This window comes from Mirounga angustirostris, unplaced genomic scaffold, assembly GCF_029215605.1.
Source record: "Mirounga angustirostris isolate CCGP_5_RB_7025 unplaced genomic scaffold, mMirAng1.0.hap1 SCAF_8, whole genome shotgun sequence".
NCBI lineage: Eukaryota > Metazoa > Chordata > Mammalia > Carnivora > Phocidae > Mirounga > Mirounga angustirostris.
This window is the reverse complement of record NW_026991716.1, coordinates 68458666-68602844: the sequence shown is the minus strand read 5'-3', so window position 1 is coordinate 68602844 and position 144179 is coordinate 68458666. Positions and strand designations below refer to the sequence as shown.

The window sequence follows — 144179 nt, the reverse complement described above, 5'->3', positions numbered from 1 at the left end:
TATCCTGCATTTGAGCCTTAAGATCCAGTAGACCAAATGGTGCTTGACGAGTCTGGCAAAAAGCAATCCTCTAGGGGCCTCTGGCAAGTCTTGATTTAGAATTACAGTTTAGAGCAGACCCATGACCTATTCTTCAGATAACTATTCCTTTAAGAAACAGATCCTGGGTTGCTTCTGGACCATGGTAGAAATTTGTGTTTCTGACCACAGAATATCAAATGATCACGTAAGCTAAGCGGCATGTCATGGACTGGGTGTTATCTGATCCACCATGTCATAAACTAGGGCATGCACAGCAGCACTCTTTCATCAAGTGGAAGGTTATGAAGGCACAGGTAAGTGGCATGATTACTGCCTCAGTACCATTGCATCACTCTTGATGCTTTGTCACTTCTCCCTCAACCCACATGTTTGACCTCTTGAAAGTTGCTATGAAATGTTGGCTGATTGTGTTTGCACACCTTTGATTCATTTTGCCCTTGTTTTGTGTCCTAAGATAGTGACCCATATGGACACTGCATCACCTTATCTTCCTTGCCATCTGGTTTGCAGTTGGGTGCAATTGATAGAAGATCAACAGGTAGATGGATAGAGTAGGTAGGACATCTCTTCTATGCTCTCTCCCTACTTCAGTGTTGTATCTCTGACTCTAGCTATTTCCCTCTACAAACATAGCCCCTATCATACTTTTAATTTTCACTGAGCTCCAGGATCACTGTTTCTTCTCTTGTTTCTTCAGTTCTAGGAATGATAATAACATCACACTTTTGCTGGTATTTGGGTACCTCACTGTCCTTTGTTTGATCCTTTAACCTTACCTATTCCTCTATAAGCAATTCTTCATTGAAGGCTCTTCACTTAAACCATATAGGACAAATTTTACTTTATCCTGGAGCCCTGATTGAGAAACTGGAAAAGAAAATAATTGATCCTGGTTTACAAATGATTCCACACAATATACAAACACAAGCTGGAAATGGACTGCGGTGGCATTACAGCTTTAGTTAGGAGTGGCCCTGAGAGATATGTGGAAAGAAAATACCGCCAATGAAAGGAATTTTGACTCTGGTTGCCCACTTTTCCAGAAGGAAGAATTACCATAGTTATAAATATACATTGGCTTTTGGGTAGTTGACAATGGTTTGGTCAGATGTTCAAGGATTTAGAAGAGATAAAATTGAGGATTGGTGGTGAGAAGTTTTGAGAAGCTCTGAGTGTGACATTATTTGTGCCCCATGTAAATGCTTACCAAAGGCACCCACTATAGAAGAGGTTCTCAACAAACAGAGGGACAGAGTGACCGATTCTACGGAAATCAGTTAGCCTCTTTTCCTAGCCACCCCATGTTTGCTCAGTGGGTTCATGAACAAAATAAGCCAGGTGGAATGTAATGGGCTGAATGGTGGCCCCAAAGATATCAAGGCCTATCCCTAAGACCTATAAAGGTTACCCTATTAGGGAAAAAAAGGGGGGGGGGTCTTTAGAGGTGATTAAGTTGAGGATCTTGAGGTGAGACAATAACCCTAGATTATCTAGGTGGGCCTAAATGCATTGTAAGTGTTCTTATAATAGAGAGAGGTGACATACAAAATGGAGAGGGTAATGTGAAGATGGAGGCAGAATTTGGAGTGATACAGGTCAAGAATGTGGGCAGCTACTAGGAACTGGACGAGACAAGGAACAGATGGTCCTCTAGAGCCTCCAAAAGAAATGTGGCCCTGCTGACACCTTGATTTCAGACTTCTGTCCTCTAGAACTGTGAGAAAATAAATTTCTGTTGTTTAAACTAACAGTAGTGTGGTAACTTATTACAGAAGCCACAGGAAACTAACATATAGAGGGAAGGAGGTTATATGGGGGCTCAAACAGTGTGGACTTCCCAGCAAGGCTGATGTGGCTAGGACTACTGCTGAGTGTCCAACCTGCCAACAGCAGAGACCAACACAGACCCTGTGATATGAACCATGGTTGGAGTAGCCATCCAGCTGGTGGCTCCCATTATGGAGAGGGCATCAGTTAATTCGTACGAAAGTAACATTTACTCTGAAGTGTATTTTCCAGGAAACACCACCCAACTGTGGACTTACTGAGTGCTTTATTCAACACAATGGTATGCCACAAAACATTGCTTCTGGTCTGGAAAATCTTTATATAATAAGAGAACTGGGGCAATGGGCTTACACCTGTGGGATTTTAATTATATTTCCATTTATTATTCAGGATAGGAAACTACTGAAACAAACAAACCCAAATGAAAGGATAACAAATAAATACAATACATTGATAATTTAAAAAATTCTATTTCACCTGCACTCCACAAGGCGGTAGAAATCATCAGGGCAAGGCAGTAGAGGTAGAAGGCTCTACTCCATGCAATCATTCAGGGATCCCAAGTCTCCTTCCCTCAACTGGCCTTCTGCATTCAGTCACAGAGATGGTATTAGACAGAGATTGCTCAGAAGATTTTATAGAAGGAGTGGCCTATAATTGGAACTAGTTTGGAGGTGACAGTCATCAAATACAACTCATACTCCATTGGCAAGAACTCATTCAATTATAGCACTCAAGAGTAAGGGACACTGAGAAATGTAATCTAAATGTGTTTCTAGGAGGAGCTGTGTTTGTGAGCTTCTAGCAATTATCTGCAACATACCATATACTCATACTCTATTTCCCTGAAGCATGTGACCCTTAAAACAGTAAAGGGTCCTATTGAAGACTATTATGACTGTAGCATGAAGACAATAGTTTGAAAAGCTGAAGTGCTTTCCTACCCAATGCAGTATATGCTCTGAACCAGTCGCAGATGTATGGCAGTATTTCCCCCTTAGCCAGAATACTTGGGTTTGAGAACTAAGGGATAGATTTGAAAGTGGATCTTTTCACCATTATACCTACATGCAACATTAAAATTTTTTTACCTTTGCAACTTTGTTCTGTGTCGGTTTAGAGAGCTGAATTTCCATAAAAGGAACGTCTTTACTGAGGGATACAGTTATTCTTTCACTGAACTTGAAGTTCAAACTGCCACCTGGAATTTAGGGATTCTCATACCATTGAGCAAATAGGCAAAAAAGGGAACACAGCACCAGCTGGGTTAATTGCTCCTGCAAAAGGGAGGAAAGAGGAATATTTCTGTAACCCAGACTCTGTTTGTTGGCTCCAAGTACTCACATGGCCAGTGGCAAAATTTAATGGATGCCTTTAGCAATCCCAAGGGGCTGGACCATCAAGAGCTCTAACATTTCAGCAATAAAGGTTCAGGTTATCTTACCATGGGAAAAACCTGTACAACTTAAGTTATGACTGAGGCAAAACACAATTGGAAGAAGCAGTGGAAAAATTAAGTTAACCATACTGTTTACGGTTTTCTGACCAATTCTTGCAGGAATTAAGATCTGAGATAGTTTTGCATATTTTTTTCTTGCTTGGTGTATATATTTGTATTTGTATTTGTATATTGAAATTTACCAAAAATTTCCTTCTCTCTCTTTCCCTTCTTACTTGATATAAGGCATATTAATCGTGGTAAAATTTATAATTTATTCTTTATTATAAAGGATATCAAGAAGAGAAGTGAACCAAGAAGAGAAATGAACAATATTACATTGTTGAGTACAATGAATAGACTTTGCATCTTCTCTTTTGGGAGAGAGTGAGCACATTTTTTGTTTATATGCAGGCTAATTGTATTATACAAGATTGAGAACATGTTGGTTTTGCTCTGGTGTTTGTTTGGAAGTTAAACATGGGTGGGAGATTATAGATGCTGGGTAGCTACACGGTGGACTGTGCCCAATATTGCCTGTTGACATACGGCATCCATTTCCACCCCCTTACTCTCCCCTCCCCCATATCATGTATTGCAAGGGCTGGAGTGCTAAAAGCCACATTTCCAGACTTCCTTGAAGTTAGAGTCCTGGAGCTGGTTTATACTGTGCCGATGAAATGCACTTTAGTGAATGTGTTTTTTGGAAGGAGAAGGCCGTCCAAACCGCTCAGACGCACGTAGCATTGCTAGCACTGGATCCTATATACATTCATTCATCCTCAGCTTCATTAGTGTGGAGCAGCTGTGATGTCATCAGTGGTGGTAGCGATGGCAGAAGCAGTTTCCTGACCCTGAATCCCAGTCACAAGAGTGGTTCCTTGGATTACAAAATATAGTGGTGGCCTCTTGACTTCTCTTCTTCCAGACTTACACCATTATGTAAGCACATAATTTCCTCCATTAAAACATTTTCCACTCCAAAACATGAATTTCTGTTTCTTGCACAGAACCCTAACTAGTACAAATGAATATTGATAAATTTCACAAGTACTTAAATTTTAAGTACAGTATGATATAAACTAAGGATGCAGCACCAGTACAATTATATATGGCTCTAGCATTCTAAATGGTCATTCTTACCTTTTTTTTTTTAGAGATTTTATTTATTTATTTGAGAGAGAGAGAATGAGAGAGAGTGCATGAGAGGGGGGAGGGTCAGAGGGAGAAGCAGGCTCCCTGCCGAGCAGGGAGCCTGATGTGGGACTCGATCCCGGGACTCCAGGATCATGAGCCGAAGGCAGTCGCTTAACCAACTGAGCCACCCAGGCGCCCCGACTTTATTGGATTTAAAATGCAGACATCTGACTCCAATGCTCTTAACCACTGTGTCAGTTTACATGGATAGATTATTTATTTCTCAAAACACACTTCTAGGCTGTATTTTTACATTTTTAGGATTAGAAAATAGGGACTCAGAGTTTGAAAAACTTGCCAAGGACCACATGACTAGCAAGTATGTCATTAGATTTTAAACCTAGATCTGTAAATTTAGAGAAAATTATTTAATATGGAGGGAAAATACATGTATTTAGAAGGGAAGATTAAGGCATATTTTATTTTATTTATTTATTTTATTTTTATTTTTTATTTTTTTTAAAGATTTTATTTATTTATTTGACAGAGAGAGATGCAGTGAGAGAGGGAACACAAGCAGGGGGAGCGGCAGAGGGAGAAGCAGGCTTCCCGCTGAGCAGGGAGCCTGATGCGGGACTCGATCCCGGGACTCCAGGATCATGACCTGAGCCGAAGGCAGTTGCTTAACCAACTGAGCCACCCAGGCACCTGGTCATTCTTATCTTTGACATGCCTTTTTCCCTTGCTGTGCCCAGGTGTGCTGGTAAATAAGTATTGAAATGTTTATCTATATTTGAAGGGGTGCCAAATAATTGGCCTAGCTTGGACATCCACATGTCTCAGCCCAGCCTTGATTCCTAGACCTCTTGTGTCTTTTTTTTTTTTTTTTCTTCTGCAGTCAGAGGTTCCTGAAGAGCCTAAGACAAGATCTTAGATACAGATAATTTGAGAGTTGATTCCAGGAAGCTGGAGTGAGCATGTAAAGAATGTAAGATAGGCACAGAGGAAAAGCCAATAAAGGGTATATGTTAGGTTAGTTAGCACTGTGGGTAACTGGATACAGTTCTGCTGGGAACTCTCTGACAAACCATAAAGAAAGCTTAGAATTTTGTATCTGGAGGATAAGAGACTGAGGCATCTATCTATACATTTCTGTCTCTCACTGATTACACTGGAGACTATTCTCCGTACCTGCACCCTTCCCCTGACTTCTGGAATATGTCTGTTCTCAGTGTCAGCAGTCCTGAGGCAGAAAACAAAGAAAAGCAGCGAAAATGAGCTTGAAGGGGACACTGCCTGTTTTCATGGAACTGTCCCTTCTGGAACTGAAACGAGAGAGAGATTGAGGGAATCTAGCAACAAATGCTTCTTCTATATCTGACTTGACTCTTAAGAAACCTTCCTTTAAAAAAAAAAAAGATTACTCTCACTCTGCTTATAGTATAGTTTTTAGTATGTGTAGTTGTTTATAAATTCATTGTGTAGTCCATAGTGTGTTTTTTTTTAAAGATTTTATTTATTTATTTGACAGAGAGAGACAGCAAGAGAGGGAACACAAGCAGGGGGAGTGGGAGAGGGAGAAGCAGGCTTCCTGCTGAGCAGGGAGCCTGATGCCGGGCTCGATCCCAGGACGTTGGGATCATGACCTGAGCCGAAAGCAGATGCTTAACAACTGAGCCACCCAGGCGCCCTCCATAGTGCTTTTTAAGAGTCATTACAGGTGGTGTGATAGTTAGCAAATTGCATAGAGAATTTCTATAACTCTCATTCATTGCTTGTCACAAGTAGTCATCACTGAATACTTAAAATTTTCTAAGATATAAATGTACGTATATAACAATTAAAAAGTATACAGAATCTTGTAATTTTAAATCAATGGTCCCTCACTTCATTCCTCTCCATCTTCAGTTCTGTTATAGAAGCAACACTTTTTGACTTTTCTGTTTGATTTCTTCTGGCGGTCTTTTATTTGTGTTTCTTTCTTTCTTTTTTTTTTTTTTAAGACTTATTTATTTACTAGAGAGAGAGAGAGAAAGATCATGCACGAGCAGGGGAGGGGTAGAGGGAGAGAGAGTCTTGAGCAGACTCCCACTAAGTGCAGAGCCTGACCTGGGGCTCGATCCCACCCACAACCCTGATCAGATCATGACCTGAGCTGAAACCAAGAGTTGGTAGCTCAACCAACTGAACCACCCAGGCGCACCTTGTGTTTTTAAAGATCTCCTATCTTCTGGTGGTCTAATATTTATATTTCTAAGTAATAAATATGTCTTTCCTAGATTTGTCAACTCGAGGGGATTATATATTGAGTTCCACTGTCAAAGATGAGGATTCAGCTCCATTACACCACACCCACCTTGTTTAAGTTTAAATGATACTTGCACTGCTACTTCTCTTTACATGAGCTACAGAAAGTGTCTGTGATCTCACATTTGGTAAGATGTGAGTATAAATGCCCCTCTATTTCCTTTCTCTCCACTCCTCCCCAATTTGTATTCTGTGTCTGTATTTTTTAGCTTCTACTGTCAATGGTGATACTATTTACATTCTGTTCTGTTATCATAATTAAGTCTCCTATGTTTTGTCTTCAAGATTATTCTAAAAGTTGAAAAATCAATAAAATCCATTTGCATTTAGACTATGTAAATTCAGTGATCTTCAAAACCAAGTACTGGGTCCTGATCACATTTCCTTTCTTATATAACTTTGCATTTTTCTTAGATTTTTGGATTACCTTTCTGTTTTCTTGAATTTCCTCTTTGTTTTCCAGTGTCTCAGGTATACTATAAAATCTACAGAATCTCCTTTGTCCCTAGCTATCTCACACCTTGAGGTTTGCAGAATGTGTCCTCCCTAGGCCTTTTACACAGCTGTCATTCTAGTAATTCCCTTCATGGTTCATAGGGGTTGAAACTGCTGCTTCTCGGGTCAGTATCTTTCCTTCCTTGGTTCATTCTCTCATTTTTCTGGATTATATCCTTTCCTAAGACAAGCTATGTGGATTGTATATTTTCTAAGTGCTTACATCCCTCAAATTGTCTATTCATGTGCTTAATAATTTGGCCAAGTGCAGAATTCGAGGCTGAATATCAGTATTTTTTCCTCGGAAATTTGGGAAGAAAATACCCATTGTCTTCATGTGACTGATGTTTAGGAAAAATTAAATGCCACTTTGAATTTTATTCCTTTGTTAGTGACATGTTTTCTCTAGTCTAAAAGTATTTCTTTACCCTTAGGTTTCTGAAATTCCACAGCGATTTGTCTCGGTATGGTTATTTTTTTTCATGTATTCTGTTACACACCTGGAAGTCTCCTTTAATTAGACAAGTACATTTCTTTTCAATAAACAAAAGTTCTCTATCATTTCTACAATTCCTTCCTCTTTCATCTTTTTCTGGTCTTTCTGAAAAGCTATTATTTGGATGTTAGAGCACCTGAATTGATCCTCAGAATCCCTTATGTTTTCATATATATATATATATATACATAATATATATATATATATATTTTGCCTTTTATTTCCTCTGCATTCTGGGAGACTTCCTTAACTGTGTATTTCAATCTTTCTATTGTTTCATCAATCACACTTAAAATTTCTAAGAACATTTATATTCTCTGATTATTTATCTTCTCCGTAGCATTTATTTTTGTTTTATAGGTGCAGCATATTCTGGAATCTAACACTCTTAAAGAATTTTTCAAAATTATTTTTTTCCCCGAATTACCCCTGTTTCGTCTAAGGTCAAATTTTCAGTGTATCTATCTTGGTGTTACTATGTCAGAGCTATATAATCCGTGCTTGCCATTCATATTTGAGCATGACCTAAGACAAAGGCCGACTGGGAGTTGTGTGCTCACGGCAGGGTGTGTTGTGTGGTCAGCTGTACTTCACTGTGAGCTCTTGCACTGGGGGCCTCTTGATGCTAGAATGAGGGCGACTATAATTTAAAGTGCCACACCTAGGCTACCTGCTTTAGTTCTCACCATAATTTTTTTGATCCAAGACAAGAGCTTTGCTTTTCTCAGTGAGGGTATAAGAAGTAAAGGTTGGTGTGGTAATGCTATAAATTTTGTGGATGAGAGTGCTAGAAAGGAATGGGGGTTTTGATTGTGCCATACACAGGCTTTCCAAAGCCCTCTTTTCAACTCAAATTCTCATGCCCAATGTCCATCAGGGTGGCATTTTCCGGGCATTATGGAGGGAATGTTGACTTCCTTCTTCACAGTAGCCAACTCTGCATGTGACTCAAACAACTTCCTCTATCCTGCCTCGTGTGTCAATAATTTAACCACCTGCTTTCCATCTTCCAGAAAATTATTGAAATCTCTCCCCTGCTATGGCCCCTTCATATTCTCTCTGTTGTGGGTTTAGACATTTTACTACTCTTTTTTTATCTTTTAAATAGAGCCTCAAGAGCAATAGATAGTTGACAATAATTACAAAATAGGTACACAGGTTAAAAAAAATAGGTAAAATAAATAGGTGAGCTCACTCTGTTGTCTTGAGTCAGAGGGCTCTTTAATATTTCTGAAGAAGAAAACATTCTTGAAGACATTCTTAAAGCAAATGGGGATTTCAAATCCAAGTTTTGTCACTGATATAAACTTGAACAAGTTCTTTAATCTTCCTGGGTTTGTTTCTTCATCTGTAAAGTAGAGATAACAATATCTAACTCAGTTAATATATAAAAATAAAATAGAAAAATGTACATAAAGTATTTAGTACAGTGTGTTTCTCATAGAAATTGCTTCATGTGAATTCCCTGCATTTTTCTTGGCATCTCCTTGAAAGTTCATTCATTCTCACATCTGGTAGTGTTGTTTTATTTTGATGTCTTAATTTATTTTGTGGCAGTAATGGGGAGAATTAAGCAGTTTTCAGGGCTGTTATTCTTTCCACATTTATAAAAAGAAAAGGACTACTACCCTAGACTTTCTTCTAACTGGAAATGATCCACAATCTGTTTTTATATTCACCTCCAAAAAAGGTTATTTTTCCCCTCAAGCAAACAAACTAGTCATTACTTATTTACAATTTATGATTTTCTTCTTGTTTTCTATTTATAGCTTAAAACATACTTCTCAAATGGCTTTGCTATATTTAGAAAACTGTAGAGCCTCTCTTATGAATTGACTGTATTACACCTTTTTATGATAACATAATACATTGTGTATACTAACTGCTTAGTAAAGGATTCAGTGCACTGTTATTTGCATAGCATAGTTAGTGTATTATGATTTATTACAAACCAGTTACAGTGATGCTCTGAATTTAGGGCCCCCTGGGAAAATATTTATAATGAGATGCAAATAATAAAATCTCTAGTTTAGAGGGAGACCTTCCAATTAAAGAGTTATTGGGATATTAATTGTACCTCTGCTGTCCTGACATTGTTGATAGTGGATTAGTATACTATAATTTGAATTCAGGCAAAGAAAATCACTCAAGGAAATAGTATGATTTATTAATCAAGTACTGAAGCATTTTGAAGTTTATTTAGTAGCATAATAAACTTAAATTTCTATATTAGCTCTTCTTGTTTTATATTGGGGGTTAATTTGCACTTGTTATAAGACAGCATTGCAATAGCTATGGTTAAAATAGCAGGAGAGATGATCAGATTAAGGGCTCATGGTTGGGCACTGTGACAATAATAGAAATTAATGACTTTAAGTCCAGAGGGTCCTGCCATGTATCCCTGGATTAAGAAACATTACTAATACCATGCCCTTCCCTGTATACATCTATAAGTCTCCTACAGTTTGAACGCAAGTGTAATTATGAATAAGGCTCCTATAAAATCCATATGTAAGGTTTTGTGTGGACGTAAGTTTCCAAGTCCTCGGCAAATACCCATGAGCAAACCGCTGGATCATGTGGTTGGAGTATTTTGGCTTTTGTAAGAAACCACCAAGCTGTCTTCCAAAGAGGCTGCACTATTTTGTACTCCCACAGCAGCGAATGAGAGTTCCTGCTGTTGCCCCACATCCTTGCCAGCATTTGGTGTTGCCAAGCCAGGCAAACAGGTGTGTAGTGGTATTTCACTGTTGTTTTAATTTGCAATTTCGTAATGACATATGATGTAGAGCATCTTTTGATATCCTTATTTGCTATCTGTACATTTTCTTTGGTGAGGTGACCGTTCAGGTCTTTTGCCCATTTAAAAAAATCGGTTGTTTATTTTCTTATTCTGGAGTTTTAAGAGTGCTTTGTATATTTTGGACAGCAGTTCTTTACAGATATGTCTTTTGCAAATATTTTCTTTCAGTCTGTGACTTGTCTTTCTGCTGTCTTGATAAGTTCTATTTTTTTGGATTAAGTAATTTATCATTCTTAAAGGGACACAAACTGGAGCACATATATTCCAAAATGGTGTCATTCCTGCTTAGTAGAGACAAATTGTGATTTTATAAATATATTATCATAACAACCACAGACTATTATTAAGCAATACCACTTGCTTCTCTGAATAAGCAATCACAGACATTTAATCACTTATGTTCCTCATTTATTCATTTAGTTTTATGTAGGTATTATTCATTGAATCATCAATTTTTTTATGCCATCAGTGTGCTATAGACTGGATAAAGAAAGGGGACAGAGGAATTCTTTTTTCCAGTGAGAAAGTGGGTTCACTTCATATTTCATTTTTGTATTAAAACTTCATGTCAGTTTTCCTACTTCTCTATCATAACTGAGTGGCCATGGTTTTGATTAGGATTCAATGAGATGTTTGAAAAGCATTTAGCTTAAGGCTTGTCACATATTAAATGCTCAACAAATAGTCAATATTAACATAGGGTTTCCATAATATTATTGCTATAATAGTAATCCTTATTATAACGTCATATAATTGTAAATCTACATAATTATTTTGACTTATAACTTGTTTCATTTTGATTTATATTTAACAACATAACTATACTTGGGATAAACATAAATCAATATCAACATAAATCAACTTGGGGAGCAGTGATCATCTGCTGTAGAGTTCACAGCGCCATGTGGCCAACTCAGTTCAGGAAAGGGATTGCCTTCAACATACCCTAGCCTGGGAGCCTGTTTTAGGCAGTAGCCTCAAGGACAACTAATAAGCATATCATATGCAACTGGAGGAAAGTTTTGATCTTCCTATTCTTGGAGTTATATAAAGTGGATCACCATAACTTAATGGGACTTCTTACTGTTGTGGGTGTACAGTGTTAACTATTTTCTAGTAAGGGGAAAGGGACAATAGTAACATGGAGAAGAGTAAAAAAAGTAATGCAGATATGCATGTCATTTAATATTTTTCTCATATATTTGTTAAATATTTAGTATAAATCAATATATTGTTTTAATCTTTGAAAGTTTCATTTATATATAAAATTTTAATCTAAAAGTGTCACATATATGTGTGAAGCATATATATATATAATTATGGTGTAAGTGCTTCTTAAGATACCTAGACATGGCTATGGAATTATATTACCACCTAAAATTAGCTATCTTGCAAAGACTTAATTTTAAACATCTTCAGAGATGATTAAAATTACAACTTAAAAAGGTTGTAAAGGTTGTTTTAAGGTTAAAATTGCAACAATTTATGCAACTTTTACCCTTTCATATTCAGATTTAAATCAGAGATTTCCTAATTATAACCATAATTTATATAAACATTTGGGGAGGGGCAACAATGTAATTCGGGAAACATTTCCTTGTCAAGAATTAATGTGCTTATGTCAGAACCTGTAATATAAAGAGAGCTTTGACTCTCATTTCTATGGTAATTTTACTTTATACGCTCACATTATTGTTCAATATATGCATTTCACAAATACTTAATAAATCTGTTTGGTTTTTTTTAACAAATTCTATCTACCAATTATTGTGCTAGACTGAGGGAGATAATAATATACATCCCACGCTTATGAAGAAGCCGCTGACTTGTGGAGATGGGTGAAGAAACAAGTAATTATATTATAAAAGGTGCTAAGACAGAGGTCTGGAAAAAGATGAGAGTTTTAACCACCTCAGAAAAGCTTGTTTCTAATTCGTGAAGAGCTTTTTGGAATAATATTTTCGTGCCTAGACATGAATAGGTTTGCATTTAGCATTTACGGTAGCCAATGCAGTCTCACACGTGACAGACACTATAATGGAAGCTGTTGACGCAACGTTAATGAAACACGCTACTTTTCTATAAATTAATTGAAGAACTCACTGACTGAAATGTGTTAATGGAATCATGAATCTGGGAATATACTTAATTTAAAAGTCACCTTATTTAGGCTATGTACAAAAAAAAAAAAAAAAAATAGGGTACAAACCAGAAAAATTTGACCAAGCTCTTCAGCCAGCCAGAATCTCAGAATCCTCTTTCCTAGTCTGCACTGTCCCCTTTAATAATTAGAGGCCATTACTACATGGGAAAGAGGTGAATAAAATAAGTGCAAAGAAGTAGGTAATTTGTCAGCTTGTTTCCTATCTACTGGAAATAAGATTATGGTTTAACATAAGGACATGGTACAATTTACAAAGGAACCTTTAAAACCAGTACAGTGGGTTTTTACTATTAGTTACAAATGTCTAGAGTTAATGTTGCAGAAATAAGGGTTGTTGATATGGTGCTGGAGAACGTGCTATATTTTAATCCATTCCTTTAATATGTAGCCGTGGAAAATGGCCAAGTGCTAAGATACCACTACAAGATATACATAATAAATCCTCATGAATGTTAAGGAAAATTTTAAACATGTTAAAAACAAAAGCTAGTTGAGACCAAGTCGATCCAGGTCATTTTGTAATTATTAATTTATGCAGTAGTAACTAACCAGGTGTTTATTATCCATTAAGGGTGATGACAGAGTTTGCCTTGATAAACAAGTTTGGATTCATTGCTACTAGTTTAAGTTGGTACTATGGGAACATTCTCTGGTGATATTACACGATGCACCAAACATCTGTATCAGTAGTTTCCCAGTTATTGTTGAGTTGTGTTTCAAAAATTTGTTGATTATTCATTTGTTCGGCACTCCAGCTAAAAGTATGATATGTAGGTATTAAACCTCAGGCTTACCCACAGGGACTACTGAATTTATTTTATTTATTTATTTTTATTTTTTTAAAGATTTTATTTATTTATTTGACAGAGAGAGACACAGAGAGAGAGGGAACACAAGCAGGGGGAGTGGGAGAGGGAGAGGGAGAAGCAGGCTTCCCGCTGAGCAGGGAGTCCGATGCGGGGCTCGATCCCAGGACCCTGGGATCATGACCTGAGCCGAAGGCAGACACTTAACGACTGAGCCACCCAGGCACCCAAGGAACTACTGAAATTAAAGTTAATCTGGAATAAAAAGTTGTACTTGAAACTTAACCATCAAGTAAATCAACAGTATTTATCTAGGAAAAAGCTTTCAGAGCTCTAACTCGAGGTGCCCATTCCATAGCTGACATCCCCACCAACAGGAAGCAGGAATCCATTGAGCCACCTGCCATTGCTCACAGCTCTAACAGCTGAGAGCAGGACCACCAAAGGTCAAGGCCTCGGTATAGGGCACAGTAAGGTCAATGGTAGATAAAGATCCCACCCAATTATAAGCCTCCTATGGTGAGTTCTCTGAGGGCTGAGCAGTATCTTATTTGTCTTTGAATAGATGTGTCAGGCCTTAGGGTTTGGCAAACGCAGGTATTTAAAAATGGCTGCTGTGATTTGTCTAGCAGCGGCTGAAGTCATTAATATACAATTGACCTTAGGACTAAACCGAGGACTTGGACTACATCATGAACTAAAAGAAGATAGGTATCACATTTTTAGAAAGCTTCAGAAATAAAGTCAACATTCCCTGAAAGATAATCAATAGTAAACATCACCATTAATACTTCTATTGATTGAATATCTGCTGTGGCCCTCTCAACATTGCCTCTCGGTTCTGTCTATTCCAGCAATTTCAAATTATCCTCATAATTTGTTCACATTTTATTTTATAAATATTCTCAATTAAATACAAATTTCTTTCAGATCAATAAATATTTACTGTGCATCTCCTTGGTATAAGATGTTGTCCTAGGCAAGAGGTATGTTCAGCCAATGAGACTCAAAACTACTGATTTAGTTAGGAGCATGTTTGACTTCAAATAATTTTTTTTTTTAAAGATTTTTATTTTTATTATTTATTTGACAGAGAGACGCAGCGAGAGAGGGAACACAAGCAGGGGGAGTGGGAGAGGGAGAAGCAGGCTCCCGACGGAGCAGGGAGCCCGATGTGGGACTCGATCCCAGGACCCTGGGATCATGACCCGGGCCGAAGGCAGTCGCTTAACCGACTGAGCCACCCAGGCGCCCTGACTTCAAATAATTTTTATCCCTTTTTCTCTACTGATTCCAGCTTTAAGATGTTGATATTTTGTTTGTGATGCATTTTTTTGCATTAATTCTGATTTTTAAAAATATTGCATTATAATATTAATCTGGACTACTGATTTTTTTTATATCCTCTTAAATTTTATGCCTAAAGCAAAGGCCTCGATTGTTTTACTCTAGTCTCGTCCCTGCCTATTCCAAGTACTGTAACAATCCTTGTTCAACCCATTTACATTGATTAGCTTTTGAATCTATCCCTTGAATTACTTTTAAATTTTCTGAGCTTCAGATGAAGGAAGATATTTCAGAGATAAAAAAAACGAATAAATTGGAGTTTGTGTTTTCAACTATTGGAAATGAGAGTGGAAGGACCCAATCTTTAAGTTGTTATGTACTGACATGCCCATGAGACATAGCTACATGGGATAGGGGACTGGCTACTAAGAGCGTGGCTCCTGTCCTGGCTTCACCCTTCAGAGTCCATGAGCCACTGAGCATGTCGCAGATCCTCTGTTGGCCTGTTTCCTCACCTCCTAAAATGAAGGTAATACAAACTGCTTTGCCTATTCCCCAGAGTGGCTGTAAAGATCTAAGGAGATCAGGCGTATGAAAGGCTTTTTAAACTGTAAAAGTACGAAGGAGCTTTGCAAACTGTAAAGTCGGCTGGGGACAGTGTAAAAGGGAATAACTAAAGAACCAGAGTCACAGAATGTTGGCCATAATGCAGGCCAGCCCTCTCATCCTGCCAAGGAGGAAAGTGAAGGCCGGGGAGCTTGCTCCTCTCAGCTACCTCAGACAGATAAGTAGTGCAGAGGAGGAGCAGGACACAGGCTCCGGAGAGTGTACCACGTCCCGGACTCTTCTCTTAATTATGATCAAGCATCAGATTCAGGACAGAATCGGGACGGGTCCTTCTAGAAAATAAGAGGTGCATAGGGAGAGAGGGCAGAGGTAAGAAATGGAGAAGACTGGTTTCTGAGGTGTGGATCATTTTTTACTGGGACAAGCAAAACTGGCATTTCCAGGCTCCTATCATGAGGTGTGCCCACACAGACAAACCACAATGAGTTACAGTTACCAGGTTTTTCAGTTCTGGTTGGTTTTGCCTGTGGTGCACAGACACGAGCTTAACAAAGAGGCAAAGATGAAAACAGGAAAACCATGATGTAAGAGTTAGTCACTTATGTTTGCAAATAAACTGTCTTTGGAAAAAATTTCCATTAAAATGATACAGCTCTTATATAATAGGAATCTACCTTAGAACCTAAAGAAAAGCACCTGGAAAAAAAATTTTTTTTTTGGTAATAGACATAATTTCTTCTCATGAAATTCAAAATTTTGCTAAGCTCCACCCAGTTCTTCATTGCTATACCTGACTCGTCAACCTAATCATTGGCTTTTACCTTATACAACATGTGCTCTAATGACATGCCAAGCGAGACAGTTTTTATTGTCATTAGTTTCAAATGGAAAAATAAATTATGAAAGGTAAGAGTAAGAGAATCTAAATTTGGTTTAATTACCATGACTCACAGCACACAAACAACTGGCTCAAAAATTAAAGATAAATGGCATCCTAACTCTATTGTGAGCAATGATTTTTAGGGGAACAAAATTATCTGCATCTTCTCGAAGTCATTCCTAAAACCTCATTGTTTCTTGAAAGTATTTATAACATACTGAAAAGCACTCAAACCGTTTTTTGGTTAGTGTAAACACTTAGCTTGTTTCTTCTGGACTCCACCCAAAAGGCAAATTCTAGTAACTTGTTTGAAATTATTATGCTAAGCCTCCAGCAAAATTACTACATCACATTAGCAATGTCAAATTTCCTAAAGCCTGGCTACTCCTTGTGAAAATATTAGGAATCCTACGTGGATTGTTTTGTCACCGATTAGTAGCTACTACTCTTCATTCCTGGAAAGGGTGGGTCCGCCCCATTTGAAAGGAAGCGTTAGTTAGGATCTATACTCCTGTGCTGAACGGCTCGTATTCTCTCCAAAATTTGAAAGAGATGTGTGCCTCTTTTGCAGTCTTAAGATGGGTATTTTTTTAAGGTGATAATATTGCAGGAAACTCACATGAGACTATTTTAGTAGTATCTGCTTTCCAGGCAGGTGGATTCACATGGTTGCCATGGTCCAATATAGCATATGGATAGAGGACCCCCTATGGCCTTCTACTGTTCCTGAGAACTTGGGAATCTGCTCAAGAAAATTGTTACTCTGTGGAAGAAATACTTAAGCCACAGCACAATGTCGTTGACAGTAGTACTCTTTTTTTTAAAGATTTTATTTATTTATTTGACAGAGACAGAGATAGTGAGAGCAGGAACACAAGCAGCGGGAGTGGGAGAGGGAGAGCAGGCTTCCCGCCGAGGAGGGAACCCGATGTGGGACTCGATCCCAGGACCCTGGGATCATGACCTGAGCCGAAGGCAGACGCTTAATGACTGAGCCACCCAGGCACCCGACAGTAGTACTCTTTAGATGCCAGAATGAGAAGAAGGAAAGGAAGATCAAACTAGGTGCAATTGGGAGATGATCTAGTATTTGCCTGATTATCCAGTCCAATGCTGGGCTTAAATTTTATTTAACAAGATTGTTTAGCTTCTCCATTCATATGGAATAGGAAGTATAAAGTGTTATCCCTTAGGAAAAATAGGAATCACACCTCCTATGACCTCCACCTTGTCCTCCCCACCTCTCCCTTCCCCATTCCCTACGCTTAACACTCAAACCCCACACACCGTTGCTTATTTAAAGGGAACATTGGCTCATTAGGGAAAACCAACTTAGCTAGGTATTAGACAAAGCTGGATTCTAAAGGGAGGTTCTAAAGGTTGGAGCAGTGGTTCTCAAACTTTAGTATGTGTAAGAATGATCTGAAGAGATTGTTGAGCACATGGTGGGCTCTACTTCCAGAGAATCATTCAGTAGGTCTGGGTGAGGCCAATGAATTTGCATTTTTGACAAGTTTCCAGATGATGTTGATGCTTCTAGTGAGTAAACTACACTTTTAAGTAGTAGGTGGTTGGAAAGTTACCCCCGTGACCAGGGGACTTTCATGTAGCATATATGGATTTGGCCATTTCCAACTTGTCATTTTCCCTTGCCATCATTCCATGATTTACCTCTCCCATCTTTTAGAGGGAATTAGTTCTGACTTCGAGGAGCAAGTATCCGGTAGGGAGTGCAGTGTTGCTATTGAGGATGGAAATCAAAAGGAGGAAAAAGGTCAGTGGGCCAGATTGAGTTTGATCAGGTATTTAGTGTAAAAGAGTTAGAGGAAAGCTGATTTAATTATTATGGCTTTCTAATGTTTAATGTCATATAATGCAGATCTCTCTTACTAACTTTAAAAAAATATATTGGCTCCTCTTTGCTCATTTACCATGTTATCTTGTAAATGTCAGTACTCAGGGTTTTTCATTATATCCATTTTCTTTTTTTTTTTTTTTTTTAAGATTTTATTTATTTATTTGACAGAGAGATAGCACAAAAGTAGGCAGAGCGGCAGGCAGAGGGAGAGGGAGAAGCAGGCTCTCCGCTGAGCAGGGAGCCTGACCACTTAACCGACTGAGCCACCCAGGCGCCCCATTATACCCATTTTCTTAACAAGATTCAATTATAGTCGCAATTTCTATTTTAACCCCAAATTTATCTGAGTGATTTTAGATGTATGAATGACTGATTTTCTATTATTATTAAATATTTTGTTAATTTCTGACTGTAATCAGAAAATGTGATATGAACAACTTCCATACATTGGAGTTTTTTGTAAAATTGCCATGTTGTTTCAAAATGATGTATTTTCTCTAGTGTATAATTATATATTTATTAAATCAGGCTTTTAACTATATTATTCAAAATTTAAAAATCCTTATCACTTATGACCTCTTACTCCTATTTAGTGTTTATAGTTGTTGAATCCTATTTTATCTCCTGCTGGTTTTGCTACCTCTTTCTTTCTTTTCCTTTTCCCTTCTTGGTTTTTCTTTACACATCTTATAATGTTTAAGCATTGTATTTATTTTAAGGATGTCTTTTTTTTTAAGATTTTATTTATTTATTTGACAGAGAGAGACACAGAGAGAGAGGGAACACAAGCAGGGGGAGTGGGAGAGGGAGAAGCAGGCTTCCCACGGAGCAGGGAGCCCGATGCGGGGCTCGATCCCAGGACCCTGGGACCATGACCTGAGCCGAAGGCAGACGCTTAACAACTGAGCCACTCAAGCGCCCTTATTTTAAGGATGTCTTATAAAAATGGCATTTACTTAGATTTGGTATTATGTTCCAATCTGAAAGCCTTTCATTTTTATTTTATTTTTTAAAGATATTTTATGCATTCATTTGAGAGAGAGAGCAAGCTAGAAAGAGAGCACGAGCAGGAGGAAGGGCAAATTTAGGAGACTGTCAACTGACACCTTAACATTGAATCATCTGATCCACATTCTATATCTCTCCATACACATCATTAAATGTTTTTAAATTCAAGTACCAAACTTTTCTGATTTTGGATTGTTTTTTTCTTCAAGACTGTTTACCTTAATTTCATAGATACAGTTTTGTTTCAAATTAGAAATGTTCTAAAATTGCCTTTTATTTTTATTTTTATTTTTATTTTTTTTAGTAAATCTACCTAGAAGAAAGGCATTTCGGTGCACCTGGGTGGTGCCCTCGGTTGCGTCTGACTCTTGACTTCGGCTCCAGTCAGGATCTCAAGGTTGTGGGACTGAGCTCCATGACAAGCTCCGCACTCAGCATGGACCACTGCTCACATTCTCTTTCTCTCTCTCTCTCAAATAAATAAATAAATAAATAAATAAATAAATAAATAAATAAAATCTTAAAAAAAAAAGAAAGGCATTTCAACTTTATTCAAAGGCATCCTCTTCTTTAATAAAGCTAGCAGTTTTTCTCTATTTTCTCATTCAGGAAAAATGCCCCACTCTGCTGGTTATAGCCACATGCTCTGGGAGAGGAAGGGGGAGGTTCCTCCTTGGTGTTGGGTTTTTGTTTGTTGTGTTCATCTGCTCCAGAAGGAGGCCTACCACACCAACTTTTTTTGTTGTTGTTGCCTGCCTTTATACCCTTCAGTCTCAAACAAAAATATTTATGATTGGAAAAACATGGTATCTGGTGCTTGCCTTACAATAATCCAGTATGCGTGTGGGAGAGTGGGTGGAGGTGTAGACAGAACAAAGTTGATAGAGTTGACAAGGGTTCAAGCTGGGTGCTGGGTCCCTGGGAGTTCATTATACTTCTCTCTCTACTTCTGCATGTTCAAAATTTTCCATAGTTAAAAGTTTAAAAAGAATTATCCTGTGTTGGAAACAACAAAAAGAGTTAGGTCTCTGTTTTCCTCCTATTAGCGAGCTTATTTTATGTTCATGTTCTAAACACGTGTGCACGTAGAGGGGACTTTTCTTCTGTACAGGCTGTACCCACCTCCCAGACATCAGGATTTTGGATTATTGTCCTGATGCTCTTCCCAAAGCATGACTGGAAGAAGTGAGTTTTCATCCTATTTGACCTCCCAGAGCATTTGATATCACTGACTACCCACTTTCTCCATTCTTTCCTGTTATGTTACAAAACACTTGTCTCTCTGTCAGCTTCTCTGACTCCCTCTGTTTTCACTGGTTGTAGTTCTTGTCTTAGACCTTGGTCTCCTGCTTTTTCTTTACACACCTTTCATTGTTGGTCTTCCTAATTCCATTGTTTCAACTATCACTTTATTTATTCCCTTGATATTTTGATATGGAATCTACTTTATTAGATTTGCAGAGTATTAATTTGTTCATTTATTTTCCAAACATTTTAAAAGCTTCTACCATGTACCAGACACTAGGTTGAACAGATAAAGAGCTGAAGAAGACATGATCGTTTTCTTAAAATAGTCACAATAATGTGCTAAAGGCTCCCCAGTTTATTTCTCAAGCTCTGATCACTTTTCTAAGACCAGATAGATGAAATCGCCAACTTGGTGGTTTGTTAGCTTCAAAACTAGAACATCAGAAAAAGAGTCTCACTCTGCCCCTCTGCCATTCCGACTCATTTTTTCCCACCATTTCTGTTGGTGGCCTCAGCATACCAGCACTGACTTATCTTCCTTCTTTTCTCCACCTTTCCGGGGTTCATGCCTACTCATTTCCAACACTTACCCTATGCTTTCGTTAATAGCTATGTCCTGAACCTACCCCAACCTTCTCCCAGCCATCTAATATCAAAAGGCTTTTTACTCTTAAGAAATGCTCACTGGCATTTATTCTGGTAAAAGTTAGGATGCATGCTGTAACATTAACTTTTATTTGGCAACTTCTATTCCTCCCTTACATGAATTTTCATAATGACTCTTCCACCTCTGGCTATCTGAGGAGGATGTGTTATCATTTCGTTTGATATGTATAGACCTCAAATGACTTGCTCAAGTTTACACTACAGGTAAGGGTCAAGGCCAGAAAAATAATTGGCCTGTTCCCCAAGTATACATCTTTTTCATTGCTTGATGATCGTGAGATCAACTTGCTTCAGCTTCTTTTAGCAGCATTTCCCAAAGGATGTTTCTTGAGATGTTAATTGGTGCTATTAAAAAAAAATTCTATACAGATATGAATATGATATCTGAAGATGATAGAAAGTTTAAATATTTTTTTTTGCTGCCAGAATTTGAATCTTTAACATGCTAATGTGCATTGTGAATATACAAGGCACAATATTTTATTTTTATTTTTTTATTCTTATGTTAATCCCCATACATTACATCATTAGTTTTAGATGAAGTGTTCCATGATTCATTGTTTGTGCATAACACCCAGTGCTCCATGCAGAATGTGCCCTCTTTAATACCCACCACCAGGCTAACCCATCCTCCCACCCCCCTCCCCTCTAGAACCCTCAGTTTGTTTTTCAGAGTCCATCGTCTCTCATGGTTCGTCTACCCCTCCGATTTCCCCCCCTTCATTCTTCACCTCCCGCTACCTTCTTCTTCTTTTTTTTTTTTCTTAACATATATTGCATTATTTGTTTCAGAGGTACAGATCTGAGATTCAACAGTCTTGCACAATTCACAGCGCTTACCAGAGCACATACCCTCCCCAGTGTCTATCACCCAGTTACCCCCTCCCTCCCACCCCACCCCCCACTCCAGCAACCCTCAGTTTGTTTCCTGCAATTAAGAATTCCTCATATCAGTGAGGTCATATGATACATGTCTTTCTCTGTTTGACTTATTTCGCTCAGCATAATACCCTCCAGTTCCATCCATGTCGTTGCAAATGTCAAGATCTCATTCCTTTTGATGGCTGCATAATATTCCATTGTATATATATACCACATCTTCTTTATCCATTCATCTGTCGATGGACATCTTGAATCATGGCTATTCCACAGTTTGGCTATTGTGGACATTGCTGCTATAAACATTGGGGTGCACGTACCCCTTCGGATCCCTACTTTTGTATCTTTGGGGTAAATACCTAGTAGTGCAATTGCTGGATCATATGGTAGCTCTATTTTCAACTTTTTGAGGAACCTCCATACTGTTTTCCAGAGTGGCTGCACCAGCTTGCATTCCCACCAACAGAGGCACAATATATGTTATATGGCATTGTCCAAAGGTTTTTGGCCAGAGAACCATTGCTTCACACCTTTTGTCAGGACTTGTTTTCTTCAGAACGAATCTGAGGAAATGTCATGCTGGAGAGAGGGAACTCTAGATCACAGTTCCAGTTCTTATGCTCTTAATTTCACTTGCCAGGAGAAGTCTTCACTTGAACTTCATTCCCCTGGTTGACTCCTCAACCACAGACTAGTTATGGAATGAGTCACACATCATTTTCAGCCCTTGCTGACATCTTTTCTTAAGCTTAGCCCAGCTGATGGCTCAAGGAGCCCCTCGCCTTCTGGCAGAAAACCAGCTAAGTTTGTGTACACATGCCTGGGAAAATTATATTATTAAGTGATAAGAGCTTGCACTTTTTGAGCCCTTGCTCAGTGTAAGGCACTGGTGCAAATACTTTTATAAGTACTATCTCTTCTAATCCTCACACTCACCCTAGGGAGAAGGTAGTATTGTGATCTCTGTTTTACAAATGGGAATCCGAAGGCTCAGGAGTACCCTCATGTCCATGAATACACAGGCGGCAGTGACGAGCTTCTGTCTCATACTCAAGTCTGTTTGACCAGAGCCCATGCTTTCAGCCCATACTCGTATATTCTGGATCATTATCAAAATATTTAAAGATAGGTGAATCTGATTCAATGAGTAGAAGAATCTAACAGTAGAGACTAGTGTCTGTGTCCACTGGGCAGTATTTATGGCTGCATTCCCAGCTCCTAGCACAGTGTGTAGCATGTACAAGAGGCTTAAGGAATCTTTGCTGAACAGAGATTGATCTGAATGATGGTGAAGAACCTTCAAAGGGAAGTATAGAAACAATGGAGCAAACTTGAAGAAAAGCATCAATTAAACAACCTAGTCTCCTCACTACAAGCATGTGAAGAAACATCCCATCACTCCTTGGAATTTCTGGAATGATTTTGGGAGCTATTTGTTTTACCAAGCCGTAATTTCCCTGTTGGCTTATGGAGTTAGAGAACCATCCCCGCTCTTTGTTTTTGTGCTCTTAGTACACGTCGCAGCTGCAGCAGGCATGACTCAGGCAAACTTACACAATCTTGAGTGTCCTGAAGGAGAATTGCCTGTTAGTCATATATCAACTCCTTGCCTGCCCAACCAGTAGATTTCATCTTAAATATCTGAGCAGGTGACAAGTCAGCAATATAGACAGAGGTCTTATAAAGAGAGGAATAGAAATAAGATATAGAAATCATTTTCTAGGTAACTTACTCAATTATAAGAGAGACAAATTATTGTATTATGTTGAGCGAAATAAGTCAAACAGAGAAAGACATGTATCATATGATCTCACTGATATGAGGAATTCTTAATTGCAGGAAACAAACTGAGGGTTGCTGGAGTGGGGGGTGGGAGGGATGGGGTGACTGGGTGATAGACACTGGGGAGGGTATGTGCTCTGGTAAGCGCTGTGAATTGTGCAAGACTGTTGAATCTCAGATCTGTACCTCTGAAACAAATAATGCAATATATGTTAAGAAAAAAAAAAGAAGAAGAAGAAGGTAGCGGGAGGTGAAGAATGAAGGGGGGGAAATCGGAGGGGTAGACGAACCATGAGAGACGATGGACTCTGAAAAACAAACTGAGGGTTCTAGAGGGGAGGGGGGTGGGAGGATGGGTTAGCCTGGTGGTGGGTATTAAAGAGGGCACATTCTGCATGGAGCACTGGGTGTTATGCACAAACAATGAATCATGGAACACTTCATCTAAAACTAATGATGTAATGTATGGGGATTAACATAAGAATAAAAAAAAAGAGATAAATTATTAACGTTATGATACCGTCTTCAAAGGGAAGTGCATAGGTGTAATTAGATGAGTTTCTTGCACCAAGATAAGATAATGATAATGAAATGTATGGACTGTGGGTGATGACTAAAGAAGGAAATAGTAATTATCTAAGAGCATGAACAGTGCAAATAGCCAAGGAGGGACAGAACTGAGGGGCCCAAGAATTAAGTTATTAGGAAAGCCATTAACTTCTTTCTGAAGAAGATTTGAGGGGTGATAAACACTTAGGTTAAGAAACCAAGGAACTCCTCATCCTATTCTCAGCTCCTAGCATAGTAAGCACTTAAAAAAGAATGTGTTCAAGGAATAAATAGCAGATTTAAATAACTAAAAGAAAATCTGGCTAAAACAGCCGTGACTATATTTTCTTTCCAAAATCCTTCTTTTTGTGAGATTAACTGTTCCTTGGAAGGTCTGCAGGTTCTACCCCACATAACTTTTTATAATCTAACATCAAGTGGAATTACTAAGTTTAAGGAGCTTACATCTCCACTGGGGCTGTGCTACAATTTACCACATGCCAATGAAATGACACAGAAAACACCACAAGAACTTCCACCTAGCAATCTTGCTCTCTCACAAAGTGCCTTAACTTCTCCTTTCCTAAAATCATCATGTATAAAAAAATAATTAAAATCTACTAGAAAATACTCTTAAGAATGTCGCCTCTGTGATCGATGTACAGATTTTAGCGGAAGAATAAACATCAAAGAACATCAGATCCTCTGAGTTTCAAATCTGCCATGCTTCGTATCAGTGCAGATTCCTGGGCCCCTCTTTAGACCTACTAGATCAGACTACTCAGGAGGCTCAGCCTGGAAATTTAAACACTAAGAAAGATTTTCGAAATCACAGTACTGTCCTTTGTTATCTAAAGAACCTTAGGTCTAGAGTGACGAGCTGATGAGACCCAGGTGGCAGAGCTGAGTTCCAGCGGAGGAATGACAGAGCCATTGGCTGCCGGCCACTCACGGCTCTACCCTCCCTCCACGTTTTCCCTTGCTGCTTGCTTTTTGACTTTCAAAATACATTCCCTAAGTGTTTGATCCTCCTTCTTAGCATACAAATGGCCTCCTCATGTATACTCAAGTACCACTGTGGTAAGTTGGAGAGAGATCAGGTAGAAGTGGGTTTGTACCTTGGCACCCTCTGCATGACCCTGGCCAATTTAATTCCCTCCTTTAACCTGCCATTTCTACCTCTGTGGAGGTGTGAGCAGTATGACAGCCTCACTGTGTTACTGCGTACTAAGGACTGAATGTTTGCGTGTAACTTCCCTCCCCCGCCGCCGCCCCGGCCAAACCTATGTTTAAATCCTAACCCCCATAGATGGTATTTGACGATGGGGCCTCTGGGCGGTAGTTCAGTTTGGATTAGGTTATGAGAGCAGACACCGCCTGTGATGGGACTGGGGTCCTTATGAAGGGATGAAGAGACTAGAGCTCTTTCTCTCTCCTCCATGTGAGGACACGGCAAGAAAGCAGCCAACTACAAGCCAGAAAAAGGACTGTGACAGAGAACCCAACCATGCGGACACTCCGGTCTCAGACTTCCAGCTTTTCACTATGAGAAATAAATGTCTCTTGTTTAGCGAAACAAAAGGAACACCATTTCTGCTAATGGGAACAGGGCCACTTTCCTGCGCCAAGGCCCCGGGGTGGGGGTGGGGGTCGGGGGTGGAATGGATCTAGGTTCAGCCGGCTTTGAGCTCCTCGGGCCCCTTCCCCACGCTTTGAGAACGCCCCTGAGGGTGTGGACTCCGAGAGTGTCTCCCAGGCCCAGGCGGCCGCCCCCTTCCTCGGCGGGTGTGATGCCGCTGGAGGCCGCTAGAGGGAGATGAGCGCCTGAGCCCGCCGCGGCCGTGAGGCGCGCGCGTGATCACCTGGGCTGCGCCTTCGTCCGCATTGGGCTCGGTAGCTTCTCGGGGTGGATTTAGAACGCCCTGGAAATAAAGCGTGAGAACAGTGAAATCAGAGAAAATGCTGGACTCCAGCGTCTTAAATCGAGATGTAACTGAGTGCCCTGTACTCTTCTTCGCTAAATCTTGGCAACCCTAATTAAAGAACAAAGGGACCCTGGGTAGACAAAGTCCTTCTAAGGGATGGGGGGCGGGGGGAGAATTTTTCCTGCCTACCTGTTACTTGAATCTGGAACAAAAGTTTGTATCCTTCCGACTGGAAAAATTCATTTCACACGTGCAGAGGAGCAGTGATGCGGCCTGTGGCCTCGGCTAGGAGAGGCCTGAGGAGTGGCCTTCTACTCCACACACCTCCTCCATCGTCTTCTCTAAGGCTAAATGTGCCCCTGAAGTCCCTTCTTACGTTCAGGAATTTCTCCTAAAGAGCTAAGTATTACTTTGAGAGAATGTCTTAGCTCAGGCTGCAATAACAAAATACCACAGAGTGGGGGGCCTAAACAGTAGTCATTTATTTCTCACAGTTCAGGAGGCTGGAAGTCCAAGATCAGGTCGGCAGAACGGTTGGGTTCTTGGTGAGGACCATCGCCCTGATTTGCAGAAGGCCACCTTCTTGCTGTGTCCTCACATGGCAGAGGGAATGTGCTCTGTTCCCTGCATGTCCTTGTAAGGGTGCCAGTCACATAATTCGGATTGCTTTCTCTTGATCTCATCTAAACCTAATTAACCTTCCAAAGGCCTCACCTCCAAATACCCTCGTCACAGTGGGGTAGGGCTTCATCATACGGATTTTGGGAAGACACAAACATTCAGTTCATTGCAGATGAGAAGAGAAGAAGCTCTGTCAATGAAAACTTCCTGAAAGATTGCTTGGCTACTTGTTGGAAATTAGTACCAGACCAGAAAAAGAAATAAAAGCTTGGGTTGAGAGGCAGTAGGCAAGGAAGGGACCCAAGGCATCAAGACAAATAGGATCCCAGAAGAAGGGGATTGAGTTGCAGTTGCTACGTTTCTAGTTAACAGTTTTGTTCAGGGCTGGAGCCCTTTTTAGAGGACGCATTTGGAATCTGAAGAGTTGGCTCATATCCAGTTAAAAAATGACTTCCTGGCACCTGGAACGTATGACTGTGATTGCTATTCATGGCAATAATAGAATTCTCAGACTGAATAAACTCAATCAATCGCAAGGAGCATTTTTGTTTCTCCTGATAGTTGGAACAGAGTTCTAATGTCCTTCATGTCCTAATAAAGCTGAAGGTACTCTCAAGAGGTTGTGCTCAGCTTTTTGTCTTGCTTGCTTCTCCCATTCAGAGTCGACAAAGGTACGTGGAATACTGAGAAGGTTCTTAGAAGAAAAATATCTTGGATAAAAAGTCGATATCAAGCAAAGGGTTCCTAATTACTAGGAGAGGCTGTCTTTGTATCTGAGAGGACACTTAAATTACTGACCTTGAGGACACAGCACTCTCCTGCAGGCCTGGTTTAAAAAAAAATTTTTTTTTTTTTTAAGCTGATGACATTAATATCAAATTAAATCAGCAGGGGGCACAATTTCTTCATAATGTGTTAGGCTTCTTTTTTTTTTTTTTGATTAGAAAGAAAAACACAGAAACTGTTTCCTTGTACTGTTTTGAATTAGTGTTACTGTGTACATATCTGATCATCCAAATATCAAAATGTCATGCACATATTCATTTCCCACAGAAGAAGCCAACCTAAGCCATCCAAAAGGGGTTGAGAAATGAACTGACACTGCCCAGCTAATTGTATCATTTCTGCATTAGTAATTCTCTATTTTAAAAAATAAACAATCATAAGGTAGGCATGATCGGGACTATAAATGCAAACCCTACAGCTGAACCCGTTGCCTGTATTTAAGTTTCTCCTAGAAACTCCCAGCCTGATGGTGACCCCCATTTCCTGGGCAACTAGAAAATGAGTAGGAAGATTTCATCTACTGATTTCATCCAGAAATGTAGCAGTTACTTTCAGAGACTGTGTTTTGCATATGTCTTGCACATCTTGAAACAGTTTGCACATTCCTAATACCTCAAAATCAGATGTGTGATATTCTCTTTTTGATTTGCTAGAAAGGAATACAATCAATGCTCTTGTCTTGTAGTGTCCCCGTATGTGTGACATGCAATGATCTGGCAGTGCCCAAGTGTCAGCTCCTGAATTCGGACTGGCTCTGACTCAGTGTTATCTTGGATTTCATCGCTTTATTTCTCTTGGCATTCATTTTATTATTCTCAAAAAGAGAAACAGATTTTAACTATCACACGGGAATATTGGAAAGATGCTGGAAATCTTTTCGCTAAATAGATACCAAGAGTTCTTCAACATTATCATTAAATGCAATATTAATAACAGCCAGAACTTACTCTGTTTTAGGCTTCATTCCTTTGCATTTATCAGCTCATCAAAATCTTCTTCAGAGAGGTCCCCAATTCACCGAGGTAGTAAGAGGGGAGGCAGAGGTACAAAAGTATATAATCTGGCTTTAAAAACTATGTGCAAGATGTGGGATTTTAAAAATTTAACTTAATTTTTGGAAGAGGTAACGATTTACAGGTTTTCTTTTTTTTTAAAGATTTCATTTATTTATTTGACAGAGAGAGACACAGCGAGAGAGGGAACACAAGCAGGGGGAGGGGGAGAGGGAAAAGCAGGCTTCCCGCAGAGCAGGGAGCCCGATGCGGGCTCAATCCCAGGACCCTGAGATCAGGACCTGAGCCAAAGGCAGTTGCTTAACCGACTGAGCCACCCAGGCGCCCACGATTTATAGGTTTTAAAATGAGGAATGGTATGCAGTGAGAAGTTCTGCCTCCGCTCTACCCACCCTTTTCTCCGACCTCTTCCCTCCCCTCAAAGTACAGATACACTTTCAGTACCTTATGCAATTATAAATAAAAATAAACTGACCCTCCCCTTTGTGACACCACAGGCATCGTGTGTTCACTGTCCTGAGCTTCGCCTTTCTACTGAACCATCTGTCCTGGCTGCCTTCCTCAAGCACAAGGGACAAGGTAGCCTCACTCTTCTCCAGCCCTGCTGTTTTCCATTGCGAGATGTACCCCAGTTTATGTCACCAACCCTCCGTTTGTGGGAACGGATTGCTTCTCTTCTTTTTTTTAATTTTTATTTTTAATTTTTATTTTTTTAAAGATTTTATTTATTTATTTGAGAGAGAGAGAGAATGAGAGAGAGCACATGAGAGGGGGGAGGGTCAGAGGGAGAAGCAGACTCCCTGCCGAGCAGGGAGCCCGATGCGGGACTCGATCCTGGGACTCCAGGATCATGACCTGAGCCGAAGGCAGTCGCTTAACCAACTGAGCCACCCAGGCGCCCCGCCATCATTTATTTCAAAACATGTTGCTTGTTCAGATGTTCATATAAAGAATGCTATGGTTTGTTTTTTTTTAAGGTCCAATAGCTGAAAAATTGAACACTTTTGTCCTTAAATTGTGATTTCTAATCTGATTGTCTAATGAGCATATCATTAGACAATCATCTCTTCATACATCTTTTTTCTATGCATTTATTTGCCATCATTTTAATCAATAGGTGAGATAGCATGAGCTTTATATGTGAATTATAGTTTTACCAGATCACACACCGAATGAATACTTTTGGACCTGACTGCTTTTATAATTTTTTTTTTAAATTTTTTACTTATTTGCAAGAGAGAGAATGAGAGACAGAGAGCATGAGAGGGAGGAGGGTCAGAGGGAGAAGCAGACTCCCTGCCGAGCAGGGAGCCTGATGCGGGACTCGATCCCGGGACTCCAGGATCATGACCTGAGCCGAAGGCAGTCGCTTAACCAACTGAGCCACCCAGGCGCCCCTGGTTGCTTCTCTTCTTAGTCTCTTACAGTGGGTGGCACAACACAGCCCTTGTACACGCTGTTTTGTAGCCGTGCGGGGACTCCTGTAGGATAAGTTTCCAGAAGGAGAAGAGTGGGGTTGCAGTGTGGAAACATTGGTGCTCTTGCATAGTTACCACCAGACGCCCTTGTAGGGAACGCGCCATTTGTATTCTACCAGAAATGCCTCTTTCCCTACAGCCTTACTGACACAGGATGTTGCTGAACTTCTGGATGTTTGCCAATATGATGAGTGAGAATGGCATTTCAGCATAGTTTTAATTAGCATTTTAAAAATTATGAGTGGGTGCCTGGGTGGCTCAGTTGGTTAAGCAACTGCCTTCAGCTCAGGTCATGATCCTGGAGTCCCAGGATCGAGTCCCGCATCGGGCTCCCTGCTCAGCAGGGAGTCTGCTTCTCTCTCTGAATCTCCTCCCTCTCATGCTCTCTCTCTCATTCTCTCTCTCAAATAAATAAATAAATAAATAATCTTTTAAATAAATAAAAAATAAAAATTATGAGTAAGGTCGAGCGTCTTTTCATTGGTTTGAGGTTTCCTTCATACTTCTTTTTATGTGATTTGTCTGCCCATGTTCTTGTCCATTTATCTTTTGGCTTGTTTTTTTTAATCTCAATTTTTTAGGAGTTTCTGATGTTAGAAAAATAAGCCATTTTTATATGCTAGGAGTTGTAAATATTTTTCTTGGTTTGTATTTGTGTTTTATTGAGCTAATCTCTTTTTGGAGACCATGAATGCATTTTTCATTTTTATGAGTTTAAATTAAGATATAGATAGGCCTTGAATGTTGTAGGTTGTTAATTATTAAAGGTTTTAATTTTACTCAATAAAAGTATGCTGAGAACTTACTACTGGGTTTCCCAACTTGTGCTGAGTGTTTGGAACAAAACTGCTCCCCTGGATAAGCTCCTAATCTAGTTGGTGAGGCAGTGGTAAGTAAATAATTCCAGTGTGTCAGTGGGAAGAGTTCAATTAGAGATATGAGAAAGGGCTGTGAGATTACAGATGGCTTGACTAACTTTGGGGAATCTGTGAGAGATTTCATAAAGAAAGTTCTTGTTAAGCAGGGTCTTGAGAGATCTGTAGGAGTCTGGCTGGTGAAAGAGAATGGAAGGGTTTCATTCTCACAGCCTAGCTCCTAAGGGATTAGGTTCAGTGTTAGCATTTGAAAACTTCTTTCCCCTCCAGACCAGATAGGTTGACTTTTCCTGGCACCAATTTGCCAAAATACAGGTAATAATCCCAACTATCTCTTACTTAAATAAGAGGGGATAGAGTACTCTTACTTGAAGGAAATTTATTATGGTTGATTTTCTGCCAAGGTAAGTTTGTGGTGGCTTTAGGCTCTCGATGTCCACCTAATGTCATTCTCTTCTAAGCATTTGATGTTAAGTCTGCTATTTCACCTCTAGAATAAAGAATAGAAAAGGAGTTCGGAAGCTGGTGAATCTACCGTTCTTAATGGTGACAATTCGAATAGTTTTTTCCCTTTAGGTTAGTCTTACAGTGTCTGTGGAACTGGAAATTGTTTTCCTAATACCACCAGTCATCTCTTCATTCATCAGTTCAGGTATGAGATACAACTGATATGCAAGCAAGGAGAGAATGGAGTCGACTACTGACTGATCTTTGGGAGCTGGGAAGCTAGGACTCGCTATATTAGTTAAGTGGCAGACACAGTTGTTGTCCACTTAAACTGTCCTCCCCTTGTGTCTCACCAGTAAAACTCCTGTCCAGTGCAGAGAGGCAGGGAGACAGCCCAGGGGTGTACTGTGACTAGTCTGGTCTAGTCCAGACCAATTGTGCCAATCTAGTGCCTTTCTTTCAAAACTGGATATCTCACCTCCCTTAAGCTCAGGGAGCTATGACCCTGTTAGGGCCAAAAATGCATAGAGGGAAAGGGGGGCGGGTTTTGAGAAAGCTTCACTTTTCTAAGAAAACCGGACAGATAGTTGCTGCCTGCCTTCACTGCTTCATCCTGCATTGAATGCAGATGTGATGCCTAGAACCCCAGCAGCCATCTTTTGGCCAAGAAGACTGAAGAATTTTTGCACTGACATGTTGCTGACTTAACATAGAAGCTCCCTATGTCCAGCGGAGGAAAATAAATGTTCTCCTTTTCTTAAGCTACTGTTGGTCAGGCTTTCCTTCAAACAGTCAGTCCCTTAGGGGCAGTGTGACCACTTAAAACACTGTTACGTTGGCTTGCCACACTTCTGTTGATTCAGCCAGTAAGGAGGCCATAAGCCCAAATGGATTTAGACATCTATTAAACAGATAGCATAAACAAGAGCGGTATGGCACCAGCCCCCTGCAACCCTTGTCCCACAGGACTACCCCAGACCAAAAAGGCCAGATGATGGGCAACACAAGCCGGGCCACTCTGTTGCCGAGGAGCCCACTGTGGACTCCAGCCAAGCACTTTTAGCGTCTGCAACTCTTTTCAAAGGACGGGGACAGGTGTGAAGTCCCATCTCGTAAGAATCAGGGAAACAGATGAGAAATTGCCTCGTGGCCACCTCCCACAACATAGGGCAGTGGGTGGGAAACCGCTCTATGACAGCTCCTCACCAAACTGCCCCTCTGCTGAGCCCCTGTGAGGGGGACAAGGCAATTCCCAAGATAAGTCACACTGCAGCTGGGCCTTGCCTCGGTGGCCCCCATGTGGAGACCTGTAAGGGTGTCAGGGAGTCATGCTGGAGCTGGTTTCCTACAAATTGCAGATAAAAGCCTTTCGAACTGAAAGAGCTCTCCTTCTAAGGTAGCATGGGGGAAACGGCTTAAGCTTATTGAAGGACACGGGTTTTTCAGAGGAATGGTATATTCTGCTTCTAGTTTTATCTTTTGCTGAAATATTTGCCAGTATCTCATAAGAGTGACTACAAGGACATTTCCTTGCATACAAAGGTAGTGTTGCTCTCATTCTCAGACTTTTGCAAGGACAGATTATAAGGTTTTATGTGTATGTGTGTGTGTGTGTGTGTAAACGTGTGTATAAGGTAAACATTAGCAACACACCTCAGAGACCCCTGGCACACTGTATTAACAGGCTTTCTGCGGCTGCCCTTCGTAAGTGGTAAATATATAATTACACATTTAAATTCATCCCCAGCCACACAAACTGGCTTGTCTCATTCTTATTTCTTAGGTATATAATGCAGATTTTGAAATGTGAAACTCCAATCCTAACAAGCCTTAAAAGAAACATTTTTACAGATATTGCTTTTTCATGCCTGAAAGGAAAGCTCAAATAACTGCAGAAGCAGAGCATGGGTAAGGCTGCATATTCATTGGTCAGCCCAAACCACATCAGGTGGGAGAAGTGGCTGTTACTTGTGGTTCGTGTATTCATGTCCTCTCTCCTTCATGTGCTGCCGGAGAATTTATGACATCTGTATATGACTCATCCTAGCTTTCTACAAGGTAAAAAGGAGATGGGCAGGTCAATTGTGGAATGGAATACATGATGTTTGAGCTGGTAGGGACCCAAGATCCCATCCTCAGCCCCCCATTTTACTGGCGAAGGTAACTTATGAAGCAGCCTGTCCCTAGGAGCTCAGGACAAAAGCTCACATGGAGTCCCTGGGCCCCCCTTCCCTCCCAGCCCCACTCTGTCCTACCCTGCAAAGTGCCTCATGAGCATACGAGTAGGAAACGCCATCCTGCATGACCCAGCTCTGTAACCAAGAACTTTGTAACTTTGTAGCCCTTTTCTGCGTAGTCCCGCAGTCCTCAAAAGGGAATATATGGGAACATATTCTTAAGGTCTGATTTGCAACCTTTTGAAGGTGATCCTGCTGAGGAAGTTATTCACTGGGAATTCTGGAATTTGTTGGGAAGTCTTCACTAACTTTCTGAAGTTCCCAAGGAAGGGATCGACTCAAGAACTGTGGGTTGGGGGAGGTGGGTGAGGTGAGAGTGGAGGCTAGAAGCAGGAGGGTTCAGTGAAAGCCCACACATCTAGGGGTGAGCCCCCTTTTTAACCCCAGGCTGAACTTTCCCCCCCAGAACACTGGAAATCAGGCTTACCCTCTTCCACTACGGAAGTGGAAGACTCCTCTCTAGAGAAACAGATCGGGGCAGAACAGCTATACAGACACCAAGACTTGAGGGTCACTCGACAAAATGGCTATCTCTGCCTATAAATGGCCATGAGGTTCACCAGGAAACAAGGGTTGGCACTGCTCACAGCTTCCCTCAGCTGTGGGGTGGGGGGCGGGGCGGGGAGCTTTGCTCTTATAACGATGAGTAAGAACAGCCAAGGATGGGTAGATGTTGAGGGGGAACTTGCTAACATGAAAAACAGACAAAAAAGTAAAAACTAAAAGGAATTCAAAGGATTCAAAAACTGTACAGAGAAGAGAAGAAACAAACATGCCCAAACATCTTATAATTGAATTCCTCGGGGAGAGATAAGAGACTACATTATGGCCATAAAACAAGAGCTGGGGGGCTCTTGTAAGTTAAAATTCAGGAAAATTGAAATGGAAAAAGTCAATAAAATTGCTTAGGGGATAAATTTAAGGAAATAGATCAGGAAGTGAAATGAAATAAAAACAAAACAAAGTAAATCCCTAAAGAGTTCTAATAGAAAAACAGAAAAGAACCTCTCAGAAATTGGAGGATTAAACTAGGAGATAAATTTAAATAATAAGAATTTCTGAAAGAGAAAAGATAGGAGAAAATACAGTGCAGGTGAGGCATGAGAAAAGCCCATGACCAACACTTCACAGAGACTATTCAGAGCAGCCTGTACAACCTGCTGGGCCTAGGCTCTGGCCTCTGATTTCCTGCTGGGCCAGGAGTCAGTTCCCAAATGCAGGCCGCATGTCTGGGTTGGACAGCGTGTGAACGCTCACCCAGGATCCTCTGTCTTGGAGCTGGGCCCTGCCTCTGGAGCTCAGCTGCTGTCTAAGGACCTGCTTCAATTCAGATAGCTCGTCTTGCCCCTCCATTTTGCTGGAAGAGGACCTCCATCTGACCATAACTATTATCTCTGTTTGCAGAATGTTCTATAGCTGTTTGTTCACCAGCCTTGGACAAAGCTTCCAGCTTGGCTGGACTCCTTTGATTCCACAGTTGGAAAGGTGGGCTATCCCTTTCAAAGTATGCACGATGGTCGAGTTGTTTCCTGGTCCCGCCTGCTAACCTACCTTATCCCCGTTCCCTATGGTCTTCGTGCCTCACGACTCAGCCTAGAGTGCTTGATTTAAACAACGTTTCATTATTTCATAGTTAAAATATATGCTGAGTAGTATTTCTGGACCATATATTTAGGCCAGGAGAAACTCTAGGCCTTATGCTATAAGATCTTAATAAACTAATGCCTGTATTAACAGGATCAGATTCCCAGGGAATTTGGCATGAAACAGTTCTATGAGTCTTGAATGAAACACATAAGCCAGATCACCCAAATAAGGGTGATCAAAGAAGAAAGGAGTGAAATCAGAGAGGAAGCTCAGGGTGCTACCCCTTCAGCAAAGCCTTTACTGAGAGTCTACTGTGCGCAGGGCACTGTCCTTAGCTCTGAGGTAAGCCAGGCCTCTCCTCATCGAGCTATGTTCTAGAAGGGGGCGTAATAAAAAGCAAACTCATTTTATTTACCCGTTTTATTTCAAACATACAATGACTATGTGCCACATTCCGTCCCAAGAACTGTACGTAGTAATTCATTCAATTTTCCCAATATTCCTCTCAAGTCAGCACTATTACCATTTCTCGTTTTCAGAAGAGGAAACCCAGGCAGAGAAAAATTCAGGACCTGCCCAAGCGCCTACATCCGGCAAGTCGCAGACGTAGACTGCCCATGCAGGCTGCCGACCGTCAGCCGTCCAGGCGGGCCCTGGCTCCGTGGGGACGGCCGGGCAGAGGGAGGGGCTGGACATCGCGCGGGGGACACGCCGCTTTACAAAGTCAGGGAGTCAGGGGAGCGCTCTCTGAGAAGGTGCCATGCCTGGATAGCTCTCCGTATGCTTTGGAATTCAGAATTCTCTGTAGAGTAGGGAAGCGGGGGTGGGGGGGGCGCTTTTTTCCCATCCCACTCTCATGGTTAATTTAAAAAGAAATAAGGAGTTTCTAGCAAGTGATGTCAGCCTCTTTAAACCACCAGAAGGCCACGTTTGTCAGGAGCAGTGTCCCCAGTCACCCTGCCAAGACCAGTTCCCGTGGCTTCTTGGGAATTTTTATTTCTTCTCACAAGGATAAATTAGATTCTGTAGATGACATAATTCTCACCCATCTCAAATAGGCGCTGCACGTCATTGCTTCTTTTTAAGGTGTTAGTGGTTTACCATTGTGTGGCTGTTTCGATGCTCATATTTATGCTCCCTATTTGTTTTTTATAATTGCTATTAAACATGGCATTTGTAGGACCCCAGGAAAATAGTATAGGCATAATCTACCCAAACAGATCACGTGAAGTTTCCAAGATTTCATCTTCCCTTTCCTTTGACCTCCATATTTCAACTTTCAGTGTTCTCTTGATGCTTACCAGCATCTAAATTTTATGTGTATCACTTGGTAATAAAATTGCAGAACTATTGTGCCCAGCCTCTCTTCAGTCCTACCGTGCTTTCTGCAATTAGCAGAATCTTCAAATGCACTGTAAGAGCAAGCATGGTGGAAGCCTTCCCCAGGAATGGTGGAGCACAGCCGTGGAAGCTCGCGTCCCCATGCAAACTTATCTCTTCACTGTTACATGCCATACATTTTCATTAGGTGATCAACAGAAAGGACGTGATTGCTCAGGAGCTCAACCCTGATATTTAAATTTCTTCTCCTCGACCTTAATGAGGGCATATATCAGAGCAGCAGAGTGGGGTGACATTTACAACAGTACCACTCCATTCTGTGATTAGGCACAGATCATTCAGAGGTGAGGCTTCCAACCAGTGGCAAGCCCAACGTGTGCTAAACAGCAGTCGTCGTAATTACAAAACTCACAATAAGAATAACAAACAATAATCTTGTTTTTCAAACTGCACCTCAATTAGCAGGAGCATTCCAGAGTTGGAAGCGTGGGAGGAGTTTCTACTCTATGCCACTCCCTGAACAGGTGGGGCGGTGGGGGGGCGGGGGGGAGGGGAGGAGCTTCTGGGCAGATGAAGACATTGAGCAGAAAGTCAGGGAGTTAGGAGGAGACATCTGGAAAAGATAAAAGCCACAGAACGTTAAGTGTATGAATCAGGGTTCTCTTCAAGGCATTAAGCAAGGTCTTGTTAAAGATCAATCTGGGACCTTTGTTTGTAAGTTTTGGTAAATTCTTTAAAGCTTGAGTCTCAGCCTTTAGGGCAAGGTATGTCCATGTTTCTTAATCCAAACTCCAGAAACAGGAGGAAATTCAGAATCTCAAGTGGGATGTCTGTTTTACCACATAACTATGAATGTTTCTCAGAACTCTAAGGAAACTGATCTGTCCAAAGGAATTCTGTGAGGACTGAGTTCTGATACTGTTCAGTCCTATTTCTGAACATTTAGATCTAGACAAACTTCATCATATTTGAGACAAAAGTCTTCAAATTTAGCAAATACATCAACTGGTGATCCATCAGGCAAAAGCCATGGCTGGTCTTTGAACTGCCAGACAGGACCCTGTGCAGAAACTTCTACAACCTGGTGCTTTTCCAGGGCATGCACAGATGGAGTTGATCTCTTGAGACATGCACTCATGGGGCTGGTTTACTACTCCATAAGGAGTCCAGACACGAACCGTAGGGCCTTCTGGCTATCTCTGCTCTTTTCTACTCTGAATCATAGTTTGGTTTTTCTCATTGGCAGCCTTGTTTCTGCTTTTCACCTGATGGGACAAATTTCAGAAACTGGAGAAGGTCTTTTGCTCTGAGCCTGGTTATTAAAGAGGTGGTAGCTGCCTAACTTATGATGATTGGGATTGAAGATCCTTTTGTCTGGTTTGGAAACCTGGCTTGAGAAACTGGTCTCAGAACTGGCTGTGTTCAGGAGTCTGAGTCTTACGGGCAGATGCATCATCCTCTGTTACAGAATTTGGTGGCTTACCCTGGTAGGTACCATCATGCCAGTTTTGAAGATGTCCATTTCTTCTTCTCCTTTGAATGTTTCCTGATCATATCTGTTTTAGGCAGCTGGGACAGGATATTGGGTATATACATGGGATCCCCAGGTGCTATATTTGGGGCCAGTCACAATCCAGATACATTCCATTCTTCTCTGGGCTCTACAAATTGAAGAATTGCAAAAATATTCTTGTAAAGTAGTTTACTGTATTTCTGATCCTCACCCCAACTCTGCTGATGATATCTTGGGTCATAGTTACCTCAACATCACCCCAAAACCTCGGTTTCAGGGTGCTTATATCCTCATCTAGGTCAGTCTTGACTGCACATCTTTTCTTAACCTTCACTTTGATTGCAGCAATTTTTCCCACTGCCATGGCTTCAGACAAAGACTGAAAAGACAAAGATCTGCTCCGTTTGTACAATCCCTCCTTTGGGCCCCTCCAAACCAGCAGCTGATCTCTGTTTATCAAGGTCCACACATTCTGCATCTTCAATTCGTGGTTTCTTTGTTCCTCCTAAAACGTCACATCATTTTAACTTAAGCAGGTCCCTGAAGACCTGTTTCTGGGGGTGCCGAAGGTAATGTTGCACCAGGAGTCCTCCACGTACATCTTCTCAGGGCTTCTAATCGTAGCCATGTTTTCAGGAGCTACAGCAGGACATCAACAAGTGGATGAGAAAAATACACATTATTAAGTACAGATAAGATAGAATCCAATGGGGGGTGCTCTCTGGATGGGTTTCCTTTCCGGTCTCCCCAACCTATGTACCTGGTCTTGACACTCTGGGGTTATTAGAATGCCTGACAATCACTTTGTTTTCCTTCACACAATCTCCTTTTCCTGGCTGCCGAATGCTGGGACATGGGTCACCCACCTCAGTGCCATCTCTGATAACAATAGGGACAGCGTCCCCCCCCCCAAGTCTCTGAAGACCCCATACTATAAGGCCTCATAAGAGTATATGAGATAATCTTAACCAGGCCTTTCCCATCTTAAGGTCTTTTTTTGATAGAAGCATGGTCCAACATGCAGATCTACAATAAACACCCCCATCGAGAGGGATTTTCTTATAATTTCACACTGTGTCTAAAATTGGTCTCTTGACTACCTGCCCACACCCACCTAAACCTGCTTTTCTCTCTTTATTTATTTAAATTCAATTAATTAACATATAATGTATTATTAGTTTCAGAGGTAGAGTTCAGTGATTCATCAGTTGCATGTAACACCCAGTGCTCATTATATCAAGTGCCCTCTTTAATGTCCATCACCCAGTTACCCCATCCCCCAACCCCCTCCCCTCCAGCAACCCTCAGTTTGTTTCCTATGTTTAAGAGTCACTTATGGTTTGTCTCCCTCTCTGATTTCATCTTGTTCTATTTTTTCCTCTTTTGTCCTATGACCCTCTGTTTTGTTTCCTAAACACCACATATGAATGAGATCATACACTTTTCTTTCTCTGGTTGAATTATTTCACTTAGCATAACACCCTCTAGTTCCATCCATCTTTCTGATCAAAATAATCTTCATTTTTATAAAGGTTTGCCACAAAAAAAGGGAAGAAAGAATTGTCAACATTTCAAGAAAAATCTTATAGGCAACATCTCAGATGACTTGATTAGTCAGGTTGCATTTACATGGCTAGGGAAGAACGGGATTGCAGAAGTCCAGAAAATATTTGCAGCTTTGAAAACTGCTCTCTGGTAACCCTAATAGTATTATTTTAGCTCTTTGTGTTTGTTTTTTTTTTTTTTTAAAAAAAAAAACCTCTTTCAAGGGGTTATATGAACTTAGTAACCTCCCCCTTGCCAATGACCAGAGCAGGGTCTAACAGCCACAGATGTGGTGAGGCCAGACCTTCATGCCCTCTGGAGGAACTTCTCATTGTGCTTTTCTGGACGGCAACTTGGAAAAAATGCATTCTCCATCTCACATGACATTTGTGGAAAATTTTACTTAAGGTCCGGCCATAGAAAAATTAAAGAAGACATTGATCTTGAAGCCTCCAGATTCCAAGAGGGGAGGGCGGTGTGGCAGAGAACAGATGGTGATGTTCTAAATTAAAAGAGAATGGGACGTTGTAGCGCTGTGTTCAACTTGTCTATTCTCAAAATTTGTCTCACATTTTTATTCTTTAACTTGAATTTATTCTGCTGAACATCTTCTTCAATAATATCTTCAAACTTGCTAGAAAAAGCAATAGATTTTTTTTGTTGTTGTTATTGTTCAGGCTACTCTTTCACTGAAACAGTCCAGAGATGATTGTATTCAGTTTTATTTTTAAAATCTCCATTTATCAAATACTAGCATGCAAAGAAAACAGATGGTTTGATTTGAGGCTTCTTTTGTTGTATGCAGGCTAATGTTTTAAACATCATGCCAAAATTTGATTTGTAATTTTAAAATTGCTGTTTTCCCAGGCTGAGCTTGGGGTATTCTCAAAATTCTCAGACAGTCTCTCATGAAGGGAAAGAAAGATTTTTGCATGTGGGCTAATTCAAGAAAAGCAAGAATGTTTAAAGGACGCATTTTTTCAAATCAAAATTAAAAGAGTTTTATTGATTCCAATGGAGGAAAAAAAAATCTATTTTTAGGACATATACTACCTATTTTATCCAATAGATGAATATTCAAGTTTTCACTTCTTTTTTAGTTGGTATTGATATCTCAGCATCTTTAAAAAGAAGAAAACTTAAATTCATCTTTCTAATCTTTTATCTTTTACGGTTGGGTAGTTTTAGAGTTTATAAAACTTGTTCATACATACTATTTCATGTTGTCTTTCAATTAACCTGCAAAAAAATTATTTTTCCCATTTACAGATGAGAAAATTGAGGTTCAAAAAAATATCTTACCTAAGGTCAAAGAACATCAGCTATGGAGTTAGGGCTAAAGTGTGATTTTTATATCCACTGCAACTCTTGCAATACTGCTCTTACAGTACCTATCCTATGTCAAGTACCATTAGCACACTGGAAATAATAAAAGAATAATAATCATCTCAAACATTTATTGAGCACGAGGTGCCAGGTACTATCCCAAATACATGCATTGTTTCCTTTAATCTTTTCAACAAATCTATGAAATAGAAAATATTAAAATTCCCATTTTACAGATGTGAAAACTGAGGTCTAGAGACTTACAGAAGGGCATACATAGAAATAAGGAATTGTCACTTCTTAATCATTTAACAAGCACACACCTCTCTGTGTCTAGGTCTCAGTTACCTCCTCTGTGCTGGAGCCACTCAGGGAGGTGATCTCCGCAAGACGGAACCACCTCTGGAAGCGATGGCTTCCATGATATATGGCTGCTCGCTGTAGTGCCATTGCATTTTTTCATGACCCTCAAGTTGCCAAGATGCAAACCTAACTCAAAGAAGCTAAAGCAAAAAGGATAAAAGGATGTCTATTGACTCATCGAATCCAAGGGAGGGCTGAACAACCAAACCACGCACCCATGAGAAGGGCAGGGATGCTGCTGGTTGCAGGCACTTCTGGAACCAGGAACTTCGGTGCTGACGGAATGCTTACCATCTCTTGCTCTTACTTCTGTGTGCAGGCTGGCATCACTCTTTGTCACTACCAATGGCTTTTTTTTTTTCCCAAAGAGTAGAAATCTCAGTCACTGATAGCTCATGCAATTCATCTTTTGACTTTCACCAACAGAGAGTCTGACTTTCTTGGGTCTAGTTGGAACAAAATCCACAGAAGGGCTGATTGGCTGGGCTTATAATAAGAAGCCACCTCTGGACCAGTCCTACGTATGAACCTGCAAGAGTTGACATGTACAGCTGTGTGGTTTGTGTGCTTCACGAAGGTGCCCACCCAAAGGGCATGTGCAGATTGACACGAAGTCCATACTCTGCTCACCAAGACTTCCTGGAGAAAGGAATTCCCTTTGCTTCTCTCAGACGCTGGGGCTTGCCAAGCTGGGCGCCCACTGGGCTGAGCCCCTTTTTTAAACTGAGTTATAATTGACATAAAACTTTATACTGGTTTCAGGGGTGCAATGTAATGATAGGATATTTGTATATATTGTGAAATGATCACCTCGATAAGTCTAGTTAACATCTGTCACTATACATAGTTACGAAAATTATTTTTTCTTGTGATAAGAACTTCGAAGACCTACTCTCTTAGCAACTTTCAAATATGCAATACAATATTATTTTTTAAAAAGATTTTATTTATTTATTTGACAGAGAGAGAGGGTACAAGCAGGCAGAGTGGCAGGCAGAGGGAGAAGGAGAAGCAGGCTCCCTGCTGAGCAGGGAGCCCGATGTGGGACTCGATCCCAGGACTCTGAGATCATGACCTGAGCTGAAGGCAGATGCTTAACCGACTGAGCCACCCAGGCTCCCCTGTAATATGATATTATTAACCATAGTCATCATGCTGTACATACCATCTGCATGACTTATTTTATAACTAAGAAATCTGTACCTTTGACTCCCTTCACCCATTTCATCTCCCAATCCCCCATTTCTGGCAATCACCAATCTGTCCTTTGTATCTATGAATGAACACCCCTCCCCACCTTTTTTTTTTTTTTTTTTCACACGGAGGCATTGATTAGGCTTGTGGCTGCTCTGTGTAAAATATGACAGCTTCTGAGGAAATGATATATTTGTAGATAGAGGAAGAAAAGGGAAGTATTAATTTCAGAAAAAGAGGAGATACTCAACAGAATGCTGAAAGGAATTTAAGCCACTTGCTGTATTCAAAGGTTTCTTGCTTAGTAACAGTGAGTGGATTCTCTTTAGAAAATGATTTCTACTTCATGTAAATTTTTAAAAAACAGTTCCACAATTAAGTCATGAAAAAATGATAAATAGGGGCGGGCTATAATATGAGCAGAAACCATCGCCATTTCAAGGTCTAATAGCACGTTGGGGAGTGGCGTGTGACTCCCAGGCATTACACATCAGCTGTTTGAGGATGCAGAAACTCTCTCATAGTGGATTTCAATTAAACAATTTCATGGTTCTTATGTGAAAAGACAGTCTGACATTTAATAGAGATGCCTGATAGTCTGGTAGTCTCCACTAGCAAAGTGCTACTGAAAGCAGCCCTGGTTACATTTAAATGATATTTTTAGCACCAGGTTTGTGGAGCTGCAAAAAATTTAAAACAAAACAAAAAACAACCCCAAAACAATTCTCATGGGTCAGAGTTAAGGTTTTCTATGGAAGACAGTCATACCACCTTTACCAAGTAGGCTCAAAGCCATGGGCTATGTGGAAGTGGTAAGACAGCGTGTGTTTAAAGATGGGTGGGAAAAGGCTGGACCCAGGAGCTTGACCAGCCAGGCCCTGTTTCAGAGCAGGCCACCCCTCAAGTTCTGACACAAAGGGCCCAGTGTATTTATTCTGAGATAATCAATTCTCAACTGGCAGTCTTCTTCCCTGGGGCCACATATATGATCTCAAGAGTGTGAGCTTTGCAAACAATATCAGGCAGAATGCAGCAAGGGGAAAATCTGACATTTCAAGGGCTGTGATAACAAACTATCATTTCACCTGGTGCAGCATTTCCCCCAGCTAGAGTGGCTTTTGAATTTTAGACTATACCTGGGTGGCCGCCATTTGCTTTAGCTCCTTACTGTTCCTGGCTCTTTTCCCCTCCAGTTGATCCTTCTTTAGTAGCCCAGACTCCTATGTCTTCGATTTGCCCACATCCTCCTGCTCTTCCTTTCTGCTTCCTTTCTCTTAGGGGTCTTTCTTTGTTCAGTTAACTAGTTCAGACCTCAAGAAGTGAACAGCAGTGGAGAATTGGAGAAGTAGAAAGTTGTAACAAAGCCATTTAGGGCAAGAGTGGGGGACGCTCCCTGTCTTGATGCTCCTTCTTTCCTTCATTTCTCTTCTTTCTCTATCTTCTTAGTACACTTCAGTCATCATCACCTCTCCACTTACTCGTTTGTCTCTTTTTTCATCTTCTCTACCTATGACCAAGCCCTCCTAACACAATTTTTCTTGTCAGGAAAGATAACACCCTATTCAGTACATTTAGAATGTGATTATTGTTTGCTCAATTAAAACAACATACTCTTCAGCGAGGGACTGAAGGGATTTCCTCGGGAAAGATGTGGGGTGTGTAGGAACCGTCCGGCTCCACACCCATTCTTTTTTTTTTAAAGATTTTATTTATTTATTTGACAGAGAGAGAGAGAGAGGGAACACAAGCAGGGGGAACAGCAGAGGGATAGGGAGAAGCAGGCTTCCCGCAGAGCAAGGAGCCCGATGCGGGGCTCGATCCCAGGACCCCGGGATCATGACCTGAGCCGAAGGCAGATGCTTAACCGACTGAGCCACCCAGGCGCCCCTCCACACCCATTATAAGGCCGCTGCCTTTCCTTGCGTGTGGAACTCGCGTTGGGTAAGCGGAAAACGGAAATGACAGCTATCATTTCCAGGTGGAAGCTTTAAGGCTGGTGCTCGCTTGGCCGGGCCCTGTTTCCCTCGGCCACCGGACTGGCCATGTTTCAGAAGATGGCTGCCCCCTCAGCATGAGTCCTGGAAGGAGCATGACTTTGAGCAGAGGATACAGCTGACTTTCATCAAGCGCAGAGATAAACAAGGAACAAACCTTTCTCATTTTGTGCCACTGAGATTCTTATTTGTTACTGTAGCATAATATTGTTAGAACACAGGAGCCAATAACAAGGAAGACAGAATGACACGTTTCCTACTGAGTAAGCCTCGTGGAAAATTTCCATTTGCACCATGAAATTGCAGCTTGCAACTCACTGCAATCGGGAAGGTAGGCCAGTGACAGAAGCTATTTTTAGCGCTTAGCACCTTAGTTTTGCTTGTGCGTCGGACAGGAAAGAATTATATCAAATCAATTACTGCGCTGCTTGTGATATTTTCTTCCTACTCCCTAGTCTCTGGCCCTCAGCTGGGCCAGGTGGTTCTTTACCTGTACCCTCCAGGGATAGGGACACTTCTCTCTCTTCTTACTGGTGTGATGGAAACAAGGCAGAGCTGTCCCTACTTGCCCACAGCACAGCTGAAAGCAAGCTGTATTGTAAGCAAGGCTTTACTGAGGATTTGGGGAAAATAAGGGAGATGCCCAAGAACAACTTACATTGCTGACGAGGCTTGAGCCTGTCACAGGAGCTCCTGGCTCTCCCCATCTCTCCTGACAATCTGGAAGCTTCACAGCTGAAAGCAAGCTGTACCTGTAAGCAAGGCTTTATTGAGGATTTGGGGAAAATAAGGGAGATGCCCAAGAACAACTTACATTGCTGACCAGGCTCGAGCCTGTCACAGGAGCTCCTGGCTCTCCCCATCTCTCCTGACAATCTGGAAGCTTCTATGCCTGTCACACTCACCACCCCTTACACCACTCCCAGCATCAGAAATGCTAGAGGGATCTCTCTGCCTTAGACCAATGGCCCCAATGGGAAGGAAAATGTTCTTTTTCCCAACTTGCTTACAAAATCCTTATTTCTTATCTCAGGCCTGATCATTTTGAGAGTATCTGCTCCTTTCAAGGAAACTGAATCCCCAACTTCATGTACCCTGATCTGACCCTCTGGCCCCAACAAGACAATCACACAATTGTATTAGAAAGGGTAAGACAGGCTCTGCTGTGGCAAGAAACAACCCGAGACCTCAGAAAGTGGCTCATAGTTCAGAAAGGTCTTTCATGTGGTCTATGTATTGGTATTCGGGAAATCTTTTGATCATGTTCCTGTCGTGTTTAGTTTCTAGAGTTAATTGAAATTTATTAATTTCAGACATTTTCTCTTACCTTGCCCAGCAAAATCCTATTACTTTAAGTGTTAATTTCTCTGTGGAGCCTTCCCTGGGTCTAAGCAAAGTGAATTCTTCCATTCTGGGTAATTCCGCAGCACTATCCTCCATGGCTTTTTGACAAAATTATTTGCCTTATTATGTCGTGATTTGCCTTTTTTAGGCCTCTCTCCATTTTCTAGAAGACACCTTCCTGAGGACAGGAATTAGGTATTTTTTCTGTGTCTATTGCACTGCCTAGCACAGTACTTGGGACGTAGGAGCTATGCAATAGAAATCACCTGCGTGGATAAGTGGTATTAATGGTGCCATTATTTCCCCAATTCATTCTTGAATCATGCATGTGTGTTTCTGTGCTGTGGGGCTGTGGGATAGAGTTATTATATATATATATATGGTTATAGATGCAGTCTGCGTAGCATCACATCTAAAGGGATGTGTTCAGAATGGTCCGTATTGAACCTCTTGATATAGTTCATGGATTGATATATACAAAAGTTTGAGAACTACTTAGGCAGGAAACCACATCCAAAAAGGAAGCTTGAAGTTCTTATTTGCCAAATAAAGCCTCCTATATCCCACAGTAGTAACCCCATATTTAACACTCAGCCACTCCCTTTATATTTTAAATTAGAACTTTTGAAAACACTTTTTTTTTTTCCTTAAAGGCACATGATACATAACCTGGTAGTTTGAGGCATTTTTAGTATGAAATAAAGGAAATAGGTGGATGATTTTTTTTCTTGACAGGGATTTTTAAGCTCACATGATAAATCAGCATTTGCAACATATTTCTTCATCTGAGTTCTTTCCTGGTTTCACCCCTTATTTCTTGTGACATGAGCATGGTAAACTTTGCTGAAAAAAAAAAAGAGTAGCAGATTTTAACTGAGTTATTGTAGAATTGTGTTGCTACATTTCCCCCTCTTTTATTGGCAGTGGTATTTTATCATTTGTCAGCCCCCTGCAAATATCCTTTTTTCTCCCATAAGTCAGAAATGACTTCTTTTAGGGCATACAGGATAAGTTGTAATAACACATTGGTAGCTCTAAATAATTCTCTTCTATCAATGTATACAGTGAATGTTATTAATGGTACAGTCTTTGCATGGACCCTGAGAATAACCAATAACTCAACTTGTCAGCATTTTGATAACTACAGGCTTCAATTTAACATGAAGAAATATAGGATTCAGTTTAGCAGTTTCAAAAGCAATGAATACAGGGCGCCTGGGCGGCTCAGATGGTTAAGCGTCTGCCTTCGGCTCAGGTCATGATCCCAGGGTCCTGGGATCGAGTCCTGCATCGGGCTCCCTGCTCAGCGGGGAGCCTGCTTCTCCCTCTGCCTCTCTCTCTCTCTCTTATGAATAAATAAATAAAATCTTTAAAAAAAAAAAGCAATGAATACAGATGATGAAATCTCTTCTTTCAGGCAAAGAGACTGAAAATTATTATACGTAGACACTTATTTCTAATAATGTCATTTCAATTTACTCCTCAGTTGCCTGATATTAGAAGTATTTGTCTAGGAATTGGATGAGAATTTAATCATTATTTCAGAGCTCCTGGCCCAATCTCAGGGACCAACTGAAAATCTTATCAGCAACTGAGAGGCAGTGCTTCTCATCCCTTTCCTATGCTCTTATCTCCTCTCTCTTTTTACCTTCCAAGTTTATTTCAAACTATTCCAGAAATAATCCTCCTTCAGATGGGAATTAACCACGATGTCAGGGTGGTTGTCCCCTGATGTGGCTTTTTGTCTGGTCCCTTCTTCCATCCTCACACCTTTCAAAATTCAGATCAGGCCTCCTTTTTCTAAAAATGCCCTCCATCTGCCCTCAAACACCCTCAGCCTGGGTGAATGAGAAGAAACAGATGTTCTCAGGTAGCCAAGCTACATCCAGCTACAGGTAGGAAGGAATGCAGTTATCACCTGGAATGGGCAAACCATTACCAGGCTGCTCTTCTCACTAACAGGGTCATTCCTCGGACCCGGAAAGCCTTCTAATCCCATTGTTATGCTGTTGCTAGGTGCCATCTGGCCCTCCCAACTTCCCCCAGCTGCAGTTATATGCAGGCCTCTCCCAGAGTACCACCCATGCTTTGCAGAGCCATGGAAAGAGTTAAAGGATAGCACCCACTTTAAGGCTCTCTTCCTAGAAGATTCCCCAAGAGCCTACTCTAGCCAGCACCAAGTGTTGCTTGGTTTATGGTGTTAGTCCCACACTTGCCTTACCAGGTTGCCCTTTGCCGTACTTCCATGCACCTTGTGTTTCCCTCCCATACCAATCTCTATTTTAATCATCTGGATACTCCTCTGGTGGCATTTTGGGCCATGGGCTCCCTAAGGGAAGGTACCATATTATCTACTTCATCGTATCCAGAAAGCCTGGTGTGACGGTAGAAAAAGCTCAATAAATACCAATAAATGAATGGCTAAATATTAAAAAATTATAGACAGCAATATCAGAGAAATGTTGGCTTGGGTACCTCTTTTCTACATTTCTAGATTTCTGGCATCTATTTTCCAATGGGATTCTATTTTGCCTCTAACGTCAGCTCTGACATAAAGAGCAGGCCCACTCTTGGAGACGGTGTTACAGTGAGGACCAGGAAATGTCCTGGGAAATGTTGATCAGTGTAGCAGATTTTCAAGCGACCTGCTTGTTGTCACTGAGTGCAGCATCAGCAGCACTCCCTTCTAGAGTATTTCTATCATACAACTACGATGTAACATTACTCAAAAGCACAGATAGTAGTAAAATGTTGTGAAATAATTAGGAAGTGGAAGGGTTTGAGTGCTTATCATCTTTGATTTCCATATAATTTATTTAATTTTAAGTTGAATATAATTTTTAATAATTGCCCTATGTCACAGCTGGCTTGCAAAATTCCTGATAATTTAATAATTTTCTTTCACGAGACTGTAGGAGCTGGTTTCAGAAACCACTGGATAGGACTCTTCTCAACCTGCCTTCAGTACCATACCTTCCCCCTCCAACCTTGAACCCACTCAGGATCACTTCACCCATTCTTTTACTAGCATTTTCAACCCCAAATACCTGCTGTTTGATTGAAACAACTAGTTGCTTTCGGTCAATGGCAGATTTGTAAAAAAGAGTTGTAAAAAAGAACAGATAGACTGGAAAGAAGATTGGGACATTCTTTAACTTTTCAAAACCTAGAGCCTTTTACTAAGTATCTTAAGTTGTAGGTGAGTAGCCTGCTTCAACTTACTATTTTTGTATTTGGCACCACAAGGCATTTCTGTGCCTCACCACCTCCCAAGTCCTCCTTGATTTCAGTCACTCATTTTCTATCCAACTGTATTTTCTGGACTGTAGAGCTCCTTTTCAACCTTCTAGAATGTACAAACAACCTTTGTTGTGGAATTGTGTCTTGACTTTTGGAGAAAAGGGGAGGACTCCACCACTGTTACTTATTCCCCCTACCCCACCAACCAAATCAAATTTGCTCTTTTTTTTTTTTTTTTAATCACATGAAAAACAAAACCAAACCCAACAACCTTCTACGGGCCTTGATTTTGTGAATATCTTATGAATATGTTGAATATTTTCATTGCCCTTTTCTTTTCTTTCTTTCTTTCTTTCTTTATTTTTTAAAGATTTTATTTATTTATTTGACAGAGACAGAGACAGCGAGAGCAGGAACACAAGCAGGGGGAGTGGGAGAGGGAGAAGCAGGCCTCCCGCTGAGCCGGGAGCCCGATGTGGGACTCGATCCCAGGACCCTGGGATCATGACCTGAGCCGAAGGCAGTCACTTAACCAACTGAGCCACCCAGGCGCCCTGCCCTTTTCTTTTATATGTCCACTTTAGCCTGCCTGTTCTTGATGAGTAGTGCTCAGGAATCATGCCCATTTAGTTTTCTTTGAATGTTACTCCGGAAAAAAATCCTGAGCAGCTTTACAAATGTCTTTTCATAGCTGCAGGGATGGGGGTCTTCACGAGAAACTGATTGAAAGGTGTAGAATCATGCTCGTGCGCGGCAATATAGGAAACAATCAATCTTAGAGCACGATTCCTCATTGAAGAGTAGTAATGATGATGATCGTAATGCTTTCAAGCTTCTGGCGTTGTCCCCCTGTCCTAGCACATTATACATGCGCCATAGCCTCTATGGAGATTGTGCCAAGACACGCTTTTTCAAAAAGCCACAATCGCTGTGTCTTTTTAAATATATTTTCTAAGTTATGAATACATGACACATAAACAAATTCTAGCTATTTTGTGCCTTCTGAGTAATGAAACAATATTTCAGTTGCCTTATCCTTGAAAACAGTAACAACCATTAGGGTTTATTTCTAAATGTTTAATTCATCACCACAATCATCATCGTCTGGACTACAGATGGCAGACATACTTCCTAGAACTCTATTCCTAAGTGAGCGGCATTTCCCTCAACAATTCTGTAGAGAGAACATACAGTATTTACATTCCTCTCAGTTCTTCTTTGCGTTTTGCCCAAATTTACAAGCCTATTTGGGATGAATGATGTCACTAAAGAGCAAGTGTGTTCTCTCAAATGGTTAAGGAGAAAAACTAAACTAGATTAGAGGAAAAACCCTTTTAGAGAGATTCTTTTGGTTGGGTTGCTTTTTTTTTTTTTTTAATTTACATATAGCTTACTCAGTCTTTTTGTAAGGGCACACTTATCATTTCCATTCCAATTTTCTTTGCTCATAAATATCTGACCAAACATAATTCACTTAATTAACAGCTCTCTAAATAGATTGAGTTTGCTGCCTTAGGGGATAGCACTGGAGGCCCAAAACTACTGAGTTGTCTGTCAAAGCTCCAAAAGGGCCTAATCACATGCTTGGACTAAAGAAATAGAACAGACTGAATTGCAAATGACAATGGCAGAGACCCAGGCCACTGGGCACAGGAGAGAGGCGATGGAGAGGAGGTGAATCTCCCACTGTCTTCCTTGTCTAAAAGGCCAGCTGTAGGCATGATATTTATGAATTCCGATGGTATGCACAGACAGATCCACAGAGCTCAAAAATCAGAACAGGCAGAGGTTCGTCAAGCCAACCTACTGGAATTTCTGGAAATAACAATTTCAGTCATTTGACATGAACCTTTGGTCTCTGGAAGTATGAAATATATAAATAAAAATTTAAAAGAAAAATAAAATAGGTAAAATGAAGTTGATGGAAACCAGCAAAGTAATGAGTTTACTGGGCTGATAGAAATTTATACTGTCTATAGCATGAGTACTCGAGCTACATTTCCCCTGAGGTTTTGAGGTTTCCTGCTAACAACGTGGATTTGGGGACTGACTGCAAGATACCTGGGGCAAAGGCTGTTGAATTAGCTGACTTTGTGCTTTTAGAGAGCACTTACAAATTTCATACGGCTGAGATTAAAGTGGGACACGTGCATTGGGAGCTTGAAATGTTTGTGACTGTTAATTACAGATTTTGATCAGCACTTTATGTCTGTCTCTATATTTCTTTACTCCTAGGTTAATATGATACTTGACCAACAAAGAGTAACCAGAGGGAAAATTAATATACTTTTAAAGATAGATTACCCCACTTAAATTATCACCTGTAGTAAACAGTTAAATGTTGCTGTATGGTTATCTTTCCTCACATCAACCCCTGAAAGCATCCTGATGATAGAGCTCAGGCTTTGCTTTTAACTCAGGGAATATGACACACCCGACTTCATGCATTCAACCACAGGTATTTACTAAGCACTTACTCTGGAAAAAGTATAATGCTAGGCAATGTGCTACCAGCTAAAGCAGCAAATTACTAAAACTTTGACTAGAGAGGGAAAAAGGAGTGTAGAAATACAAATAACACTCTGAGATTTTGCAAAGAAATTTGTGGCTGAACAGTGTTGGCCTTAGAGCGGGGCTAGAACCCCAAGTTCTTACACTTGGCCCCCAAGTTGTTCTTCTTTTTAAAAATAAACTCAATATCTTGAATTAGGAGATTACACACACACACAATTCCTATTTCTATTTCTCTTAAAAAAAAAATCAGAAAATCTGGGCCAGTATCTCTGCAGGGCCACAAGCCCCAGGATGTGGATTGTGCTCTTTATATGGCACTTGAGCTCTCCATTTCAACAGTCTTCCCAGTGGAGAGGGAATAAATAAATGCCTGGTGCCATTACACCCATGGCTTCTCCCATTTATCCTACCTGCCTGGCTGAAAAGAGACATTTGGCTCTCTGTCTTAGAATTCTGCATGAAGGTTGTCTTAGATCCTCTAAGACAATAGTACCTCATAGTGTTGGTGTGAAGATCAAACAACCCTGGAAAAGTACCTGCTACATATTAAGTGCTATACATGTGTGAGCTATCGTTGTTATTTTATTATTGAATACATAAATATTATATAATTAACTGTTAATTAATTGATATATAAGTATTAAATTATATAATAGTTAAATACTTTATTAATTCTACCTGAGTTTGCTTTGTTGTATATTATCATCAGCGATATATCAAGAGTGATCAAGAAACTCTAATTTACTGGGATGTATCTTGCTGGTGGTAACCAGAGGCAGATTCACTATAAAAGTAAGAAAATGTCAGAGTGCCTCACTTTCATGGGCCATTTCTAGGGCCTGGGAGACACATTAGAAATGTGTCCACATAGTCCTATGTTATTGTAAAATTAACCAAAGTAAGATATTTTCACCAGCTAAGACAATTAATTGTCCCTTGTTAGACTTGCCCTACGGTCTCAGAGTTAGAATAGCATGGATTTTGAGAGACAAATAAAGGGAGTTAAGTTGAGGAAACATTTACTTTTGGGGCATATTTATGTAACTCAACAAAACTTCATATTGTTATTTATTGCTAGGTGTCCAGGTATAGGAATGACTTCCAGGAATACCACTATTGTCCCCAGTGCTGACTCATCTAACTCATAAGTGTCACAGATTACCCTGCAATGTGCACATGCCCTATCTACTCAGCCCTAGATATGAGGGCCACGCAGGAAAAAGAAGGCTAGGAACGTATGGACCTGAAGCTAGTCTGCTGAAATTTCTTCCATGATCAGACACGCAAAATTGTTAGTGGAAGATTTGGTCTCCACAATATGTACACAAAATGCAAGTTTTATTAGGGATAAACTAAATAATTCAGAATATATAATTTTAAATACCTTATACATTTTTTATGGGAATCATGTAAGAGAGAGTTTATAAGAATTCCTGTGTTTAGGGGGCGCCTGGGTGGCTCAGATGTTTAAGCATCTGCCTTTGGCTCAGGTCATGATCCCAGGGTCCTGGGATGGAGCCCCTGAGATGGAGCCTGCTTTTCCCTCTCCCTCTACTCTTCCCCCAGCTTGTGCTCTCTTGCTCTCTCTGGCAAATTAATAAATAAAATCTTTTTAAAAAAAGAATTCCTGTGTTTATAGAGCAAAACCATAGCAGTACCACATGCATCCAGAAGGTCTGTGTGTGAGGTTGCATGTTTTATGCATCCCGATGGATGCAATCATATATTAGCCTATCCAATGCATCTTGTCCTGACAATAGTTCCAGATGAAAAAACATATAACATTGACACTGATAGTGAAACCACATACAAAATTGCCCCCAAATGCAGTAAAAAGACCTGAAGAAAATAGTGTTCCAATGATAAAAATTCCTACACATATCCATCAACAAGTTAATGTACATAGTAGGAGTGATTTGATTACCAATTTCTATAGCTCTATACAGTACAGGAGCAATTTTAAATATGCATTTTTATTGTACTTTTGCATATCTTAAATTCAGATTAATTTTGCACCTTTTTTTCTGAATTATTGGAAGAAGAAATAGAAAGAAGTATCCAACTAGCAGCCAAAAACCTATTCTGAAAAAAAAAGACTGTAGTAGCTTTAAAATGCCTAATTTCTCTTAATACATCACAAGGAAACTGAAGTCTCTTGTGAACAAAATCATGAAGATAAGGAAAAGGACCAAAATAGCCCAAACAAACAAATGTAATAAAAATGACAACAGAAAAGATAAATATGTTTATGAGAACTGAACTACTTCTAGAAGGATAAAAGAAAGGCTGAAGGAAAGTAAAAGGAGAGAAATTGTAAGTTCAACGAACATTCCAGATGGTCAACAGCAGCTCCATTTTGATGGAGAACTTGACTTCATTAGGAGTCACGTCTTCCTTCATCACGTTGTTACAAAAGACAATAAAAATTTCAACATTGTTAAGTTAATACTGTTTTTCAAAGTTGTGGTCCTAATATGTATAGAGAATAGAACAGAATGTAAAATAAAAAGAGTCTTAAACAGATACTTTCAGAATAAAAAAAGTAAATGGTCCAGTTACTTAGAGATCCTTGCTAGCCTAGACCAACACTAAAGGTTGCATTAATTGTTCGTAAACTGTTTTCAAACAGACACAATTTATATAAGACAGGTGTTCAGGCTGAATGACCACATTGACAATGCTCAAGTCAGGAAGACTACACAGAGTATAAGGAGGCTGTGTTTATTTGTTTTATATGCAAATCAAACAAAACACACTGGACCAGTGTCTGAAAGAACAAAGACAATTCAATATTATTTCTAGTGTGCTAAAAAGTAGTTACAGTTGCTATATTTTAAGTGAAAAAGTTTTGTCCCACAGAGGTCATAATGAAAAGTGAGGTTCTCAAATAATGGAAATTTTATGGAAATCACCTAATTATTGAATTTAATCCATTGTTGCACAAGGACTTGAAAAAATGTCAAAATGAAAAAAAGTTAAGTGTGACTTTTTATCCAAACATTTTTCAAAAAAAATAATTGAGATGATGAGGGGCACCTGGGTGGCTCAGTCAGTTAAGTGTCTGCCTTGGGCTCAGGTCATGATCCTGGGGTCCTGCAGCGGGTTCCCTGCTCAGCGGGGAGTTTGCTTCTCCCTCTCCCTCTGCTCCTCCCCCTGCTTGTGCTCTCTCTCTCTGTCAAATAAATAAATAAAATTTTTAAAATAATAATAATAATAATCGAAATGATGAGAGAATATGTATGAAATTAATTGTTAGGTAAATCAGACACCACATACTACTCCACTGACATAGATTCTACACTGGATAAGACATGTTCTGATCACATGTCATAGTGATGAAAAAGTGTTACAAAAGGAAATCTTTTGAGCGTTCTAAGTTTTTTTTTTTTTTTAAATGAAAATCTATTTGTGAGTTTCTTCTACCAATAGAATATGTTCTGGAAAGTTGCATCCTGTCATTTGAAAAACATTCGCCCTCAGTTGTACGGCCACATAGCAGTTATGAGCTGAGGACCAAGAGCTGTGTGAACTCTTCAAAAACATGAATATGTGACGTGTTGCTCCTTCTCTTCATCTCCTCAGATAAAAATTTGCCTCTCAGGATCAGAAGTTACTAATTACTTTGGTATTTTAACAACAGTTTTGTTTTCTTTTCAGGTTCATCTAGTTAATGGAGTAAATTAAACACACATGCTGTCTTAGATAATTTTTGAGGAGTAAGTGTAACAAGATGGTCCATCCCTAATAGCACAAATGGGGCAAGACTGGACTGTTTATGTTTGCTAGGGTTGGGTAATGGGTTCGCTATACTTGTCTATTTAATTTTATATATACTAAAAATTCTCCACTAAAAAAGTTATTTTTTTTTGTTTGGTGGTACAAGGAAAAAAACTGATTTTCTATTCATTTGAATTATGTACACAGATTTACTTGTTACTCCCTCTAGCTATATCAAAATTTGGGTGGGGAACCCTCTTTAAGTCATTTCTCATTTTTTTCTATAGATTTTGTGCTCAGAAGTTGATGGGCTGTAAGAGAAGCAGTAAGGAAGAACAAGGAAATAGACATATTTTTGGACACTGAGAAGCAAATTGTAACAAAAAGTTTTCAGAGCACAATAAAAGCTGTAATTCACTAAGAGGTAAACTTCTGATAGGAGTAATATATAGGATATTCAGTTATTTGCTAATCTAATTAATGGAGAAGAATGAATTATATGAACAAAGAAGAAAGATTTGTATGATATGCTGATTTCACATGAAAAACTAAATTCAATGAAGATAACCTAAAATTCATAGCACATTTCAGTCACTACAGAAAGCTTCCTTGTCCCAATTTTCAATCAACCTTTCCACTCCTATCCCCACGACCAGATGCAACTGGTGTTCAGATTTCTGCCCCATAGCTTAATTTTCCCTGTTCTAAAATTTTATATAAATGGAATAATATGCTGTTTACTCTTCTGTGAAGGTTTTCTTTCAGCCAAAGTATTGTTTTTGAGATTAATCTATGTTGTTGTATGTATCATGATGTTATATTGGTGAAAATACCCTCTCAATGAATCACATTTTTCTATCACCTTGTCTCTTTGCAATGTAACATTGCTACTCTTCCCATCAAGAGATTAAGGTCTATTTCCAACCCCATGAAACCTGGGCTGCTTTTGTGACTCGATTGAAAGTGATATTCTTTGAGTTCTGACTTTTGACTTGGACCTCTGACTCCAAGCCTTAAGAAAGCTGATAGCTTCCACTTTAAATTTTGGAACCCAGCATCCATATAAAGAAATCTAGGCTGTCTTGATGAGACAGAGAGAGAAACCCTAGAGGATAAGACCATCTGGCCACAAGGAGTCCTGCTAAGTAAGGTGCGTTTAGCCCACAGCCGGCATCAAAGCCTCAGACGCGTGAGTGGGGTTTTCCTGGATCTTTTCAGCCCAGTTTAGGCAATAGCCGAATATGGATGCAGGACTGAACCTAGGCAAGACCAGCAGAAGAACCACTCTGTCAACCTACAAAACTGTGAGAAATAATAAATTTTTGTTGTTTTAAGTCACTACATTTTGAGGTGGTTTGTTACAGAGCACCAGATAACTGATACACAGTAGTTCATTTTTTCATTGTTGTTGAGTAGAAGAATTTCATTGTATGGATATATACCACAATATAATTTAGACATTAACTTTCTTAATTTTGTTTTGTTTTGTTTGGTTTGGTTTGGCTTGGTTTTGACTATTATGGAAGAGTTGCTATGAGAATTCTTGTACAGGTTTTCTTATGAATATATTTTCATTTCCTTAGAGTAAATACCTATGAATTGAATTGCTAAATTATACGGTAACTATGTGTTTAAACTACCAAATTGTTTTCCAAAGAAGTTTTATCTTTATATATTCCCAGCAGCAATGTAGAAGAGTTATATTTGTATCAAATGTTGTCCATGTTTTTAATTTCAGCTATTCCAGTTAGTGTAAATTGGTATCTCGTGGTTTTAATTTGCATTTCCCTGTTGACTAACAATGTTTAGCATCTTTTCACATGTGTATTGGCCACTCGTATAACTATAATCATATAATTTGTTTTGTGAAGTGTCTATTATAATTTTTTCAGTTTTTAAAAAAATGGTTTGTTTTTCAATTATTGAGTTGTAGGAATTCTTCATATATTCTGGGTATGAATCTTTGGTGAAATATTTATATTGCAAACACTTTCTCCCAATTGTGGCTTGCTTTTTAGTCATCTTAATGATATCTTTTAATGCATAGAAGCTTTGAATTTTGATGGAATGTATTTTATGATTATTATCTTTTTGTCCTTCTATGAAATATTTGCCATCTCTAAGGTCACAAGGATTTTCTATGTTGTTTTTATTTTTTTCTAGAAGCTCTGGAGTTTTACCCTTTGGGTATATATATCATTTGTATTGAACAATTTATACATATATGTATGTATGTACATACTAGTGTTCTGCTTCTCTGAACGCTGACCAGTACAAGCTCAAACATCAGAGAAGCTTACACAGAAATTTAGATCTGTAGCAGAATCTTTTCCTTTCCCAACTCCACTAATTCCTAGTTTTTAGGTTAACTGGGTTATAGTGGTATACCAAAATGATGCATATTTTATTTCTAAAACCCAAAGAGACCCACTAGACATTGTGTCACTTTCTTAGGAGGCCCAGATGTAGCAATTTTCCTTCACTTTGGAAAAGATACGTCAACGTGTCCTAGACCAGTGGACCTCTAGAAACTTCAGAGGTGGCAGGCCCCTGTGTTTTTAGGGATTTATTTCACACTCTTTGACATGCATATATATTAACAGTTTTCCGGAGGTAGTTGTTACTTCCTGCTCACTAACTGGTTGATGATACCAGTGTAATGAAACCATGTGATAAGATGTGCTATGAAGTGACTGGGTCCCTGAGGACTAGATAAGGGCATCGCACCAGAGACCTGGCATGGTTCTGAGGTAGGACTTTGGAGCTGTGCTGTTGGCCCTGCCATCCAAAAGCAAAGAGTCCCTGATGATATTTACTAACAGTTAAGGTTTTTTTAAAAGGTGCAGTAACAAGCTAAATCCTTGTATACCATGAGCCAGGGGATGTATTGATTTGCTCCAGTAACAAAACATACCTGGAATCCAGCTGCAATTGGAGTCACTGATTACAGTAATGTGCTACCATTTCCTGAATTCCATCTGCTTTCTGCACAGGCAAAATAAATGAATTCAGTGGGAATGTTGTGGAAATCACCATCCTTCAAGGGAATCTTCCAAGTGTTTGGTGATGACGCTCTGCACCTTTACTCCTCCAGTAATGCAACAGGACTTTGGGTTTACCATTTTGGTAGTTAGGGCAGTTCTAGCGGCTTCCTCTTGGCTAACTTTACACCTTAAAGAGCTAGAGAAAGAAGAACAAACCACGCCCAAAGTGGGCAGAAAGAAGGAGATAACAAAGATTAGAGCAGAGATAAATAAATTTGGAAGTAGAGAAAAATCAACAAAACTAAGGGTTGTTGGTTTTTTTTGAAAAATAAAGTTGACAAACTCTAAGCTATACTAAGAAAAAGAAAAAAGATTCAAATAAATAAAATGAGAAATGAAAGAAGAGACATTACGACTGATGATACAGAAATAAAAACTATCATAAGACACTACTGTGGGGGCGCCTGGGTGGCTCAGTCATTAAGCGTCTGCCTTCGGCTCAGGTCATGGTCCCAGGGTCCTGGGATCGAGCCCCACATCGGGCTCCCTGCTCAGCGGGAGGCCTGCTTCTCCCTCTCCTACTCCCCCTGCTTGTGTTCCCTCTCTCACTGTGTCTCTCTCTGTCAAATAAATAAATAAAATCTTTTAAAACAACCACAACAAAAAAACAAAGAAGAGAAAATACTACCAAATTCATTTCACAAAGCCAGTATTACCCCGATACCAAAGTTAGAAAAAGACATCATAAGAAAGGAAAGCTACAGGCCGATATCCTTGATGAATACAGATGCAAAAATCCTTAGCAAAATACTAACAAATAAATAAACTGCAGTTTATTTACCCAATTCACCTACTGAAGAACACCTTAGTTGCTTCCAGGTTTTGGCAATTATGAATAAAAGTGACTATACACATCTGTGTGCAGGTTTTTGTGAGAATATGTTTTCAAAATTACCAAACTGTCTTCCAAAGTGGCTGTATCATTTTGCATTCCCACTACCAATGAATGAGTTCCTATTGTTCCACAACCTTGCCAATATTTGGTGTTGTCAGTGTTTTAGATTCTAGCCATTCTAATAGGTGTGTAGTAGGATCTCATTGTTTAAATTTGCAATTCCTTAATGACCTATAATGTTGAGTATCTTTTCACTGCTTGTCATCTGTGTATCTTCCTTGGTAATATTTATCAGGTTTTTTTTCGCCCATTTTAAAACTTGGGTTGTTTATTTTCTTATTAAGTTTTAAGAATTAATTTTATATTTTAGATAACAGTTCTTTATCAAATATGTCTTTTGTAAGTATTTTCTTCCAATCTTTAGATTGTCTTCTCATTCTTTTGCAGAATAGAAGTGTCTTTTATAGAGTAGAAGTCTGAAATTTTAGTGAAGTCCACCTTAGCAATTATTTCCTTCATGGTGTTGTAACTAAAAAGTCATCACCAAATCCAACGTCATCTAGATTTTCTTCTATGTTACATTCTAGTTTTATACTTTTGTGTTTTACATTCAGGTCTATGACCTATTTTGAGTTAATTTTTGTGAAGGCTAGAAGTCTGTATCTAGGTCCAAGTTTTCTGATGTGCATGTCCAGTTGTTCCAGCACCATTTGTTGAAAAGACTATTTTTCTCTATTGTATTGTCTTTGCTTCTTTGTCAAAGATCAATTGGCAATACTCATGTGGGTCTATTTCTGGGCCCTCTATTGTGTTTCATGATATATTTGTCTAATCTTTAGCTAATACCACATTTGATTATGGTAGCTTTTTAGTAAATTTTGGTGTTAGGTAGTGTCAGTTTTTCAACTTTGTTCTTCTCCTTCAATATTGTGTTGGCTCAATATTTCAACCTGAAACTACACTGGATTCAAAATAGCCTTCTCCCATTTATTCTGGGTCTTATGTCTCTCCATATAAACCTTAAAATCAACTTGTCAATATCCACAAAATAATTTGTTGGGGTTTCAGTGGGGATTGTATTGAATCTACAGATCCAATTGGGAAGAACTGACATCTTGACAAATTTGAATCTTCCTATCCATGAACAGGGACTATCTCTCTATTCTTTAATTTCTTTCATCAGAATTTTATAGTTTTCCTCATATAGATCTTGTATATATTTTGTTAGATTTATACTTAAGTATTTCATTTTGGGGGGTGCTAATGTAAAGGGCATTGTGTTTTTTTATTTCAAATTCCATTTGTTCATCACTGGTATATAGGAAAGTGATTTACTTTTGTATATTAACCTTGTATCCTGCAAACTTGCTGTAATCTTCTACTAGCTCCAGGAGTTTTTTTGTTGATTCTTTTGGATTTTTTACATAGACAATCTTTATTAAAAAGACAGTTTCATTTATTTTTTCCAAACTGTGTATCTTTTATTTCCTTTTCTCTTTTTCTTGCATTATCAAGGACTTCCAGTATAATGTTGAAAAGGAGTGGTGAAAGGGTACAAAAATACAGATTTGAAGGAATACATGCACCCCAATGTTTATAGCAGCAGCATTATCAACAGTAGCCAAAATATGGAAAGAGCCCAAATGTTCATTGACTGATGTGGATAAAGAAGATGTGATATATATCCAGTGGAATATCACTCAGCCATCAAAAAATTGAAGTCTTGTCATTTGCAATGACTTGGACGGAGCTAGTATGTAAGCAAAATAAGTCAGTCAGAGAAAGACAAATACCATATGATTTCAATTATATGTGGAATTTAGGAAACAAAACAATGAACATATGGGAAAGAAAAAAAAGAGAGAGTGAGGGAAGCAAACCAGAACAAACTGAGGTTTGATGGATGGACGTGGGTGGAGGATGGGCTAAATGGGTGATAGGTATTCAGGAGGGCACTGTTGTGATGAGCATTGGATGTTACATGTAAGTGATGAATCATTAAATTCTACTGAAACCAGTATTACTCTATATGTTAACTAACTAGAATTTAAATGAAAATTCGGAAAAAAAAGAAAAGGATTGGTGAGAGGGGACGTCCTTGTCTTGTTCTTTTTTTTTAAGTTTTTATTTAAATTCCAGTGAGTTACCATACAGTGTAATATTAGATTCAGGTGTAGAATTTAGTGATGCAACACTTGCATACAACACCTGGTGCTCATCACAATAAGTTCTCACCTTAATCCCCAGCACTCATATAACCCATCCCCTTACTCCCCTCCCTTCCGATAACCATCAGTTTGCTCTCTAAAGTTAAGAGTCTGTTTCTTGGTTTGCCTTTCTCTCTCTTTTTTCCCCCTTTGCTCATTTGTTTTGTTTCTTAAATTCCACATATGAATGAAATCATATGGTATCTGTCTTTCTCTGACTGACTTATTTCATTAAGCATCATACTCTCTAGCTCTGTCCACACCCTTGCCTTGCCTTGTTCTTGATCTTAGCAGGAAAGCTTCTAGATTGTTGCCATTAAGTGTCATGTTAGCTGTAGGCTTTTTGTGGTTATTATTTATCAAGTTAAGAAAGTTCCACTCTATTCCTAACTTACTGAGATGTAATCATTTTTAAATGTCTTAGTCTCTTAACTCTAGTGACCTGTTTTGGGTTTTTTTGTGTGTTTTTTTTTTGATGTCTCATTTAAATTCAGGGATGGCAATATCTTACACTCCATCTCCATTCCAGGTGAGAAACTTGAAACTACACTAGGAAAATTGAAAGCCAGGAAACAGTTAAGTTTCTCTCTTAGTAAAACAAAAAGAATGAAAAACCTTTATATAGTCTTGTAAATAGTAGACTGCATGAAGTGTATGATAATTATGTAAAAAGCATTCACATTCTATGGTTGTACCCACTGGCTTATTTTATATACCTTTTTCCCCCTGATTATCAATAAATAAAAGAAAAAACTTAGAAAATAGTGAAAAGAAAAACAAATTTTAAATTCAGAATTTCACTACCCAGAGATAATCAAGTTTAACACTCTGATATAATTCCTCTGATTTTTAAAAAAATACATACTATTTGCAAATATATTACAAATATATTAAGATTCACATATAGTTAATTTTGTAACCTACAGTTTTACATTATGGATTTTTAGTTAAAGGAGCCAAAATTTTTCTTTTTTTTTTTTTTTTAAGATTTTATTTATTTGACAGAGACAGCCAGAGAAGGAACACAAGCAGGGGGAGTGGGAGAGGAAGAAGCAGGCTCCCTGCTGAGCAGGCAGGGAGCCCAATGTGAGGCTCAATCCCAGGACCCTGGGCCCATGACCTGAGCTGAAGGCAGACGCTTAACGACTGAGCCACCCAGCCACTTTTTCTAAATAACTTCGAAAACATAATTTTTGTAAGAGTTTAATATTCTAGTTTGTAGTTTTTAAGATCTTTAAAAACTGATGTGAGAAATTAAAAACTTTATCATTGTATTTTAATTTTTTTTTGTATAATATAGAATGCTGTGATAAACATCTTGAGATGCGCACGCCCACACGCACAAACTCATTTGAATTTATGTCTGTTTGGTTTCTTAGTACAGATTACTAGAAGTGGAATGACTGGACTGAGTTACAAAAATACTTAAGATTATTTATACATTTGCCAAATTTAATGATTCTTAATTTGGCTATTACAAATTTCTTATACCACAAAGAACAGTTCCTAGGGTAAAGGGATGAAATTAAAATTGTGAAGAGAGTAAAAATATGTAACATGATGGCAACACTCTACAACATTTGAATCAGCCAAGAAAATATGAAGATTTCAAAGAGTCCTTTTCACTTCAGCTGGAGTGAGATTTCCCAGGTGTCCTATGTTAGGCTGTTCTATTCTCAGGTGGGCTTCCCCTCCCCCTCATCTGTCTTCACATGCATATAAATGGAAACACTGGCTTTCTCTACAGTTTCTCTGAGTGTAGCTGTCTTAATGTGTTCAGGCTATTATAACAAAATACTGTTGACTGGGTGGCTTATAAACAAAAATTTATTTCTCAGAATTCTGGAGACTGGAAGTCCCAGATCAGGGTGACAGCGTGTTGAGTGAGAGCCTTTGGGATGCAGACTTCTTGCTTCCTCACATGGTAGCAGGAAGCGAGGAATCTCTCTGGAGCCCCTTTTATAAGCGCACTGATCCCATCCCTGAGAGCAGAGTTCTCTTGACCTAATGATGGCCTAATCACCCAAAGGTCTCCCCTACTAACACCATCACCTTAGGGTTTAGGATTTTTATGTATGAATTTGGGGGAGAGGGGACACAAACATTCAGACCAGAGCTGTGGCCTTTGCATATCAGTATCTATTTGAATAACAATCAGGTGTTCTTAGCTCAAGAAACTGAGGGTTTTAAATTATACATTTTATATGTGTTTTAAACAGCAAACTTTGGAGAGATAAAGGAAACAAAAGACTATCCTTCTTTTCCCCTACCCCAACCACAAATCAATCCTCCCTCACTGTAAGTGTGAACTTTTTTGTAGTATATTAAGCCTTGGGGTTTAGAATAATGGCTTAGTTTGATTAATGGATCGGATTAGTCTGGGAAAAAAACCAAGGTTGAAGGCATTATTTATTGCCAGACATATTTTGTTTTGTAAACGGAAGTGCAACTGAACTTCTTGTTGCATATACCTGGGTTGCTTTGAATCATTAATCACAGCTGTCTTCCCTGCAGCTATGGGTTCCCAGCAAGTACTGGCGTTCCTGGTCTGCAGGGTCCAAAGGGCCACCTCGCCGATAGTAAGAATACCATTCTCCGCTCATGCTGATTACAAAACCCAACATATTTTCATTTAGCTAGTCTCCTGGGAAAATTTTTTCCAATTGTTTAGTACAATTTTCTTTATTGCTAGCCACTAGGCTGTTGTAGCTTAATGAAAGACAGAAAAAGGAGCTAGAAGATAAGTAATTTTTCACATAAGAAACAGCCTAGAAGCATTTACGAATGGGAGCAATTTAGAACATATCCCTTCCTACGTTTTACAGCAAAGACCTGGAAGACCGGGGTTACTGCCTCCACAACTGACCCCTGTTTCTTCTTGATTGTTTATTTCCCAGATGAAGGAATCAATAAACTCAAATGGAATTCAAATGGATAAATATCACCGCCTGAGTCGCTCAATTTGGAGTAGGCTCCTGAGGATTTTGCGTTAAATGGTAGCCTTTTGTCCTAGAAAAGAAAGTTAATCAAACTGTCCTACAGCCTCCCAACAAAATGTCTGTTTTGTTCCCAGAGCATGTCTTACACAGAAGTAAAAATGGTTTGCCAGTTCTGAAGCTCCTGGTGTTCAGCAAAACTCTGCAGTAACCCCACATCTTAAAATATATTTCTTTCCCTGAGCCATCTTTTCGACCATTACTTCATTCCTTCAAAAGTAACCATGACTTTTTCCCTTTTCAGTGTTCCTAGGACCTGCATGATCGATGACTCTTTGAATATAAAAAGGCATTGCTTGTCACCTCAGCCGAGACTGTTTGTCATTGTGGTAAAACTGGTGGTTCTCCACCGGTTTTGCTGTGAGGTTCAAGTGGCCAAGACTTAATGAAATAAGTGGCATTATCGTGCTAGTACTTGAAATCTAAACAGATATTCTTTAGGGGAACTCTAACAACTCATAATTAAATGTCAGGAACAGGGGCGCCTGGGTGGCTCAGTTATTAAGTGTCTGCCTTCGGCTTGGGTCATGATCCCAGGGTCCTGGGATCGAGCCCCGCATGGGGCTCCCTGCTCAGCGGGAAGCCTGCTTCTCCCTCTCTCACTCCCTCTGCTTGTGTTCTCTCTCTTGCTGTCTCTCTCTCTGTCAAATGAATAAATAAATAAATCTTAAAAAAAAAAATAAATGTCAGGAACAAATAAAACACCAGACAATTTAAAAGTAAAATGAAAAAAAAAAAACTTTCAATGTCAACCTTTAACTTAGAAGAAACTTAGGTCCACGTGGACATTTATATAAGTTTATAAAAGTTTTTCCAAGCGAAGCTGAACATTTAGCACATGTAGTGCCTTAGGGAGCACTTGTCTTCTGCCTAGCTGAGATTTTAAGTACTGCTACTCTCAGTTCTCCAGGGAAACCACTCACCTTAGCTCCAAACTGTTGGGTAGCCCGAGGCTGGATCCGAGGAGGAATCAGGGCTGTTAATGAATGCCTGGGTCTCCTCTCCTCCATCTAGGACCCTGGAAATCAGGACACAGGTTGATATTTATCATCCAACCAATCGATCCCACAGGGTCAGCACAGACACTCCCAACTGGGAGACTTATTTCTAGAACTCTACACTCATGGAGAGAACTCTGGAAGAGAATCGTCTTTTCCGAAAGAGCTAGAAAATGAATATGAGGGGAAAGAATTGATCAAGTTCAGTGACCCCTATTCTTTTACCCTTGATTCTGGATCTGAGATAGAGCCTGGGACTGTGGAAGACAGAAAAGCCATGTTAGGAATAGATCTCTGGTCACAGCCTGAAGCTGTGTGACCGTTTGTATGTTCTCTGGCCTTATGATCTCACTTCAAGTTGAGGCTGGGTAATGCCAAGTAGCACCTCAAAGTCTCACATTCTATCTGTCCTTGAAGTCTGTGTGGGTAGCCAGTCACATATCTTCTGTAACCCCACAGAGTAGGAGAGACTCGTTGAGTCAGAAGGGGAAAACAAGGGGAAAACCAGCACAACGTAAGAAGACCATCCAAGTCTACAAAAACAGAGAGCACGTATAGGAACAAACAGTAGCAGAGAAATCAAAGTCAATGGCCAAGAATTGATGGGTTTACAACTCTCAGATGGAGTTTTTTATGAAGAGCAAGAGAAAACTAGCCCACGCTTATTTTAAACATTTCAAAATGAACCCAGGGCATCTTAAACTATATAGTTTAAGAGATGAATATTAAATATCCATTACAAATTCATGGATTTAATGATTAATATAAAACCAAGAGCCTAGTCTTCACAATGAATTCTTTGTAATGCTCTACATAAGGCTTGACTCCGAGTTCCAAACAGATGCCAAAATATGCACCATTAAAAATAACATTGTTTAGGGTGCCTGGGTGGCTCAGATGGTTGAGCATCTGCCTTCGGCTCAGGTCATGATCCCAGGGTCCTGGGATCGAGTCCCGCATCGGGCTCTCTGCTCCTTGGGAGCCTGCTTCTCCCTCTGCCTCTCTCTCTCTCTCTGTCTCTCATGAATAAATAAATAAAAATCTTAAAAAAAAAAAAAACATTGTTTAGGCTATTTACATCAGTCAGACAACTGCTGAAGGCAGTTTGCGGCTGGGTGTGAGGCAGGTGCTGAGATATTATGTAATTGGATGCTTGTATCTGTCTTTGTGCCAGTCGGTTGAAGACCATTTTCTCGAAAAATATTTGCTTATTTTTCATTCCTTTCGATTTATAGCATGATTTATGATCTATGATCATAGTAGAAGGTTATCTACTTTGCAAGTTATTCCCAGCATTCTGCTGTCACTTGGAGACCTGACAGTCTCTTCCCTCTACCTGCTGGAGGGAAGGTACCCCAGGAAGACAGGCTCATTTGACATTCAGCATTGGAAAGACATATTTTCTGCATGAAAATCGCATCACATTTCCAAACCCGAAAGAGCTTTCGTATTATCTGCACGGGCTTGTTTACGTTGCCGTTCATTATTGGAAGAACAGAGACCTGACTGTAACTGTTATTCACTCGGGTTTTGGAAAGCTTAAAGAAATGTTAATTATTTGAGATGTTAAATGATAAAAATGTAGCTTTTTAATATAAAAACAAAAATGAATACTTTTTAGGTTTGAACAATAAAAGCAGTGGTAAAGTATAGAAATCATAATAATAGTTTTTATTAAGGTAATATCCTTATTATAGAACGTATAGAAAATACAGAACAGTACAAAGAAAATAAAGCCTACTTTGAATATCATAGCTGAAATTTACAACTTCAAATGTAGTATGGAATTCTCATTGTATTTGTAGCATTTATATACTTTTTAAAAACTTGTGATCATGCTATGTGTACGATTCTGAAGATTCATTGTAGATCAGTATCGTCCCATATGAAGTACTCTTCTAAAACATGGCTGTGAATAGTTATGTAATAATTTACTGTGTAACATTATTTAAAAATCCCCTACTGATATTTCCAAAGGAGAAATAGAAAACATCAACTTTTCTTTATCTCATTCTGAGAAAAATATTTCACATAATTGTGTGAGGTAAGAGTGAAGTAATACATTAAATCTGGGTTATGTTCGATTCTAATTCTTAATAACATGTATTATCAAAATAACTATCTTTTTATCTGCAATTTTCTCGTTTGGGCATATTTCACTGAAATTTATATCATCTGCCAGGATTTACTCCAAATGCTTTCATTAATATAAATTTTACTCTAAAATCAGTGTTTAGTTTTTTCACCCCCCATACACATATGTTTGTGTGTATATATACATATATATTTGCTTATATATACATATATATATACACACGCATATGTTTGTGTATATGTATTTATCGAGGGAGGGGTGTGGGTGGGGGACTGGTTAAACAATGCTTTAAATGTTTGTTTTGATTTTTGTTTGTTGTTCTTGTTTTGTTTTTGCCTTTTTATAAAGAAAGAGCATCTGCCATTTAAAGCTTGCCAGGCACTTTTCTGCGCATGTTATGTGGACACCTTGGTCTCCTGGATGTAGGTGTCTTCTTTAGGAAAGTCACTTGACTGGTGTCCCTTTGATAATGTAAATACAGTTGATACTCATGACTCATGATACTTATGTTCTATAAAGTCACCACAAACACTGAATTAGTGAATACTGAAACACTGCTTCTAAGGCAAATTCAGGGTTAGGTTCTCAAGAGCCTCTGGTCACAATGTTCTTGCTAACTGATCGAAACATATCCTTCTCTTACGTGTTTCTATTTCAAGACAACATATTTAATATATATTGTTGGTTCATTAACATTCAGCTCATGGTGGACAGCACTTTAATTTGTGCCCGAATGAAGCTTGTCTAACACGCGTAGTTTCTCTGTAAGACACAGCACAGTCTTCTTGTGCTTAGGTGCACCACAGAGAACTTTAGCACTATTCCTGGGGGGCCTTTAAACCACCAACAAAAAATACACAAAAATGTGGAAAATGTGGCACTAACAGACCACACAAAGGATATTTGCTTACAGTCAAAGAGCTGAAACACGGAGGCAGAGCTGACCTCAGCAGGAAATGTGTACATCAGGCAACTCAATTTTTTTACTGCTCTATGCATGTCTATGATGGATAATGAAATCCCCAGGAATGCTGATTTTTGGGTTACAAGTAAATTTTATTGAGTATGCAATTCACAAATACAAAATCTGTGAATATTGAGGATCAACTGTTCTAAGAAAGAAGATTCCCTCTCACATAAGGAAAGGGCGCAATAAAATCCTATGTGGCTTGACCAAGTCTGCCCTTTCTGCTACCGCTTAGGATGCAATCTAATGTCTGGGGAAGTTTTGCATATTTGTAAATTTCTTTGGTCCAAAGAACTTCCTGGGAATGAAAGAGTGGAGAAGTCCATTCTTTCCCTGTTGTGGTCCAACAGCATTAAACTTTATCTTACGGATGGCCAATGGTTTTAATTGAGTTTGTCTGCCAGGAAATTTGGGAGGCACTCTTGAAGGGGAACTCACTGTAGGGTCTTCTGGATGGGTAGTCTGTGCTCAATACAGAAATCCTTGTTTGGCATGGGACAGGAGTCGATTTGGAAGAGTAGCTGAAACCGGCATCTTCTGATTTAGGCACCCAGGTGTTGGGGCACCTTTGGGAACAATAACCATGTGAATATAAACAATAGAGCTGTGGGGCACCTGGATGGCTCAGTCAGTTAAGTGTCTGCCTTGGGCTCAGGTCATGATCTCAGGGTCCTGGAATCGAGGCCTGCATCCCTGCAGTGGGCTCCCTGCTCAGGGGGAGTCTGTTTCTCCCTCTCCCTTTGTCCCTACCCCTTCTCGTGCTTGCTCTCTCTCAAATAAATAAATAAAATCTTAAAAAATAGAGCTGTAACTGTGACACCCAAGATTAGGGCATTGTCCCCCCAGAGTAGAGCATTTAGGGAATGGGATTATTCTCTCTAAATTACCTGTTATAGTACTTTTGGGCTCTTTTAAAGCAGCAGAATTCATTGAATTTTCCTAGTTTTCTTCCTGAATCACTGGCCAAGATCTCCTGCTTTGGTCAAAGGAATTTTGAAGGACTCCCGAGGCTTAATCCTGGGAATATGCATTATAATTGCTTCAGATTTCTTTAGTCTTTTGGGGGATGTGGGAATTTGCTTGTTTTGCAAAAAACCATTGCCTTTTCCAGGTTTTCTTTCTATCTTGCTCTTTCCCCTTCTAATCAAATTTTAATTGCTTGAGTGCTTAAAACATGGTCTTGGGTCCCCTCCTGGCATTCTCTTTCACCCCAATGCTTTACATCTTTGACTCTCAAAATTAGATCTCTAGGGCCTCCTTCTCTAAGATTCTGACTCCATATAAAACTGCTTACTTTGCGTCTCAGCTTGAGTATCTAAGAGGCATTTTATATCAGAACCATCCAAAACAAAACTTTATTTCTACATTCTCAAGCCACACTTGTTTTTCTTCTGTCTTTCCTATCTTAGTGAAAAGTGTCACCTCTCATCCAACTGCTCAAAACCAAAAAAACTAGGAGTCATCCTTGATTTTTTTCTTTACTTCATCTATCATATGCAAATCAACAGCAAGTTCTGTCAGCCTCCAAAATATGCCCACTGTGTCTATTTCTCTCTGCTATCTTAATGGCCAGTGTTCTACTATCTTAATCCTAGCCAAATGGTTGCTTGCTGGGATGATCCCACTTGCCTCCCATAGGCCCTCTTGTTACTCTCTCCTGCCTCCTTTCACCAAACACACAAAAACAATTTTTACAAAATTGGATCATATCAAACCTCTGTTTACAACCTTCTAATGGCTCAAATACATCACTCAAATATCACTTTCTCAGTGTGGCATTTCCTCAGCACCTTTTCTAATGATGCCTGACCCCTTTGGTGGCCCTTTACCATACTACCACTTTCTTCTCTTTATTATACTCCATTCCACTGGTATTATTTTGTTTAGTCTCTTGTGCATTTGTGTATTGTCTGTTCTCCACTAGAACATAAAGGTAGGGACTCTCTTGTTCAGGGAATATCACAATACCTTAATATTATGCTTAAAAGATAGTTGGGTTTTCAAGAGACAATGGTTCAATGAGTTCAAAGAAAATCAAGGAATACCAATACATAAAAAAGAGCTCTGAACAAAGTTGCTCTCTTTGAATGGAGCTGAGAGTGGGAATGAGTGGTGGTGATGGTAGACTGACCCCTACCTGACCTTCTCTTCTAGTTGTTCCTGAAACTCTTTGGAGAAGAGTGTGAAAACCAGGGAAAGTGTGGAGAGGGGAGGAGCCAGCAATCTGGAGATAACTTGGTCAACAATTTTATTTTCTTTATTATTTTTATTTTTTTAATGATTTATTTATTTATTTGAGAGAGAGAGAGAATTGGGGGAAGGGCAGGTGGAGAGGGAGAGAATCTCAAGCAGACTCCCCCCTGAGCCAGGAGCCCGACTTGGGGCTCCATCCCATGATCCTGAGATCATGACCTGAGCCGAAATCAAGAGGAGTCTGACGCTTAACCAACTGAGCCACCTAGATGCCCCTTGGTCAACAATTTTAAAAAGAATTTTAGAACCACTAACATGACTCAGTAAACAAAGTAGCCCTTAACTCCAGTGTTTATTCATGGCTCCATATATTACTTGCAAAGTATTTCTCCCATTGATACAGTGCCCTCAAATAGTTAAAAACAAAAAAACCCAAACTTCCCTTTGCTGCAGCCAAAATATTTTCATTGGATAGTTTTTGGTAAGCATCTGAACATTGCTTAGGGCAGCCATCAGCCAGGCCACCAACCCTCAAACTAATCAGCAAATAGTCTCCAAAACTTGATAGTAATGTTGGGAAAGCAAATTATAAGCATGGTGTTGCCTTTTGGGATCAAGTTATTTACTTTACCACTGAAATTGTAAATAAATCACCTCCCAAGAAGTTCTCTGGTTTAGAAAATTGCATGTAGTACATTTCTTACCTGAGCATTAGTAAAGAGATTATATAATTAAGAATGAGATATGTAATTTTAAGAGATGAGATAATAAAGAAAAGGAGTTAATTTCTTCTATTATCCAAGAATAAATTAACAACATTTAAAAAATTATTGATTTGTAGGACTACCTTTCCCAAGGCATTTTATGTCTTGACCTTACATTAAATAAATGAATGATATTCTCAAGGGACTCTGTCTTGTTTGACAAAAACCCCCGATACTGCTTTAAGCCATAATGATACAGGAATCCTACACAGATGGTGAGACTCCCTCACAAACCCCAAAGCTCTATTCGGCTCCTGCTTTAATGAAAGAACTAATTACTTTAGGGGCGCCTGGGTGGCTCAGTCGTTAAGCGTCTGCCTTTGGCTCAGGTCATGATCCCAGGGTCCTGGGATCGAGTCCCGCATCGAGTCCCGCATCGGGCTCCCTGCTCGGCAGGAAGCCTGCTTCTCCCTCTCCCACTCCCCCTGCTTGTGTTCCTGCTCTCGCTGTCTCTCTCTCTGTCAAATAAATAAATAAAATCTTTAGAAAAAAAAAAGAACTAATTACTTTAGATCGTAGACTTCCTGCTTGCTCTTGAGAAGCTGATATTTAGGATGAAAAATAAAAGATTTCCAAGAATTTTGTACTTTAAAATTTATGTGAAAACTTCATTTAAAAATTATGCTTAAATATTTCCGAATTACGTTTTTATGTAAGTACTGTACCTGCAAGAATAGAATGATAAGTATTGGAAAACAGACCCACACCTTGTAAGCGTAAGGACAATACAAATACTGATTTGTGGACAGTTGAAAGTAGGAAAAGAGAAGAAACCAAGGAAGAATGAACCCGGACTTTTCAGCACACGATACCAAAAAACCCACCTCAAGCTGACTTAATCCTTAAAGAGGCATTGACTGGCTCTCGGAACTGAAGTCCCAAGAGTAGAGCTAGTTTCAAACACAGCTGGAACTGGGAGCACTAGGGATGTCCCTAGGTTCAGTTTCTCCTTCTCTCTTAGCTTTTCTTGCCCTGTGGTGACTTGATTTTCAGCTCCACTTTGCAGAGCATGGGCGGCTGCAAGCTTCACACTGTTTTTGTTTTTCTTCTTTTTATTATTTATTTGAGAGAGAGTGAATGAGAGAGAGACCACGAGCGGGAGGGGGGGGGGGAAGAAAGGGGGGAAGGGAGAGGGAGAAACAGGCTCCCCACTGGGCAGGGAGCCGGATGTAGGGCTCCATCCCAGGATCCCGGAATGACGACCAGAGCAGAAGGCAGATGCTTAACCCACTGAGCCACCCAGGCGCCCCACACTGTTTCTACTACAAACCTGTGTGAATGGAAAACTGCATGTTCCTCTCCCTCACCTGTTCCCGGAAAGTGTCCGTGGGTCTTACTGGCTCTGCCTGAACTAATCACTGCAGCCCAGGGAATAAGCGCACAGGTCAGAGAGGACTGCCCAGAGCTAAGAGAAGCCAGCCTTGGACAGGTCAAAGTTACAGGACAGGGACTCAGCCCCAGGGGAGAAGAACATGATGCAAGTCCTGAGAGCTAGGCTATGTGAACTTGGGTAAATTTCTTCAACTGAGCCTCGTTTCTTCCTGGATAAAAATGCCTAGTTCATAGTATTAAAACGATTAACTTGCGCCTAACAGAGCAGTAGACTCTGGATAAATTTTAAAGGTGAATTAATTCTTACTCCATTTCCTTCCTGGCTCTGGAGTCTGTAAGCATAAGCAGCAATGACCATTATAACCACTAGGTGGCAGTCGTATGCTGGAAGGTAATGGGCTGGCTTTTTGGTTAGTGGAAAATTAAGAATTGGCTGAAATGAGGATTGGCAGTTGGAGGAAAGCGGGCGTCCAATTCCTGCTGCACGGAAACCGGGCTGTGTGACCTTGGTCAAGGTCTGAATTGATCTCTGGCCTGGATTTCCTCAAGTAAAACTTAGAGACTAATTCTCCATTTGGCTTTCTAACATCTTTTTGATTCTTTTAACAAGTGAATCTTGTATTTCATAGTAAAAACCGCGACTGTAATATCGGAAGCCTAAAAAATACTCAACAGTCTTGGTTGTTAATATAAGCTGTTTTAAAATATGACTGTATGAAGCGTAATCCATTCATTTATTGCTAAATCGTTGCTACCCCGGGAGGCCTGAAAGAGTTCATGTAATTTTGTAAGGTGACTAATGGGCTCAGAGAGATGCTCTCGAGTTATACACAGCTCGGAAAATCGTCCTCTGAGGCACACAATTCAGAAACCTCACTATTAAAAAAAGTCTTACTGAGCAGGCTTCAAAAGTATGTTCAGTCGTGTAATTATGTTTTAATGCTAGGTTCTTAAAATGACTTGGAAAAGAAGTAGTTCAGAAAATTTCAGGTCTGAAATGTATTGGAAGTATCTGGGGCAGCAGGAGGATGAATCAGGAAATGGTGATTTAATTGGGTTTAAGAACAAGAACGACTCTCCACTTTTGCATGAATCAAACCTTATAACAAAGTTGAAATAAAATGATGCAATAAAAATTATCATTATCTGGTATAATATATTGTGGGAGGGTACAGAATCCTTTACTACAAGGAAGTTATATGCTGGTTCCACCTTGGTTAGCATACAAATCCTTGCAAAAGGAGACCCAATTGAAATTCTAAGGGTGTTCACACGTTTCTACATTCCATGGAGATGTGGAACAGCCTAGTCTGAACACTTGACCTTTATTTCTCAGCATGCTCTTTTTTTCAGGATAAAGCCTCCTGAATTTTTAAACCTGGAAGGTGGGGGGTGAGGATTTGTTGGAGAGGTAAGGATCTGATGAGTTCTCAGGTTTCCTTCGTTCTTTATAAATCCAGACTGTGCTTTACACAGTGCCTTATAAAAGGGGAGAGATAATTAAGGTATTTATTTTGTTATTTTATTGTTGTAGAAGCATGGGAAAGAATGAGAGCTGTTTTGTTTTTACCTCTCTTTTTTTGCTCCCACACTTTATTAAAGGAGGTAGCCAGGACTTGAAGACCTTTTGCCTCTGGTGGTTGTTGGGGGTCTAAGCAGACAGCCCAAATTGCTTTAAGGCCCCAGCAGTGCTTACAAACACAGCATGCTGGGCCCTGCTCCCAGGGTTTCTAATGCGGCAAGTCTGGGGCGGGGTCCAGGGATTGGCATTTCAAACCATAAGGGTACCTTTAGTAGTGATCCTGCAGGCCAGGACCACGCATTTGAGAACTACTGAGTCGCGGTAACCTTTCTTTCGGGCAGCCTGGAAAGCTCCCTTATCTTTCAGAGGCCTGAGCTTATTGAGAGGGTCATGCTGGGGAGTATTTGTGTAGGGAAGGGATAAGCAAATGTGTCTGTTGAGGGAACATGGGAAGCTCTTGAAACTGAGGGAAAGGGCATTCCCAACGCCCAGGAAAAACATGGAGGTCTGTAGGTCCTGATTCAGGCCCAGGTCCTTACCGGTGCTCCAGGGCAGGGCTGAGCTCAGGTGAGGATGGGGCTCGAAGGAAAGCTGCTTGGCCTGGAACCAGGCGAGCCGAGCCCTCTCCTCAGATGGACCATTGACAGCGATAATCCGAAACACGAGTGACACAGAGAGACTCGCCAATTTTCTGGGCCCCGAATAAGCCTCCCGGATTTTTACGTAAATCCCGGGAGGAGAGAACACAAACGACTGAATTTCTTGCCAACTCAGTGGCGGAGGGGATGGCAGTCAGATATGATTTGATTTGGAGAAAATGGATATTTCTTGCCTACCCAGCTTTGAGAAAACGCCACACCCACGACTTCTGGCTTGGACAAACATAAATCCACATGTATTAAGTACTTGAGGCTTCGAACGAAGTTCAGGCCCTGCTGCAGCTCTGCGCACGTGGGAGGCAAGGGGTGGGGCTTCGGGGCACAGCTGTGCAAATCTTGCCCAACACCTGGCTGCCGAAATCCAGGCAGGCTGTGAACAAAGCGCGACTTTGTCTAATTTTCTAGCGGACACGCACCATTCGTGCGTCCTGGTACGGCCTGTGAGTACACTACCCGGGAGGCATTTTCCTGTTGACCTCCGTGTGGCTTCTACTTTCCACCGTCATTAACAAATATCCTCGCACCTTTCTCCTGCATGTGTAGATACTTTTAAACTAGATACTTGGAATTGCTCAGCTACCTGAGATTTTCGCTTGCCTTTTCCCACAGAAATTCTGGGGCGCCTGGGTGGCTCAGTTGGTTAAGCGTCTGCCTTCGGCTCAGGTCATGATCCCAGGGTCCTGGGATCGAGTCCTGCATCGGGCTCCCTGCTCGGCCAGGAGCCTGCTTCTCCCTCTCCCACTCCCCCTGCTTGTATTCCCTCTCTTGCTGTCTCTCTCTCTGTCAAATAAATAAATAAAAAATCTTAAAAAAAAAAAAAGAAAGAAATTCTGCCAGTTAGAGATACAGATAGTATTAGAAGCAATTTGTCTTATTTTTCACAGGCAAAGACGTCTTAGTGTTCCGGCCATCATGCAGGGGTGTAAATGAGCCCACACAGGTTGCTCTCCTCTAACTTCCAGTTGAGAGATACTGTTCTGAGCAAATGGAAGAAAAATTAGAGGGGAACGAGTGGAGGATTGCTACAATAGGTACATTTGGAGTGGGGATAGGGGTGGAATGCCTAGTGGCTTACGTTACATAAAGGTACTGATTTCCTGAGGGTGAACACAGGAGAGGGATGTTCGAAGATAGAAAATTGTCAAGGATTAGCTTGTATCTCAAAATTATAGCTCAGCCCAATCCCATTTCCTGCTAAGAAAAAGGGAAAAGCACCCACTTTCTTCTCCCTGTGACCCAGGGCTCAGGCGATGTGTTTTAAGCCTCATTCCAGGTTAAATAGCCTTCGCAGGGGATCACATGGGAATTTAAATATCATTGCAGCATTATTTCTATAGGAAATGGATTTCTCTTTCCACAAGATTGACTTAAGTATATGCTTTTGGTACCCGGCCCCTTCTCAGGAGGATGCTGTCTGTGGTTTTATTTTATTTGTCTTTAAAGATTTTATTTATTTATTTGACAGAGAGAGAGAGCACGAGCAGGGGGAGCGGCAGGTTCCCCACTGAGCAAGGAACCCGATGCGGGACTCGATCCCAGGACCCTGTGATCATGACCTGAGACCCTGGGATCTTGACCTGAGCCAAAGGCAGCCGCTTAACCGACTGAGCCACCCAGGTGCCCCCTGTCTGTGGTTTTAAAGCTCAAACTTGAAGGACCCTGGCTCTCTGACTTCAGTAAGCACAATTAAAATGGCTTAGCTGAGAGAAAACCATGTTTTAAAATTTCCGAGATGCTCCAGCATGTCTTCACTGCAATTCTCATGTTGGGGTGGTTTGTTGTCATTTTAAAAGCTAGGCTGTTAACAGTATTATGTGCCCTGTCGTTTTCCCCCAGGACAGTTCTGTGGCAAACAGAGTCCTGCAATCTCTGGCCACCCGGGGCGTCGTGAGGAGGCCGAGGGAGGGGGCTGGCAGCCCCAGCTGCAGGAACTGGTACATTCCTGACCTGGTTTTTGAGAATATTCAAGGACAAAGCAGGGACACCCAGACTCGCTCCAGCCCAGCTAAATAAGACCATGTTCCTTTTATCATTTCATTTTAGCAGGATTTGAGCAGCAGGTGAAGCGCCTTTCAAAAGACTGTCATCTCCGAGGGAAGTCATCTGTTTTACATTAATTGTCCATTAGTCTCCAAGCCTCCATCCATTAAACTCCTCAGCCACTCATTATGTATATTGTGCCCGAGTCCTGCTGTCAGCTTTCAATGCAGAGCTGTTTTTCCACATCTGACTTAATTGCTCTAAGTGCCTGGTCCTTTGAGAGAGCGTTGAGGGTACCAATTAATGCAAACTTCCTTTCCTTGGCAGGTTGAACAGATACGCCATGGTGAGGACAGTTCCGCTGCTGTTTACTCTAATTTATTAGGGACCTTTCTGCTTTACACTCACACAGTGGGGATGTCATATCTGTACCGCTCTGTGTGCCTGATGACTTCTAGATCTGCTTTCAGTGGGCTTAGTTTTCTATAGTGAAGATGCTCCATAAATTTCCAATCCATCCATGTTACTGTGATGAGGGGTTTAAACTCCATTTTCTTCTGATTGATTTAAACATGTAATTTTTAAATGCATATGGCACTCTGAAGAACAGCTTGGATGAAACTGACTTTGCTGATGGAAAAATTAAGCTTTCATCCTTTCAAATCACAGCTCTAGGGGTGGCAACACAATAATGTAATTACCGGAGCTGCCTTATTATAACTAATTCACCACCTTGAGCCCCACGGCTGCTGTTTTGGAAAAACACATTTAAATGGAGAGAGGCAAAAATCATTAAGATAACCAATCTTGGAGTAGTTTTTAGAGATTTTTGATAGGCATGGAGGGAAATAAAAGTATGTGGGACTGAGAGACAAAGAGATTAACAGGTTATCTTCAACTCTGTATAGAAACGCCCGAAAAACATCATCCTATTTATTCTTTTGCTTTGTTGTATTCTTAAGTTGTGATTTATTCTTTTACAAAATTCTACCATATTCTCAACTATTGCATTTTATATGTTTTGTTAATATTAAAAATAGCTGGTCAGTTAATGTAAATTCCTTTCAAGATATGGTAATGTGCCTATGAATTCAAATTCCAAATAATGACTATTGTCATTAATAGATTGTATTTCAGACTTTAAAATCTTTGCCAGGGTTTATCTTATCACGGAGTTTATTAATAAATGGCTCAGTTAAGGGCTCCTGGGTGGCTCAGATGGTTAAGCGTCTGCCTTCGGCTCAGGTCATGATCCCGGGGTCCTGGGATCGAGTCCCGCATTGGGCTCCCTGCTCTGCGGGAAGTCTGCTTCTCCCTCTGCCTCTCTCTCTCTCTCATGAATAAATAAATAAAATCTTTAAAAATAAAAAATAAATGGCTCAGTTAATATTTGGTAAGTACCTGTGTATTGGTTTTGCTTGATTACATTTAAGTCATACCAGAAAAAGTGGAGAAGGAGAAGACTACAAATGCATCCAGACTGGCTTAAATTACAGAGTATAATGAAAATCAGACAGAATTTTGTGTTTTCTATTTCCTGAACATCGCTGGGAAAATACCCACTTTGCCATCAGCGAATTATTTAGAACAAAAATAAGCAACCACTGTGGGAAACATTTGAAGTGGGTAAACTCTGCCTCTGAGGCTCTCTGCCTCCCTTCCAAGGGGTCCCTAGCGTGGGGGCACTCTCCCCTACACTCCTCCCTCCTTCCCCATCTGGGGGCCAGTCCTGCCTCACATCTCAGAGGGCCCTGGTTAGTAACCAAGACAACTACCAAGATTTAGGATTTTGACCCTTTCGGAAGGTTCTCATCTTCATCTGCATCATCCTTTCCAGTCAAGATTTTTGAGCAGACTGTGTACAGAGTGTGGGGAGCCTCTAGCAGTTACATCTTCACAAATGGTGATCTTCCCCTTCCTGATGGACTAGCTTCCCTGATTAATTCTGCAGGTTTTGTTTCTGTATCATGGGCCTAAAGGGTGGCCTCATCCATCTGTCTTTATCACCCCCAAGCCCAGGCTAGTCTATTCCTTCAATAGTCCACCCAGCTGTAGGCTATTCCTTTAAAAATCCTGTCAGCTTTTCTCTCAACAGTTTTCAGGAAGAGAGTTTTGGAAAATAGCAAAATACAGTCTAAAAAATTTGAAGGTGTATAGTAAGGGTTAAAAAACACATACACATCCCTTTGCCCTCCAGGATAATGGTCCTTGATTCTAGTTAGCATTCATAGTATGATTTGTATTAGCCAATGATTAGACTAGAGTAGCAGAATTGTAGGATGCTGGTGCAGCTTTATTTTGATTCTGAGTCATCATCTTTTACATCATCTTCTTTGTTAACTGTTTCATTTGCCTGGGGAAGTGAGTCTGAATTTTCATCCCAGTGTTTTGCTTCAAAGTCTGTTCACATATGTGGGATCTTGCTGGAAAAGATATTCTTTCCAGGGTCTTTGCTCAGGGGTTCTTTCCAAGGTCATGCCCTTGTACTAACTCCCAGGTATCTGTTTTAAAACGCTTTTAATTATGGTTGAATCTGTTCCCGCCCATGGCAGACATACCATAGGGTAACTGCTCATGAGTCAGGCCCTCAACTCCCTCACCATGAGTGTAGGTGGAACCTGTGATCTGCTCCTACCCAATAGAATACGGCAAAAGTATGGGATATCACTCCTGTGATTATTTTATATGACAAAGGTGAAGGGATTTTACAGATATAATTAAGGTTGTTAATCAGTTGACTTTATTTTTTATCGATTTTTGTTGTTTTTCATTTTCATTCCAGTGGAGTTAACATGCAGTTTCATCAGTTGACTTTAAAAGTTAAACAAAAGGGAATTTATCCTGGGTGGGCCTGGCCTAAGTAAACGAGCCCTTTTTAAAGAGTCTCTGGGCCTTCCCTCCAGTTAGAGACTTGAAGTAGCCTCTCTCCATTGCTTGCTTTCAAGAGGCAAGCTGCCACGAATTCTGCTGCCACGAATTCTGCTGCCACAAGGAAATGAATTCTGCCAACAACCTGAGGGAGCTTAGAAGCACATCCTTTCCTAATTGAGCCTGCAGATGAGAATACAGCCCGGCTGACACTGATTTCAGCCTTGTGAGGTCCCAAGCAGAAAACCCAGTTAGGTCATGCCCAGATTCCTGACTCGCAGAAGGTATGAGATAATAAGTAGGTATTGTTCTAGGCTCCTAAGAGTGAGGTAATTTGTTGTGCAGTAATAGAAAACTAATACACCACCCCTGTAATAAAAATATTTTGTTGTTTTTATTATCTAGTATCCCTCATCACTATTTACATAGATATATCTCTGTATGTGGACTACATACAAAATCTTCTTGCACTTTATTGCTAGAAAATGTACCTGAGTCATACCCCAGGCTCTAGAGATGACTTATACGTAACCCTTGTGTCCTACAGGCTTTGCCCCAGAGAACCCAAGAACAGATTTGGTGGTTAACGTGAGGATAGTTCCTTTCAAGGACCTGGGCACACCTGGTGCCTTGACTACCTCCACATTGGCAGTTCTGACATTTCTTTCTCAGGACCCCTTTCATCCAAAGTTACCAAAAACATCAAAGAGATTTTTTTTTATATGGGTCATGTTTATCATCTACTGTAATTGAAATGAAAAGGGAACGACTTTAAAACATGAGAATCCACAAGCACATATCCCATTAGCTGTCAGAACAATGACATAAGCTCTTGTCAGGAAGCCTCTGGAAAACCTCGCCATTCACTTGTGAGAGAATGTAAGTAGAAAGGTAAATAACATCAGAGCATTATTATAACTGGGCCTTGTGGAAGTAAGACCCCCAGGCCGCAGTTTGAGAACCACTGCTTTCTATCTTCAGTTTTGTCTTTGTTCTGTTTTACATGGCATTGAGTTTTTCCCACTTCTATTGAGATGTAATTGACATATCATATTGCATTAAACTGTGTTAAGCAAACTCAAATAAGTTTACAAAACGTGAGGTAAACATTTTTAAAAATGAAAAAAACAAAACAAAACTAGCTGTGTGATCGTTCTGGTCATTCCTCGCTTGCCACACGGATACATCATGGGCTCTTCTCTGCTCAGTTCTGTGCCCGAAGGCTGGCTTCTACAGACAGCACCGAGGCTCCTGGCCCTCTGGCTTCCAGCCGGGGTTGGCCAGTGGAAGGACGGGAGGAGAGCGAGTTTGAGGGCATGCATTTATCCCCCTCGTCCCTGCCACGTGGCAGTTTTGACAGGCAGCCCCTCTGCTGTGGCTCCAGATCTTAGCTGGGCTCCAGTAACCCCCTTCCTTCCCTTCCCCTTCAGGGGTGGGGTGGCAATGGCTTCTTGCTGCTCTTAGTCCCTGGGTGTCGCACTGCACCTGTTGGCTTCCCTAATTCTGCCCACATTCAATTCATGACTTTATGTTTTTTCTTTTGACCTCTTTTGATGATTCTGTTTCCTGAGGGATCTGGCTAATAGGGTGACTTTAGACAAGTGCCCTCAGCTAGCAGGTCCTCGGTTGATTTGTCTGTAAAATAAATAAAGGGCCTGGGCAGCATTTCCCAAAGTGATTTCCACACATCAGTCTCACTATAGTCCTGTTTGTATTCTGTGATCAAATATGTTTGGGAAACACTGAATATAATGTCCCCTTTTGGAGAACCACGATTTATGGCACCATATCAAAAGCTCTGAGAGGTCATGAAGTAAATAAACCTGTTTAACCTTGTTAACCCAGCATTTCCCTAACACAATTACTTATGAGACCACTGTTTTTGCAGAACACCTAATATCATCTAGTAAACTCTGGACCAGGTCATCCTCAGGTCTGTCAGGATGGGCGTTATCTCATTATATGGAAAGGTCTCTATATGCATAGTCTTAATGGGGGAACTATTTTCTGGTTGTCCCTCTATCTTGAAACCTAAAACACTCCTACCCATGGGGCTCAGCTTGCTCCAACTACAATAACGGTGGAAACCCAACCCCAGCCTCGCTCTCAAATATTCAAGAAAAATGCTCCAGTGATAGATTGAATCCCCCCAGCAGGTCCACCTAGGGACTCTTTCCACTTCCATCCATCCCCATCCTCCCAGCTGGCACCAAGATTGGGAGATATGAGTGGAAAATAGACCAAAGCCAACTTGTGGAGGTTACTGAAGGTGGACTCATGGTACTGTGACCTCAGTACCATGTTGAGCTACCCTTCTGACAGTGACTTTGTCATGGTAAAGAAGAATTCCTTTCATTAAAATCAGGATTGACCGTGGAATTTCAGAAATAGCTGAATGCAAATGTACATGAAATACAATGTAATCCAAGGACACTTGAATGTGGTGGTGCAAAATGAGGTGTGAATCCTACAGAAACTCCCCAAAGGTCTGTAGATGTCATGAACAGCAGACTCCTGGCAGGTCTTGGGGTTCCTCCTGGCTTCTTTTTACATTAAATAGTTATCCTCTTGACCCGTTTCTAGAAAAGCCAACGTATATTGCCTCATTTCTTATTGTCCAAAGCTCCAGCATCAGGCTAGCCCACTCCAATGTGAAACAAAGTTGTGGACCTATTCCTGGGTCCAGGGTTCAATCCTGACTGAACTAAGCCCGTTTGCCTGGTCTGGTTCTCTCTCTACTGACAGATTTTGGAGCGGACCCACTTCTGGCCAGTGGGACATGTAAGAGGACTGGTGTGTTGAGGGGACTTTGGGGAAAGTTGTCCTTGTTTCTAAGAAAGCAAACACCAGAAACCATGCTCCCTTTTTGCCACCCAGTGGTGTTTCGTTTCTGGATGTCTCACTTGGGAAGGCGGTGACCATCTTGCTCCCATCAGGAGGAGATCCTGAAAATGGAATGGATGCTGAGGACAGCGGAGCAGGTGGGAGGAACTTGGGCGGGTACATCACCATCTCAGTGCATACATTCCTTGTAGTTTTAGCCAGTTTGGGCCAGCGTCTTCTGTCTCCTGAAACTCAAATCTTTCTGACAGATGCCCCTTTCATGGCCATTGTTTTCACCCTCCAGTTCTTCCCAGGAGACCCCCGTGAATGTGCAGGAAGTTGCAGAGAATTAACACTGCGTTTCTGTGTTCACACGCCTCCTTCCTCCTGTGCCCCAGGCACACGGTGACAGTGCCAACACTGTCCCTGGCAGGACGGTCTGTCAGAGCCGCTCAGGAATGCAGTCAGGGAGGACAGCACTTGTCTGAGAAGCACATCCACTGAGCATTTCTGGCAGAGGATTTTGGGAAGAAAGACAAACTCACATAATTTCCATGCTTCCAACAGATTCCCTGATCCAGTCTTCCCCGGGCACACACTTTAGGTTATTGTGCCGACACACACTCTTTCATATATGCGTGGCCATCGTTGTATCTCTATCTTATTTGGAACTATTGGAAGGTGAGGACTTTATCTCTGAAGTGTGTCCCCAGTATTTAAGACACGGAAATGTAAGTTATGTGCATTCAAGAAATACTTGAATTCCTACCTGGTTGTATTATAAGGAAAGAGCCGCATGACCAAATGAGCCCCTTGCCCCCGTATCAGTCAGGGGTCAATCTGGAAAACAGAAGCCATGCTAGGTTTTCCACTGAGACGTGAGGGAGGAGTTAAGGCTTGCACACTGTTAGAAGGGCTGGGGAGGTAAGGGGCAGAAGCTGGCTCTGGGGACATCTGGAAGTGCAGGAATCCCAAGGGAAATCGGGGCTGCTGAAGTGACTGAGCTGCCCCTAGCGGATGTTTCTCAAGAACTCCCCCCCAACCCCCCGCCACTAAGGACTCGAGTGACTGCCTGCCTGCCTGCAGCTGGTGCCAAGGAAAACTGGTTTCTCCATCCCTACTGCTGTGGTCATCTCATGGGGGGCCCTTCACGGCCAGATCTAAACTGGAGGAACGAAGGCAAAGGACTTCTGGGGAATGAGGTTCCTGGTTTTTCTCTGAGACATGGAGAATTGTGGGGGAGGGCGTGGATATCACAATGAAGCCAAGTTGTCAACAGACCACCCAGCCACTCCCACCCAGATCCTAATAGGAAGTAAAATCAAAACAAAAGCAAAGAGCAATTGATAAACAACTCTCTTTAAATTATGCCAAGGACAAGATAACTCTGGCAAAAGCATTTGATATTCAGGGAATTGGGCAGGAACAGAGACTTTTTTTTTTCCGATTAAGTAATTTCTTGCTCGAAACTCACTCAGGCGCCTGGGATCTGACACTCGAGCCAGATATAGCAGCATCCATCTCACTGACACTTTCTTTAGAAGCTTGAGATCTGGAGCAGCTTTCTGAAATCTGCAGCTCTAAAAGCTGGTACAATTCAGTAAAAAGCTACACATTTGCTTGCAGCAGCTTTAAGTACACAGTAAAATGACAGAAACGATTTCAACCAAGAAATTAACCAACTTTCTTTCTCCTCTTGATTTACGAAGGAAGAAATAGCTTTGGAGGAAAGTGGCAATGCTTCTAAATTTACACACGCATTTGCACCTACGCACTTTTCTCTTCATGATCATCACGTTTAGAGCTAACCTGCTTTTCTAAGATGAGCATGGGATGAGGGAGAAAGAACAGCTAATTGACCAGAAACGAAATGTATTATGTACCAAAGACTATGGTGTTTCTAGAGGAAGCCTGATGCTTTGGTTAAGAGGAGAGGCCCAGTTACAGACCCAGCCTCCAGGAAGCCTCCAGAGAGAAAAATCTGCAATCCCTTCCATGCAGGGGTTCCAGAAACTTTCTAGGTTCCTGCATTGCCTGCCAGCACAAAAGAGCACTGGGAAGTCAGAGGCCGGGGAGAAGCTGATTTGGGTATATCCACAAAGTGATGACTCACTGGAAGCTCTGGTAAAATAATTGAGTGTGGAGCTGACAGGAAGAGCGTTAAAGGAAATGAAGTTTGGGGTCAGTTACTCATTATTTTCCCTATCCCTCTCACACATTAGCATAGGTGATTGAAAAAGGACCATCCGTGTGTCTGTGTGTGTGTGTGCAGAGGGTGGTAGACGAGGCTGAAAGGCTGCTAATGACATTCAACAGAGTCAGTGAGACCAGAAACACGGTCTTGCAGGCAACAATTTTGACTGCCCCACAGCCAGTTCTCAGACTGGAGCCCTGGTTCCCAGGGCCCTGGCATTGACAGCACGTCCCTCACCGCACCTTTGAGCAAGAACTTCTACTCAACTCAGTACCTTGTACCCTGGTCTGGAGAGCCACAGCCAGGACTGGGGCCAGCTGCCTCCTCCTTTACACCTGTTCTCTCTGAGAGGCGCCATCCCCCGCCACCCCCCGCCATGCCCCTCCATCCCCCGCCATCCTCCCAATGTCGCTCACGCAGCGACTCTGCCATCACTTACCCTGGTGTCCATGTGCCTGGACCAGTGGAGCTGAGCACAGTCTGCACAGGGGACGGCCCCCATTGGCAGCAACACCCACTTGCTGGCGTTAGCGTGTGGGCACTCACAGTGACTGCAAGGGATGCAGATTGAAATGGGTTCTCCAGGGTTTTGAGTTAAGTGCTTTCTGCTTATGAGATTATTTTCTATCTTTTAAATAGAAGAAAAGAGGAGTGCATGGAAGAATATACTTCCGTGCTTAATGGGGGAAAAGTCTGATTTAGGTAAGTAGATCCCCTATGAGGAAAAATTAGTATTAATTAGTATATAATTAGTATATGTGATAAATCTTGGGTGTCATTCTTTGAACTACAAATGTTAGGGCTTCTTACACTAAAAGAGGACACCCTATTGACATCCTACTCAAGCCTCTCAGTGCACTGATAAACATATTCATTTGAGGAGAATTAAGAGATCTGCCAAAAGAAAAAAAAAGATCTGCTTTTGAGCAAAAGCATACCAAGACAATAGCTGCCATACTGTACAGTTTTCCCAAAGCAAATATTTTCATAGGAATTATTTATACTTTGTATTACCATTATTGGTTTAGTTTTTAAAGATACTGCTATGAAAATGGCCATAGATATGTTATCTTGGCATAATATTTTATTTTCTGTTTTCACATCTGGCCATTGGTATATGCTGCATGCCCTGCTGTGCTTGGTTCAGGGGTAGTAAGAGGCCAAGTGAGCGGTGACTCTTACAGCATAGAGATTATTTAGTGAGCAGGGGATGCCCTCACAAGTCTATCCCCCCCATTCAAATATGGGCCACCATCCAAGAAAAGGATAATAGACAGTGAATAGCACGGTGTAAAGACAATTGTCTATTTGGAAAGCAGCTCTGCATGCCCAGTCTGTGAGCATCATCTTGTGTGCTCAGGACAATGCAATAGGCATGGGCTGAGGTAAAATGATCACAAGAGTCAGGCTGTGTGTCTGCTCAGCTCCCTCAGTGACCACCTGGGAGTCAGTCTCTCCCCTGCCCCCGGGGACTTTGGCTGCACTTACAGAATGCTCATGGTGCTAGGGGGCCGGGTGCTCTGCTGAGTGATTTTCATGAGGTGCCCAAGGCCCCTCACGACAAACTGGGTGGTGAGGCGGCCAGGGCTTACATCCTGGCCCCAGCAAGTACTATCTGTGGGTATTACTTTAAATGAGTTGTTCACTCTCTCTATTCTTCAATTTTCCTCACTTGCGAAAGGGGTGCCTCATGGGTTAATACAAGGAAAATGCTTGGCGCAATGTGTTACACGTGGTAAACACTCGGTACATTGAATACCACTCTGACTTTCTCTGCAGATGCCCTGCCTGCAAGCAGCTTAGGATCTCACTGAAGAGGGAAAAACCCACGAATCAGTCCGAAAACAAGTGAGACTTGCAGCAGAGCGCAAAACCCAGAAGAACTAAAGAAAAGGAGAGAAAAATGAGGGTATGAGCTGGTTGGGGCAGTCTTTGTGAAGAGTGGGATATGGTAGGAGCTTCCGAGAATGGGAGGAAGGTGAAGAGACTGTAAAAAGAAGGAGAGATATTCGGGCAGGGGCGGTGGGGAGCCAAAGCCTGGGGATGGCAATGACTGTGGAGGACCGCGAATGGTGAAAAAACCAGCCAGTGCAGAGTACGAATCAGAAAAAAATGGTACCCAGGGGGATGGAGAAGCAGACACCAGCGTGCTATTCGCAGCTAGCCACCAGCCTCCTCCTGAGGGGTTCTGAAAGGATGCTGTAGGGCTGTGATTCTCCAAGTGTGGTCCCAGACCAGCAGCTTCAGCATCTCCTGAAAATCTGTTAGATGTGAAAATTCTCACCTCTCCCCGCACCTCTTATCCTGCCCCTGGCCTCTGAGACCCACTGAATCAGAACTCTGGAGGTGGGTCCTTCCGGTCATTCTGATATACACTAAAATCTGAGGACCACTGGTGTAGTGGGTGGCAAGAAGGCACTTGTTCCCACCCCATCCTACCCACTCAAGCAGGTGCCCCTCTCACGGACAGCCCCAACACAGGCTGATTGGGGGCTATGCCTCAAATACATATTCTTCGGCCTGAGAGAAAAGTTCCAAAGGATGAGCCATGAATGTGAAGAACATGTCCCTCACATCTCAGGTGACTTTCAGATATCGCATCCCAGAATCTGCCACTGACATCTGGAAGGGATTAGACTTTTTAGCATCTGGTAAAGTGCATCTTGGGCCTTGAACTGCTGGAGGAAAATTTTGGCTGATGGCTGGTACATTGCAGTTATTAAATGCTTCGTTTCCTTGCAAGGATCTATATTAGAAAATATTGTAATGATTTAGATTTTTCCAGAATAGGAGGAGGCTGTAATACAGTCTTCAACCCAGTCTAATCCACTTAAGAAACTGACACTTCGGTGATGGTTTTTCTGAGACAATCCAATTCCATCAGCCTCATGAAGGCCTTTGTCTTATCGATGGCTACTACAGCTTTTTAGTCTTTATTAAACGCTAGACTTGAGCAGGTGGTCATTTGGAGGATGGAGTATGCTGTTTGCCATTAAGAGCAAACAAATGGCTCTTGGTTATAAAAAGGAGCACTTGTGGGAGGTAGAGGAGGTCACATGACTTCCCTCAGGAAGGAGCTCTAACATCTACTCTAAGAATTTTTGCACACTTAATTTCAAAATGCAGGTGATAAAACAGATAAATTACATTTATTGGATTCCTTCATTTACCTTATTGAATTATTTGATTGGTGCTGAAAACACAGACACAAGTCTAGATTCATTCAAGGGTCTCCTGCTTCTGAAAGAATTCCAGAGTATTTTAAATTGCATTTTTTTTTTGGTTTGATGCATAAAATAGTTTTTGCCTTAGACATAGTTGCCTCTCAGAGGAGTATCCGGACTATACAGACAGGGGTGTGGTGGGGGAGCCAGAGGACAGAGAATGGGGCAATAATACTCAGCAACTTAAATTCCCACTTCCATCTATTGTGTAGGTAAAGGAAAGTAGTTTATTATGTGCCACTGCAAAACATTCATCGAAAGGCCTAGAGGGAATCACAGGCATCCCGGTGTTCCTTTGCCCTACTGCCCTCCCTTTCTGCAGCATTGGAAATCTATACTATTTGACAAACAAGAAATTAAAGCAGTGATGCGAAACTGGCCTCTGAAACTCTTTCGATTTAAAATTCATTGCCTAATGGCTAGGACAGAATGGGAAGTTGTTTGTTGGTTAATAAAAAGTCCAATGAAAGTCATGTAAACTGGAGCTCATGAACCAGGACATAGTATTCTTTTCAGAGCTGAGACGATGGCGAAGAGGAAGACAGAGCTTTCTGCAGGGTCCTTCACTTCCACTCATCAGATCCAGCCAATCGCCCGAACCCGTCATGTCTACCTTGGCACTGATGCTCTTAGAAGCTACAAGTCTGACATACAAGGGACAAAGCAGGTTTCTGCCTAAAAGTCACCTCCTCAGAGAGACATTCTTCTCTGGGCTGTCTAAAATCTTAGTCCTTCCCTGTCTCTCAAGCCACCTACTTGCTTTGTCTTAATCATTCTCACCAGAAGCTTATAGTTTATTATACTCCCATCTATCTAGTGTCTGATCCAACTTTAATGTAAGATCCACAAGGGTGAGAACTTTGTTGAATTCACAGACCCTTTAAAAGCACTAGGCACACAGTAGACCCTCAATAAATATTTGATTTAAAAAAATAAAGGAATTAGTTATCCCCCTCACCCCCGGGGAATCAATGAATCCTGTTGCTGTTCCAAGTATTATGATTAGTGATTTAATAAGTTTAGCTTTCTGGGAGTTTGAGCTGAGAGTGAGAGATGAGACCGAAACAGAAGCACGTGGAAAGACTCAGGAAAAGTTGGGTCCCAACGGGAAGAGGCCAGCCTGAAGGCCTAATCACCCTCAGCCAATCCCTGCTGTCAGCAAGATGACTCTAAATCATGACACAGCTTGTATTCATTTTTCATTTGTTTATCATTCACTCATGTACATATTGAAGTACTCTGCTAACCTATCTTTTGTCCCTACCATATGTCAGACAATGCTGGATGCACTGAGCACAGAAATATTTATTTCACCATTGCTTCCTCTTTTAGGCCATGCATTTATGATTTCACACAGGGTTGACATTTAAACAGAGGCCTAAAGGATAAGCAGAAGTTTTCCAATAAATGCCACCGTTTTCCAACTCTATCTCCCCCCTCACTCCCTTGAGTCTTGATCATGCCCCCTAGGGACCACTCCCATAATTAATCTCAGAGACCCCTGCAACACTACTCCTTGCATCATGGTGGATGAAGCTATAGCCTGCCTGATGATAGCTGGTTTTGACCTTCCTACCCCAGTTTGCTCCAGACAGAACACTGTGGGACCTTGGTCATATTTCTTAACCTCACTATGCCTTAGTATCCTCATTTGAAAAATAAGAACTTTAAACAGGATCCTCTTTATGCTACTTTCTAGTTCTAGAAGCCCTCGAATGATGACACTTAGAAAAAATATTAACAAAAATATTTAAAATTAAATCACCTCAATTATCTGGAAAGCTCTGTTATCCTGGAAATGTATCCACAGAGAAAACCTTGTTCTACCCAATAATGCTGGATAAATGAGGTATTGCTGATGGTCCTCAGTCTCCTCAGTGTAGCTGGCAAAATCAATTTAACCTTGTGAATGCCCTCTTTGTATGGAGTGGGCCAAGTGAGTTTTTATAAGATCCCAGAATATCTTCTGACACACCCTGAGTCTGAGTTGCATGGGGTGTGACTAAAGAATGCCCTCTTGCTTCCCAGAATGGAAAGCCCTGGACAATTTCTAGTTACTTGGTGAAATCTAGGAAATTATACAAAACAGAAGCTGTCATGAAGGGATTTTTCCCCCCTTAAGATTCTCTTAACTATAAGTACAAGTGGCAAACTCCTTGGGATATATTACATTTCGTTTCTAGAGCTTGTTAAAATTCCCATGTCTACCTCTACCAAAGAGGAAAACAGTGGCCTGGTAACTGCATGAGGCTCTGACCTGGCCAGGAGCCATGTACAGGAAAATCTGAGCAGATATTTCAGTGCTGCTTACTGGGTCAATGCAAACGGAATACAGCTTGCTTTAGCTGCCTTGTGTACCAAGGGCTTCCTTGTGAATGATGCTGCTTCTAATGAACTCTTAGTGCTCTATAAAGACCACCACCAGTTAGCATGAAACGGGGGCTGGGAGCTGCTCTGAGATCAAGGTCATGTTGTGGCACTCCTACTTTCTCCAAAACTCTGACATAAAATCAAATGACCTAGGCCTTCCATTATTATCATGTGATGAGGCCTTTTTCCTTTCTAAATTCAGTGTTTTTCCCAGATGAAGTGAAAATAAGTGCAATCAGTTATTGATTTGACAACTCTTCCAGTCAAAACAGACTGTTGATGTGTTATTTTTCTTGTCCCATTAGACATTAAAACTTGCTATTCCTTTCAGTTAAATATGGGACCGACATGTTTGTGGCACTCAATTTAGTTATTAAACAGAGGAAACTATGCTATTACATAACTGAAGGGATTTCAGCCTTTTACAAAGTTTGATGTTTACTATCAAAGACTAAGAATGCTAATGGAATCATAAATTTGAATTTTAATGAGAATATGAATTTTAATTGTTTTGTAGAAGTACTTTTTTCTTTAAATACAGTTTAAGTTACAGTAAGATATATAAACTTTTCACTTTTCAAAATAGCAAAGGTCTGAACCTGGGATAACACACTCCATTGTGGAAGGTGTCAGGGAGACAGGTGCTCTTACATTGGTGGTAAGAGCGTCTCTGAATGGCATTTGAGGGAAAACATCAAAATTAAAAATTTGCATAGCATTAGGTGTGGTTGAGTAAAGCAGGCATGAGGGTGGGGAGAGGGAACTGGTGCAGCCTGAGCAAGGCAAAGAGGGGACCCAGCAAGAAGGAGAACAGGCGTAGGGTGGCAGCCCACGAGCAGAGCAAGAAGGGCATCTAAGTGGAGGGATGTCAGTAACAGCAGTCCACTTCAGGGCTCCAGAGCCCAAGTGGGAGGAGAGGGCAGAGGGCGGGGGGGGAGGGGTGGTCCAGAACAAGGCGTTAAAATCCAGCGGAAGTTCAGTACAGAGTGGCAGTCCTAATGGAATGAGGCCAGTGTCCCCACTTTGAATTAGTAAATATACTAAGGAGCACATGAGACAGGATTCTCAGTGTTGGAGAATGGAGTTATGGATATGGAAAGGAAGACTGGAATGAACCCTGCGGTGCTGGATTGGAATTGAGGATATTGGTGTGAACTCATGGTCTTTAGTATATAGAGGTAGTTATAGAAAAAAATGTGATGTTAATATATATGTGTGTGTGCACGTGAGTGTGTGTATGTGTGCATATATATAGATTCCCTAGTTCTGTCTCCTCAGAAGGCCTGCGAGCTGGGACACCTCCGTAGCAATGAACATATATGGTGCCCAGATTTTGGTTTGTAAATAACTTTCTGTATGAAAAAAATCCAAAAGTCCTTGGATAGAGGTGTGATACCTGGGCTGGGGGCAGAGAAAGGAAAAGCTGAGCCTGAACATCTCATGATGCAAGAAAACAAGGAAGTGATCAAAGGATGATCTATGAAATACCATGCCAGCTTGAGTGGATTCCCACTGACCAAGGCTGGAATAATGTCCACATGGCAATAAGTAATGACACAAGTGGATTATAACCTATTGAATGAACTAGAAATCCATGAGTGCCTGATGATACAGATGCATGAATGAATGAATTGAAAGTTTGAAGGGGAATGGGATAAATACATGGTTTCCAAATACCTTCCCACAAAATACTACTTATGAGGGGAGAAAGTCACTTTAGAAGTCTGGTCGAATAATTAAGCAAAATTCACAACACCAGGCATAGGACAAACTGAAATCATGCACCACCTGGTAGCATACAAAGAGCCGATTGCAGTGAAACTTCGGTGAGGCCATAAAGATGAACACCTGAATTTAATTGTGACAGAACAGCAGACAAACCTCAACTGACAGACATTCTGCTAATAACTGATTTGTAATCTTCAAAAGCACCAAGAGCATGAGCAGCAAGGAAAGTCTGAGGAGCTCTTCCAGAGTGGAGAAAACTAAAGAGAAATCTACATGCAACATGTGATTCTGGACTGAATCCTTCTGCTATAAAGGACTTTGGGATAATTAACGAAATCTGAATGAAAGCTAGGATGACTAATGTATCAGTGCTAAATTCCTAATTTTGATGGCTGTATTGCAGTTATAGAAGAGAATGTCCTTGTTTGTAGAAAATACATAATAAAGTATTGGAGAGCTGGGGCATCATGTCAGCAATTCACTTTTGTATAGTTCAGGAAAAAAAAATTCTCTGCACTGTTCTTGCACCTTTTCGGAGTTGGAGATTGTTTCTAAATAAAAAGCTGAAGTATGTATGTACAAATTCCACCTTTATAAAGAAGGTATGTATGTAGGTTTTTGTCTTACAGATACTTTCCTATGTGGAAAATGTGTGTACAATAATGTTCATTGATGCATTGTAGCAAAAGATAGTATATAGTAAGAACTGGATAAGTGGAGGCTTGTTTTGATTACTGCTACCTTTCTGTTCTTTGTTATACAGCCTATAACGAGATTACAGAGCCCGGGAGGGCTGAGGAGGGCATCCTCACAGGGTGGGAACAGCTTGGCCTGGGTTGGCTGTCACTGGGGTGGGGTGGGGGGTGCTCCAGAACAAGATGTCACAACTGAGTATAGTTCTCAACGTCAAAGGTATAAAAACTGAATTTACTCTTCCCCTTGTTTATTAGCTAAGCTGTATACTTTACTTTGAACGTACATTTTAAAGTTCATCTTGGAAACCATCATGAAGAGAAGGGAGGAGATCTTGTACAAGTAGTTCTTAATTCCAGCTGCATATTACAAAGGGAGTTTTAAACAATGCCCATTCCTGGGCCCCACACCCAGAGATTCTAATTTAATTGGTCTGAAGTTGGGTCTGGGCATCACCATCTTTAAAAAAAAAAAAAGATTTTATTTATTTATTTAAGAGAGAGGGAGTGAATGGTGGGGGTGGGTGTGGAGAGGAGCAGAAGGGGAGGGAGAGGGAAGGGGAAAGAATCTTAAGCAGACTCTGCGCTGAGATCACAACCTGAGCTGAAACCAAGAGTCCGATGTTTAACCGACTGAGCCACCCAGACGCCCCTGGGTGTCACCATTTTTTGGAAGTTCCCTGGGTAGTTCTAGTGTACACCCAGGATGGAGAACCACCTTCTGTCACCTCAACAGTGAAAGGTATACATCCAGTATCCAGGACCCTAAAAATGGGCTCTTGGGCGTGGGCACAATCACTTCTCAGACATCATCCATTCTAACTACAACCATGCAAATTTTCATGACTTCTCTGTGCCATCTACACTATTACTAAATATTTTACTTCCAACTGACTCTGTTTTACTTAATTTTATTATAAAAAGAACTTTTTTAAAAGAATATATTACTGTTCCGGGTGGAAAATCAAGATGGCTTGCCATAGAGAGAATGCAAGGTAAAAGTAAATACTCAAATTCCCCCAAATATTATTACATATTTTTTAAAATTTGAAAATTAAGTAAAATGATAAGAAATAAGAATAAGTCTAATCCATTTGAACAAAAAAAGTATATCTGAAATGTAGTTTCCCCATAGGATTAAAACTATAAGCAGTCATTCATAAAAGGCATCATTTAGTCAGATTTTACTTAGGTTAGGATGAAGATGAGTTTCTAGGCCAGGGAAATGATTGGATTTTTTAATAGTTACTGTTAGCAAGTTCGGAGAGACCCTACCAACGTGTACAAAACTAGAAAGGACATAAAGGACTATTTGAGCATTAATTTCTAATCCAAATGTTAGAGGCTTTTGTTCAATGAAATATGGTTTCAGGAAGTAATTGTGAAAGAGTTCCAGGTGCCACTAATATTAAGGATTACTACTATGGGCAGGTATAAAATACAGACACGCTACTGAAGCTGATGTATTCATTCAGGACATATTTGTAGTTTAAAACACGTTTCTCAACCTCAGCCATATTGACATTTTGTGCTGGGTAATCATTCATCATGAGGGCTGTCCTGTACATTAGAGGGTGTTTAGCAGCATCTCTGGCCTCTACTCATGAGATGCCAGTAGCAGTGACCCCCAATCCCATCCCAAGTTGTGACAACAAAATGTTTCCAACCATTGCCAAATATCCCTTGGTGGGAGGTGGGGAGGGGAGGACGGCAAAATCTTCCCTGGTTGATGATCACTACTGTAAAAGTCAGGAAGCTTCCTTTGGAGAGAAAGAAAATTTATTTCTAGTAAATTGTCCTGAAGTAACCAGAAATGTGCGTAAACTGTTGAGGTTCTTCTTCCCCCTTAAACCACAATGTTATTTATAATATATAGAAGTGGAAAATTACCATAATGTCCAACAATAAGGAATTGCCTGAAGTACTTATGGCACAACCATATGATGGAGTACTGTATGGAAATTACATGGCAGAGGGATAGTCACCGTCAGAATGTTCAGTACTGACCCACCACATTTTCAGCCTCCCTGAGAGTTAGGTGGAGGCCAGGCGGCCAGTGGGAGTGGGAGGAAGTGTGTGATATTTGGTGATAAACATGGGATCGTCTTTACCTGAGGGAGCCCACGGTCCTGCCATGTGTCAGAAGAAAGTGCAGGTAAGATAGTCTTCATACAAAGGGTAAAAATAAAAATAAAATAAAATAAAATAAAATAAAATAAGGCCCTAAACACCTAGAGGAGAAAATTCTACATCCCAAACCTGAAAGGATAGAAACAACTGGGCATAACTTTCGTGCACCTTGGACAGAGCATATTCTGTACAATTTAGTTGGCACAAACGAAGATTAAAAATACAGAGCTCCAGGATGTTCTGTCATGGTTGAACAAACCCAGTTGTGAACATGGTTTTGTTGAAGGAGATTTCATTAGATTGCATAAAAATGCCACCCCTGTTTAGGACTAGTTGTTTGTAATCTTTCTGCTCTATTTGCTGCATGAACATTCATTATTTTAGATCAAAGAAAACAGAGGAAACCACTCACACGCCCCCAGTGTCTCTCTCATTAAATTTAATTATTTTCCCAGTTCAGTCTTCTTTGTTCACAATTGTGTCCAGTGAGAGAAACAGGTCTGAGGAAACCCAATTATGTCTGAGGCAGTTTCAGAATCAGATAAAAGGGTTCAGGGCTGGAGCTTAAGAAAGGCCTGGTAGGAAATAACTCACAATTTTAACGACCTGCCATATTAAGAATTCTCCTCCTTGGGATTAGTTTTGAAAGCACTTTGCCTTAAATATAGGCATTTTCCAGTTTTAATTCCTAAAACTGGAAAGAATGTATTTCATTCAGAAAGGAATGGAACTGTTTTCCGTATTACTTTATAGTACATGAATTTAATTACAACATCAGGCAATAAAGGAATCAGAACGCATTCTGCAGAGTATTTTGGTAATATTGTGCAGCCACGGGTTTCACTTGTTTTATTTAATGAACCTATAATATACATATAAATGATTCCTTCAAACAGAGGATTTGATTCCCAGTTCACTGGGGAATGAATATACTGTTATTATCAATGCATAAACCATGCCCAATTAAATGTTTCAGCAGAAATAATCTCATTGAAATGAAGACCTGACAGCACAACTTAATGTAATTTATTTTACTTCTCATTTGTTAATAGAAAATAAGAGCTTTGTGTTCCAAAGACAAAAATAATGTGTTTTAAATTTCAAAGGAGTGCTAAAAATGAAAAATTAGTGCTATGTCTCATTCGCAGGCTCATCTTGACGAGAGAGCATCAACATCACACACATATCGGAAGAGTCAGAGGAAGGCTCTGGAGTATGGCATTCTATGTCTCCAACGTGGCCTCTCACGCTTGTTAGCTAAATGTGTCATGGTGCTATTCATCTCTACCTGGGAAACAGCGACAGCCTCCCTCCCCTAGGATGCAGGGTGACACAGCCATTGCTATGTGGGAAGCTTGGGAAGAGGCTTGTGCAGAACCTTCTCCAGACAAAGGAAGAATGGTCTGGGTCTGATTGTTTCCTGCCGTTCAGGCATCTGGGCAGGATCTCAGGAAGGTGGGGGCTGACAGTGAGCGGGTTGGGTGGGACTGGGGGGAGACAACTCTCCACGGTGCTGAAAGCAGGAGCAGGACTGAATCACAAATGGTTGAGTCCCCCCGAAATTCATATGTTGAAACCTAATCCCCAGTGCAATAGTCTTGATAGATGGGACCTTTAGAAGGTGATTAGGTTGTGAGGGTGAAGCTCTCATGAATGGCTTTGGGGAAAAGAGACCCCAGAGAGCTCCCCTGTCTTCAGATACTACCATGTGAGGACACAGGGAGAAGACTGCTGTCTCTGAACCAGGGAGCAGGTTCTCACCAGACACCAAATCTGCCAGCACCTCGATCTTGGACTTCACAGACTCCAGAATTATGAGAATTATATGTGTGTTGTTTAAGCAACCCTAGTCTATGGCATTTTTGTTATAGCAGCCTGAATGGACTAAGACAGTCTAAATGTACGGTATGATTGTTAGCAAGCAAAGTTGGTTTTGTTACCTTTTATTACAAGTATTGGATCATTTTTACTATGAAATATTATATCTTCACAGTAGAAAATGTAAATCATATGAATTAAGCAGAATAAAGGAACATCTTAAAGGTGCATTCCTATCACTTTAAAGAAATAATCATTGTCAATATGTTACAGTCTGTCTTTCCAGATTTTTTCCTGTTTATATATTTAATACTCTATTAAAAGTATGCATTTTAAGGATTATTCCCAATTTGATTTTTAAACTCAGTAATAGCTCAACAACGTCTTTCTATATTACTATGCATGTACCTACATAACTTTTCATTGCTGCATACTATTCTGTTGTATAGCTATAACATGATTTATTTAAACAAGATGATTGATATTTAGTTGTTCCCATTTTATTCTGTTAAATGCTATTCCACAAAAAATTCTTGTATTCATATCTTTGTGCACTAATTTGATTATTTCCTTAAGAGAAATTAGAACTGATATGCCAAAGAAATGCATACTTTTTTAATGCTTTTGACACATAATGCTAAATTGTCTCCTGGGCTGAGCAGCCTCTAAAATGGACCCAGTGATCCTCACTTCGGGTTTTATAACCTCAAATGTGTGAACTTGAGTGTGTGTCAGACCGATATCTCTGACCAACAATCAGAGAGGACTGGAGACCTCTTTCCAGCAGGGAAGTGGATCCTCCCCTGCTTGAAATCTGTGCCCCAACTCAACCCCTTACTTGTAGTCTTGGGACAGATCCTGAGCTAGAAGACCCAGTTAAGCTGCACCCAGAGTCCTAACTCATGGAACTGGTGAAATAATAAATGTTTATTGCTTTAAGTTTTAGGCAGCTTAAATATATCCTCCCAGCACCCCAAAGATTATTCTAATTGAGAGTACACTAGATTTCAGTAGCATTCCTCAGTGTGACAGCCAAAATGTCTCCAGGTATCGCAAACTGTCCTCTGGGAGCAAAATCATCCCTAGCTAAAAACCATGGCTCCACACCCAAAGCAACTGGCTGAAGACATTTTTTTTTTAAAAGATTTTATTTATTTGAGAGCGAGAATGAGAGAGAGCATGAGAGGGAGGAGGGTCACAGGGAGAAGCAGACTCCCTGCTGAGCAGGGAGCCCGATGCGGGACTCGATCCCGGGACTCCAGGATCATGACCTGAGCCGAAGGCAGTCGCTTAACCAACTGAGCCACCCAGGCGCCCTGGCTGAAGACATTTATATGCAAAGCATATTCTAGGCATTCTTAAAAAAAGGAAGAAACAAAGGAAAGGAGGGGAAGGAAGGAGGGAGAGAGAGAAAGAAAGAGAGAGGGAGAGAAAGAAAGGGAAAGAGAAAGAAAGGAAGGAAGAAAGGAAGGAAGGAAGGAAGGAAGGAGGGGAGGAAGGAAGAAAGGAAGGAAGAATAGAAGAAAACTGACTGACCTAGGCCAATCTCTCAAGGCACTCACATTTCCAACAAGACAGTACAGACATAAAAACACACAAAATGCTTGATATTATGGAATTACATTCCACATTCAAAAGAAAACTAGGATCAGCTTTCAACTTTTCTTTGTCGAAATGAAAGATAAATCTTAGTATCTTTCACATGAACCCGAGTTGAGAGACCAAGATCATTTCTAGATTCTATTTATTTTGCTAACTGGTTAACAGAATTGGAGAGGACCAGGTGTCCAATGATAGTAATTCCACTAACAGTGACTTTGAGAAAACAATATAAACATTTTGAACTTTTGTGTCCTCTAAAATATCATTCCTCTCCCAGGACTACTATTTGTGGAAGCATTTTCAAATGTATAAGGTACTCTCCAAATGGTAGGGAATGTGTAACTATAGTATACACTCAGGATTATCTTCTCAAGGGAATGATGGTGTTGTTTACTCATTTTCATCTTTCTATTAGCTCAGCATATATATTTGGAAGGCTCTAATTTTATTCAAGAGCATACAGAGAAGTGAGGCACTTTTTTAAATGGCAATAGAAGCCAAAAAGAGAGGCCTGTGAGACAAACAGCTTGGTGGGATGGGCTACGATTCTAGTGCACAATTGAATTATGCCACCAATTTCACTCAGTTTGACTCAGAACTGGTCAAACAGACACTGAGAGGCCTTTGGCAATAAATACTTAGAGGAAAAGGGTTGAAGCACTTTCTGATGAACAGGACTGACTTCATGGGTGTGCAACAGCCTTCGTTCTGAAGGGCCCTTTACTTGGTGTAATGCTCTTCGGCCACTATCTTGAAACTCATACTTTTTCTATAGGAGTCCCTGCATTCTCATGTTGCACTGGGCCCTGCAAATTATATAGCCAGTCTGCTGATGAAGGATGTTTTCTCAGAGTAGTTACAAACCAAAAGAATCTCATTCACTTCACCTGAAATTGTCCCTCCTCCTGTCCCCTAATGGTAAGCATTCCTATCTCTATAAGTTCTTGCTTGAACACTGATAGTCGTACATCTGCTGGGCACTTGGCATATATCAGGCCCTGGGCACTTTCTACCCATTATATATGTTCATATTCATAGCACCTCAGTAAGAGTTCTATCATTATGTCCATTTTACAGATGCGGGAATAGTTAAATAGTTAAGAAAAGGGTCACACAGCTAGTAAGTGGGGAAGCCAGCATTCAATCCCCTGTCATCTGCTCCCATAGCTTCTACTCCTGTACACACTACGCTGCCTCCACTAACAGCTTCTCTGAGACCTAAATGGGTAAAATGCACACTTAGACACCATGTTGCCTAGCATTTAAATATGGCAAGTGCAGGAGAATTTCATGGGCCAAAGATATTGGTCATCCTTGACTCCTTTTCTCTTTTTCTTATACCTCACACTCAATTCATCAACATCTCTGAGCTCTGTTTTTAAAATTTCGGAGTTTGGGGGTGCCTGGGTGGCTCAGTTGTTAAGTGTCTGCCTTCAGCTCAGGTCAGGATCCCAGGATCCTGGGATCGAGCCCCGCATTGGGCTCCCTGCTCTGCGGGAAGCCTGCTTCTCCCTCTCGCCCTCCCCCTGCTTGTGTCCCCTCTCTCGCTGTGTTTCTCTCTGTCAGATAAATAAAATCTTAAAAAATAATAATAAAATAAAATTCCGGAGTTTGATTTTTCATGGCCTTTCCCAATATCCACTCTGGTCCAAGCCATTGCCATTCTTCCATGGATAACGTGTTTCTGTGGAACATCAAAGCATATTTAAAATGCGAGTGAAAAAAATAAATGTGAGTGAGATCACGACTCCCCTCTGTCTAATGGGCTCCCATCTCACTCAGAGTAAATCCTTCCGGTATGTGGCCTGTGTGGCCCTAGGTAATGTGGCCTCATCTCCCACCCTGTCTCCCTTGCTTATTCTGCTCTAGCCTCACTGGCCTTCACGCTGTCCCTCAGCACAAAACAAAACCACCAGAACTTTCTCGTCCCAGGTCTCCACATGGCACACTCAATTGCTTGCTTCACACATGCCTCTGCTCAGATGTCCCCTTACCACAAAGGCCTTTTCTGACAACTCATCTAGACTAGAACCCATCTCCTGTATCCCTGTGGCTCCTTACCTTGCTTTGCTTTTCTCCCGAGCACATATGTTTATAACGGGTCAAAGATATCCTCTGTGTGTTGGCCTCTAGATTGTCAGCTCAAAGCCTGCGTGAGCCAAACACAAATATTTATACATCCAATTATTTAAAGAATAGCCCAGCCACACAGATTTCCAGCCATTTAGAGCCCGCCTGCCCTGTATACCCCTCAAAGCTGCACGCAACGGTTGCTGCTCATTAATAAGACGGGGCACTGGAACTGGAAGGCCTCGAGCCACTGCCGCCCTTCGGAGCTCTCTGACCCGGAGACGTCCCACCGTGCTGCTGAATGATACCACCTAGACACAGAAGCCCCCTTTCCAATCCCCCCTTTCCCTGGGCTTCCTTTGCTCTCCTCTCCTTCCGGATACTAGCCCCCTCACCAAAAATCTCCAGCCAGTCTCGGGCTGTGAGGAAGCTCGCTTCTCGTGCAACCCTGACCAAGTGCCACCCCGTAAAGCTTGTTGTGTGTTCTGCCTCTCACAGTTATCTTCTTCCTCGATCAGCCCCCAAATTCCTCTAACTCAACCCCTACAACCGATCACCTATTTATTTCCTGTTTTCTCTTAATGGAACGTAAGTATCAAGGGGCAGGGCCTCTGTTTTGTTCAGGGATTGCCCCCTACATGTCTGCAAGTGTCTGCACGTGACTAGTAGACATTTAGTATGTATTTGCTGAAGTAACAAATGAAAATATGAGTCATCGCTGTTCTTCATTTCACTTCCCCCAGTCACGTTCCTTTGTACTCATGTATCATCACTCTCCAACAATAAATTCTCTTTCACAAGATAGCAGAGGACATGCCAGCCAGCATATTTAGTGGTGGAAGATAAGGAAACTTGCAATAGGGAAACCATTCCCAGATGAAGGAAACTAGACCCAGGGCTCACTATGTACAGTTCTGGCTTGAGATTCCCATGCTCCACCTCGCTACTCCTGGCAGTACTTCCTTCCTTAAAGTCAGGAGGTGGCAAAAGAGAAACGGAAGCTGCTAGCTCACAAAACTTCTGTACACTTCTCTATGACTTCAACCTCAACACCTGCACATTGCGTCTCATTAACATTTACATAAAGACAGACAGGCATCATCCTTTTAGAAGAGAACAAAATAATCCACCTATTATAAGAGAAATGGATAGATTGGTGGTGAATTTAAGGTCCCTACCTATAATATTTGCTGGCAGGCATTCATGCATTCCTGACTGCTTTAGGGAACATTTTAAATGCTACTGTATGTTTGTTGGTAAAGCATGAGAGAAATTTCCTACACTGCTCCATGTAATTTGAAACCCTTTCAGAAGAATGTGGTTGTAGCTGTGGTTTACTTGGGCACGCGCCAGGCCATTTTTAGCAATTCACTCCCAAGGGCACACTCTTGACTTTGCCATCACTTTGAATTATTCTACCAATGACATCTCAAATTCTAACCCAGATACCTCTTGCTTATCCACTGAATCCTCCTACTTCCCCCACTCTGACAACTTCTACTAAGCCTCCTTTCCTTTGGTCAAGACCTCCTAGTTCCTTCCGCCCTCCTGGTGTACTTGGAACACAGGATCACTCCCTATCATCACTTCCTTGACTTACACACCAATTTCCTTCCATTTCTTCCCCCATTACCCCTCCTCCACTCCTGCACTACACTACCCTGCCCAACCATCTTCTTTTTTCCCCTCTTCTCCTATTCCAGCATCCCATACACTCTAGGAGTGACATTAACATGCCACATGGTTAACTGGCCGCTCTCTGCTGGACTGCTTGCCCCACACGCTCCAACAACCCCCCTGTAGCAATGTGGTAAACTCCACACTTCCTTCACGTCTGTGAGAACAATGAGGACTTCCCTGAACATCTGATTTGGAATTTGGAGTCACAGCTCCCTCACTGCCAACCCCCTAACATCTGATATCCCTCATCCTGAACTATTATTTCCATATCACATATCACCTTTTAGTATTCCATTCCTTTTATTAATGAATAATGTTCACTCTTTCTTTTCGGTCCCCCACCCCATCTAGAACATTTCCCAAGGGCAGAGATTTTTTTCTACTTTGTTGTATTTTGTATTTTTTCTACTTTGTTGTACTTTGATGTATCTCCACCTCTTACATCTTAAATACTTAAATGAGTAAACAATTGGTTTCCAAGATCACATGGACCCTTGTGCAGGACTCAGTCAACTGTCCTCACCCTCTGCAATTTTCCTTTTCTGCAAATATGCCTCAGCCTTACTATTCTCATTTTTGGACATGACATCTGTTCCTATTTCATAATGAAAATATGGATGAATGAAATTGATCCCAGGTCTCCCCAACTCCCTTCCTTCTGCCCATCTAACCTTCTTTCCTTTCTCAGAAGGAGAGCTATGGGTCCTTCTTTCTCTCAAAGTCTGGCCCTTCCATCCGTAATCTCTATCTTCTGCCCTCCCAGTTTTTCAGGGAAGGGCTTGCTCAGTCAATGTTCTGACAATTTGGTGGAGTTTGCACCCTGAAAAACACCTTCCTTCTGTGAGAAGAACTGAGAAAGAGAGAGAGAGGATTTCCTGTATGCTGGGGTTAGGGAGGAAAACTCTAAAGAAAGGGGCAGCGCTATGGGGCTCAGAGTTCATGCAACTGAAGTAGGATCCCTGAACCCAGCCAGGATTGGGAAGCGAGTCTAGGGGAAGGTGCATAAACTGGACCTTTGGAAGAAGGATTGCTGAGAACAAGCTGCTCAGCCACAATGGGGCAGGTCTCAGAGAGAGACCCCTGAATGTAGCGAGTCAGGAGACGCTCCAGAGAAAGGAAGAGTCAGGACCCCAATCTTCAAGATCCCCCCACAAGAGTGGGGGCAGAGGTGAAACCTACCAGCAGCCTCCCAGGAGTGAGCTGCTCTTACCCAGCCCTACCTCCTCCCCACTCCCCAAGTCAAGGATAGCAAGGGCTGCCAGAGAATCAGTGCCACCTTGTGGCCACAACGGCAACAGCCGCAGAGCCCAGGATGTCCTTGCAGACAGCTGGCCGCTCCCTCAGTCTTTTTGCTTCCTACCACTGTACCCAGGCTTGGTAACCCTGGGTTTGAGTAACCCCTGGAGAGTTTAGTTTAATCACTGTAAGAAGAGGAAGGAAGGGGAGAACCTGGAAAGGAAGAAAGGCATTACTGTAGTAGCCAAATGGAGACTTTAGCCATTTTGAATACTGAAGGAGATGGGACATTTTGTACCAGTCGCTCTGGTAATAAATGGCACAATTCATTGTCCCTCCTCTCTCCATCTGCAGTTTCTCCTTTCCACCAGTTCCTTCCATCCCTCCTACCATGAACATAAACCAATTCCCTCCATTCTAAAAAAGAAAAAAGGAAAAACAACAACAACAACAACAACAACGGACTCAAACAGCTATCACAAAATCACTGTCTTGTCCCCTTTTTAAAAACAAAATTATGGTAAAATATACATAACATAAAATTTGCTATTTAACCGTGCTTGAGTACAGTTCTGTGGCATGAAATACATTCCTATTGTTGTGCAACCATCACCACTATCCAGCTTCAAAACTTTGTCATCCTCCCAAACTGAAACTCAGCATCCATTAAACACTACTCGTTCCTCCCTCCCCCAGGCCCTGGCAAGCTCCATTCTGCTGTCTGTCTCTAGGAATGTGGCTGCTCTAAGTTCCTCATGGGAGTGGAGTCATGCAGTATCTGTTCTTCTGTGACTGGATTATTTCACTTGGCATAATGTCTGCAAGGTCTATTCATGTGTAGCCTGTGTTTAAATGTCATTCCTTTTTAAGGCCGAACAAAACTCCATTTTATGTAGATACCACATTTGTTCATCTGTTGCTGGACATTTGGATTGTTTCCACCTTTTGATTATTATGAATGATGCTACTATGAACATGGGTGTACAAATATCTGTTCAAGGCATTACTTTCAATTCCTTGGGGTATATATTTCGAAATGGAAATCATAGAATTAGAAACATGATAAATCTATGTTCAATTTTGGGGGGGCCCGCCGTACTGTTTTCTGCAGGGTCTGCACTGTTGAACATCCCCACCAGCAGTGCGCAAGGGTTTCCATTTCTCCACATCACGTCAACACTTATTATTTTCTTTCTTTTTAAAAAATATAGTAGCTATCCTACAATGTGAAGTGGTATTGCCTCTTTTCATGCTTTGAAGTTGAAACTTCAAAATACAGTCTACATGAATTGTCTACACCCCCTCCTTGCCATTCACTTACTGTAATCTGGACTCTGCCCTCACTATGGTGCTCCATATGCCTGTCCCTAAAACCAGCTAGCACTTGGATAACATCAGTCTCTGGTTTCTTCTCAGGTTTCCCTTAGCTGACCTCTCTACTGATTTGGCAGTTTTGATCACTCTCTTTATTAAAATTTTCCTTGGCTCCTGCAATCCCCAATACAATACCAGTTTTCAGTTTATTTCCCACCCCCTGTAGAATTCTTGCTCTAAATTCCCTTACTCGTTAACCTTGGCATCACTATCCAACTACCCTTCCAAACTAGAAACTACCATCCATATTCAATTGCTCATCAAGATGACTGACTCTATCCACAAAATTCCTTTGAAATCAGAACCTTTCTCCCTATTTGCAAAGTAAATGGGTTCACCCAGACTTCCCTGAGTCCATCTTGATTGGGCCCAAACCTCTCAAATCATCTCCATGTGCCTAATCTCATTTCACTGTGTGTGCCTACCTGCTGCAGGAGGTATCTATGTAGAAGAATCCCATAATTTCATTACTTAAAAATCCTTCTGTAGTTCCTCAGTCCCTGGCAGAAGATGGTAAGGCACACAGAGCTGTTGACAATCTGGCTCTACTTTCCCAGCTCATTTCTACTTACTCCACTCTGTGCAGCCCACATCTCTGCTATCTCAACCTATCACTGTTCTGCCAGCTTTCCGTGGTTACTGCTCCTTTGCTCCTGTTCTAGAATTAGATCTAGAATATTCATCTTCGTCTCTCCATCTGATGAGCTCTGATTCATCAGTATTGCCTAATCTGAGAAGCCTCTCTGGGCTGTCTTAGAGTTATTCACAGTTTTCCCTGAGGAAGTCAAAATTATCCCTGAAACAGAAATGGATTTATCCATTTAACAAGTGCTTATGAGAGACACTATACATTAAGCATGTTCTAGGTCCTGCCATTATGAGACAGATGAAGCATTTGTCCTCAAATAGCTTGCATGGTAATAGGGGTGGAGAGACAACTAGAAAATAAATAAATACATAATATGCTAGACGGTGAGAAGTGCTATAGAGGAAAAAGAAAAAGCAGGGTGCTGGTGTAGGAATGTTGCTATTTTATATAGGGGGAAAGCCTCCCCGATAAGGCTGAAGGAAGAGCAGGAACAATGCACACAGATTCTGGAGCCAGAGCATCTCAGGCGGAGGCAGTAGCAAGAGCCAAGGTCTATGTAGTGCAAGTATGCTTGTCACGTTCATCAGGGCCGGCGTGGCTGGAGTGGAGCTTATGAAGGGAGAAAGGTAAAGCCGAGGTCAGGGAGGGAGTTGATAGAGAAGTGCCCTAGGTAATTTATCATAAAGAGCTGAAAGTCAGCCCCCAAGTTGGTCTGATTCCAAAGCTTATACTCTGCATGACATAACATTGATCATTCAAACATTGAACAACTACTGGGTGCCTACTGCATGGCGGGTTATATTTTAGGTGTTGAAGATACGCTGATGAAAAAAGTATAGTGTTCTCTTTCAAGGAGCCTAGCATAGGAAGGTAGATACACGTACACATTCATGTGGCATAGTTTTATTTACCAAGGTCACGGTCTGTCCAGTGGTTGCACAGAGGTAAATTCTACCTGCTATGTTCAGGAAATGCTTCATGGAGGTGTCAGTGTCTATGATGATCTTGAACAAGATTCAGGAGCCTTCTTGAAATACAAATCACACTGTCAATGTGATTATCCCTTTAAGCCTATATATTCATTTCCAGGGCTGCCTTAACAAAGTACTATAAACTGGGTGTTTTAAAATAGCACCAATGAGTGGTTTCACATTTATTGTCTCATAGTTCTGGAGGTGAGAAGTCTGAAATCGAGAAGGGCCAGGCTCTGTCTGAAGGCTCTAGGGGAGCTTCCTTTCTTGTTTTTTCTGGTTTCTGGTGGTTGCTGGCAATCCTTGGCATTTCTTGGCTTACAGATGTATCATTTCAATCTCTGCCCCTGTCTTCACTTGGCCTTCTGTCCTATTTGTGTCTGTGTCTTTAAACCTCTCTCTCTTTGTAAAGACACCAGTCATTGGATTTAGGGCTCACCTTACTCCAGTATTACTTCATCTTAACTGATTATATCTGCAAAGACCCTATTTTCAAATAATATCACGTTCACAGGTTCCAGTGGTTAGGACTTCAACATATATTTTAGAGGGACAGCACAACTCAATCGATAGCAGCCTGCATGGTTTGGTGTTTTTTACAGTAATGAGTATGCATTACTTTTATAGTCTGAAAACGGATTTACATTAAACATAACATGAGAGATCTTTTTTTAACCTATTGAATTAGTGAAGATTAAAAAGAATGTTGATACCAATTAATGATAAGCTAGGATAAAATAAGAACTCTCACACACTGAGGAAAGTGTAAAGATTGGTTCAACATTGTGAAGGGCAGTGTGGAAATAAGTTTTAAAATTTTAAATTTTAAATGAGCACATACACACCCTTCAACTAGAAATGTCACTTCTGAAAACTTAAATTCATGAAACAGACGAACGCTCAAAAGAATGTGTATGAGGATATTCACTACAGTGTAATTTTATGAAACAAGTGAAAAATTGGAACCTACTTAAAATGGTTATTTTTTTTGAAACAGGTTACCAAACAGCATTTTGTTAAGAGAGGGGATGTGTGGCGTGTGTGTGGGTGTAGGTGTGACTGTGTGGGTGTTTACAGAGAAAACGGTGTAGAAGGATATCGATCAGAATACAAATATTCACAGGTGTGCAGTGACTAAATGTTAACGGTGGGGTGGAAGAAGGGAGGGTCCAGATTACCTGATCCTTACCTGAAATCATTCTGTGATTGACTTTCCCTGTGCAACTCCATCCATGCAGGCCCCAGTGGGTCTCTACCCACCCATCGCATGGCTTCTCCAGTGGGTCTCTACCCACCTGTCTCATGGCTAGGATGGGAGAATATGCTCACCCACTCCAGTTCTAGGTTTATTTCTGGGTAGTGGGTTTTTAGGTAATCTTTATTTCTTTATTACACTTCTCTGTACATTTTGACTTTTTTTTTTTTTGGCAACAAATATGTGCTACTTTTATAATAAGAAAAGCATTATAGTCTTTTGGAAAAAAGAGATGGGTAGGTGTTTACCAGGCAGATGACTGGGGACAGGTGGGGGAAGCCATTCCAGGCAAAGGGAGTGGCAGAAGCACAGATGGATTGGAGGAACAGGGAGAATAGGGTGACATTTTAAGCAAAGTGCAATTCCGTCCACATGATTAGAGTTTAGAGGATTACAGTGAGGAAAGAGGGATGGGGAAATCAGGCAGAAGTAAGATCTGGGAGGCTTTGTTTGCCATGCAGAGTTTACCTTTTTTTTTTTTTTTAAAGGTTTTATCTATTTATTTGACACACAGAGAGAGACAGCGAGAGAGGGAACACAAGCAGGGGGAGTGGGAGAGGGAGAAGCAGGCTCTCCGCAGAGCAGGGAGCCCGATGTGGGGCTCGATTCCAGGACCCTGGGATCATGACCCGAGCCGAAGGCAGCCACCTAACCAACTGAGGCACCCAGGCGCCCCCAGAGTTTACCTTTTTACATAGGCCTTAGGGAAGAAGGATTTTGAAGAGGATAGAGAACGGATCAGATATTGTTTTAGGAACAAGTCTCAGGTGTGTGGGTTGGCTCAGGTGGATAGGGAGGGAGAGGAAGGTGAGAAGAAGGGCAGGTGGGGAGGCTACCGCAGTGGTCCAGGCCATGCTGAGGGCCTGAGACAGGGAGAAGGGGTAGGGAGGAGTAAATGCACAGAAGAGGTAAGAGGGGAAATCAACAGAACCAAGCGATCGCTAGTCTGTTGAGGGGGGAGGTGGGGCGAGGTGTTGGGTTTGAGTGACCGAGGGGATGGCGGGCGGTGTCAATCACTGGAATAGAGAGTGGAGGAGGGGAGGGAGCAGATTTGGGGAGAACGTCCCTGAGTTCACTTTGGGACATGTTGGGTTCCGTTCCTGGGAGCCGTCCAAGAGAAGAGCAGTTGGGTAATCATCTGTGCCTGTGGAGAGTTCATGAGGGTGCTCGAAGCTGAAGATACATGCATGAGGAGCACAGAACACATGGGAGTGGCTGAAGCCCTGAGAGTACGGGGCGCCCAGGAAGACCATGTGCCGTGAGGAGGCGAGACCTCAGGGCCAAATCCTAAAGTATCAATTAGAGTCCTTCAGTTGCAAGGAATAGAAAAACCAAATCTAATAAATGTAAGCAATAGAAAACAAAGGAGCTTATTGGAAGCCTGCTAAGTGGGTCACAGAACAAATTACTGAATAAGTAGGTCTCAAGGAGGACAGGAAAGAAGGGAGCTCCTGGGTCTCTGGGCAGAACCTGAGGCCCGCTGGCTTTGTTAGTTCTGGCTGCTTCACAAGAACAGCGTAGATTGGTAGCTCAAATAAACATTTCTCTCTCATAGTTCTGAAGGCTGGAAAGGCCGAGATCAGGGTGCCGGCACGGTTGGGTTCTAGTGAGAGCTGTCTCCCCGCTTCCTCACATGGAGGAGAGAAAATGAGGAAGTAATTGTGCTTCCTCTCTCATATAAGGGAGGTGACTCTTCTTATAAAAGTATTTGTCCACAGGGCAGCCTGGAACTCTCCTGCATGGGCTGAAGCTGCAGACCATAGGCAGAACGGCTTCTTTTTTCAGGGAAGCCTCAGCCCAGATCTTAAGGCCTTCCAACTGAATCGGGGCCACCCAGATGCTCTAGGATAATCTCTTATATAAAGTCAACTGATCGTAGCTTTCATCACATCTAAAACCCCTTCACCATGACACCTAGACTAGTGTCTGGTTGAGTAACCGGGAGTTGGAGCCTAGCCAAGTGAATACATCAAAACGATCATCACAAGCATGTTCTAAGTATTTACCATACTCTAAACATTCTCAATATTTTAGCTAGAACATTCTTATGGGATTCTCTGTTTACCCCATTTTTTACAGATGAAGGAATTAAAACTGTGAAGGAGTCAACAACTTGTCTAGCGTTTTACCCTAGTAAAGGGTGGAACAGGAGTTTAACCCCGGTAATCAGACTGCCCAACCAACCAGCTGAGCCATTTGCCCTGCTGCCTTGTTTGAGCAGAAGAGGATTACGGCCCTGAGAGCAGAGACCAGCTGTACTCACTCTTGTATGCTTAGCACCTCACCTAGAAAATAATAGGGACCCAATTGTTGAATTAACTAGTTAGGGTATAAGATTTAAAATAGTCTGTGTATACTCAAGGGAAGATCAATAAAATCTATTTAATGGGTTCCTCAAACTGCAAACTCCTAAAAACAATTTCCTTAATTTCTATTTAAGTGTTCTTTAGTTATCCAAAGAAGTTAAGCAGTTATTTAGTTCAGAGCTGAAGATTTTAAGTAAAATACTTCAAGCGTGAATTTTTTCTAAATTGCTCCTTTAATTTTCTACAATGTGGTTTTATCCCTTTATGCATGATATGAAGCCAAATTCCATATGTGATTAAAATTCAATACTTTTATGAGAATACAAAAGGTATTTTCTTCATGAGTTCTTTCTTTGGAAACTAAATAGAATACGTTTAAATTTACTCAGTGACAAAAATTATATTGGTGTTTTCAATATTTAACTATTTTACTGACATTAGGTCCAAACATAATTAAATTGCAAAACAAAATCTGTGTAGCCCATAAGATCTTTTTTTCAATTAAGAAAAGTGAAAAAAAAAAAAAAACCCAAAAACAAGTATTCAAGATTCTGGATAATCCAAGTGGAGAAACACTTCACAAAAGAAGTCAGAAATGGGGCATGTAAATCATATTGTATTTGTGAGGCTTCTTTTAAAAATCAATGATAGCTGATGTTCCATAAGAACAAAAATCTGAAAGAAATGAGGCAGATTTGAGAGAATCCAAAACTCTAGCATTTTTGAACCAGAAAGGGCCCTTCAAGACTATTTGGTCCTGGACACCTGGGTGGCTCAGTCATTAAGCGTCTGCCTTCGGCTCAGGTCATGATCCCAGGGTCCTGGGATCGAGCCCCACGTCGGGCTCCCTGCTCCGCGGGAAGCCTGCTTCTCCCTCTCCCACTCCCCCTGCTTGTGTTCCTGCTCTCGCTCTCTCTCTCTCTGCCAAATAAATAAATAAAATCTTAAAAAAAAAAAAAGACTATTTGGTCCTTTCTAGAGCATTTGGCAGATAAGACCAAGAGGCCAAGGAGAATAAATTAAGTACACCGCCCGAGGAGTGAGCGCTATGAGAGAGGTATAAATGTATACCTTCCAGTCCTGCCTTGTCAGCCCCCTGGCCCACCTAGGATAGCTTCTCTGGAAGATGGTGCTGTAGGCAGGTGTCCACAACTTCCCCGACAACCAACCACTGGCTCTTAACTCATCCGTAGTTACTCTTTCCTCCCTCCTTCAGATTCCAGGCCTACCCCAGCCTTGTAGAGACTCTCACCCCTCCTCAATTTAGGAGTCAGTTTACCTGCTTATGTTTTAGCTCTGTTTTCTCCCTTGGGATTTAGGGTTCCTAGCTGCTTTGGATTTGAATTCTCTGCTTCCTCCTCTGAACCTGTGGACAGAGCCAGACCCTACACGCTATGGGGAGTGAAAAGTTCAAACACAGTGCTGTATCTCCTATTTGAGATTAAACTTGGCGAGGAAGTCTGTTTGTAAGGTAATGCCCAAGGTGGTTTCCAAAGGGGACGGTAATATTCTGGGTGTCTTGTGCTTTTATGGCCACAGAGCCCTAGACTCAGCTGGGCCTTTCAGTCTGTGTCTAGACTCGACCTTGTGACACATGATTTACAGCATCCAGGTTGAGAGGGTCAGTCAGTAATTGTTCAAACAAACTCAGTGTCCAGGAACATCAAACCACTCGCCTCCAGAAAATTCTGGCTCTTAGAACTTCTTTACATTGAGCTAAAAATCTGTCCCTCTGAGGCTTCTACTAAGGAACTGATAATGTTGAATTTTACCTGTGGTCCTCGCTCCTGGAAATCAGTTCCTTCTCCCCTTTGCAGGAATTCATCTGAATAATCACTCCTTGCTGAGTCTGGATTTGTTTTCACTTGGCAGAGCTATTGTAATCCCTTCAGCCTATCCCTGCACTTCTCAATGGCGGCAACATGGCCCCCAAGGAGAAGAGAAGTCATTCTTTGGGAGTGGAAACAAAAGGAATCTTAACTCTTTGTACGTATTCAGCACAGAAATACATAGAGTGCATAAACAGATGTATAGTGTATATGTGGTATTAAGATTTCATGGTGAGGCTGGAGCAATTAGGATAAAAATATCCAAAAAGGCTCTGTAGGGAGGTAATTATGAAAAAACAAGGTTGAAAAGCACTGGCCTGTTCTGGCTTTTCCACATGAGAACTCTCCAGATGTTTTTGGGCACCTGTCCATTCCCGCAGAGTGAGTCTGGTAGAGTGTGTACCAGGTCAGTCCATTTGGTCATGTAGCTCACCCCAGTGAGCTCATTTCTCTCTATTGAGCTTTGAGTGGTTCATTCTTTCAGGAACTTAAGTTTGTTAGAATCCTGCATCACTTAATGATTAGTTCTACCAACAATAATTATAGATGTCTTTTGAGTCTTGCAAATTTGAAAACACAGACTGTGACATAGAAAACATCTAAAAAAGCAAGCAAGAAAGAATGCTCCTCAATTAAACTACTAGGCAAAAGTGGAACTCCTCTCCCTTAAGTAAACACTATGCATTTCTTGTTGCTAGTCCAAGTTAATTTATTTTATTTTTTCCTCAAAATGGCATCCTGGAAAATTCAGAAACAAAATCAGTGCCAACTCAGTTCAGAACATAAAATTCTTTTCTTAAACATCTTGACTTCAGAGGTGATCAATTCCTATTCTATCCCAACACTGGTAGACTTGCTATCTACTGATCCAAATCATTTTAATGTGGGAAAACATGTCCTTTCTGTTGCCACTCAATGAAGTCTCCTCTGTATCCTCATCCTTGGGCACAGCGTGTAATCTCCATCTGACATGATAATATGCGTTCGGATTCATTATTCTCTGAAAGGCAATAGACACTGAACATTTCTCTATTCATTCACACCATCAGATCGCCACTGAATTATCTCTACTTTCTTGACTTCCACTACATTTCCTGAGCAGTGACTGGTTGTTAATACTTGGCATAGTTTGATACATATGGTGTTTTTGGTGATAAGAAACAGGACAGAGTTATAATTTACCTCAAGATGGAATGTCATTAAAATTACCACATCAACCTTTAAATGTCTAGTCTATGCCATGTGGGGTTTTGAAACAGTCAATAATTCCAAGAAAAACTGAGACAAAGTCTGAATTACTACAGCATCCATTTTCAGAGTTGGCAGAAATGACAATTTCAAGGTCTTGGGTCCATGGGTGTAACACATTTATGAATAGAATAGAAACTTATTTAAAGATCTCTTAGTCTACTTCCCAGAACATGGTCCAGGATCTCTCTTTGGACTGGTCCTGTCTACATGTCACTGTAGTGAAAAGCAAATCTCTGTGTGCAGACCTTTGAGAAAGAAATGCCCCCCAGGGATTCCCATGCTTTACCATGAGGGGTGCTGAAGAGCCAGTCATCCAGGTACAAGACCAAGAGGCAACTAGAAGACGTGGTTGATGGTTGACGTACCTCACATAAAATTTGCCAAGTAATCCTGCAAATAGCCAGAAAACGTATGATGCTATTGAAGCAAAACCCTGACAACTTAATTTTTCCAGAATGAAGTGTTCTCTTTTCCTACACCTTTTTTTCCCACAGAGCCCATGCACACGAAGGCTTAATACCTTTCTGGCATTTTAACAGATTTCCAAACATTTATCTGTTTAAATGTCTATATCCTTTTAAGTAGTAAAAGAAAGAGTCACTAATTAGGTATGCTGAAGTAAAATTCAATTCATTACAAATTATCTAAGAGCTGTATGCACCATTCCGGCTATGGAGAATCAATCCTTCTCAGGGAACTAATGAGCCCTAGCTTCTGCATTAAACTGGTGCCTGTCATTTAAAATTATACACGGATGTATACATACCTGCATGCCGGGTGACTTATTTATATGTAAATAGAACATATATCCAGTTTTTCTAAAAAGCAGTTCATTTGCTGCAGATTTTAAAATCTGTCTTCTTTACTTGTACTTTTAAAGATATTTTATCAGAGCCCGAATTTAAAGCTATTTTTTCAATAACCGAGTGACAGCCAGTACCATGCAAATTCTTGAAGTGACATGCTATGCAAAAATAACATGACTTTAACATAATTAAATCATATCTGCATTTCTGATCCCAAGCTTACATCTGTCTCCAAACAGCAAGAGAAAGCCACCTCCACCCCTCCACCAAAGGGTATTAGCATGTTCTAGTGTTTTTCCGTTTTCCCTCTTCATCAGAGCTGAGATACAGCTTCCATCACGGCTATTAAGGCTACGGAGCACAGCCCCATGACAGAATTAGTAGACTCCCAATGTCTCCGACGAAAACAAAGGCATAAATTTAAAAAGTAGACTGCAATTTCTGTGAGCAAGGAAGATGGGGTCAGGAAGTGAAGGTTCCCTTCACGGGAAAATTGGAACAATTTGGCATGCTGACGTTAAGATCATAGTCCCCCGAATCGAGATCTAAACCTCTCAAGAATGGATGTTTTTGTTTATTTGTTTGTCGATTGGTTTTCATTCCACTCTGTTTACAAAATACATACAACTCCCTCTCTTCCTCACCGTATTTTTAAAATAATATTAAAATGCCAACAAATATGGGGGAAAATGCTGGCCCGTGCTTCCTCCAAGGTGGTGGTGGTTGTTGTTTTGTGTGTGTGTGTGTGTGTGTGTGTGTGTGTAGAGAGAGAGAGATTGAATTTGTACTGTTGCAGTATCAATCACGCGCTTCCTTTATGGGCATTGCCCTCATGCATGGCCTCACCAAACACAGTGTGCATCCACCCAAATTTCCAGGCAAATGCTTCTTCCTGCAATTTACAGTATCTGAAATGTGAAAGCCTAAAAGTGAAAGTGAATAGAAATATCTAATATAGTGCCTCTAATGATAGAGCCCCGGGGAAAAATTTTAGAACAAAAATGTATAGGGCAATTATTAGCAACACCAGAAATCCCCAAAATCTATACTCAGCTGACACAGACTTCAAAGTCTTCGCTGCTATAATTAAAAAATTTCCTTTGAGAGTTGAGTGACAGCATGGTGTCAATATACTAAAACACTTGTGAAATATTTGGGTCTGTTCTGCACAAAATTTTGAGGAATTGTTTGCCTATGGGGGTTCCAGCCTCTGTTTTTGGGTGATTTTTCTTTGTACCCTTATGATGTCTTCTGTCTTCAAGCTTTATTTGTTTATAAATCTTAGAAAAGGACCTGATAAAATCAATTGTGATAAGGTATAAACGACTGGAGATTGGTTTTCTCAGGGTTAAGCTTTAATCCAACACTAAAAAACAATTCTGGTAGTGGAATTCTAACCAAAATCATGATAACAACCAGAATTTAAACTTAAAAATATTAAAGACTGTCAGTTTTGCCCCAAAGCATAAATGTTGTCCATGAATGAAATACCTTGGCTAAATTCTGTAATTATAAATAAATGTCATCTAAAATTCATATCAGCTAGGACTGGTCATTTAAAATTCATATCAAAATTCCATAGTGAGCCAAAGTCATTTTAGAAAAATACCTTTATCCACAATTGGATGCATGTGATAAAATATAAATGTATGTTTAGATTCATTACAGCAGTAACAGCAAAAAACTGCAAACAACATAAATGTCCATCCATGGGAGAATGGTAAAATGATTGAAATATAAAGAAATACCATGCAAACATTTTTTTGGTGACTTAAAAAATTGTGGTAAAGTATATGTAACATAAAGTTTCCCATTTTAATCATTCTTAAGTATATAGTCCAGTGATATGCAGCCATTTAAAACTCAGGTTGTTCTGTGTATGCTAAAATGATTAAAACTCTCTAAGATATATGATTAAATGGAAAAAGTACAGTACAGAACAGTATGTATAAGATGAATCTACTTTGCTTTTAAAATTTTTATTTGAAACATATTTAAAAATAAATAATGTACAGAGAATAAGTTTCACCCAGAACCTACTCCTGAAACTGGCAATCCTTAACATTGATCATATTTCCTTCAATGTGTGTGTATGTAAAAAAAAATTCCAGACAAATTTGAAGTCCCTTCATCTTTCATCCTCTATCCCTTGCACCTTACTCATCTCTAAGGAATTATGTGAATTTAGTGTGTATCTGATTAATATATTTTTATACTTTTTCATGCATATATAGGTAACATGAATACAATATCATTGTTTTGTGTGCCCTTTTATTTTATTTTATTATTTTTTTTGGAGGGGGGGAAGGCACAGAGGGAGGGAGAGAGAGAGTGAGAGGGAGAGAGAATCTTAAGCAGGCTCCACGCCCAACACAGAGCCCGACATGGGGCTTGATCTCAAAACCCTGAAATCATGACCTGAGCCAAAATCAAGAGTTGGACGTTCAACCAACTGAGCCACCCAGGTGCCCCTTGTGTGCCCTTTTAAATTTGCCTAAATGTTATGACCTCTTCAATTTGCATTCTTAATCCTCTATCACTCTGAAGCTTGTTCTCTTCACTTATCATTTTTGAGTGTGAATGTCCCATGTGTATTTTGTGAAAAAGATACATGTATATGCTTGTTTTTGCAAGACAGCTTCCTGGTGGTACACATGAGACGTTGTTAATAGTATTCATATCTGGAAAGAAACACTGGGAATCAATGAGGGGAGTAGTAGGATTTTTACTTTTCATTTTAAACCTTTTCAAAAGTGTTTGAAATTTTACTGAAGTTGTTATTTTGTAATGAAATAAATAGTTTAAAGATGTAAAATTTTTATCCTGTAAGGGATGTAAACATATCTAGCAGCTTTTATAGGTTAAATGATTTTTCCCTATTGATGTACCATGTTGCTCAGGTGAAATGGTGCTATAATGGATGTCATCCATTATGATGAAAGCAGGAGAAGTTCTGGGTTCTAGGGGGAAGGAGGCTGAGAGATTACACAGAAGAAGTCATTTAGCTCATTGAGTTTAGGAAAAGTGAAGGAAATATGCCCTCTGGGAATGCACTGAATAGGAACAGAGAAATGACTGACAGGGCCACCAACACATGTCAAAGGAAACACATTGGAATGGGAGTAAACAGATCTGATTTCAAGTCCTGGTTCTGTCACTAACAACCACGTTTTAACAATTCACTGAATGCTCTCACTGTAATATTTTCCCTCCATAAAATGAGAACACACAGATTTGTCATTCATTCATTCAGTAAATGTTGGTAGAACTGCTAGTAGGTGCCAGGCACTACTAGAAATTTCACTACTGGAAATATAAAGGTAAACAAGATGGAATGCTTAGCCTGTCCTAGAGGCTGCCTGATATTTTCAGAGTCTAGCCACTGAAATAGGCTAGAAATAGGCAGAGTGCCAACCATCAGGGGCTGTGAGTTCTGGATATTTCCCTGGACAGACTCACTGGTGCTAAGTGAGAGGCCGGATGACCAATAAGAGAATAGTTACTCCAAGGACCTCAGACGGAGCCCTAATGCCAAAACAGAAAAGTTCCCCATTTTTCTTGGGATTTGAGGAACTCAGCTTTACCTGAGGAGCAGCAGGATGAGGTAGAAGAATCACAACCTAGACTATCCATGGAAACTGGAAGAGGAATGTAACACTGAGTGAATAGAAAAGGTTATTGGATTCTTTTAATTGGGATCATATTGAATGAGGATATGAAATTTATCCTATATGTTTATATTTTGAGATTTTCTTAAATTTTTTAAAGTTTATCAACTTTAAAATGGTTGACTACCTGAAGGTCACAGTGAGTCATATGGGAGGTGGTGTCACTTTGGGGGGAGAAATCTCCCTTTTTATATGCCAAGATGGTCACTGCAACAATACCATCAGTCATGCAGAGGTTTCTGTGTGCTGGGGGCTGAGAAGTATTCCGGGAGGTTATCCTAAGGCTTCTCAGTGACAGATGTATCTACCAGAAGTAGAGCCAAAGTTGTGGATGAGCAGAAAGCACTGACTGATCTGGGATTAGGCTTTGGGGGCTGCCATATTAAGAAAGTAAATTAATATCTCACAAAATAAGGATAACAATACCTACTTCAAAGGATTGCTGTGAGGAGGAATAAATTTTTTTTTTAGATTTTATTTATTTGAGAGAGAGAGCACGAACGGAGGGGAGGGGCAGAGGGAGAGGGACAAACAGACTGCCCACTGAGCAGGGAGCCCGACTTGGGGCTTGATCCCAGGACCCATGACCTGAGCCGAAGGCAGACACTCGACCAACTGAACCACCCAAGAGCCCTAAGAGGAACAACTTTTAAAACATGAATATATGATGTAAACTATAAAGGTCTTTACAAGCATGAGACGATCATTATTATTTTATTTGGAGTTCTGGAAGATATAGATAACATATTTCCTAGAAATTGTTTCATTCCCTGGACTTATGAAAAGGTGCCAAAAGCCCAATTGGCCCAATCTATCTTAGGTCTCATCCTGTGGACAGCCAATTTATCTCTTACTTGTAAGAAGAGTCTCATTCCTAGAGGGTGTATTATGTGACCTAGTTTTACAAAAGTCTGGGGACCTATAGGGAAATATAATTTTTGACAGACTCCAAGAGGGGAACTCAGATGGACATTTAAATTGGGAAACACCTATGTACCAGAACCTTAAAAGCCCTTATGGAGTATGGCTTATGATGGCAAACGAGGAATATTACTATCTCTGCCTTCCGTGAATCCTCCTCTATTATTCCTAATTATAGCAAATATATTGTCATGAGTATCTGAAATCTAAAAAAATAATTTTCAAAGTCGTCCAAGCTAATAATGGCTGTGATAAAATTTGCCTAACATCTTTTACAATAGACTTACAATCTTTGTCACGAAAGATATGGTACTCAACAGCTACACACTTGGAGAGAAATAAGCCCAAAGATAAAACACTTTCATAGCACAGTTTTGTTTTGTTTTTTTCTGTAAACATAGACAGGAAAAGCAATTTCTTAAGCCCAATACAATCAATAGCCTCAAAAGATTTTCCAGTGTTCCAATGATGGAATGCTCTATGCATACATAACTCAAATTTAACAATTTCTAGTCATTATTTAAAATGAGAAACTTGAGTATGTTAACAATTTAGGAGATGTTCACATAAAAAGAACTCATTTAGACTTTATAATTATCCAGTTCACAAGAAAATTATGGAACACTCCTCTGGGAAATACAGAGCAGAACAAATGGAAAGAAAAAGAAATAGGATATAACAGAAATTTGGAAAACAAAAAGGGGAAGTCATGTTATTTGAAGAAGGATGAATTGTCATGATTCATGCAATAACTTTTGGCTAGTTTTTGAGAGAGATTTTTTGTGCGTGTTGGACCCACGCACATACCTTTGGAAACAGCTTCAGAACTAAATGGTTCACCGTTGGGATTCTTGAAACCTTAAGTGATGGGATAAACTCAAAGCCTGAAGGTTAATGTCAAAGGAAGCAGAGAAAATCTCTGAAAGAGGGCCATTGGCCATGTCCTAGAAACAAAGGACAATTAGAACAGGGACCCAGTCAGGAAAACATTCTCTAGGTTCCCACCAAGCAGCAGCTTGGGGACTGAAGTGTGTCAACTCATCTTGTACCCAATAGAATGTAACTGTTTTTAAATGGCCCAGTGAGGAATCTTTTTATTTTTTTAATTATGTTATGTTAGTCACCATACAATACATCATTAGTTTTTAATGTGGTGATCTACGATCCATTGTTTTCGTATAACACCCAGTGCTCCATGCAGTACGTGCCCTCCTTAATACCCATCACCGGGCTAAGCAATCCCCACTCCCCCCTCCCCTCTAAAACCCTGTTTGTTTCTCAGAGTCTATAGTCTCTCATGGTTCATCTCTCCCTCCAATTCCCCCCCCCCATTTTTCCCTTCCTTCTCCTAGTGTCCTCCATGCTATTCCTTATGTTCCACAAATAAGTGAAACCATATGATAATTGACTTTCTCTGCTTGACTTATTTCACTTAGCATAATCTCCTCCAGTCCCATCCATGTTGATGTAAAAGTTGGGTATTCATCCTTTCTGATGGCTGAGTAATATTCCATTGTATATATGGACCACATCTTCTTTATCCATTCATCTGTTGAAGGTCATCTCAGCTCTTTCCACAGTTTGGCTATTGCGGACATTGCTGCTATGAACATTGGGGTGCCTATGGCCCTTCTTTTCACTACATCTGTGTCTTTGAGGTAAATACCCAGGAGTGCAATTGCTGGGTCATAGGGTAGATCTATTTTTAAAATTTTGAGGCACCTCCACACTGTTTTCCAAAGTGGCTGTACCAACTTGCATTCCCACCAACAGTGTAAGAGGGTTCCCCTTTCTCCACAACCTCTCCAACATTTGTTATTTCTTTCCCTGTCCATTTTTGCCATTCTAACTGGTGTAAGGTGGTATCTCAATGTGGTTTTGATTTGAATTTCCCTGATGGCTAATGTTGATGAACATTTTTTCATGTGTTTGTTAGCCATTTGTATGTCTTCTTCAGAGAAGTGTCTGCTCATCTCTTCTGCCCACTTTTTGACTTGATTATTTGTTTTTTGGGTGTTGAGTTTGAGAAGTTCTTTATAGATCTTCGATACCAGCCCTTTATCTGTAGTGTCATTTGCAAATATCTTCTCCCATTCTGTGGGTTGCCTCTTTGTTTTGTTGACTGTTTCCTTTGCTGTGCAGAAGCTTTTTATCTTGATGAAGTACTAAAAGTTCATTTTTGCTTTTGTTTCACCAACTTTTGGAGATATATATTGAAAGAAGTTGCTGTGGCCAATGTCAAAGAGATTACTGCCTATGTTCTCCTCTAGGATTTGGATGGATTCCTGTCTCACATTGAGGTCTTTCATCCACTTTGAGTTTATCTTTGTGACTGGTGTTAGAGAATGGTCGAGTTTCATTCTTCTGCATGTGGCTGTCCAATTTTCCCAGCACCACTTATTGAAGAGACTGTCTTTTTTCCACTGCATGTTTTTTCCTGCTTTGTCAAAGATTATTTAACCATAGAGTTGAGGGTCCATATCTGGGTTCTCTCTTCTGTTCCATTGGTCTGTATGTCTGTTTTTGTGCCAGTACCATGCTGTCTTGGTGATTCCAGCTTTGTAATAGAGCTTGAAATCGGGCAACGTGATGCCCCTAGCTTTGTTTTTCTTTTTCAACATTTCCTTGGCGATTCGGGGTCTTTTCGGATTCCATACAAATTTTAGGATTGTTTGTTCCAGCACTTTGAAAAATGTCATTGGAATTTTGATGGGGATGGCATTGAAGGTATAGATTGCTCTGGGTAGCATAGACAATTTAACAATGTTTATTCTTCCGATCCATGAGCATGGAGTATTTTTCCATCTTTCTGTGTCTTCTTCAATTTCTTTCATGAGTGTTCTATATTTCCTAGAGTATAGATCCTTTACCTCTTTGGTTAGGTTTATTCCGAGGTACTTTATGGTTTTTGGTGCTATTGTAAATGGAATCGTTTCTCTAATTTCTCTTTCTACAGTTGCATTGTTAGTGTATAAGAAAGCAACTGATTTCTGTGCATTGATTTTGTATCCTGCCACATTACTGAATTGCTGGATGAGTTCTAGTAATTTGGGGGTGGAGTCTTTTGGGTTTTCCACATAAAGTATCATGTCGTCTACGAAAAGAGAGAGTTTGACTTCTTCTTTGGCAGTTTGAATACCTTTTAATTCTTTTTGTTGTCTGATTGCTGTAGCTAGGACTTCTAGTACTATGTTGAACAACAGTGGTGAGAGTGGGCACCCTTGACCTGTTCCTGATCTTAAGGGAAAGGCTCTCAGCTTTTCCCCATTGAGGATGATATTCGTTGTGGGTTTTTCATAGATGGATTTTATGAACTTGAGGAATGTTCCCTCTATCCCTATACTCTGGAGAGTTTTAATCAGGAAAGGATGTTGTATTTTGTCAAATGCTTTTTCTGCATCAATTGAGAGGACCATATGGTTCTTGTCCCTCCTCTTATTAATGTGTTCAATCCCATTGATTGATTTGCAAATGTTGAACCACCCTTGCATCCCAGGGATAAATCCCACTTGGTCGTGGTGGATGATCCTTTTAATGTATTGTTGGATCCTATTAGCTAGGATTTTGTTGAGGATTTTGGAATCCATATTCATCAGGGATATCGGTCTGAAGTTCTCCTTTTTGATGGGGTCTTTGCCTGGTTTGAGGATTAAGGTAATGCTGGCCTCATAGAATGAGTTTAGAAGTTTTCCTTCTGTTTCTATTTTTTGAAACAGCTTCAGTAGAATAAGTATTATTTCTTCTTTGAATGGTTGGTAGAATTCCCCAGGGAATCCATCAGGCCCTGGACTCTTGTTTTTGGGGAGGTTTTTGATCACTGCTTCAATCTCGTTACTGGTTATTGGCCTATTCAGGTTGTCAATTTCTTCCTGTTTCAGTCTTGGCAGCTTATAGGTTTCCAGGAAGGCCTCCATTTCATCCAGATTGCTCAGTTTATTGGCTTATAGTTGTTGATAATAATTTCTAATAATTGTTTCTATTTCCTTGGTGTTAGTCATGATCTTTCCCCCTCCATTCATAATTTTATTAATTTGGGTCCTTTCTCTTTTCTTTTGGATAAGTCTGGCCAGTGGTTTATCAATCTTATTAATTCTTTCAAAGAACTAACTTCTAGTTTCGTTGATCTGATCTACTGTGTTTCTGGTTTCTAATTCATTGATCTCTGCTCTAATTTTAATTAGTTCTCTTATAATGCATGGCTTAGGCATTGTTTGTTGCTTTTTCTCCAGTTCTTTAAGGTGTAGAGTTAGTTGGTGAATTCAGGATTTTTCTATTTTTTTGAGTGAGGCTTGGATGGTTATGTATTTCCCCCTTAGGACTGCTTTTGCAGTATCCCATAGGTTTTGGACCAATGTGTTTTCATTCCCATTGATTTCCATGAATTGTTTAAGTTCTTCTTTGATTTCCTGGTTGACCTAAACATTCTTGAGCAGAGTGGTCTTTAGCTTCCAAGTGTTTGAATTTCTGCCAAATTTTTTCTTGTGATTGAGTTCCAGTTTTAAAGCATTGTGGTCTGAGAATATGCAGGAAATAATCTCAGTCTTTTGGTATTGGTTGAGACCTGATTTCTGACTCAGTATGTGGTCTATTCTGGAGAAAGTTCCATGTGTGCTTGAGAAGAATGAGTATTCTGTTATTTTAGGGTGGAATGTTCTGTATATATCTATGAGGTCCATCTGGTCCAGTGTATCATTCAAAGCTCTTGTTTCCTTGTTGATTTTCTGCTTAGATGATCTGTCCATTGCTGAGAGTGGAGTATTGAGGTCTACAATGAACGTATTGTTATCAATATGACTCTTTATTTTGGTTAACAGTTGGCTTATGTAGATGGTGCTCCCATGTTGGGGGCATAGCTATTTACAATTGTTAGATCTTCTTGTTGGATAGACCCTTTAAGAATGATATAGTGTCCTTCTGTGTCTCTAATTAGACTTTAGTTTAAAGTCTAATTTGTCTGATATAAGAATTGCTACCCCAGCTTTCTTTTGAGGTCCGCTGGCATGGAAGATGGATCTCCAGCCCTTCACTTTCAGTCTGGATGTATCTTTAAGTTCAAAATGAGTCTCTTGTAGACAGCATATGGATGGGTCCTGTCTTTTTATCCAATCTGCAACCCTGTGCCGTTTTATGGGAGCGTTTAGGCCATTCACGTTGAGAGTGATTATTGAAAGATATAAATTGTCATCATGTTGCCTGTGAAGACGTTGTTTTTATAGATTGTCCCTGTAAATTTCTGTTGTAGATCACTTTTGGGGTCTTTCTCCTTTTATAGAACTCCCCTTAATATTTCTTGCAGGGCCGGCTTAGTGGTCACATATTCTTTCAGTTTCTGCCGGTCTTGGAACTCTGCATCTCTCTAACCATTCTAAATGACAGCCTTGCCAGACAAAATATTCTTGGCTGCATGTTCTTCTCATTTAGTACCCTGAATATGTCTTGCCAGGCCTTTCTGGCTTGCCAGGTCTCTGTGGATAGGTCTGACATTATTCTGATGTTCCTCCCTCTGTACGTAAGGAATCTCTTCCCCCTAACTGCCCTTAAGATGGTTTCCTTGGTTCTAAGATGTGCAAGTTTTACTATTACATGACAGGGTGTTGGCCTGTTTTCCTTGATCTTAGGAGGGGTCCTCTCTGCCTCTAGGATGCGAATGTTTGTTTCATTCCCCAGATTAGGGAAGTTCTCAGCTACAATTTGCTCAAATACATCTTCTAGTCCTCTTTCTCTCTCCACTCCCTCTGGGATTCCAATTATTCTGACATTGGAACACTTTATGGTGTCACTTATTTCTCTGATTCTATTTTCATGGATTCTGAGTTGTTTTTCCCTGGCCTCCTCTTTTCCCTTTTTATCTATTATACTGTCTTCCAGGTCGCTTATTCGTTCTTCTGCCTGACCTACCCTAGCTGTTAGATTATCTAGATTGGATTGGATCTCATTGATAGCATTTTTAAGTTTCTGCCAGTTCAGCTTTCATTTCTGCCCTTAGAGACTCTCTATGTTGCCATTAATTGATTTCTCCATTCTAGCTATTGTCCTCACAATTGCTAGCCTGAATTCCATCTCCAACATCTTGGTTATACCTGCATCCATTTGTAAATCTGCAGCATAAGTCATAATCTCTGAGTCTTTTCTATTTTGGGGGTTCCTCCTCCTAGTCATTCTGTTGATGGGTGGTTGAGGGAATGTATAGAGTCCAAATTATTGACCAGAACCCAAGCAAGATGTACCTGTTTTCTAGGGACCTTAGGGCTGCTGGCCTCTTGTTTTCCCAGCCTGTCTTCTGGAGGAGGGGCCTGCCGCACTGTTACTCAGGCAACACTGTTTGGGCAGAGTTGCCCTGCCCCCCTGTGGGCTTTTTGGGGGCTTTTGTTCTCTGGTGGCTTTCCCTGGTGGCTTTCCGTGTCTCTTCCGCAAGTCAGAGCAGAAGAGACCCTTTCCAACCCTCTGCCCCAGAGCAGAGAGATCACAATCTGTTCTTCAGTGAGCTCTCCAGGCCACACCGTCTCCGTTTCTGTCCATGCTGCTATAAACTGCAGCGTCCTGGGTTGTGCACCCCTCCGCAGCGCTCCCAGTCCTGCCTCCAGGTTGGGGCATGTCTCTGCCCTTTGTGCTTCTAAACCCCACCAGCCACTCCCAGTTCGTGTGTGTGACCCTTCCGCTCCAGGTTTCTGCGCCGGGGGCTGCCCTAAAGTCCTTTCCCCATCGCTACTGGTCTGCAAGTCTGCACCCCGTCCCCAGTGCGCAAGGCTGTCGCTCACCAGCGGTGTAGGATTCCCACGGCTGGCACCCTCCCACTGCCATTTATCCTCCAGTATCTTCCCACGCAATCATGGCTCCCTGCTTCGGACCTTGAAACCAACCTCCGGTGATATTCTGTTTGTAGAGATCCAGATCTTCTTACATTTCAGGCTGGTTTCGTGGGTGCTCAGAGTGGTCTGGTAGATATCCAGCTCAATTCCAGGGACCAGTTGAAATAGGGTCCCCTACTCCTCCAGTATCTTTTCTCCCCGCCCCCCCCCCCCCCCAGTGAGGAATCTTAACTTATCCAAGTACAAAAATGAAAGTTTCTATTTTTTTCCCAGAAACTTCTACTAATTCAGCTCTGTTGACACCTGGCCTGCATATGTTTTTCCCAGTAGATAATAGACATCTTAGACTGAATCCATAACTTGTCAAACACACTTGGTTATTAAGACATTTTCTTTGTTGAAAATTAATCCTCCCCACTTAAAATTTCAATCTTAGGGGCGCCTGGGTGGCTCAATTGTTAAGTGTCTGCCTTCGGCTCAGGTCATGATCCCAGCATCTTGGGATCGAGCCCCACATCGGGCTCCCTGCTCGGTGGAGAGTCTGCTTTTCCCTCTCCTACCCCCCCTGCTTGTGTTCCCTCTCTAGCTCTCTCTCTGTCAAATAAATAAATAAAATCTTTTATAAATAAATAAATAAATAAATAAATAAATAAATAAATAAATAAAATAAAATTTCAATCTTATGTTCAATTTAAAAGTCTCTTCCCACCCTCCTCCATCTCACCCCCATTATCTAGCATAGAACAGCTTGAGGCTCCATAGGCCTAGATGGGAAGCTATGGGAGGGTGGGTCCTTATGAGGCGATAAGAGCAAGCTGGTTTCCTTTTTTGTTATCAAGGGCACAGCCCTGGCCCACGGTTGCTCTTCCTATTCTTTTGCTAATATACTCTCATTATCTAGACTACTTCCAAATAACTTCCCTAGGCACTATAACCCAACTCTGGGGCCTCAGTCACAGGCACACAACTCGGAAATATGGAGACAGTCTTGTCCCTTCTCCACCATGCTGGGCCACTATGGCAACTTTCTTTCTCCCATTAGGAAACATCAGGGCATGACAGCAAGCCCAACACCCAAACAAACACTCAGTCGGGAAACAACAAACCAGTTCCCCCTTTTTAAGCAAGACTACAGACCTTAAAAATGATTCTCTTGGCTGGAGAATCATTAGAGACCAGTGCTGTACAAAGAATAAGGTGGTGGGAGGGGTCTCTTCCAGTGCAGGAAATAAAGCAATACATTAACTGTAGAGAATTTTAAAAACAATAATAAAACCAACTTTAAGTCAGTATGCTTTTTATCATCACCTCAGACTGGGGATTCTAAATAACATCAGTGATAAAATACTTCTCCCTATAAATATCTTTCATTGATTTAAGTCTAAACAATTACTGGCTTGTGTGTGTGTGTGTGTGTGCGCGTGTGCACACACACGTGTTTCAAATTAATACATTTTTTTAAAAAGATTTTATTTATTTATTTGACAGAGAGAGAGAGAGAGAGCACAAGCAGGGGGAGGGGCAAGCAGAGGGAGAAGCAGGCTCCCTGCTCAGCCTGATGCAGAGCTTAATCCTAGGACCTTGGGATCATGACCTGAGTGAAAGGCAGATGCTTAACATACTTGAGCCACTCAGCACCCCCCCATTAATATATTTTTGTTGCTTATCTTTTAATACATATTTATTCTATATGAAAGTTAATTTGGAGAACTCTCCACTGATCAGCTAGCTGCCAACACACAAGGATTCTATAAGATGCATTCCTTTTCTATTTTTAATTTGTCAGAGAGAGAGAGAGCGAGCACAAGCAGGGGGAGCAGTGAGCAGAGGGAGAAGCAGGCTCCCTGCTGAGCGAGGAGCCCAATGCAGGACTCGATCCCAGAACCCTGGGATCATGACCTGAGCCAAAGGCAGCCGCTTCACCGACTGAGCCATCCAGGCATCCCTAAGAAGCATTCCTTTTGAGAATAAGTTCATAATGGTTCAGTTTAGACACAACCATTATCGTACTCCATATTCCTACTTTTAACCAGTGACTCAAAGTCGAATAACGATAGCACAGCAATTGTAAAGGGAATGAAATAGAGTTGGAGAATTTCAATTCTGTTATTCTATGTGACAGAGTTGAAATATATCCCCCCTTTTAAATTGTTAACTAAAGAATGAATCAAGAAAACAAAGCATTCAATCGATGGTACCATTCAGTAGTAGCAGATATTTTAAAAGCACAATACTTCGGAATTACTTTTGCTAGCACTCCCCATGTTTCACACACTGATCAAATGTGCAAAGTGGTTGGGTACATCCATACTGAAGATGATGAAGTTTAAATAAAGGAATAATTCTTGGGCTTCTTTGCTATTTCTGGAATACTGTTGCTAAGCCCACAGAAGAGTTGTTGAAACAACTGAATGGTGACAGATGGGCAGAATCATGGTCAATCTGTCATGGTCAATGATATGACAAAGCCAAAACCATGGCACATACTCACTATGATGTCAGGCACCAATCAAAGAAATCACTCCCCATGCTTATGTAGGTCTTGTGTAAATTAGTCCTTGAAATTCTCCAGAGTTCACTTCTTTTGGAAGCATCACTTTATGAGTGGCTCTTTTGGAACTTTGGGGAAATTTGTATTCATTCACTTAATTCTCACCTCATTGATGAAAAACAGTGCAGAATGTGTGTAAAACAGTGAAAAGATCTTCCCAGACTAGATAGCATATTCATTATGGAGCTACACAGTCAAAAGAAGTTTGAAAAGTTAATTTCAATCTTCCAAGTACTATGTAACCCAAAAGAAAATGTGGACCCAAGAAGATTAGCTTAAAATCTCTCTGTATTGCATGTGATTTTTCTTTCCTGAGTTATCTTTTTTCTGGTTGTGAAGTTTTAGATGAGGTTAATAAGACCCCAAAATATTTGTAAACAGCCCAAATCAGCCTTGAACAACAGGGAAACAGCAGACTTTTTAAAATTGTTGCTTGAAGTTCAAAACACAGAAATTCTGAAGACAGCTGTAATTATGGCACATAACATTGAAAGGTCTAAAGAAAGATCCACCAAAATGTTATCAAAGTGAAAACATCTGAGCTACAACAGATGCAGAAAGAAACCTTATCTGAATTTCTCTTATCTGACTAAAGCAGAGCTTTATGAGAATCATCTGTCACAGAGGCAACTGTCCTTGGGCACTGGAATATTAAAAAAAATTGTGTAAACAACCTTCATCAGAAACTCCCACTCTTTGAGGCTCTGACTCAGCGCCCCCTCCCCTTACTAAGCTGGTATATAAATCTTGATCCCTAGATGTCTCCATAGAGCACTTTTACATGCACAGTACATTTTTGTACCATCAATGTGTCTATTGTCAATTAATTTGCAGACCCCTGACTATTCAGACCTAAGCTGGTAGAGAAAAAGGTTTTACTCCCAACAACACACACACAAAATGGATATTTACATAGAAAAAAAAGTCAAATTTTAAAGAAAAATGCCAGGAAAAATAATAAAAGATGTTGGTCTTACATTGCTAGGAGATATAAAAAATGCTGAGATTGAACCATCTGTTTATTCTTACCAAGAACTAAGCAAGGGATAAAATAATGTCTCTGATTTTTGCAGAAGGAAAACTCCATAAGTTTTTATGGAATATGATATAAATTTATGTTGAATTTATCGTAAAGATAAGTGAAATATTTTTGATTGGAGACATTTAAAAGCTGCTAGACTAGGTCCCAAAGAAACAATGACCTGTTTAGTCTTGCAATTGCTGGAATTTATTATGAAATGGGATTTTTGTGAATCTCTGCTGAACTTATCCTTATGCTTAAGATTTTTCACTACTATTTGTATGTGTATTGTTTCATGTGAAAAAAGCTTTTGAAATTAAAATGAACAAAAAAGTAGTTCTTCAACCAACCATGAGGGAAGATAAGATAGGTCGACAAATCTGGCTAAACATGAATATGTGCAGAAGGTCTGTTTTGACAAAATTAAGGTTTGAAAAAGGAAACTGTAATGTTATTTATTACTGCGCCAGACTAACATGAAGGCATAATTTTTCCCTTTTTTCAAAAGCTGCATTATTATAATTAAAATAGATTACTCCATTACTTTTTCCTCTTTTCTGCAATGTTTTGTTAATTTTTAATTATTTTTTTCCTGGCATAGTTATAGTTACAAAAATCGGTAAAGCAGTTTTCACTGTTTGCATCTCTTTTCTGTCAGTTATTATTGCTTATTTCAGTTTGTGATGGTTACTGACTTACTTTTTTTTTTTTTTAGAGATTTATTTGTCAGAGAGCACAAGCAGGGGGAGCGGCAGGCAGAGGGAGAAGCAGGCTTCCCGCTGAGCAGGGAGCACGATGCAGGGCTCGATCCCAGGACCCCGGGACCATGACCTGAGCCGAAGGCAGACTTAACTCACTGAGCCACCCCAGCATCCCCTGAAATACTTTTCATGATAGAGAGGAGGGGGATATGAACTATTCATTCAGGGTGTCAAATACCCTAGGTGGGCCTCCAGGTACACTACTGCTTGAGCCCCCACCTCCTCAACCTCCCCTCACAAACTTGCTTTCCACCCAGCCTCTCCCTCTGCCCTCTGCACCATCTCATCTCACCTCAATACGGGAGGCTAAGGTTGAAATGGAGATTTTGTATCAGTAAAGTCAATCAACAAACACTTAGACACACCTCTAATTATTCTATGAACTAGAATGTGGAGGAACTTAATACTATTTGTTCTCAGACTTGGCCTTTGTCTTCAATTCTGAAAGACAAGAAAGATTTTGATCAGCCCCTCACAATCACCACAAGTTATAGAACAAGTAGACCAGTTCTTGAATCACTTCTTTTAAACTTGATCATACCAGATTGGCATTACTTCATATGAATGTAAAAATGACTTTTCCTAATAACATTTTTTTTTTTTTTAGTTTCCAGCTTTCACTTTAAGTATTCTACATCACTTAAACTTGTAGTTTTAAAATAGACTAGCAGAGCAATTTAAAATATGTGCTAATATAACTTTATTGCACAGGAGGAAGAAATAAGATGGATTAACTTCTTTGCAGCTGCTGTAATACTGAGAGGATTTGCCAGTAATGGGGAACTTTGCTTCCATTTCCATTTGGAAAAGATAAAAATGGTTGATATGCCCAGTGTTATTTTGCAAAGAAGCTATATACTTATTAAATTAGGTTTAAAAACTTGAGAGAACATGACATAAATCCTCCCTGAAATCGTTCAGAGTTGCTCTCAGGCAAGTCCTATTCCAATTTCTTCATCTGCTTTTGCTTGTCCAGGCTAGAAAGTATGAGCGTTTGAGGGTAAATGATTCTCTTTGTGGTTCCCTTCTGGGAAGAAGTCATCAGTGCAAGACCGCAAATGAGCAGCTGATGCTGTGTTTCTTGGTCGATGAGCCAGCAGGCTGGGCGAATGGAAACCAGCTTTTGTTTTTCTTTCCCTCCTGATATGGTTGGTAATTTAGGCACTTGAGATTGGTGTGTATGTGGTCTACTCTGTGCAAGCTAACACTTTAGGTGGAGCCCTTGGAATAATATTGCAGAATGCAAAAGAAAAAAACAAGATAATGAAGCTTAGATGTGTTTTGCTTTGGAAGAGGACTTATACTTTGTTTAATGATGTCTTTATAATATCCACTGTGAGAAAATAGAAAAATTAAGTCTTTTGAATGTCTACCTTCTATTTAAAGAGAATGTTGGTGCTAATTCACTGACACAGAGGCAGGAAAATTAGTAAACTGAGTTCAAGCATCATGATTAATAGCTTCCTGAGAAAATCTTTAAAATTAAACATCTATTATCTTTTAGCAAGAGAGGCTATCTAGATTTGATTTTTAAAAAAGAATTCCAAAATGTTTAAAGATTGGTACTTCAAAGGAAAAAAGCTTAATCAGAAAGGTGAAACAATAGGACTTGGTTTACATAATAAGATCTTTTAATTTGGGCTACACCAACAGTGTTAGGCCATTTCCCTATTATAATTTCTTTGAAGTATCAATACTTCAATGAAATCCCCTGGGACCTGAAATAAATATTTCCACACTTAAATAAGATAGCCTCCCAGTCCTATTAAGTCACAGACTCCATGGGTTAAGTGCCTCAAAACTTTTTATAAGTGCCTTTGTTTGACCTGCCTTTCAAATCAAGTATAAATTTATGGTTAATGAAGTTGACTGAGCCTGCAACTGGATTTTGCCTGCCCGAGAAGCTTTCTAATCCCATTTTTCTCAAAACAGAACCTAGTCCTTTGTCTCCAGAGGTGGTGTTAGCTATCCTAGTGCTTTTTCCCTCTTGGCTGCAGTGACTGATCAAGGGGTGAGTCTGGCCACAAAGGTAATCATCTTTCCCTGGAGTTGAAAAATAAACACTTAGAGGGAAAAAAATGTCTCTCTTTCTCTGGCTTACTAAATTGGGACTGCCAGGGGACAGGTTTCCTGCCACAGGGAGATCAATAAGGAGAGAGCAACCAAGAATATAAGACCCGAAAGAATCCTGGCCTCAATGATCTGTGGGTCTCATCTCTCAGCTCTGGTTCCTGAAGCCCAGGCTTTGGGTTTGTCACTCACCAAAGTAGCTCTTCAGCTATCTGAGCAATGAATCATCTCTTTTCTTTTCTTTTCTTCTTAGAAATCATTTGAGTTTCTGCAGCTTGCTGCCAAAAAGTCCAGACTAATATATGTGCCATTTTACAGCACTTATTTCTGCCTTTTTTTTTTTTTTTTTAATTTAGTAGTTTTTAGTTTACACACAGGAAGACTCGCTTTTGGGGGCCGGGGCAGGGTGGGGGGGAGGGATTTGCAGTTTTAACCATTATGTTAACTAGAAAATGCAGACAGCTGTGTAACAACCACCATAATAAGATACAGAATAGTTCCATCACACCCCAAAATGCTGATTCTTTACGGTCAAGCCCTGTGACTGAGCTCAACCCCTGGGAACCAAGGATTTTTTCTCTATCCCAATAGTTTTGACTTTTCCAGAACGTTGTATAAATGGAACCATATAACATGTAGTTTTTGTGTCTATCTTCCCTCACTTAGCACAGGGATTGGTAAGCTTTTTCCGTCAGGGCCAGGTAGTAAATATTTTTAGCTAGCATACCATTTGGGCCATATGGTCTTTGTTGCAACTATTCAAATCTGCCAGAATAACACAAAAGCAGCCACAGACAATCCATAAATGAATAAATGTGGCTGAATTTGGCCTAGAGACCAAATAGTTTGTTGGCCCTTAGCTTAGCATAATGTATTTGAACTTCATCCATCTTGTTGCCTGTATTAATAGTTTGTATTTATCCTTCAACAGTTGCAAGGTATTTGGGTTGTTTCCAGTTGTTGGTGATTATGAATAAAACTATCAATGTTTGTGTACAGGTGTTTCTATGAACTTGTTTCATTCTCTTAAGTAAAATACCCAGGAGGGCGCCTGGGTGGCTCAGTTGGTTGGGCGACTGCCTTCGGCTCGGGTCATGATCCTGGAGTCCCCGGATCGAGTCCCGCATCGGGCTCCCTGCTCGGCGGGGAGTCTGCTTCTCCCTCTGACCCTCCTCCCTCTCATGCTCTCTGTATCTCATTCTCTCTGTCTCAAATAAATAAATAAAATCTTAAAAAAAAAAAATTAAAATACCCAGGAATGGAATTGCTGGGCTGAATGGTTATTGCATGTGTAGTTTTATAAGAAATTGCCAAAGTATTTTACAGAGTGGCTGTACCATTTTGCATGTCCACCACCAATATATGATAATTTCACTCTCCTTTTCTTTGCTAGCACTTGATATTGTTAGGGGTTTGTTTTTGTTTTTTTGCCACCTTAATAGAAGTATAATGGGATCTTGTGATTTTAATTTGAATTTCCCCAAAGAATAATGATGTTAAAGTATCTTTTTAGGTGCCTGGATGCCTGGGTGGCTCATTCGGTTAAGCGTCTGCCTTCAGCTCAGGTCATGAACCAGGGTCCTGGGATCGAGTCCCTTGTCAGGCTCCCTGCTCCACAAGGAGTCTGCTTCTCCCTCTGCCCCTTGTCCCACTCATTCTCTCAATCTCTCGCTATCAAATAATAAATAAATAAAATCTTTTTAAAAAAGTATCTTTCAGGTGCCTATCAGTCTTTGGTGAAGTGTTTACTCAAATCTTTTGCCCATTTTTTATTGGCTTGTTTGCTTTCTTTTTGTCAAGTTTTAAGATTTTTTAAAAAATATATTCTGGATACAAATTGTCAAATGTATAATTTATAAATATTTTCTATCAGTCTATGGCTTGGCTTTTCAATTTCTTAATATTATCTTTCGAAGAGCAAAAGTTTTTATATTTTGATGAGATATGTTAAAGAACTTTTTTCTTTTGTGGTCATGTTCTTGGAGTTGTTTCTAAGATATGTTTCCCCAATTTGAGCTCACAAAAATTGTCTCCTATGATTTCTTCTAAGAGTTTTATAGTGTCATAGTTTACATTAGGTTTATAATCTATTTTGGGTTACTTTTTGTATGATATGTATAATGTCAAGGTTCTTTTCTTTGCATATGGCTGACTATTCTTTCTTTGTTGAATTGTCTTTGCCTCATTGACAAAAATCAACGGACTGTATTTCAGTTGGTCTATACCTGGCCTCTTGATTCTTCTGTTCCATGGATCTACAGGTCTCTCTTTTGCCATTATCATACTGTGTTGATTATTGTAGCTTGATAGGAAACCTTGAAATCAGGTAGTATGCATCCTCCAACTTTGTTCTTTGACAAAATTGTTTTGGCTATTCTAGTTTCTTTGCCATTCTATAGAAATTTTAGAATTTTTTTTTCTATCTAAAAAAAATCCTGTCAGAGTTTTGTTTAGGATTTTGTTAAATCTATAGATCAGTTTGGAGAGAATTAACTTCTTAGCAATATTGAGTCTTCCGTTAACATGGCACCTCTCTCTATTTACTTAGGTCTACTTTTATTTTATTCATCAGTGTTTTATAGTTTTCAGCACAGAGAGTGTATATTTTGTTGGTGTAAGAAAGTGGCCCAGTTTTATTCTTCAGCATGTGGCTGTCCAGTTTTCCCAGCACCATTTGTTGAAGAGACTGTCTTTTTTCCATTGGATCTTCTTTCTTGCTTTGTCAAAGATTTGTTGACCATACAGTTGTGGGTCCATTTCTGGGTTTTCTATTTTGTTCCATGTATCTATGTGTCTGTTTTTGTGCCATTACCATACAGTCTTGATGACTACAGCTTTATAATATAACTTGAAGCCCAGATCGTTATGCCTCCACCTTTGCTGGGTTTTTTTTTTTTTTCAGGATTACTTTGGCTGTTCGGGGTCTTTTGTGGTTCCATACACATTTTAGGATTGTTCTAGCTCTGTGAAAAATGCTGGTGGTATTTTGATAGGGATTGCATTAAATGTGGAGATTGCTTGGGGTAGTATAGACATTTTAACAATGTTTGTTCTTCCAACCCATGAGTGTGGAACGTTTTTTCCATTTCTTTGTGTCATCTTCAATTTTTTCATAAGTGTTCTATAGTTTTCAGAGTACAGATCTTTTACCTCTTTGGCTAGGTTTATTCCTATGTATCTTATTGTTTTGGTGCAATTGTAAATGGGATAAATTTCTTGATTTCTTTTTCTGCTCCAAATTATTTCTATATAGAAATGCAACAGATTTCTGTACATTGATTTTTATATCCTGTGACTTTGCTCAATTCATGTATTAGTTCTAGCAAATATTTGGTGGAGTCTTTTAGGTTTTCTACATAGAATATCATGTCATCTGCAAATAGTGAACTTTTGACTTCTTCCCTGCTGATTTGGATGCATTTATTTCTTTTTGTTGTCTGATTGCTGAGACTAGGACTTCCAGTACTATGTTAAATAGTAATGATGAGAGTGACATCTGTGTCTTGTTCCTGACTGTAGAGGAAAACTCTTAGTTTTTCCCCATTAAGGATGATATTAGCTGTGGGTCTTTCATATATGGCCTTTATGATGTTGAGGTATGTTTCCTCTATCCCAACTTTGTTGAGGGTTTTTTATCAAGAATGGATGCTGTATTTTGTCAAATGCTTTTTCTGCATCTATTGAGAGGATCATATGGTTCTAATCCTTTCTTTTATTTATGCAGTGTGTCACACTGATTGATTTACAAATATTGAACTGCCCCTGTAGCCCAGGAATAAATCCCAGTTGATAGTAATGAATAATTCTTTTAATGTACTGTTGGATTCCATTTGCTAGTTTCTTGTTGAGAATTTTTGCATTCATGTTTATCAGGGATATTGGCCTGTAATTCTTTTTAGTGGTGTCTTTGTTGGGTTTTGAAATCAAGGTAATCCTGGCCTCATAGAATGAGTTTGGAAGTTTTCCTTCCATTTCTATTTTTTTGGAACATTTTGAGAGGAATAGGTATTAACTCTTCTTTAAATGTCTGGTAGAATTCCCCTGGGAAGCCATCTGGCCCTGGCCTTTTGTTTGTTGGGAGATTTTTGATTACTGATTCAATTTCTTTGCTGATTATGGGTCTGTTCAAATTTTTTATTCCTTCCTGTTTCAGTTTTGGTAGTTTGTATGTTTCTAGGAATTTATCCATTTCTTTCAGATTGCCCATTTTGGTGGCATATAATTTTTCATAATATTCTCTTATGATTGTTTATATTTCTGTGGTGTTGGTTGTGATCTCTCCTCTTTCACTTGTGATTTTATTTATTTGAGTCCTTTCTCTTTTCTAGGGGCTAATCAATTTTATTAATTCTTTCAAAGAACCAGCTCTTAGTTTCATTGATTTGTTCTACTGTTTTTTGCTTGTTTGTTTCTATATCATTTATTTCTGCTCTATTTTTTTTATTTCCCTTCTTCTGCTGGCTTTATACTTTACTTGCTGTTCTTTATCCAGCTCCTTTAGGTCTAAGCTTAGGTTGTATATTTGAGACTTTTCTTGCTTCTTGAAGTAAATCTGTATTCAATATACTTCCCTCTTAGGACTGCCTTTGCTGCATCCCAAAGATTTTAGACTGGAGTGTTTTCATTTTCATTTGCTTCTGTGTATTTTTTAATTTTTTTCTTTAATTTCTTGGTTAGCCCATTCATTCTTTAGTAGCATGTTCTTTAAACTCCATGTGTTTGTGGTCTTTTCAAATTTTTTCTTGTGGTTGACTTCAAGTTTGATAGCATTGTGGTCTGAAAATATGCATGGTATGGTCACAATCTTCTTGTATTTTTTGAGGGCTGATTTGTGACCCAGCATGTGATCTATTCTGGAGAATGTTCATGTGCACTCAAAAACAATGTGTGTTCTGTTGCTTTAGGATGACGTGTTCTGAATATATCTGTTGAGTCCATCTGGTCCAGTGTGTCATTGAAAGCCATTGTTTCCTTGTTGATCTGCTTAGATGATCTGTCCATTGCTGTAAGTGGGGCGTTAAAGTCCCTTACTATTATTGTATTATTATCAATGAGTTTCTTTATGTTTGTTATTAATTGACTCATATATTTGGGCGCTCCCAAGTTGGGGGCATAAATATTTACAATTGTTAGATCTTCTTGATGGATAGACCCCTTAATTATGATATAATGCCCTTCTTCATTTCTTGTTAGTCTTTGGTTTAAAATCTAGTTTGTCTGATATAAGTATGGCTACTCCAGCTTTCTTTTGACATCCATTAGCATGATAGATGGTTCTCCATCCCCTCACTTTGAATATGCAGGTGTCTTTAGGTCTAAAATGAGTCTCTTGTAGGCAGCATATAGATGGGTCTTGTTTTTTTATCTACTCTGATACCTTATGTCTTTTGATTGGAGCATTTAGCCCATTTACATTCAGAGTGATTATTGATAGGTATGAATTTAGGGCCATTGTATTACTTGTAAAGTTGATTTCTGGTGATGTTCTCTGTTCCTTTCCAGTCTTTATTGCTTTTGGTCTTTCTTTCCCACTCAAAGAGTCCCTTTTAATATTTCTTACAGGGCTGGTTTAGTGGTCATGAACTCCTTTAGTTTTTGTTTGGGAAACTCTTTATCTCTCCTTCTATTCTGAATGACAGTCTTGCTAGATAGAGTATTCTTGGCTGTATATTTTTCCCATTCGACATATTGAATATATCATGCCACTCTCATCTGGCCTGCCAAGTTTCTGTGGACAAATCTGCGAATCTGATTTTTCTTCCCCTTGTAGACTAAGGACTTTTTTCCCCCATTGCTGCTTTCAGGATTCTTTCCTTGTCAGTATATTTTGTGAATTTGACTACAATATGTCTTGGAGTGGACCAGCTTTTGTTGAATTTAATGGGGGTTCTCTGTGCCTCTTGGATTTTGATGTCTGTTTCCTTCCCCAGACTAGGGAAGTTTTCAGCTATAATCTGTTCAAATAAACATTCTGTCCCCTTTCCCCTCTCTTCTTCTTCTGAGACTCCTATGATAGGAATGTTATTGTGCTTTAAGGAGTCACTGAGTTCCTTAAGTTTACATTCATGATCCAATACTCTTCTCTCCCTCTTCTTTTCAGCGTCATTATTTTCCATAATTTACCTTCTATATCACTGATTCATTCCTCTGCTTCATCCATCACTGTTGTCATTACATCCAATCAGTTTTGCATCTCAGTTATAGCATTTTTAATTTCAGCCTGGCTAGTTTTTAATTCTTTTATCTCTGCAGTAAGGGATTCTCTAGTGTCTTCTATACTTTTCTTAAGCCCAGCTAGTGTCCTTATGATTGTTGTTTTAAATTCTGGTTCAGGCATCTTACTTATATCTGTATTGATTAAATCACTAGCTATTACTTCCTCCTATTCTTTCTTTTGGAGTGAATTCCTCCATCTTGTCATTTTGTCTATGTCACTGTTTTTGTGTGTGTGTGTGTGATTGTTAGGAAAGCCTGTTATATTCCTGCTCTTGAGATTAATGGCTATATTAAGAAAAGGTTCTATACTGTCCAGGACCTAGTGCTTCAGATATTTCAGAGTGTACACTCTGCTGTTATCTTTTGGCTGCTCCTTCCTTCAGGTCAGTCCTCTGCAGTTTCTCCTTGCCTGAAGTGGGGGGTTTGGGGACCTTGTCAACTCTGTGGCAAGTTTTAACTAGGTGTGTTTTGGTCTGCTTGTTAAAAGAAGCTAGATCCTATTTCCCCTACAGCTGAAATTTTGCAGCACTCTATGATCAGTAGACTTGGTACATGTGAGGGGTTTGTGCTGCTCTTCTGGAAGAGGGGCCTGCTGCACTGCTTCTCAGGCAGACTTGCCCTAGTGGAGATGCACATGCAGGGTGCCAGGGATGGGGCTTGGTGTAAGTGGCTCCAGCCTCCACTGGAGGGCACTGTGTTGCTCACTGAAGTCAGTCAGTGTTGATGGGTGGAGTGGGGGGGAAATGGCAATACCCAGCTCTCTTGTCCCCTGAGCAGGGAGTTCTCACCTGCCACTCTTCAAGAAGCCCTTACAGAAGAGAAAACAGTCTGCTCTTTTGTGTCACCAACTTCCATCAAATTCCTGCCTTCTCCCTGTCTGTGTCTGAGCTATCTGCCTGTCAGGCAACACTGTACTCCTGTGTTTTATCTCTGTCAGGAGGCTAGGTTTCAAAGTTCCAAATTTCAGAGACCCCCCCCACCCCACCCCACAGCAGGAACCCACACTGATCCTCTGGGGAAAGGTGTTGCATGCTGTGGCTGGTGCTGGTTTGCCCCAGGAAAGTGGTTACACAACTGGGCAGCAACTCAGAATTAACGGTAAAGCCCAGCAAAAGGCCAGCACCAAAGTTTGCTGCCCTCAGCTGGTGTCTCTGTTCCTATGGTAGTGAACAGGGCAGCACACTGACTCCCACCAGCTCTTTTGTCCCCAGAGAGACTATGCCACCTCTCCCAAATGCATTCCAAGAGGGGGAACTGTTTCTCCTCAGGTGACCCAAGGTATCCTCAGACCATGCTGCCGGTTCCCAGGCCTCTGCCTTCTTTCCCCACAGGGGCACCACTAAGCCTGCCCAGCACAACCAACCCTGGTGATGGTGCAGACTTCTAAAACTTCAGACTTTGAGTTCTGCTGCTTTATAATACTTGTGGTAGTCAGACCCTCTCCTTTTTCCAGCCAGTGGTTCTGGGGATGTCTTTCTTGTGCAATCCCCTAGGATCAGATGGTAACTTTTGTCTTAGAGTCTGGGGATGGTAGTTCCAATGTTTGGCTTTCAAAGCCTATGTGCATGAACCACTGAGGGGTCAGTCAGAGACTAAGGCAGCAAGCACAGATCACAGTTTAGTTCTCAAATCTTTTGCTAAGCTTCTTTGGGTCTGTTCTACACATGCACAGCTTGTGGAGGCAGCCTGTGACTTGTACATACAGAGAATTAAGGGATCTCCTTCTTTCAGGGTTCAAGCCCTGGTGCTATCATGCAATTCTGTGCAATTGGGATTGCCCTTGGGTTGAGTTGATAAGAGAGAGTGTGAAAGAGACACCACAAGGGTTCCTTCTCCCGATTCCTCTAGCTGGAGAGTGAATTGTCTCTGGGATTTTAGAGGCCAATGCCATGTCTGCCCCTGGTGCTGCAGAAGGGCAACATCACAGCTGGGGCTGGCACAAGGCAGAGGGAAAAAGAGGGGAAAGGATGATTCCTGGGCCTCTGCAGTTGATCCTTTCCCCAGTCCTCTGGCTAGAAAAAGTAGTTTCTCTCTGAGTTTCTCCTGTCCGTGCTCACTGCACAGTTCCTAGACTTGGTATATCATCATGGCAAAGCTGGCAGACAAAGGAGGGAAAGAAATACAGGAAAGTCATCACTATGCTTGTGGTTTATGCCACAAGTTTTAACTTCCTTCCCCAATCAGCCTGCTATGTTGACTTTTCAGAGTCCTCAAGCAGTTACTTTTTATATTCTGTCCAGAGTTTTAGTTATAATCAGTGAGACAGACTGTACTAGGTTTACTTAATCTTGGCCAACACTGGAAGTTTCTGCATTGCTTATTTTTAAGGCTGGTCCCCAAGCGTCTTAAATTGCTCTAAAAATCACTAAGTAATCTTTTCCCCTCTCATTTAGAAACTCTCATTCTTATGTCCTCTTTCCCTAGTCCTTCTGCATATGGTGTCCCATTAAGTCTGTTCCTATGCCCTACTCAGATTGGGGTCTTAAACTGGCACTTGGTTGCACTTATAACCTAAGAAATCTTTATTTTCTTTTTACGTTTGCTTTGGATAGTAGAAAGTGGTTAGAAGTTTCAGTGAGGAAGTGCTAGATTATTAAAAATAAGGAACTTGGGTAAATCCCCACTTGTCTGTGTAGTATTCACTTCTATACCCTATTATTTTCCTCTATTGCAATAGTCCTGAATAAAATCTGATTTTACCACTTTAAAAAAATAAAAATAAAAATAAAAATAAAAATAAGGAACTTGTGTTGTATGGGTTTTAAATTCCTTCTGGAAATCTAATCACTTAAAACTCCTAAACATTCAGTATTTACCTGATTTTCCAACTGTATCAGTGTTCCTCTGACATGAAAGACATAAAAGGACACACCAGGAGATGGCAGAAAAGCTGAACTACGTTAGCACACCCTGTTTTCCCATTTATCCATTTGCCTGAAGCCTCTTAAAAGTACACAATGGATTATACTCCAAATTCCCAATGGTTAAAAGTGTAAGTACAACTTAATGGGGCACCTGGGTGGCTCAGTCAGTTAAGCATCTGCCTTTAGCTCAGGTCAGATCCTAGGGTCCTGGGATCGAGCCTCATATCGGGCTCCCTGCTCAGCAGGGAAACCTGCTTCTCCCTCTCCCTTTGCCTGCTGCTCCCCGTGCTTGTGCTCTCTCCCTCTCTCTCAGTCAAATAAATAAATAAAATCTTAAAAAAAAAAAAAAGAGTTGTACTTAAGTCCTGATGCTAGCTAGCATTTAGCGGTTGTGCGATTTTCAATAATTTACTTAACTTTTTGAACTGACTTTTTTCATTTGTTAAATAAGCTCATTGGACAACAGGTCTCTGAAATTTTTCCAAAGTTCCGACATTCTATGACTTGATGATATAGTTGAAAATAGACTCTGCCAAATGTGAAACCCAAGTGGGGAGTTAGTATAGAGTTACTGTAGAGGTAGGTAATCCGTGTGATCCCTGATTTTAAGAAAGGCAACAATCACTGAGTAATTAATCCAATATTTCTGGACAGTTAGTGACTGTTCATATTAAATTATAATTTGAAAATACATGATCTGCAATTAAACTAAGGCCAAAACCTGAATAATTCTGAGTTTATGATTGTGGTGGCATATCAGTACTGGGTTTGTGGTGAGGCTGTAAGATGACTGGAAAGAGACAGCATTCCTGGGCGCCTGGGTGGCTCAGTTGGTTAAGCGACTGCCTTCGGCTCAGGTCATGATCCTGGAGTCCCGGGATCGAGTCCCGCATCGGACTCCCTGCTCGGCGGGGAGTCTGCTTCTCCCTCTGACCCTCTTCCCTCTCATGCTCTCTTTCTCATTCTCTCTGTCTCAAATAAATAAAAAATCTTTAAAAAAAGAGACGGCATTCCTTGGAATGCAGAGGTAGGTATCATATGTTAAATGTAACCATTCGCTCCCCCCGCCCCCCGCTGAAGGGCTCTGTGAGAAGTGCAGAGCAGGGTTGACATATTTGGCTAAAAAGAGACAATAATCTGAAAACAAGCAAGAATGTCAAATAGACACATCAGATGTTACAAAACCATCTAAGCTTTCATAAGAAGAATTAGAAAAGTTTAAGAAATTTTGACCAAAAAAATACTAATACATGAGAATATATTTTTTTTAAGATTTTATTTATTTGAGAGAGAGAGAGAATGAGAGACAAAGAGCATGAGAGGGAGGAGGGTCAGAGGGAGAAGCAGACTCCCTGCCGAGCAGGGAGCCGGATGCGGGACTCGATCCCGGGACTCCAGGATCATGACCTGAGCCAAAGGCAGTCGCTCAACCAACTGAGCCACCCAGGCGCCCCCCCTAATAGATGAGAATATTAACCCTAGATAAATTTGTTGGGTTTTAGCTAATTTTAGTTCTCCCCCTCCTTCCCATGTTTTTATACTTCAGAAATTTAGATAAATGTTATCATGCTCAGTATATACTTTGCAACTTGTTTTTCCTCTACTTTAGCCCTTTGATATATGCTGCTCCAGTTCATTCACATGACCTATTGTTTACCATTGAACAACAGTACAAATATTTATCCATTCTTCTCTTGGTATTGTTTCCTGACTTATGCTATTGCAAACAGTGTTGTCTTATTTCCACTGTTTTATTTCTTACATTTATTTACACTTATTATTTCTTTAATTTTCTCCTGTCAATTTGGAGGGTATATCTTGTATTTTATGTGTGACAAATTACCTTTATTTTTTTTAATATAAATATTTAAGTATATATATATATTTTTTAAGATTTTATTTATTTATTTGAGACAGAGAGAATGAGAGACAGAGAGCATGAGAGGGAGGAGGGTCAGAGGGAGAAGCAGACTCCCCGCCGAACAGGGAGCCCGATGCGGGACTCGATCCCGGGACTCCAGGATCATGACCTGAGCCGAAGGCAGTCGCTTAACCAACTGAGCCACCCAGGCGCCCAGTATATATTTTTCTAATAGTATTTCAGTCTTCCTCCTGTGTAGGATACATATCATAGCATGCTTTAGCTATTCGTTGGACACCTCTTTCCCTCCTATTATTTTTATCTGATTTTCATTTTTAATTTTTCAACACAAAAATAGTAGATGCTATCTCTTCGGTAGCTAATTCAGAATTATTTTAATCCCCTTTTACGGTAAATTTTCTTTCTTATAACTCAAGCCTTATAAATTCATTTCTTTTTGCAGTGAATCCTTTAACAATTCCTTAGTGAGTGTTTATGGCTTGTACTTTGCTAGTTTTGGTCTGAAGATATCGTGATTTTTTTCCTTCGATGTTAATAATTTACCTGGGCTTAATAAAATTCTAGGTTGGTAGTTATTGCATCTTTAGCACTTTAAGGATTTTAGTATATTACTCTCATTGTTGCCAGTGACAAATAGGCTGTCAATCTAGTTGCCATTCCTTTGTAATAATAGCTAACATTTTTTGAGTGTCTGCTCTGTATCAGTGTGCTAAACACAAATAGGAACCAACTTGTACTTCACAACAAACTTATGAAGAAAGTAGTGTTAATATTTCATGTTCTGGGGGCGCCTGGGTTACTCAGTCGGCTCAGCGTCTGCCTTCAGCTCAGGTCATGATCCTGGAGTCCTAGGATAGAGCCCCACCTCTGGCTCCCTGATTAGTGGGGACTCTGCTTCTCCCTCTCTCTCTGCTCCTCCCCCTGCTTGTGCATTCTCTCTCTCTCTAATAAATAAATAATTTTGTGTTATATTAAGGAAACCAGACCACCGAGAGTTGAAGTATCATGATCAGTGTCCACAGTCAATTATTGGTAAAACTGGAAGTGTGTATTTATCTTTATCATGTTCAGTACTCTGATTGTGCTCTTGGATCAGTAAATTATGTCTTTAAACTCTGGAAAATGCTAGCTCGAATATCTTCATTTAAAAAAATTTTTTTTTATTAACATATAACATATTATTTGTTTCAGGGATACAGGTCTGTGATTCATCAGTCTTACACAATTCACAGCGCTCACCATAGCACATACCCTCTCCAATGTCCATCACCCAGCCACCCCATCCCTCCCACCCCCCTCCACTCCAGCAACCCTCAGTTTGTTTCCTGAGATTAAGAGTCTCTTATGGTTTGTCTCCCTCTCTGGTTTCGTCTTGTTTCATTTTTCCCTCCCTTCCCCTATGATCCTCTGTCTTGTTTCTCAAATTCCTCATATCAGTGAGGTCATATGATACTTGTCTTTCTCTGATTGACTTATTTCGCTCAGCGTAATACCCTCTAGCTCCGTCCATGTCATTGCAAATGGCAAGATTTCTTTTTTTTTTTTTGGTGGCTGCATAATATTCCATTGTGTGTGTGTGTGTGTGTGTATCTATATACCACATCTTCTTTATCCATTCATCTGTTGATGGACATCTGGGCTCTTTCCATAGTTTGGCTATTGTGGACACTGCTGCTATAAACATCGGGGTGCACGTACCCCTTAGGATCCCTACATTTGTATCTTTGGGGTAAATACCCAGGAGTGCA

The 144179-nt window shown here is 40.6% G+C and overlaps 1 pseudogene; it reads right to left on the bottom strand.

Moving 5' to 3' along the window:
* Nucleotides 1-37319: 37319 nt before the first annotated feature.
* Nucleotides 37320-41344, bottom strand: LOC123836455 (parafibromin-like; annotated as a pseudogene).
* Nucleotides 41345-144179: the final 102835 nt, after the last annotated feature.